Here is a 143118-nt window from a genome sequence, read left to right as displayed (position 1 = left end):
TTCCTTGCTAAAGTAAGCTTTGTCATGTCCTTTCATACTACTTCCACCCACATCATTTTTGGTCTTCCCAATCCCCTCAAGGCACTCTCTATTACAACAAATCACTCCAAACTGATGATTGGCTGAACTCTGCACATCGCAAATCATCTCACTTGATCCTCACTACTTGGGCATCTGTTGGTGCGATTTCTAATTTGGGTCAGTTACACTCGCTTCTTAATTTGTCATTTACATTAATCCAGCATGTTCGTCTAAAATCATATCTCGATACCTCTTTCATTTGTTGTTTCATCTGATATTCTAGTTCATAAGTATGAACATTCATACAGTCAATTGCATAAACCCAGTGTTTTCGTTCTACTTATTTTGAATCCTTTACTTCTTAAATTCTTCTGAAAAGTTCTAACTTAATTTTCAATCTGATCTTCTTCTTATCAAATAGAAATGATATAACTGGCAAATGACATACACCATGGAACACATCTTGAGTATCATGAGTTAATTGAAGTATAATGGATGCAAAGAAAAAAGGACATAATGTTGAACCGTGATGCAACCCTATTCTTTCAAGAAATTCCCTCGTCCTTCCATATATATATATATATATGATAGCATCACGATACTTTCTGAACACCTCGTTCTTCTAAAAGAACCACAATATTTATAGGGTCTTACAAAATTTTGTTTCTATAGTTGCTTCTTGGACCTCATTATTCCACCACTAACTATCATATGAGCATGTTCACTTCCGAAACAACAAGAACCTCCTAATACTTATAGCTTAATATGGGTAGCCATCTTGGTCCGGAATGTATAAGTATTGTCTTCCTCAAAATTGCTAATATATTATTTCATAACTTCTACATTGATAACTCATCACCAACTCTAAAACTTACACTATTAGAGAACGGTAATTTTTTAAATTTCGTTCTCTAATATGTATACTTACTTTTGGGCTAAAACATTTTAATAGGTCTAAGAAGCGCATTTAATTTAAATAAGTGGAGATTTTATATTTTCAATGACAATTGAGTTTAGTAGTTTTCAAACAAAGGACCTCTATTATGATTGATTCGCCTACTATAAAAGTTTAAACTGTTAGAAAACGATGGTTTTTATATTTTATATTCTAACATACATAAAATGCTTTTACTTTCTCTTCTCTAAGCAATCAACATCTAATTTTATAGCAACTATTTACTTCTTTTTTTTAGATCAAATATATTTTACCTATTGTACTTATATGAAAAATTAATCTAACACCCTGTACAATTTTTTCTACCAAACCAATCCTTTTACTTTAATCAAAGCATGGATGCTAGTTTTGGCTAGGGGTGTAAACATGTCGAGCCTGAGTGAGCCAACTCCAACTTAAGCTCAGCTCAAAAGTAATTTTGAGCCTATTTTGCTGAGCTCTACTCAAGCCGAGTCGAACCAAACCTAAGCTTAGCTCAAGCCTAATCTAGCCTATTAACGAGCCATACTCAAATCGATCAAGTTGGATCAACCCCAAACCTAGCTAGGAATAATTATTCAAGCTGAACTAAACTTTAATAGTTGAATTAAATAAAAATTTACTAAAGCTAGAAATTTTAAGATTTAACCAATAAATATAACAAAAATACATCTCTAATAATAAAAATAATATCAAATTATCAAATAAAAAGGCTTCACACCAATTTCAAATTTTAGCACAAAGATGAAACCAATTAAATTGCTCATATCATAGTAGTCGTAGTTGTGTATAGCTTAAAACAACTACAAGCCAAGAATTATTAAGCTGAACAAAGATAAATTAAATAAAGCTTTATTTTGCCTCTAAGGTCGCTCTTCACCCGAGAACAATGCCTCACAGATCCCTTCCCCTTCTCCACTATTATCGTCTCCGTCAGCATTTCCCCGATCCATTTTCCCCTACGCCTCTGGCGGCTGATCTAGCCTCCTCTCGAGAACCCCTCAGACCGATGGTGAGAAAGAAGGCATCGAGGACTTCGTCTTGGCTCGGATCGGCAATGGCTACTCGATGGAGCTTTCTCTACGGCACTCAACACTGACGGTAATGCAACAACTTGGCCACAACCTTCACCGACATCACCACGACAGCAAAGCGATGTCGAAGTTCACCATGTGTTTGACCCTGCTTGTAAGGCCGAGCCCCGACCGTCGAAGGTGCCACATGGTCGATGCGAAGTTCTCAGGCAAGCTCCGAATGCGTCACAGCCACACTATCATAGGTCGACCAACTACACCGTATCACTCCACCATGACCATTCAAAGAAGCTCGATGACTTGGGTAGGCTGCGCTAATAATTTTGAGGAAGCTTGCTGAGAAGCAATCTTATTGTTTTGTAAATGTTAGGATAGGAACTTTAGAATCTTGAACTTTAAATTGATATATATAATAAGCCTATCGAGTCAAGCTTGAGCGACACAACTCCAACTCCGGCCCAGCTTGAAATGCAAATCGAGCCTAAAATTAAGGCACAAGTTCAGCTCAACTTTAGCCAAACCAAGCCCAAGTAACTTTAGCCAAACCGATACGGGTTAGGTTAGTCCGATATGGATCAAATCCAACCCGAGGACATCTACTCTCTCACCCAAATCATTGGCACCCAAGCAGATCCCTAGTGACATCCTTTGACCAAGATTCGACGAGCTCCGGTGCAACTTCAGGTTAGTACTTTTCTTTTCTTTCTTCTCTCTCTCTCCCTCTCTCTCTCTCTCCTTCTTCAACCAACCTCTGACTAGCCCCCTCCCTACTCTTTCTTTCCTCCACTCTCTTCCTCCCTCTCTCTCTCTCACTCTCTCTCTCTCTATCTCACTTTGTTACTACAACAATAACAGAGTTAGAGAGGGAGAGAAAAGAGAGAACAAATGGATTAAAAAATTTTAAAAAAATGTCCTATGATAGTAAGAAAGACAGGGAGGACGAGAGTGAGGAAGAGAGAGGGGAAAAGAAAGGAGAGAGAGAAGAAAGAAAAAAAAAACTCTTAAGCAATATGAGAGAGATAACAGATTATTAAATAACATAAATAACTCATGATTAAATAGGATATAAGAGGAAATCATGACAAGGGTAAAAGGCTAGTAAGAGATAGTACGACTACCAACACTAGTGATAACTCTGACAATTCTAGTGATACACTTAGAAGTGAGATCATCTCTTCTACATTTGCTAAGGAAAAACAAGGAGGCATAGAGATTGAAGACAGCTTCAAATCTACTGATCCCAATCTCGATATTGAGTTTCGAAACCTTGGATCAAAGTGAAACCGTTAGATTTTTCATCCAAATTAAAAGTGCGCCCAAATTACCAAAACACCCTGCCTACACTTCTTCCCAATTAATTTGTTTACCAAATATAATAGGGGCATTTTGGTAATCCTTATTAATCATAAATGTAGCGTAAGTAAAAAATATGAGTACCAAAATGGCTTCATCTAGTTGGAAAAAAAAGTACAAAAACCAAGTCCAACCCAAGCTTCTCTCTTAACACTGATCTTACCCAAATGCCCAACCTAGAGGAAATAAAACTCTCTAGTAACCATAGTAGAGCAAGTCTATTTTTGGTATTCAACTTAAATATTTGAAATAAATGAACTGATAAAAAGGAAGGTGTGAATGGAAATATGGTTAATTTTTGGTCAACTAATATAAAATGAGTTTTGGTCAATAAATTAAAATAACATAGTGTTGAATTTGTTCATAATGGATATATGGTGTCTCAGACAGATATGTTAAAAAGGAAGGTGTTGAACATATCCTTAGTACAAGACTACTAGGTTGTGAATATTTATCAGCTTCTCATCCTTTCTCCCTTCAATGATCGTGCACATTCTTATCAAGGTCTTCCTCCTTGTAGTGCTAGCAGATCCAACCATTGAATCAAGCACCAACAAATAAAATCATCTCTACAAACTCCAGTTTTGATCATCATAGAAAGATCCCCTAATTTGTATGATCATGTTTCTTTTATGAAATATGGAAATAAATGTTTTCGTATTGATCTATCTGCATCTCATCACTCTAAAATCCAGCTGTTGTATTCATATGAGGTGATATGCATAATAAAATTACAGCTGTCAAATGCAACTGTGCATTCATATGAGGTGATATGCATATTAACATGAGAATTGTGTAAAAGCATATTGACATACCTGAGCTACTGTAGCAGATTCCTCTGCTTCCTTCAGCCGTACAAGCAATTCGCCAGCAGCCTGGACAGCTTCAGCTGTATCTCTTAGTTGAGCCTGAAGGCCTTTATTTTCATCCCTCCAATATCGCCTTTCTTTTTCTCTCTCTGCTCTTAAAACTGAAATTTCAGCAGCAAGGGAATTAATGAACTTGGATTCTGCTCCCCTAACACCAGCTTTTGCAGCTGCTCTCTTCACATCTTCGATCCCTTCACTAATCTGTCTATGTCTACTAAGCATGGCCATATGTTTTTCCTGAAGTTCTGCATACTGTTCTAGAATTCGGGCATGTCCCTGCATTGCTGTTTGTAGGGCCTCCTTTAGCTCTTCTGTGCATTTCTTCTCAGAATCAAGCTCCAGTCTCCATTTTTCAGCAAGAGACCTACTTGTTTCAAGCTCAAGTCTAAGTTCTTCAGTAAGAGTAATCCATTTACTTTCTGCTTCAGTCCAATAAAGTCTCTCCGCTTCAAGTTTCTCATCAGAACTTCCTCTGGTCAGTTCAGGTATTGTACCAAGAGGAGTTGATACAGGTTCACTAAAATGAGTCAGCTGAAGCAAAGAGTTAGGCTTACGAGTTGAACTGGAAGAGGAATGCACATAGTATTGCAATTGATTCCTCAGATCTTGAATTTCCTCCATCAGCACATCCTTCTCACCCATATCGAAAAAGTTTCTGTACCTATCCAACTCATCTTGAACTCTTTTCAGCTCAATATTTACTTGCATAAATTCTGGATGATTCTCGTATTTCTCTTTGAGAAGCTACAGTTGCCAATGTAAAAAAATTTATCAATAAAACATTGAGTAAATCTTCAAATGGTAACAAAAAGGACAACAGAATTTCGAAGACCTTGTGTTCATTTTTTAATGAGACAAATTCTTCATCCATGAATTCTTCAGTTGGTAAAATACCATCCATAAGGCTCTCAAGACGTGAAATCTTGTCCTCGCGTGACTCTGCGATTATCGCACTGCATTCACGTTCATGTTTATATTGTTGGACCTGCAGATGCACAATAATTAGAACACATAATAACACATTCTGGCGTCGGATTGGGTGGGGGGTGTAAGGGAAAAAAACCAACCAAACGGTTAAGCTGCATAATTTCAGCAGCTTGCTTTGCACAATGATCTTCCAATGCCATTTCTCGCCTGATTGCTCCGGCCAAGACCTTCTCCACAGCCTGTAGAATGAGAAGAACAAGAATTTTATGGAACCATTTAACTGAATGCAATAGCACCATGAAATATAAAGTACCTAGAGATTTATCAAATCTATGCCTTGAGACCTACCTTGGGAACTTTTTGTTTCTTAAGTTTTGGAGATGGCGCTGATCCATCAATAGGGACTAACTGCAAATTCATATTGTTGCTGGCAGCGATTTCATCTATAGAATCTTCCTTTTTGGAACAACCACCAATAACTATAGGTAAATCCTCCAATATTTCAAAATCTTGATGAAGCGTTTGAGTGCCAACATCAACCTTACATACTGACTTCACTGACCTAGCATCAACATGTTTAACAGGAAACCTGAATGATGACCTCCTTAGAGCAGAGTTATTTTGATGAACTTCAATAGCTTGTAGACCGTGATGAAGACTAGCTGCCAGGTGTTCAGTTGGGGTGAGGAACTTCTTACTTGTTCGTACTGAAGAAGAATTTGGAGGATCGATTTTTGAGGTGTCCGCAAGGGGAAGATCTGGGACACCTGAACAAGAATTCACATTTTCTAATATATTTTTCTGAGATGCAGACATTGAAGATGAAGTCTTTAGGCTTTTCCTGCTGTAGTTCTCTACTATAGGTGATGTGCTCAATGAAGGTAACTGAAGAGTTGGGGATATCTCGCAGGGAACAATGCTAAGGATAGAAGGTGATTTAATAGAACTTGAAGAGCTAGACAAATTGTGAGCAGGGTCTGCAGCCATAACATGTGTACAATCTCTATCTGAAGCGATATCTTGGTATCCATAAGCTGTTCCTTCTGGAAGTGTACTAAATTTTGCATTAGATTTTTGTACAGTGGAGCTATCATTCAGAGAATTGCCCACATCAGTCAATCCAATATCTTTCTGGACAGATCCCGAGCATGACTGAATTATTTCTTCTAATTCACCTCTATTTTCTCTAATATCAATCACCCCATCTACTTGCTCACTACCACAGAAAGACCCAGATGTATTTAGAGGCTGCATATGTCCAACAAGTGGTTCATTAGATGAAGGACAGTTTCTTCCATCCTTTGAATTCTCCAATTGAGTAGGTACTTTTCCTACAGTAGAAGATGATCGAATACCTACTTGAAGACAGGGTTTCTCAACATCGTTCTCATCAATTTCCATCTCTTCATCACTGTCATCTTTAATAGTTGGTAATCCTGTAGCACGACTAAGGCTCATTTTCAAAAGTTTCAAGCTCTGTCTGGCATTCCATCCTGTTGAATAACTTCCATTTTCTCTAGCCATGTTTCCATTGGACTTCATTCTTAGTAGCTCATCCTATTAACAAAATATACACATAATAGTTAATACTTAATATAACTACGGCAGCAGAACTTGGTCCCATAGTAACATCTAATACGATGAAAATTTAAAGATTACCTTCAGTAGACGAATCTGCTCACGTAAAACGTTAACATCATCCTGTGTAATTTCATTTACGACAGCTTTGTTCTTTATGGCCTTTGCCCGCTGAGCAAATCTCAAAGTACTAAATGTCTCGCTCTTACAGCTGCAGTTGTCAGTTTCCCATCAAAAGAAAAAAAAAAAAAGACGGCAAACAGATTCATGGGCATACATATAGGCAGATCAAGATGCAAAATTAGGGGGCACTACCTTTGAGATGGTGAAATAGCACAAATCATTGCTAGCCTTGCATTACCACCAAGGGATTCCTGCAACAAAAATGTCAGCTTGGAATCACGGTAAGGTATATGTCTCTGTTTCCCAGACTGTGAAATTTCGGCAAGAATATTGATTAAGTTCCTGCAATGACAAAAAACCAGAATGTAAGAGTACCTTGAAAAATGTAGATGATAATGAATTGTAATTACTTGCCAACAACCTATGAAATTTGGGTTCACGAACCCAACTAATTGTACATGTACAAATTCAAATGTTCAACACTGATACAACATTACAAGATCCAGAATCCAGCTCCTATGATGCTTCTATAGACTTTAAGCAACTGTGTAAGAGGACAAACTTCAAGAAACTAAAATTTTTATTCAGAGCTTCAAACTGATGTAACATCCTTTAACAAAATAAACACATTTAAGTAAATTGGACGGTCGTAGGGTATATCAGGGCAGCATGATCAATTTTATTATCCAAACATAATAAGCACAACATAGTTCAGATGGAATTATATCATACCCTAGCTGTGAAAGTGAACGATTTATATTTCCTGCTTCTCTTAAACGGTCCCCAGCAGCACCTGTTGACTTTTGTCTTTCTGATCCAGCAAGATCAACCAAGTTAATCCTGCTTATTCTTATGCTATTTGAACCATCAGCGATGTCCTACAAGATTATAGAACAATGAAAATAAACGAGAATGAGGGATCCTATTAAAAAGAAAAGAGCTACTTTCTTTAATGCTTATTATATGACGCAACATGTGATCAGACAAAAAGAAGATATGGTATGGTGAGTTAATACTACACGCCACTTTCCTGAATAATCGTCAGGGTCATTTCTTACAATACTACATGGCGAAGAGTATGTTCTTTTTCTTAAACAGAGTAAAGAAAGAAAGACATGCATATGCAAGGACAGTAAGCATTGGCCTAGGAAAAAACAAATGAAGGAAATTCAATGATATAGGTATGAAATATTCATGAAGTATAAGAATCCTACATTAAGAAACTAAAAGCGCATAGATTTTCTTTTCTTTATTTACCAAAAGTAGAAAAAAGTAAAATTTCTATTTATATCTATAATGTGTGTAACATGATAGACAAATTGAACTTTTGCAATGATATAGAATTTTTCTCAGATAAATAAGAAAAAGAATTTAATCAATCAGATGTACCAAGGTTCATCGACAGACAATCATTTTTGAGCTACTTGAATGGAGTCTGCATGGATCTAGTAGATCTGTAAAAACTACAAGCAAGATCGAGGCATCACCTTGGATTGAGATTTAACTATGCAAGTAAAAACACAATGTGAACGGGAACTCTCTGCATTTACACTTGTTGCACCTGTCCTCCTGTTTGCCAGTCCCTGTATTATCACAGTGATATTGTTCATGAATAAATAATTATAGTTAGCAATCAAAAGAGAGGAAAATTTTACAGCATTCAAGATTTAAAATGCCATAAAGAACAGCAGTTCAGCATAACCACAGATAAAGTATAAATATGCAATGTACAGTACAATCAACAACCATTATATTTAGGTCCAAGTCAAAGAACGAAAAGCAAGTTGGAGAGACATTTTACAATTCAATTCTTATATTTCAAGTTAGTCTCACCTTTTCATGTACAAACTGTCGTCGAAGATTAAAACCAAATTACGTTGAACATACAATTCAAATTATACATCTTCCTCAGACAGAATCAATTTTAACACAAAATCTGAATCTCATCTGTACGATAATGAGGGGTTCTAGAGACCTCTTAGACATTGAAAACTGCACACGGGTGAGAAATTGAGCTATGGAAATTATAAATGGCTAAACCAATTAACATACATGTAAAGCAAATGCAGATACATAAGGGTTGCCATGTTCATCCAGATGCAAGTACGCACCCACCAATTGGATTTTCTACCCAACACATGAGCACATAACCAATTAGTCTGTCTACCTTGTTCCTTCCGATGCAAATTAAAGTTAGAAAATCTAATATTGACTACCATTCTGCTGAATTTATTTTACAGTGAACAAAGTGTCAAAGTGTCAAACTACCAAAAAGCTGGTATAAATTAGATTCCTTGCTTATGTATCAGATGTCCTAATTTAGTTACTTTTGTTCGTATCAATATTTCCATAGTTGAACATTGATTTCTTCGGTTCACAACAATAACTCAGTCATAATATATTTTGTGTGATTGTGTCAAGCATAAGATTACACGATCATGAGCTTTAGTATTTAGGAAAACAAAAGGGTATAGGTTGGGTTGTGCCCAACCTGCTTGATTGGTTTGGGCTACTGACTGGCCCGCAAGCCAGTGTGGGTCGGGCTAAGGCCCAATCAAAATTCCCTTTTAGGTTAAGCTTTGCCTTGGGTTAGGCCCAAGCCAGGCCAGTCAGTTAGGCCAAAGCCCCACTCAATTTATTGACTTTGTGAGTTGCGAGCAGGTTACAACCTAGTCCTAGTTTTTGGAATTTAAATCAGCCCACTTAAGGGATAAAAAATTTATTGTTAATTCTAGAAATTCTATTTATTAATAATTAAAAGCATAAGATATTTATTGATAAAGGAAGCAATTTTTCCTCACACCTAGATTACTGATTCAAGTTATTCTGTGTGGGCTAATGTGAGTGCATTCACTTAGTTTAGTTTTACTCCACATTGTATTTTATAAAATATATGCATATTACCTACCACAAATTACCATATTCTTCATGCAATGGTATTCTTCTTGTTATATTATTCTTCATGCCATTTATATTTCATGCAATATTATAATTCGTGAAATGTTATTCTTTGTGATTTAGCATAAACCTAAATTATAGGTACGTATAACTTTGATAACAGTCTCAAGCTAGATCGAGAATTTCCTTGTGATGACTCAAGTCTATCTTAGAGTTCAAGGAACAAATATATCCCTAATCACCATGGTGATCCATTTAGATGACTCCGACGGAGTTAAACAATAATCTCATACTAAATCAAAAGTCTCCCTAAGGTGACTCTAATCTTACTCAACAATTTGAGAAAAAGGCAAAATGTGTTTATCACTCGATGATGTCTCCTGGTAACCTTAACTGAATCATTAAATGAATAAGGCCAAAACGTTATCTCAAAGGTGATTTATAATTGATGTTGATCTACAGGCACAGATGTAAAAAAAATAAATATGACATTTATTGAGATTGAGAAGTTTCATATATTGAAATATAAGCATATTATCAGTTTATTACTTGCATTATCATTACTCATGCTTTATTATTCTTGTAATGAACATGCTTGGTATTATCCGTTGTAAATTGTTAAGCTTTAGATTGTAATCATGCTTTATGGATTATGGTTTTCAATTGCTAATGAGTAAATTCACCCACTGAGCTAAAGTTATTAGCTCATAAAATCCTCTCTTAACAATTACAGATGTTGATCAACATGGCGAATGAATGTTATGCACCGGGACCCCAATTACCTCCACTTAGAATTTAGTTTTCCCTTTATTCCCATTAATTATTTTAGTAGTATTTTGAAAGGCATTGATTGTCGTAACTTTGAACCTGCTTACCTTGATTGTTTCATTAATCGGCTTAAGAGTTATAAATTTTTTATTGAGTTATTTTATATTGTAGATCTTAGAAAATTAATGTTAAAGCTCTGTGTATCTCAAGTTTACTGGGTACATGATCGGTCATGATTTCAATTTCGGATTGTGACACATACCACAAACACTTTTCACAATATTGTGTAAATCTAATATCCTCTTACTATCAAGAATTCAGAGACCCTAGCTACTCATAGTACATCATGACTTTCAGAACTGACCAAATTTGATTATGACTTATGACTTGTTTAAATCTAAAGTAGATATCTAATTTGACTAAAAACAATATGATGCAGTCTGAAACTATCAAAAGATAAAAAAAATTGTTTGAAACAAGTGAAAACTAATGGATATTGGATTAGCTAATAAACATCGTCTAGATTTTACAATTGCATAGTTTTGTCTTAAAATGGGTTAAGTGATTAAAATTACAACTCTTTTGTTGGATATACAAAATTAATGGTTGTATTTGAGCGTAACCATTTTAGTTTGCAAAACCAAGTATCATATGAACAATATAGCATGTAAGCCTGGAAAAGTGTGCATATGGGTCTGTTTAAGCTCTTTGTGTAATCAGCTTTTAGCAATTTATAGCAACTAATCTAACATTTTAACCTTCCATTGTTGATTTGATCTCATACTGACATCAAGAGTAGCAAGCTCAGCATTAATCTATTAAAACAACATAAAAAACCTAAAACAAGAGAAAATGCGTCTTATAAATGTCTACCAAGATTTTCTACATTACAACTTTGGTTTTTTCTTTTCTTTCTCAAAATAACTTTAATGTTGCTGACAAAAATATAGACGATAAAAGTTGACTCTGAAGTCCAATTCTAAACCTAGCATTTAATGAAAACTTAGCCTAAAGAATGATGGCCAAGTGCATACCTTTATTAGCAGTTGAGTTACATCCTTGATGGAGCACACATTCTCCTCTGTCAAATTATCAACATATATACCACTTCTATTATCTTCCCTTATCTGGAAATGTATGAATAAATTAGCAAACAAAAAGAAAGCACAGAGATTAGCTGAATGAGAAAGAGAAATGATTTAACTTTATCTTTTCACCTGAAGATTCTTTTGTGTTGGGTCCAACAAATCTGTGATTTGCTCATTATAAATCTACAAGTAAAGCAATCAATTTAATTTCCATGTAGCATAGAAGAAAGAAATGACTACGTGCATTTTGAAGTGGCATCAGTATACTTGCCTCCAGAAAAGAACAGCAGCACTTATAATTGAGCTGCTTGTTTGAATGCTTAGTTTGTTCCTGCGATAAGAAGTGCAAGTTTTATAATCAAAATAATTGAGCGATCTATATGCAGCAAAATTGTTCGAGTTACCTACTTCATCAATTCGAGCAAAGAGCTGCTCAAAGACACGAGGAGTGAGACCTCTTTCATTGCTCAAAGATTTGTCTTCTGACAAGGCACTTGCCGGTCCCCACATTGTATATGTTTTGCCACTGCCAGTCTGTTCAAAATAAAAGCAAATCGAGAGGATGTATTTAGTTGTTTTTTTAAAAATCTAGTTACAACATGAAAGATTTGAAATGAAGTAACTGAAGCTGAAAATTACCTGCCCATATGCAAATATGGAACTATTGAACCCAGCCATGCAATTCTCCACCAATGGAAGCCCGACAAAGCGGAACAAATCCTCCTGGTATAAGTCAATAAGCAAACTAGCACAGGTTTAAAAAGCCAAAGAGTAAATTTCATGAAAGTAGAAAAATAAAAAATAAAAAACTTGCCTTTCAATACACATTCAAACAAATGAAAAGAAATCTCACCTGTGTGGAATCAGTGTCAGCAACCGAATCAAAAGTAAAGGTGTGATCAAGAATCGAGACACAGTTCGTGGAGTTCTTCTGTACAATCCGATCACCTTCCTCCTCATCTTTGTTCGGAGGCCGAATCCGAACAATAACCTGAAACCCGACAAAGATGTTAAAAAAAAAAAAAAAAAACTGGTCTCCAAGACGACATCTTTACATCCATTCTAGGGTTTCTAGAGCTACAAGAAAATCCTCACCTGTACACCAGAATCCGAGGCCGCTGACGCTGTAGCGCCATTCTCCGCCTGGATTTCCAAGCTCAGCTTCCTCTTAAGAGGGTTTGCGCCAGCTCCATGGTTCGACGAGAGCGGCGGCCTCGGGGGGAGCGGGCTCCGGTTCTTTCCCCCGAGAGGCTTCACGGACGCCAATGCCGACCGGAACGGCGACGAATCCGGAGGGGTAGGGTTTGGATCGACGTTCTCCTTGGGAGTCCGAGGCGGCCGCTGCTTCTGGGAAGAAGGGGTTAGGGCTTCGGACGACGGAGGAGCCCTTCCGCTCCTCGAGTGGAAGAATGCCTTCATAGATCTCAAGATGGAGAGATCGAAACCCTAAGAGTGGTAGAAAGAAAGAGAGAGAGAGAGAGAGAGAGAGAGAGACGTTGTGAGAGGGAGGAGAAGGAGAGGAGCAAGATTTGAAATGGGAGGAGGGTATGAACGTCATTTTGGCTAGTGTTGGTATTTTGGATTTAATGGAGAGGTGGGATTTGGGATTTGAAATTTTAGGATAAGATTACCCGCGGGTGAGCGGAAAGTTGTCGTATGTGGATCCCGGGGTTTATCTGGGCCGTTCATATGTAATACAACGGTATATTCTCTGGTTTTTGACGGGTAGAGGCATTTTAGTGGGATTGATTTTGAGGAACACTTGGTCAATAGTTGACCATTATTAGATCTAAAATTATGATGTGCATGGTAGAAAGGGAAAAAAGCCCATATATTATATTTTTGAATGGCATGGATTGCATTCATAGTTATACTCACTAATTGCAGTATCTCCGACCATGGCTCCATATTTGGAGCCGCTCTAAATATGGAGTGAAAAATGGAGCAAGAGCCTGATACACTTCAACATACCGTGCTCCATATTTATTAAAATAATAATATAATATATATTACTATATTAGTTATTTTAAATTACTTAATAGGTCATCTTAGCGTTATTATATTTTAATACAAAAAATTGGTTAGAAAACTCTCATCGAGATCTTTAAAAGAAGACTAATATTCAATAGTTTCAGAAGTAATTTTAAATTACTAATATTTTAATTAAACACATCGAAATTGTATTACACGAAATAAACATTGAAATAAGCATTACATGTCATTAACTAAAAATATCAAAATTACATTGGGAAATAATTTTGAGTAATTATATTTTAGGACACATAATTTATTAGACTTATTTTTATAAATAATAAAAAATTTAAAATTTAAATTAACTCAAAAAAATTTAATATTATACTCATTTTAAAAGTCTCGATAAGACCTTTCCAATGATATTATTTTTGTTAAAAACCGATTAGTAAAATTAATTATATACTCAGTTTAACTAACTAAATTATTTAATATAGGATACAAATGAAATTAAAATTATTGAACGTAATAATTATTGGGCAATTTTAATATTTTCAAATAGTTGAAATGACAAATGGTGCCGGGTTCCATTTTCATGGTGGGGCTCCAAATACTATTGCTAGCTCCAAATTTGAAGCTAGTTTTAGAGCCCGATTGGAGTTGCTCTAATAGCTCTATATCTTAGCGAAAAATAGATGTGCAAATTACTCTTAAAGTTTGAGTTTAAGTCTAAACAATTTTTAAAGCTTTTTTTAAAGAAAATCTATATATAGAGATTTTATTTATTTATTGAATCAGCTTGATACACTAATTAAGGAAAAAAAAAGACTATAGCCTTTTGACATAAGCTCTACACTTAGTTATATATGTAAAACATCCAAATAAAAAGAATTAAGATATCAAGTTTTAGGATACAAATATAATATAATAATTTATTCATTTATTAAGTCAGCTTGATACACAAATTAAGAGAAAAAGTAGGAAGGTGGTCATTTAACACAAGCTCCACACTTGGTTATATAAGTAAATTTTCTAACAAAAAATTAAAATATTAAGCTCTATGGCACAAATATCATACAACAAAAAGCACAGCCTTGAAGTTTCACAAGCGCAAAAGATTTAAAGTTTGCGATCCCGACATATGTATAGTTCTACAAATCTCTAAAATTATGAGAAAAATCCCCAACCAACAACATAAAGTTATATATTACAACGTAAGAAAATAAAAATAATGACCAAAGAGTAATATGGGCATAATTCTTTTGGTCGTACTAAGTCCAACATGGGGTCATGACATTCTCTATTACCCTCTTAGTTACATCCAGCTAAGTGCGGCTCAATCGAGACAGGAGATGACCTCGTTTTCTGTAATGTGGAAGTTTGATTAGATTAAAAATTATATGGACCAATTCTGACTAATTAAAAATAAGGTACATCATATGCTTGTAAGCCTTAACAAAAGTTTTAGCATGGTAGTAATTAGTAATAAAATTTTCTAATTGTCTTTAGTCAATAAATATTACAAACAACTATATAAAATATGATATCCTAATGAGGTCTCACATTTTGTATCTATATTTGATGACTTATAAATCAATAAAAAAGTACTTGAATATCACTTTTACTTTAAAGATAGAGTTTTATGTATATATAGTCTCACATTTTCTAGTTTCTATTTTTCTCGTTTTCTATTTTCTTTGAATCTTATATTATATTTTGTGTTTAAAATTAGTAATAAGTTACATCATTTCATTGTACCTAATCTATCAACTATATTTTTATCATCTTTATCATTACAATAGTTGATTTATTCATATAATTATTTAAGTGCATATTAAATACCCCACTCATACATGTTGTTTACAATTCTATCACACTTGGTGTCTACTCTTACCTTAACAAATAGAATTATATTCATTAACCAAATATAAACTTCTTCATTCAATAACTTGAATAAATCCAAAATTGTTTAAAATTCATGAATGGTCTAAACTCCTACAACTACTCACATGATATTTTTATACCTTTTTTTTGAATAATTTAAAAAATTTTGTATATATGTGCCTAAACATTACTTCTATTCTACCCCAAGCATGAGTTGCTCAAATATTTGTATATTTTTTATGAAATTAATAAATACCCAACCAGTTTTCTCTAATCTTTCAATTATTTAAATGAGATCTAGAAATCAACTCTAGCTATCTTTACATGATCTTTATATCTAAATAGTCAATGAATACGTTTAATTATTTCTATCGATTTTTACCGAATTAAGCTATTATCCACTATGACTTTTTAGATGGTCATACATCTATTAAGAAATTATTTGGACTATGCAACATATATATTAGCAATTTTTCAATACTAGTGGTTTATTAATAGCAAGTCTTTTTACCTATAGTAGGGTTGCTTCTAAAAATTGTCTCCTGATCATTTCATAATAATCCCATAACAATATTACTATTTATGACTAATATCAATTGCGTCTATAGCTCTCATTTTTGCTCTATAACTTGTATATTATAAATATTCAACATTCAACATCTTCTCATCGCTCAATTCATAGTCTTTATTTTTTTTATTAGTGTTGTCCATTAATTGCTTTATAAATTTGTCTAACTATTTGAATTGGGTTTTAAGTGTAAACTTTTTTATATGAGTAGGGCTCTTATAAACTCTTAAACTGAAAAGATTAAGTCCTTCTTATTAGAGATGTAAGAAGTCTAAGCCAAAAAAATTTATTTGGACAAACGAATGTAACTCTAGAAGATTCATTCTTTAGAAACTTATATAGATAGTTTTTCTAATGTGGAACTCTTTAAGTAATAACATAAAACATTGCATATTTGAAAAAATAAATTATCCTAATAACTAACATAGATTTATTAAAGTTCTCACCTTTAAATAAAAAAAATAAAAAAGATCAGACATTTTCTCTTCCCTAGATAATAGATGTGGATCATTTTCACTACTGTCAAAAATATTATCATCATCAAAATTTTGCTTAGAAGAATTATCATTCTCTCTCCTCTTAACTTTCTCAGTAAACTATGTCATATTAATTATAATCTTCATCTTCTGTAGAATTAGTATTAGTGTAATCGAAATTATAAGTGTCATATTTTCTATCAATGCTACTTAAATAATAATCAATCAATTTTTATATCTCTTTTCAGCTTCGTGTTCATCTTCGGAGTTTAATTTTTAACAACTTCATCCTTAAGATTTAAATTTTTTAGCACGTATAACTTCAGTAGCTTCAATAGATGCATCCTCATCTTATATATGTTTATTATTAATATTGGTTTTATCCTAAGTTGTCCTTACAACCTTTAACAATATCTCTTCACTAGTCCTTATTATATTGTCATTTCATCCACTATGCCTATTAGTAACATTAATATTATCATTTGTGATTGCATTAATTTATGTATTAATTGACTCATGAAGTATCCTGTCGTTATTTAGATGTGGCATATTAATGTAGACATCCTCTTATTTAACACCAATTTTTCATATTGATCTCTTATAAATTAGTATTTAATTCATATCTAGAAAGGTTATACTTCGGAATTTAATGGGCATTCTAGATTCATTTTTTTTAAAAGGATAATTTTATAAATTAGCCACGGTTACAAAAGGCTCCATTAAAGTCGAAGACCAAAATAGACATTAATTTAGTAGGAAAGCTACCATCTCATGTATAGCCATAACTTAAAAATCTATCCATGTTGGCGAGCCAATCAACAGCGAAGTTAGCCTCACAAAAGATATGGTTAACTTTATAATTATGATAATTGTTAGTTAAAATTAAGATATTATTTGTGATGGATTTCATCGACCATGGGGCTGAAGAAAATACCCTTGATGATGTTGATTAGGAGAAGAGAGTCAAACTCGAAGAAATATTGGTAAAATTCTTATCTTTAAAAAATAAGAGAGCCTCCCGCATAGCAACAACTTTAGTTATCAGAACCGATCCATACTTATCACATATGACCCTTGCATAAATAGGACAATAGTTAGCCAGTCTGATCACAGCCCCTCCCCCCCCCCCCCCCCCCAAAAAAAGAAAAAACTCTAATCGATTCACAAAGTATCCATCTAAATCGACCTTAATCTATTTTGGGGAAGGAGGCTCTCAACGAACTAGGAAACTAGAGTGCGGATACAATAAAAATATTTTGAAACTATTTATTAGTTAATAAAATAAAACACCTCCAAACTTATTTAATTTCTTCTCGCTCAGTTTTAAAAACTACTTTATTACAATATTTTCATATTTGTCAAAGTAACCGCAATAAGAGTTCTCATTTAATGCTTAATCTTAAGTATTGGGATTGTCATCTTCGAAGAGCTAGAAACTATTAACCCACTTATTCCAAAAATTGAGATTAACACCAAAATTAACCCTCAATAGTTTCCGTAAGTTAAGAGTAACTGGATAGGAGAAAAATAAGTAACTTTATGGCCTCCATATATGATATATATCTTGATAAACTATATATTATGTAACTTATCCATTTATGTAGGTTACATTCGATCTATCAATAAGTTTTTCTTCATTGTAAAATATTAGTGTATGACAATGATCAAACATCTATGGCATTTAAAATAAATATAATACATATTTAATAGTAAAATAATAAGAGCATGGAATCACAAATACTTTATAAACATAACAATTGAATAAAATAATATGGGACCACAAACATTTTGTACTATATAATCATTGAGTGAGACTATAAGCACTCTATCCCATGAATAAATTATATAAACACATTCTCATATAATTGGGCAAAAAATAAAAAGAACAAAATTAAGAAAGCCTCATGAGTAATAATGCTTGAGATAATCCTTCAACAAAATGGACTAGAAATACCCTATACCATCCTAGAAAAAGAATAATTAATTATTCATATATAATTGTGTGGTTAAACAATATATTGTTGAATGTCTTCATCAGAGATTTATTATCTTTAATAATACTTTTCATCTTGTAAGGGCTTGAGTCAACTTGTACGAGTTACATAAGAATTTATGAATAAATACCTACCAAGAGATTGTCCTGGTGTTGTTCCTGATTTTAATTGCATATAGTAGTATATACTATAAAAACTTCTATAGCTTTCATCTTGATTATATATTATTTTATAGTAACAATATTTGTTTATTGGCTTGATTAGTTAAAACTTTAGTATGAATTAGTTAAGCTACATTTTCTAAGCTACAATTTTCATATTGTATTTCAATATGCCCCTAATACATTTGCATTTCTTTTTGTTTATGTATTTTTTATTCATATCCTAAATACTTAGCAAATATAAGATTTTTAGGTATATATGCTATATATGCACTAATCTACATGTAAGTGTACAATGTTATGATCTAATTACGAGAGAATCGAGTCTAGTTAGTTATTTTGCTTATTATTTTTAATTTCAAATTAAAGTGGATATAAGCCTAATAAAGCTAAGTGGATCCGACCTACTACTTCTATATATAGGAGAGCTCATAGGTTATTTTGAGGTGTGGAACGAATATTGGTTTTAATTATTTTGTTATCATGCATTTACAGTTTTATCAAAACCCTTCCAAACCTCTAAACCCTAGCTACCATCTTTCTCCATAAACCACTCTACCTTGCAAAATCTGGTTAGTAGCATACAAGTATGGACTAATCAAGAGAATATTTACAACTTCCTCTTGATCTTGTATATCCCCTAGTTTCTTTGGTGATAGTAATATTCCTGGCCCAATTTAAATACAGAAACTGACAGATTAGTATTTATGAGCAGAATCAGCAAAGAGTGATCTGAATAAAACCTCAAAAGCATGAAAGAAGAAAAGTTTACCACATAATAGAAACAGATTGGACTCTTAACCTCCAAAACAAAAATGTAACTACAGCCCCTCACAAGAGCAATGAGTTTTTTTTAATCAGATAACTATTCAAATACAACACTGATTCTCGAAAAAAAGTAAAAAAAAAATATATAGTATATTTAAAGAAGAACAAAAATCTATCTATGAATACACAACATACAGCACAAGAAAGAATAAATATAATGAATTTTGCCGCCTCTGATGTCGTGGGCTGCCAAAGAATATTCCACATCCAAGCACGGATTATTCAAATCAATGGTCATTTGTTTTCTTAATAATAATCATCCATATTTAATGAGTAGACGGCTGAAAGCAAAGGATAATGAAATCTCTTCTTTCTGTCAAGGTGATTATCATATCATACTGCTGCCGCCTGTAGCGCAGTAACCATATACCGAGTCTGGGTGGATTGGTATCTTCTGAAGCCTTGCGAACATAACTTGCAGATGATTTATAAAGCTCAGCTAACCTGCTCTCCAATCAAATCAAGCCCAACGACAAGGAAAGTTATGCCTTGAAACAGTAAGAAGTAGAAATGAATCCCTTGAGCAGTCAATAGGCTTCTTGCAGATGCAGTTAATAGAATGAAAGCGAGTGCAAGCTCCTTCCTGTAGAGACGATTTCTCTTGATCTTTCCAGCTTTCTTAGTCATTTCCAGCTTGTTCAACTCGGCAAGGCCTGATTCAGAGGAGGCTCTGTGAAGGCCTTTGCTCTCAAGTTGGGGTGCAGGATCCTTTTCAGCAAAGGAAACCAAATCAGCTTCTGATGACCTTCCCAACTTCTTAGTCACTATCCACTCATATGAACTTCCGAATTTGAATAATCCAGAGATCATGGCGTTAAATTTGGTGACTGACATTGTATTCTCGAAAAGAAGATACGGGACTATAAATGGAAATGACTTTGGCGCTGGAAGGATGTTCACGAGAGACATGATACCAGGGACATAGCAGACAACCCAAGCTGGCAATTGAGCTTCTGGTAGAAACATAGTTAACGGGAGGATGATGCAGAACAGAGTAAAAGAATAGAACGGAAGGATCAGCTTTCGTAAGAGGAAGAAAAGAAATATCAGATTGGCCTTCTTGAAGATATTCACCTAAAACCACAAAAGAGAATAATTTGTCATGAGCATAAATGGATATTCACACTTACTACTTGTACAAAATGTTTAAGCAGATGACCGCAACACTTTATTCATGTACTTGACGAGTATGGAAAGTCCACCTTTGACCGAAGAATGTCAAGGAAGCATAAGCGGAATAGCTGCATCGGACCTGAATGCCATCGGTGCTGCTGTTTCTTATAGGCCTCATAGGATTCAGGAAGCTCACACAGACACTGAACATGGAGTTACAAAAAACGATTTAGTCATCTACATGGATGGCTAGGATAATTAGTTACTGAATGTATGGTAACATATACCAGACCTTTACGTCGTTAAGATATATGAACTTCCATCCACAAAGATGAGCACGGACAGCAATATCCATGTCTTCTACAGTTGTTCTCTCCAACCAGCCACCAGACTCTTCGAGTGCCTTTATCCTCCATACCCCAGCTGTACCGTTGAAACCAAAGAAATTAATAAATATACCATTCACCTGCTGTTCTACCTCAAAATGGAATGACAAGTTTATGTTTTGCAGCCTTGTGAGGAGGTTTTCATCCTTGTTGACAAAAGCCCATCTAGTTTGTACCAGTGCCAAATCATCATTCCCCTGAAAATTGAAAGTATTGCATATTAGGAAGGATCACAATAAGTTCTCTCCATCACTATAAATACTCTGCAATCTATTTAGATGAAGAAGAAACATAAACAAAAAGTTATTGATAGTTTAAACTTTATTGACTCGCTGAAATTGTTCATATCTTGCCTGGAAAATAAATAGATGTAGTAACATAATAGCCAAACTTGCTTAATGGACATAGACTGCACAAGAGTGCTGATGCCTAGGGGTAGATTAACAGCAGTGACCAAATAAACGAGCTACCTTAAAATGAGGGATCGTCCTTTTCAAGAAATCAGGCGTCGGCTGAAAATCAGCATCAAAGATTGCAACAAATTCATAATCCTTCACATAATCACAGCTCATAGCGGACTTCAGATTCCCTGCTTTATAGCCTGTGCGGATAAGTCGGTGGCGATACAAGATGCGGACACCCTTTTGTTGCCATTTCAGCACCTCTGCCTTTATAAGAAGCTGCACATCCATATCATCAGAATCATCCAAAACTTGAACTAGCATTCTATCCCTTGGCCAGTCCTGGATGCAAACTGCTGCAATAGACTGTTGGTAGACCTGGTGCATTGACATTGAGAAACATTCAGTACCAAAGACATTAAGAACATAACAAACAGATTTCATGAAACCAGATGTTAATGAACATCTCTATGGACAGGATAAGAAATGTACCAGTACTTCATAACAGACCATAATAAATAAATCTCCCCAGCCTATTTTTGGAAGGAAGTTATAACATAGAAATTCTTTTAAAGTTCTTTACGAAAAGAAAATAAAAAAAAAAATTGTGGTGAAGGAGTGTTGAACAAGAACCGATCAAATGAAAGACAATGATAGTAAGACATCTTATTATAGATAATAAGAACGTCAAATGCAATATCCATCTGCAACTTTCATTATATATACTATGGTAAAATAGTTATCAATTTCAACCAGTTCTTTCTGTGCTTAGATAAGTTGTATCTTCTAATAATCTTTTGTTACAACTACAATACAAATTAGCAATCTACTCTAAAAGAAGAAGACTGAAAGTTCTGAAGGACAGTCGCATATAGAATATTATTGCAAGCTGAAGTAACTGATCAATAAAATTGTCAGTGTGATAGGCATGTAGGCTGCCAACTCATCTCTCTAGGAGTTCTACCTTATAGTAGCAATCTTTGATGCAACCACCGATATCAATTAATTGTATATATCACCATATTTGTTGTATAGCTTTGAGAAGGAAAGTATTGTGATTACCTTCCTTGTTTGGAAGTGCTTTAATTAGTAAAATTAGTTAATTAATTGTAATCATGGGATGTGAGTCCTTTTTAAAGGAGGAAGAAGAGAGCATAGAGATTGTTCAGTTAAATTGACATAACATCAGAGCCTCTCCATGCTTTCCCTGTTTTCTGAATTTTTTCTGTGAGTTTCAGTTCCACAGTCCTTTAGTTCTCTGGCTCATTGTTGACAGGTTTCTGGTGATATTTAGCATTTTGGGTGGCTGTTGCTTCTTTGGTTTTGGGAGATCTCCATAGCTACAAGCAATAATGACTCCTTTAGTATTCGTTTTGCGGAAAGAACTATTCTGCCTGGGAAATTCAATTCCAATTATTTGTAATCGGAAAGAAATTGTGGGTTCATGTGGATGGTAGTGATTCTGCTCCTACTGATCCTAAAAAGTTAGCTCAATGGAAGGTCAAAGATGCACAAGCGATGGCATGGATATTGGGGTCTATTGACCCACTTCTTGTTCTTAATATGCAGCCCTATAAGACTGCCAAATCTATGTGGGAATAACTGAAAAGAAGTATATAATCAGGACAGTACAACAAGTCTTTTTCAGTTGGAGTATGAGATCACTAGCTATACACGGGGCAATCTCTTTTTTCAAGATTACTTTTCTAGATTTCAGAATTTACGGGGAAAATGTTCAAATATTGTATATGCTAAGGTATTATCTGCATCTCTCTTGGCTGTTCAGGTTGTACATGAAGATAGCAAGAGAGGTCAAGTTTTGATGAAATCAAGGTCTGAATTTGAGGCTAGTCGCTTCAATCTAATGAATGTCATCCTCTTTCATCTCTCAATATTCGCTTTAGAGAGTTACCAAAGGAAAAACAACATATTCATGCAAGCATCCTTTAAGCAAGAGACTTAGGTGTGAAAACAGATCAGATAGTACTCAATTCATATCCGGATCGATATTTTTGGTGCGGATATAAATTCAAATATGGATATTGAATAGATAGTAAAATTTAAAACCACATTCTAACTTAACGGATACAAATAATTGTGCAGAGAAGTGTTTTGATATTATTCATAGTGATGTTTGGGGAAGTATTTTGTATTTTTGTGACGTTCATTGATTATTACAATTCGCACACCTGGGTAAATCTTTTCATTCCGAATCTGAGGTCTTTGCTATTTTCAAATCCTTTTGGCATATGTTGAGACTCAATTCTCCACTAATATTAAGATCTTGTGATATGATAATAGTGGGGAATGTCTAATGAGTTTCATGGTTTTTCACGCCATAAAGGTACTATTTCCCAATGTTCTTGACCTTATATGCCATAGCAAAACAATCTTGTTGTAAGGAAGAATCATCATCTTCTAGATGTTTTTCGGAAATTATTACTTAAATATTTTGTTCCATCTAAATTTTGGGTTGAGGTTTTATCTCCTATAGTTTATTTAATCAATAAACTGCCCTCTCAAGTGTTAAACCTTGCTCTTCATATTTTTGTCTGCACAAACAACATCCTAGTTATCATAATTTGCATACTTTTAGATGTGTTTGTTTCGTTCACTTGCCCTCTCATGAACGCCATAAACTCTCTCTACTAGTCTATTTATTGCGCCTTAATGGGTTATAGTGTCTCAAAAAGGTTTTGCTCTACGATTTAACAAACTTCATATTTCTTGTAATGTTGTTTTCTTTGAGAACCAGTATTTCTTTCTTGTCATATTACATCCTCTCATGTCATTCCTATTCTTTCTAGTTTTGATAATCTGATCTCTCTTCTTTAGTGGTTTAAGCCTAGATTTGTGTATGAACGATGCCAACTAACTGCACACCTTGCTGAGTCTAATATGGTATTTGCTCCTATTTCACCTCCTCTTAGACGATCTGACTATATTTCACATCCTCCTGCTCGGTATGGTTTCTCTGTACCTCCTTACTGTGACCTTGTCCACTATTTCCATTCCCACATGTTACCCACAGGGAATTAAGCATGAGGGTAGGCAAAAAGCTATGTAGGATGAACTTCAAACCCTTTAAGAGAATCACACAAGAGACATTGTTCTTTGTCCAACTAATGTTAAGCTTATTGGGAGTAAATGGGTCTATTCAATTAGACTTCGTCCAAATGGGTATGTGGATCGCTATAAGGCACGTTTGGTTGCTCTTGATAACTGACAGGAGTATGGGGTGGACTATGAGAAAACATTTGCTCCTGTAGCCAAAATAACTATTGTGCATATAGTTATAGTGATTGTTGCCTCACAAGGTTGGCTACTTTATTAAATGGATGTCAAAAATGCCATTTGTCATGGTGAACTCTAGGAGGATATTTACATGACACCTCTATCTGGCTTATCTCCTTCATCTACTTCAGTCGTGTGTAAGTTGAAGCAGTCTCTGTATGGATTGAAACAGGCTCCCAGAGAAATTTCGATCTACTTTGTTTGTTTCTCTTATGTGCAAAGCCAATATGACTCTTCTTTATTTCTTTGAAAGACATCCTCTAGTGTGGTCCTTCTTGTTTATGTCGATGATATTGTTATTACCAAGATTGATTCTTTGCTAATTACTCACCTTAAGCACAACCTTTATGATTCTTTTCAAATGAAAGATCTTGGTCCTCTTCAATACTTCTTAGGATTAGAAGTTCATACTAATCCATTAGGTGTCTTCTTACATCAACACAAACACACATATGACTTGATTGCCTTAGTTGGTCTGCAGGACTCTTCCTTTATGGATACTCCTATGGAAGTGAATGTTAAGTACGGTTCTGATCCTACATTATTTCAGCAGTTAGTTGGCGGCTTAAATTACCTCACGATTACACGGCATGATATCTCATTTGTTGTCCAATAAGTTAGTTGTAAGAACCAGAAAAAAAAAAATTTAGGGGTTGAGAGAGGAGGGTGCACGTGCTCTGCACGTGTAGCCCCTCCCCTTTCCCTCTCCGGCACGCGACGAGGTGCAGAAAAGGATTTCATCTAATCCGAATCGGATTAGATTTGATCCTCTTTTAATCTATAAATTAAACCTTAAATTTTTTTTCTCTCTCTACTTAATCACCTCAGCTCCTTCTCTCTTTTCTTCCTCCCCTCTTTCGCCTTCTTCTTCCTCACCGACGGAGTCACGCCGTGGAATCAACCTGCCGGAGCGCCGCCAGAGCCAACGGAGACCACCACGTGACTCCTTGGTAAGCCTTCTCCCACCCCTCAAATTTAATTAAAGATTAATAGAGTATAGTGAAAATACCTAAATTTGGGTTTCTCGGCTTCATCGGCAAATCAGGCCGACCGGCGGCTTCGGGTTGCAACCGCATCGTCACTGGAAGCTTCGTGCTCTAAGCCCGGTGTCGGTGATATCTTCTAGGGAGCCCTCGTGGCTCCAATCGACGTTGGCCTCGGCATCGGCCGTCGATGGTGGGTTCTCCACCTCGTGAGGACGACTAAGTATCGAAAGAGAGAGAGAGAGAGAGAGAGAGAGAGAGAGAGAGAGAGAGAGAGAGGGAGAGGGAGCCAGTTGTGACCTGCCGCCGGCAGAGTCACCGGCGGCCACTCTCTCGATTCTTCCCTTCCTCGCGTCGGACGCGAGAAGGGAGAAAAAAGGGTTGGTTGGGCTTGAGTTTAACCCGAGCCAACCCCTTTTTCTTTTGAATTCGGGTTCGGGTTCGGGTTCGAGTTTGGATTTCGGATCCACAAACCCGACCCAAACCAATTAAATTGGATGGGCTGCGGGCTAAACCGCAGCCCAATCCATTTTCTTAGCTGGGCCTTGGCCCAACACGATTAGTTCCATGTTTGGAATGGGTCGGGCTAGAAGTAGCTCAGCCCAATCCAATGGGTAATTAAACCCATTTTAGTTTTTTTTAGTTTTTTTTTAAATTTTAGAAATATTGATATTATTCAAATTGAAAATTTTATTATTAAAGGTGGTGACTTTTAGTAAGTGAGCTAGAGATTTGAGATTTCGGTTGTCTTGCCTAGATTCAAGTGAGTGGATTCACTCACATATTTATTTTATTATATTTCGTACCTTTATCGGACCATATAAATTTTCTGTATGCAAAATTATTATTTCATCCGTACGTGCAAAAATTTAATTGTTACATTTTCTGTGTGCATTTAATCATTATACTCAGTGCATCACCATATTTTATGCAAATATTAAAATTAGTGAAAAGAAAAACGAGACTAGTATTGGTATGACTTAGAGAACAGTCCCAGTATAAATCGCTTGCGATTTTCCGTAGTGACTCAAGTCTATCTGGAAGTTCAGGGGAAAGTCCTAAATCAGATCACTGCGGTGACTTTCTTAGGTGACTCTGACGGGATTAGGGAATAGTCCTATGATGAATGAGAAATTTCTAGGTAACTCTAATTTCCCTCAACGGTTAGTGGAAAAGACAAATGTGTTGATCACATAGTGATACCATTTGATGACCCTAACTGGATCAGCTATAAAGAAAAGCCCCGAGCATCATCTCGAGGTGACTTCTAATTGATGTGGATCTACAGGGTTTAGACCCATTGAGACATATGACAGTATAAATATTGAAAAGATGTTAATACGTTGAAACTATGCAAGGTTATAAGTTTTGACTCTTTATGGTTATCATTTTTATTATTTTAAAGAGCATGCTTATTGCAAATTGTTATGGATATTGTTGCTTTTAGTTAATCTTATTCAACATTAATATAATTTAGAATTTATTTGGTTTTCGAGTGGATTCCACTTATTGAGCTATAGTTGTTGGCTCATGGATTCTTTTTTTTGTATTTTATCTATCTCAGGTAATAGTCAGCCGGGCGACTAAGCGATATGTACTCGAACTCCATCTCCACTTAGAATTCACCTATTTACTTTTCCGCTTTTTTGAATTTTATGCTTTAGATTAGAAGATTTATATATTTCGTTAGAGACTCAAAAACAATAACATTGTTTTATATTTATTGCAATTAGTTATAAATTAAATAAAGCAGATTTTCATTTTATTTATTTATTTGCCATCGTACTCGTAGAAAGTATTATTAAGGCTTCGTGTATCTCAAGCATATTGAGATACATGGCCGGTCATGATTTCTATTTCGGATCGTGACATTAGTTACTTCATGTAGTCTCCTCAACATCTTCATTTGGCAGTTGATCATCGCAAGGTTCAAAAAATCGGGATTGGGATGGAGACTGGTTCTCCAAAAAAACGATATATATCAGGATTAAATCAAACTATTTTTAATTGCATAAAATTCTAAACATTATTTAAAAATACATGAAAATTTCTAATTTTCTTTATAAACTAACAAAAATAAGAAAATAGTAATTACTCATATATGAAATCTAAAAACTAAAAAAAACCTACTCATAACTATTGCAATGAAAAAGGAGGAGAGAGTGAAAGAAATGAAAATAAAAAAAATAAAAAATTCTGTCATAGTGAAGGAGAGAAGAAAAAAAACTGCAATGAAGAAATAAGAGAAGAGAGAGAAAAAATAAATAAAATAGAAAATTCACATAACTGAAGTCGCTGGAATTGGATCTACGTCGGTGGAGTTTACTAGAGCTGAATTTCTGCATGGAGAAGCAATAACTATTATCGTAGGGAGAGAAAAAGAGTAATAGTGAAAGGGAGAAAGAGAGGAGGAAATCTGGATTGGGATTGGCCGATCCCACCCGATCCCGATGAATTGAGGGATTGGGATCAGCTTCGTAATCCTTCGAACTATGGTTCATCGTATCATTTGATGTCTCAAGGTTCTTTGCATCATGGCTTGTTCTTTCATGCTAGTTCTCCTCTTCATCTTGTTGCATTTAGTGATGCCGATTGGGCAAGATGTCCTGATACTTGTTCTTCTGCCACTAGTTGGTGCATATTTCTTTGAAATTCTTTAACCTCTTGGAAAAGTAAGAAGCAAGATCGTGTTTCCAAATCTTTCATTGAGTCAGAGTATTGTGCAATGTCGGCAGGGCTATTTCATGAGCGTACCGAGCATATTGCGGTGAATTATTATTCTATTCAGAAAGCTGTTGATACTTGGGTATTTTCTCTCCCACATTTTCACAAATCTTCAAATAGCAGATGTGTTCCCCAGGGCCACAATCCAGCAGCACCATCAGTTTCTTGTTGGCAAATTGATGCTTCTTGATCGACCAACATCAATTTAAGGGGGGGCTATCAGTGTGGTAGGCGTGTGCACTGCCAACTCAAACACCGCCAACTCATCTCTCTAGGGTTTCTACCTTATGGGGAGCCACCGATATCAATTAGTTGTATATATTACAATATCTGTTGTATAGCTTTGGGAAGGAAACTATTGCTATTACCTTGCTTGTTTGGAGGTGCTTTAGTAAGTAAGATCAATTAATTAGGTTGTAATTAAGGGACATGAGTCCTTTCTAAAGGAGGAAGAAGAGAGCATAGAGATTATTCAGTCAAATTGACAAATATAAATACCTAGTTATATAGAAAATATCGCAGTTCGTGCTTCTGAAAAAAAAAGCAGATTTAAAAGGGTCTGCATAACTAGGAACCATCTTCAGACAACAGACCTAGATTTACATTCTTCTTCACTCCCACATGGGCTCTCATCCACATCCTTCCTCTCACTTTATTCAAATTGTCAACTAACTTGTGTGATTTTTCCTTACCATGACCTCAAATCATCATTACACATCTCCATACCAATTTACTATAATATCTTGTAGTAAAATCAATAAGGGAGAGTGAGAAACATCTGAGTCTCCTTAGTTGAACTCATTCCTAACCAACATTAACCTCTCTAGCACCCACTTCACCATTTGAAACTTTACCTTCTTAACATTTTGAGGCTTTCCTATTTCTGTTACTTACAAAATTAGGAACTCTGAGTCAGAATGGTGCAGGAAATTCATAGAATAAAGGACTTGTTCAAGATAATCTAGACATTCCCATTATACTATTAACTATAAGCAGAAAACATATATTATCCTATCATAACTACTGCTTTGCTCTGTTCTACCTTCTATGAGTGAAATTTTGGACATGTCCATGTCTCTTCTTCTACTTGTCTATTTAAGAAAGTATCAACCAAAAGGTTTTGCAAAATCTGCAGTTAAAGAGAACTAATTTGAGGATCTAATGGCTCTAGCTAAAGGGACTGATCTGATTAAAAACATTGATTAGGTGGGCCCCACCCATAACTCATAAATCACAAAGTATAGGTGGGTAAAAGACCTATTGTCATGCTTCTCAATCTCATTTGTTGTGCCTTATACCACCAAAATAATTTACAATAATTTTGTCTATGAACTATGTTCTGAAACCATGGACTTAAGCAGGAATGCAGACTGCTACAGTGCAACAAAGGAGATAGCAGTACTACTCTCAAGAGAATGCTACATGCTTGCCCATTAGTTGTTCCAAAAGAGCTCCTTTCTCAGAAGAGTAATATATGTGCAAAGTTGGCATTTTGAAAAAGTAAAAAGGTGTTTTGTTCCTTTATCCTAGGATAAATAGTTCCACCAAATGGGTGGAACTATTTTACAGGATAAAATGAAACATTTGATGCATGTAACAGGAATTTTTTTTCCAATTCCTTAGTCCAATGTTATCGTTCGCCTTTGAAAATGAAAGGAGCAAGTTGGGAGAAAGTATCCTAGGAATTCTACTTCCAAACACAACATAATTACTAGAGCACCCTCCAAATATTTTCTTAACATACTAAGGTTGCATTTGAAAATGGAATTCTAAATGTTCAGCATTTCATTCCGAGATGGAACCTTGACTTAGTCGATTAATAACCATTACCTGTCCTTTTCTAGTGCACAATTACACATCTTAATATCTTCATGCAAGCTAGATCACCTTAAAATTATTTTCACATCATGTAATTCAGGTTGTCTTACAGCTGTTAACTGTAGGTTAGAACCTTGGCTTTAATTTAAGGAGAAATAATAATTAGACACTACAGAGAACAAGAACTTTATTGCATTTATCATGCTTTAGTATCCCCTTAATTCTCCCTTCACATTGAACAATCCGTCTTATCTAATGTAGAAAGATCACTTCTTCTTTTTCTGCTAACTATAAAGTATTTCTATAAAAAAAATTCCAGTTGAATTTTCTTTAAAATCAGTCTCAAAAATTCCAGTTGAATTTTCTATAATCAGTCTCAAAACTCTCAGACCAAATTATAGAAGGATACATAAAGTCAACACCAAAAAGTTGGAACTAAAGGCTTTGTTGTTGTTGTTGCCTCATACCAACTTACTAATGTTCTCAGTATTCTGAGTTATGATCTTGTTACAGTCTCCCATGAAGCAGTGGTTTATCACATAAAAAGCCTAGAAACCTTGAAACTATAAATGCAAGTGGAGACGTCCCACCAATATAATATGTAGATATCCTATACTAGTTAAAATGAAATCTTTGAGCCACTATCAAAATTACTACTTGGAAGCCTGAAAGTACAATACTCTAAAGTCATTGTACATCATGGCTAGAAATTTCCCCATGGCACTTCCATAAATCAAAAGATGCATAAGTGGAAAATTTACATGATAAAAAAGGCCACATTGAAAAGAAGTACTAGAAGCAGATAATTCAAGTTAAAGAATAACTCATAGAAGTTAAATTCAGGGATAAACTTAAAACACTGATTCTACCAATGGGGTCATGTTGCGATCATAGTTTGAAATTTCAGTTTCAGTTTTGGTTTTGACTTGATTACAAAAATCAAACATTTTGGTCAGTATTGGTAGGTTTCAATTTTAGTTCCACTGTATCGGTTTCTAATTTCTTTTGATAATAGTCTTCTTTATCATATTTTTCAATGTATCACACAAAATTTAATAGCATTTAAGTAATTGATATTGAGTTAGGTATAAGTTGGATTCAAGACAAATCTAGCTTTTAATTTAAAACAAACATAAAAAGAATGTTGTATTACAAATGTTTTGGTTGGAAGCTAGTTTTGCGGGCTGGTTTTAGATCGAATAGGACTGAAACGCAAAATGTTTCACTAAAATGTCTCAATTTCGGACGAAATTTCAAGCCATTACTTGCAATTCATTTACTATAGTAACCTGTTTCAGCTACAGATCTAGCTTTTAGTCTTCATACATTGTCACGGGACTGATAGCCTGATACCCCATTGAGCACATGAAATGATCAGCTATTGTATTAGATAAAAATGGAAATTTCAAAGAGAACATGCGACCAAAAGGTATCATTCTCTCTTTATTCTAGCCATGCTCCAGTCATGAGGAGGAGAAGAAAGTTAAAATGGAAAAAGAAACACACTAGAAACATGGGACAAGAAAATTTCAAAGATGCCAAAAAGAAGAGAAAAAAAAAAGGATTGCTCATGATGTGAGACAGGTGGGTAGCTATGATTTTTGTGAAAGCAATAGGATTATTGTAAACCAAGATTTAAAAAAAAATGTCAGAGAAGTGTCGTTTGAAGAAATATCAGCTTTTCACATCAGATGTGAAATATATTCTTAAACAGTTTGACGACAAAGCATTTAAAATCTCTAGCAAGAAAGGATGCATTGCAGAGTAATATTATCATTTCACGAAATATAAGCTTGGCCTAAATTAAGATTTTAAAAAGTATACAAAGATATCTTGTTCAATGGAAGCAACAATTGTGTATCTTCTCTTTACAAGAATAGCCAACAAACATGGACTTAAAAGTAGTGCATTTAAATGGTTGATGGGAAATAAGGACAAAAGTTACATGATAAGGACTGCTATGATTTGAATTAGGCAAGAGATAGATACAGCCATAAGTCCAACCATCAGAGAATTCTTTATTTATGCAAACCTTGTATCCTGGGAATGCTATGACTTAAATATGTTTATTTCGCTACTAAGTTCGGATTGCAACTTTCTGGTGTTTACCCTTTCTTTTATATGTGAACCGATGGTTGTTCTGCATAATAGTTTTGCTAGCTTTACAAGTTGTGCAATTGTAGTGCTCTTAGACAACTACATAAATGAAACTGAAAGTAGACTACGATATAGAACCATCACAAATCCTAACTAGAATTAATTTTTCATGAGATGGGATCTAGTTGCAGAATAAAGCAAGAAAAGGGGGAATCACACAAAGTTAACAAAGTCTGTTTGGCAAGAATCGAGTTAATTGTGTCGACTTTAACTGAATGTGTTCGCACTAAGCTGTCCCAGATCATGCTTCAAGAGAAATGTAAGTAAATATAGATAAAGATCTCATCTTTCCTACCCAAATCAGCCAAAATTTATCAATCCTAGCAAAAGCAGGGCATCAGGAACAGGAGAGGACCTACATCTGCTTACCTCTCTTTCGTTGCACATAGGGATCTGGAGCAGCACCATCGGGTACTCCTCCTCCCCTTCCTCCACATCGCTCGCCTTCGCCACAGGCCGGATCCCCTTCGCCCTGATGTAGATGCATCCAACCATGAGCACCAGCCGATCCATCGACTGGACCAAGAAGAGCGCTATGCACACATTTGCCATGGCCTGGAGAGGTGGCGCAAGGTAATTGGCGCGGACGAAGAGCCACTGAGCGTAGAGGAGCTCGAGAGCATGGGCGGAGGAGGCATAGGTGGGCGGGGAGAAGTGCCAGCCGCGGGAGTAGGCGGCGAGTTCGAGGACGAGGAGGACGACTGCAAGGAAGAGGAAGAGGCGGATGATGCGGTATAGGCGGGGGGAGGGTTCCGGCGAGAGAGGAGCGGAGGAGAGACGGCGCACGGCGGTGGAGAGGAGGGAGAGGAGGAGGAGGGGGAGGGAGGAGAGGAGGGAGGCTGCGCGGTGGAGTCGGAGGAGGATGACGCGGAGGAGGTGGCGGCGGCGGCGATGGGGGTGGACAGGGGAGGAGGAGGAGGAGGAGAGGGGATCGTCAGCAGCAGCAACAGCCACGGCGGGAACGGCGGCGCCGCCGCCGCCGGAGTACGGCGGGGAGAGGAGGCGGTCGCGCTCGCGGTTCCACCAGTCCTGGAAGTCGTGGTTGGGGGGACGAGGAGGAGGCATCGAGATCTCCTTCTCTCTCCTCTCTCTCTCTCTCTCTCTCTCTCTCTCTCTCTCTCTCTCTCTCCTGCTCGCGCTTCGATCTCTCTTCTCTCTCTTCCTCGTGGAGGTGGTCAAGAGGGAGGGAGGGAGGGAGGGAGGGAGGAAGGGTATAATTGTAAATTGCTTCGTTAAATAGATACCCGCACTCATTTATTACACAATTATCCCTGGAAATTCTACGTTATAACAATGTCCTAAGGGGGGCATTTTTAGGATACTAAGAAAAGAGATGGGAAGAGCTGACGTGGCAGAAAGAGAGTGGGCGTAAGGACACCGGATCTTGGGTTCATAGGCTTTGATGGCGTCAGACAAATTTGAAGAGGGTAAAGGATCGTATGCAAACTGGACACGTCGCCGCCCATGATTGGCTCGAATCTGTTGAAAAATATTCGACTTTTGTCTGGCAGGCAACGAATGGTTGAGAGTACGGTAAGTGAGGGAAATTCCTACAGGCAGGAATTTTAGCCAATCTCCGCTCGGGCAGAAATGGACACATTTCCCTAATCCGTGAACCATTTTTTGTTTTTATTTTTTATTTTTATTTTTAGAACCATTTCGGCATCCGATAACAATGTTTGTTTAGAGAGGTGTTAGGCCAACAGGTCCGACTTGGTGGGCTACAATCCAAAGATGAATCATTGTACACGCCGAGACTTGCAACGCAACAGTTCGGAGCAGGTCTCGGCAACATTTGATTCGAAGTAATTGTTCGGCGACGCATATGGCTTGAAGCCTAGATTAGACAACTAAAAGCTCGGTGGAACCTAAAGTGTCTCTGTATCTAGGAAAGGTTGGACCTTTGTCCAACTCATATCTAGCCTTCGGGCTCATGAATAATAAAAAAAAAAACATTTTTTATTTTTATTTTTTATTTTTTATTTTTTATTTTTAGAACCATTTTCACTTCCAATAAGAATGTTTGCTTGGAGAGGTGTTAGGGCAACACGTTCGACTCGGTGGGCTACAATCTAAAGATGAATTATTATACAACAATCTAATTATTGTTAGAGTAGATAAAACTCATGTTTGACGAGTTTTTTTTAAAAATTTTTTATTGAGAGAAGTGAAAATTTAATTATGCCCCAATCCGACTATCCTTCCCTAATGCAAATAAAGATGATCTTGATATAAATAAATTGACTTTTTTTTTAACATTTGTAAAAATAAAATTTAAGAGTTTTTGTCCGAATCTCTTACTGAAATTATGTACATTTTATTATAAAAAGATATGTTTTTAGTATATAAAAAAAACATATTTAGTTTCAAAAGTTTAATCTTGCCGTTACTAAAACCTAAGAATCTTTTACCTTTTAAATTTTATATTTGCCTGTATATTATTTAAAAGCCATATTTTTTTTTATGGATACACTTTAGGATACTTTTTGACAACTATAAGTAAAATCATTTGTACTTAAAATATAAAAAGACATAGATATTATTAACTGAAAAGAATATATAAAAAATAAGAATAAGGATATCTTTTTCTTTTCATTGTCAAATTAATGAAATATTAATAGTTAGTTAGGTTTGAGGGGCATCCAGGAAAAAGTTTGGCAATTTTAGAGGGGTATATATGTAAATAACATATTTTAAAAGGGTATACATAAAGGAAAAAAAATTTGAAATGAAATAATTTGGATTGAGATATAATGTTTTGTAAGAACTTAGTGGTCGATACTCTACATGCAATGAATGGAGAGGAAGTGAATTGGGCTAAAGTTAGAAGTAAATAGGGAAGTTCAATGATATAGGGAAAGTTAGAAAAGTCACTTTTTGATTCACTTATTGCAAATTTACAACGGATTTTATTTGAAAATACCTACTTCATTTCCTTCACTTCACAACAAACATAACATGCCCAAAGCAACCTTTGTGTTGGTTTTGCATGTACCGTTCCCTACTTGGGTGCATTTTCATCGGGTAAATATTAGCGCAAGAGCTATGAGTATGATCGGTATGTGGCTAAAATAGCCCCATGTTCTTACCTTATTCTTCCTCCTAAATTTTTCTCTCATCGGCCATCTAAACTATCAGTGTGGTCAACTTCCTCTAACTCCTGATCCCCCTTTTCTACAGTAACTTCTTTTCCTTCACAACAAAAGAGCTTTCCTAGCACCTATCTCGCTATTGAAGAGCTAACAAGCTAGGGTTCATTCGACCTTCGGTCACTAGTCGACAGATATTTTCAAGATCTAGCCATCCAAACCCTGCGATATTGGATTCTTTGCAAAGCTCTCCTTAGAGGTGGCAACATATCAAAACTTTAGCAAAATCCAACGGCTAGATCCTTCAGAATCCTTTTCGAAAGTCACGTTCTTAAACCGGTCTAGAATAGTTACGAATCGGATCAAACTGGTTCATAACAAATATCATTTGTTATTACTTTCTAAATGCACTATCTCTCACTGCTAGAAAATCAAACTATATTGATAGTTGACGAATACTACTAAAAACTAAGATAAATGCCACAGTAGATTTTCTTATATGCCCACTAATGCAACAAATAGAAGCATATTATGTTACTAGTGGGTTATATTAGCGGATAGGTGGTGAAGATGATGATGACAATGGATGGATGGGTTGTGGTGATAATGGAGAAAATGGTGGAGCTAGGATTGAGACGGAAAGAGGAGGGAGGAGCGGTCGTATGATTGAGGAGGGAGGGAGGGCAATGATCTTGGAGAGGGTGGTGGTTTAGATTAAGAGATCAAGAGAGGAAGAGGATCTGAGAAGATAGAAGAGGAGTCTAGAGGTGAAAGAAGGTAAAAAAAATGACAATAATCTTTAATAAACTCATAATAGCTGCTATCCATAATTTTAGAGACTAATTAGATATTTAGAAATATTCAAATTAATCCTAACACGAGATGACCTCGGCGTCGGGCATTTGAACGCTTCCTCTAAACTTCAAATTCTACACTCTTGGGCTAGGGCGTTTGAACGATATGAAGGAGTGTTGACTGAGGCTACTAGTGCTGAAATGAAAGGTCTGATGATAATCAGGTTCGACCGAGCAAACCTAATGTCCCTATAAAATAATCCAATCAGGTTGAAACACATCATAGCATTTTTTTGTACTTTTAAGGAGAATAATAGTGAAGTGGTGTCTATATGGTCACTTCTCGTAGTTTTATTTTTGTCTAAGAAATTTCTCGATTTCCAACTCTTAGGCTTATAGATTAAAGTTAGATACAGAACAAGTTTGAATAAGTAGCAAATTACAAGGATCACATGTACAAAAATCAATCTCTTTTGTAAGGTATTAAACCACAAGGGTTTAAACTAAATTATTAATTTTCTCCAATATATGCATAAATTTTAATCAGAAGTATATGAACTAGTTTAGTACAAAAAATTATACATGAGATAAAATAATTTTAGACATAAATACAACGAATTCAAATGTATTTAACCTTTTCAATCTATCTATATGTGAATGTCATTTAATATAACGAAAAATTCTGACAATAATAGTAGGCTAGACCTCGAACTCAAAAGAAAAAGATTTAAAATAAAAACGGAGACGCTTTTATTCTTTTACTTCTTACAAAAAAATTAAAAAAAAAGATTTCATTTCATTATTTTGACTAAAAAGGCTGATCCAATTCAATTGATTGAATAGAGATAGAGACAGAGGCAAAGGCACCACCTTGCAAAGAGCATCCTTTCTCTGAAGAAAGTTTCAAATCATGATCGTGATCGTGGTCCAGTTTCACATGATGGAGAGAAAGGAAGAGTAAAAGTTTAAATTTATTTCCATAGAATTTTCTTTTAACCCAAGTACATGATCCTACATAGTTTATTAGTTCCAAGATTGAAATAACATAAGAAAAATCTTATAACTATTTATAGCAATTTATTAAAATCTGTAGTGTGCGCACAATTTTCTGAAAAGAAAATTCATGACACTCATATTTTATTTTATTTTTAATAAAATAAGTTACTGAATGGATATTCCAGACATTTTTCCTTAAGCGATTAATACGTTAAACAATTGATGAAAAGGTCTATGGAAATGACAGAAGAGTAAGTATCAAAGTGTAATTATACGTGACTTTTGCAATTTAATTGTATTTAGTTTTTTTATTTATGGTGTGATCTGAGTCTGACTTGATCGACTCTATTTATTCTTTAATTAATTCATGATGTAAGCTCTTAAGGCAAGTCTAGTTAAGTTATATAAGCTATTAAGACAAGTTTAATTAAGTCATATAAGCCCTTAAGATAAGTCTAGTTAAATCATGTAAGTCTTTAAGATAAGTCTAATTAAGTTATTTAAGTCTTTAAGATAAATCCTAATTCAAGTCATGTCAGCCTTTAGGGCTAGTCCTTATAGGACTCATTACATCTGCTATATATATATATAAGATGTTGGACTCTTTTATATAATCATCCAAGTATTAAGAAATTATTTTAGCTTTAATTTTGTTTTAGGAATAAGAATAAGATAATCCATGAGTAGAAGTATATTAATCTCTCTTCTTCACTACCACCATCCATCTACTCTCTTTCTTCATCGTACTCTATCTTCTTTCTCCACCATACTCCATCTTCTTCCTCCATCATCACCACTACCATCTTCCTTCCTACAACTGAGATCCATCACATTCTGTTCTCGTTATTTACCATCATTCACCTAATCGAAGCCTAGACTCTCCTATTGTCGATCGACTCTAATCAGTCTGTAACAATTTGGTATCAGAGCCACTGCTATCCTTGAACAAGATGACAACCACACGTGGGATGGAGACAAGATTGACTGAGGAGACTTCTACGACTAGGGATCCTCTAATAGTAATTGGTGAAGCAATAAAGACCAGCTACTTACCACTAAAACTATTGACTCCACCTTCGCCTACTACCCAACCGAAGGTGTGTAGACCTTGCTGTCAATACATGCGTCCATGGCAGAGATGACATCCATTATTCACAAATTCTATGATGAACAGATGCCATAGACACAAAATAGAGAGGCGTGTGACAGAACTATGGTCAATGACGCACGTTGTAGCTCCCTAATTGATGAGCACTAAACTGGTCGAAGAGGAGGATGCCCTAGGGTAGACCCTGGCATGAACCGTTTGCACTAAGACTACGGCTTGAGCGACCCATTGCTAAAAATTAGCCTAAGCCACCTACGGCTAAGGTAGGCAATGGTCCACACTAATGGGTCGTGGAGCTGATGCCACGGTGGGCCCTCCTCCACGTGGCAAAAGGGATCCATGCGGGAAACATATGGTGGGCGCAAACTTGTCCTAAGACTAAAATAGTTGAGTCTGTTGTGCTGCTTGGAACCATCTAATTGTGATATCTTCCAAGTGGAATAAGTCTATTAGGATCTTTTGGTGGTTTAGGGTCCCTTGATAGGCAAAGAATTGATCCGCTCGATAGAGCCAGTCTAGTGGATTGCCTCTCATGAACTTGGGGAACTTAAATTGTCTTGTTCGGACTTGAGCCCTTCCAAATGGCTTGTTTTCGTGAATTGCATGTCTTTGTTCCCTGATTCTGTCCAACTAAGTATGAAGACTTCTAAGCAATCTTGACTAAGCTGACTCAATGGACCATGATTCGAGCTTATCAAAAAGAGTTCGAGAGGATTTGCAATTGCTTACCGGGTCAGGCTTAGCCGTCTGCAGCACCTTCATTAATGGACTCAACTCTGATATACAAGTGGAGGTCAAAGCCGTGCAACCTAGGACATTATTGGAGGCATTTTCTACGATAGCCATGATAGAGTAAAAGGTCAAGGAGCTAGGAAGAAGCTCCAAGGTGACATGGACCCCTATGGATTGGAGAGGATCCTAACTGACTACATCGAGCGATGCTGGTTTTGGTCCTCCCTCTTGGTCGCAAGTGGGGAAGCCCCTACCAAGTAGGGCTTCTCTCATTGATGTCGGAGGTAATAGAGGAGCTTCTCCCTATGGCTCACCCTAACATAGATCGAGGAAAGGAGGGCTAAGGGGTTGTGCTTCTACTGCGACGAAAAGTTCTCTCCAGGCTATAAGTGCAAAAAACAATCTACGACGATCATGTTCCTAAGAGGAGACGAGAAGGAGCACACCCCGAACCTTACGAGTAGAGGGTTCGATCAAGAAGCAATGAGTCGAGATACTGATCGACTCTACATGTTGTGGGGGAGAGTCCATTGTAAGACAAAGGAACAAATAGTCCTCATTGTGGTTCTCATAAGTAGTCCTCAAATTTTGTGCTTCAGTTGAAACAAAGTAGGAATGAGCAAAGTTAAGATGTTTATCAGCCAACAAGCTCATTTGAGACCGCTAGATTTAGAGTGTTTTGATTATAATATATTGGTTTTATATGGGAAAATGAAAATAAAAAGAGGAGCCCTGGAGTCTGCCTATAAATAAAATATACTCACATTAATTTGATTTGCCTATATGGTTATTGCTTTCGTTTTTCATTTATGTGCAAATAACACATGGTACCCAAAGTGGTCTCTATTATCATTCTTATTGGAAAATTGGAGTAGGTCGATCTCATCTAAGGAAAATATTCTACTCTATTCTTTTCGATTAGTACATTGATACTGATATATGTTGCTCACTTAGTACAGTGTTTTCAATTGGTCCCAAAATGTCAAGGGACATAATTGTTTATGATGATATTTTCATTAATTTTTTTATTATTTATGAGCCCGAAGACTAGATATGAGATAGACAAAGGGTTAACCCTCCCTAGATATAGAGGCACTTATGTCCCGTCAAACTTTATTCAGTATAGTAAGTTGTATAGTATAAGCTTTAAATCATGTGCATCGCTGAACAATTGCTCCAAACTAAACTCCATTGAGATCATCTACAAGCCATCACGCTGCTCCTCTAAGGCAATTACATCGCCGAGAAATTAACCAAACCAAACCGTTGAGCTAAGCCACTAAATCATAATAATTATTTAGGGTTGGAATCGATTGCATGACCTCCTTGGTTATAAAGAAAAGTACCTAATAACTCTACAAGAGTTGATTGGATTTTTTTTAAATATATTTAGGTGGAAGAGTTGAGGAAAGCATTGTATGAAAAAAATATCTCTCCAAAGGTTTTTGTTGGAATGCGCTCTTGGCATCCATTCACCGGAGAAGCTATAGAACAGGTGAGCCCTCCGCTCAATATTTACCTAACACTTTCTTTTAGCCCAAATAGCAGCACAGCAGCTTTAAGGATCATCTAACTATCTATGCTCTAGTCATTGTGCTTAGTTACTACAGGTGTAGATCAAATGGTCCTCAATAAAGAGAAAAAGTTATCAGCAAATAGATGATATTTTATTAGTAAGCTTTACATTTTCAGTATTGGCTTCCTCTATAATGATATTATGCATTCTTCGTAATTCACTTTGTCTTGCTTATATAATGATACACCTTCCTAGAGTTTTTTTTATTGCATTAGTTATTTATTTTTATTAAAATAAATTTTTTGTAGGTCGCATTCAAACACGAAAGGGGGCGTGTTCGAACGCCTTTGCGAACGCCTACATCAGTTCGCAAAAACAGAGAATGCGAAATATGCGTTCAAATACGGTCGGGCACATTTGAACGCTCGCATGCGAACACCTGCATCAGTTCACATCCACAGAGAACGTCTTTTGTGCGTTTGAACGCGGTCGATCCCATTCGAACGCGATCGGTGGGAGTCCACTAGAATTACCGTTAATAATTATTATTTTGGCTTATTTGCTAGCCTCTATAAAGGTGTGGATGACAGCCAAAATCAGAGGATGAATGAATATTGGTTTCTATCCTCCTCTATCTTCTCTCTAGTCTCTTTACCCTAATCTCCCTCCTCCCTCTTCACCAACCAGCCACCTCTACCGTTGGCAATGTCTCATCTATCTTCTAATCTCTCTCGTTTGTCGAGTCTTCCCTTCTCCTTGGGATCTCGGCCACTTCTTCCCTTCGTTCTTATCCCTTAAAACTACATCAACCATCTATCCTCATCTCCATTATCATTCATAACCCTAACATCCACTCCACCCGTCATCACCACCATCATCCTCACTCTATCGTGTTAAATCTACAAAGGACATAAACACGAAAAATGTAGATTAGGAAATTACATATCGATCAACCTTGGTTTCATAATTTTTTGACTACGGGAGAATATTTGGTAAATATTTTCTCTCGATTGTGTGGACTACTTCGTGCAATCAATCCAGATCTTGAAGGGATTGTTTCGTAACCTATCACATAACTTATGATATTATTGAACGAGAAAACAATAAATATTTCTCTTTGTGATCCAACTGAACTATTTATCTATGTTTCAAGTTCTAAGTTTGCTAGAATTATGCCGAATGCGATTTATTGGTAGTTGCAAATCATATTTCTCAGACATAAATTATCAATAGAACAAGGTAGTAAAAGGAAGACAATTAAGAACATAAAGCTAGTAATTCTCCAAATTGGAATTGTGTATACAAACAGTTGATTAAGCTTTTTACCAAAACATTTCTTGACAGATAATCTAATGACATATTCTTAGTGAGAAAGGTATGTCCGTTTCTTCCTTTTTCTTTCTCTTCTCCTCCTCTAAATATGTATATCAAATGTGCATCTCTAACACCTTTATCTTGAAACTTGTGAGTTTATAAGTTGAATATCCTTTATGTTTTACTTATATAGGTTTGTTGTAGCTGAGTTAAGTTGGATTGTTCTGCTTTTACCACCTTGTGCTTTTATGCTCTATAGTTATCATTTTTCATTGATAGAGCTTGTGGAGTTTTTACTCTCACCGGTGCAAGGGAACTGCATCCGTGGCTCTTTGGCTTAACGAGAGTTTTAACTAATCTTATAGGACTATTTTTATTATTTTTACTTATTAAGCTTTTTTTTTTTAATTTTTTGCATATATTAGAGCATCATGATTAGTTTGATATTTTGCTTATATAAAAGCTTATTGTCCTCCCTTTTCATTGGGAATGAATATTTTAGAGAGTTTTGATATACCGAGTTTTCTGTTGGTAGATTCCAACACTCTGATTGGTAGATTATTCGAGTCTAGTCCGTGATCAAAGAGTTTGTCCTACGTACATTATGTTGTTTGATTTAGGTTAATGTCATGATGTAGTACTCATATTTGACTTTAGAACATACTTATAGTTTGCATATCCTTTTCAGCTAACTAACTATTAAAATACTGACTTCTGTGTTCTGATTATGAGTATTGTTCCTCTAGAAAGCTTTTGCTTCAACTGTAGGCCTGGTTGCTGGTTATGAACCTTGAATATATGTCATAGTATGGCTTGCTGAAGTTTTTAAAACTCAGATATCAATTGCTACTGTCTTTCCTTAGCAGCTATGACTTAAAAAGAAAGTATTTTTATTGTTCATTTGCTTATAACCAGAATTTAAGCAATGATTTTACTATTGCAATGGCAAGTGAAACTAGGTCAGATGTTACTTCTACTGCTATATTTACCAAGTAAAAATGCAAAGGAACCAAGAGTACTTACTAATTGGAGTTCTAAGCAGATAGATGTACTTCTTTTAAATAATTCTAGAAATCTATAGGAAAAAAAAGAAGTTATAAATCAACAATCATTCTTTGCCATGAGACTAAAACTAATAACACCAACTCGCAAACATTAAACTAAAATAAACAAAGCTTACTACTGAATTAGTTATTCGGTAAGGAGGAGAACAAAACCTTTATTCTTTAGCGCTCTAACGATATATATGAACTGTGCTTAACGATCGATTTTAGTTTGAATATAATCATAAAATAGTAAAATGACATAAATAAAATTATAGAGAGTACAGTAAATTTAAGTCTATTTCAGCTAATTTTAGGGTATATAAAAAGATACACCTAGTGTGGTAATTAGAAGAGAAAATAACACCTATGTGATTAAACAATAGGTAGCACGAAAATCATATGATTCATAAGTTCCATTTGGCGACAGCCACATGTGATGTGAGAGAAGCTTAGGATAATGTTCAATATATAAAGCATATTTTTTAATTAATTCTTATCTCACATGCACTCTATATATATATATATAATTTTTGTCAAAGTGGGCTAAAATATATATTAAAAAAAATCATCGATTTTAACAAAATATATTGACATTACTTAAACTAAAACAAGAGTAGGATGTTATATAAGAATCCGTAGAAAAAAAGAGTGAAGATTCCTTTAAGAGCATCTCCAATCGGACTTCAAAACTCTAAATTTAGAGCTCGGTGGAACTCCAATCTCCAAATAGAGCCCACCTCCAACATTATTTAACTTTTGGAAATGCTAATTTTGACCTACAAAAGTTTAATCCGAAAATTTAAATTCTATCCGGTTCTTTTATAAATAATTTAATTAATTAAACAGAATATATAATTAGTTTTACTAATCAATTTTTAATAAAAATAATGCCATTAGAAACCTCAAATCAACATCTTTAAAATGAGTCTAATATTAAATTATTTAAATTATTTTAAATATTTTGTTTTTATTTCGTGTAATATAATTTCAATGTTTTTAATTAAAAAAATAATAATTTAAAATTATTTCTGAAACTATTAAATATTAATCTTATAAAGATATCACCAAGAGTTTTCTAACTATATATTTTTTATTAAAAAATAATAATATTAAAAGGACTTATTAAATAATTTAAAATATAATATATAAATATATATATATTATATTGATTAAATAATAAATATAGAGTCCTGTCCATTAAAGTGCACAGGGCTTTAGGCTCGATAATTGGAGCCGTTGGGCTCCAAACCCTTGAAGATGCTCTAATAACAATCCTTGCTCCCTTAAATATTATTTATTTTTCTGATTAAAAAAGTATTAAAATAAAGGAGAATACTTTTCAAATTTCCTAATCTGAGGGTATCTACACTAGGAATATGTCATTATTCTCTTCTCTTCTCTTCTCTCTCTTGTAAAGTTGTAATCTGAGGTATTAAAACGTTCCCAAAATCCCAAAACAAATCGCCACCACCATCACCATCACCATGGCATCCTCAAAAATCCCTAATTCCTTGAAGGTTCTCCTCCTCCTCCTCCTAATCTCATCCCTTTCCTTAGTAGCCTTTTGCAAATCCCATCATCAACTCCTCATCAAATTCCCATCAGCATACCAGATCCTGAAGGAATTCGACCTGCCCGGAGGAATCCTCCCGGAGGGGGTGCAGAGCTACCTCCTCAGGAAAGACGGCACCTTCGACGTCTACCTCGACGGCAAGTGCGAGTTCAAGGTCGCAGACAAGTACCTGGTGAGGTATAAGAGGAAGATCTCAGGGATGGTGGAGGCTGGGCTGGTGAAGGACTTGGACGGGGTGAGTGTCAAGGTCTTGTTCTTGTGGGTTGGCATCAGTAAGGTTGAGCGAGCTGGAGATGACATTAGATTCTACGTCGGTCCGATCCCGGCGGCGTCGTTCCCGGCGTCGGGCTTGGAGGAGAGCCCAAGATGCACAAGGAGGAGGGGATCAGTTGACTTTTTAGCAAATTGAGTACACATATTGTTGGTTTGAGATTAACCCACGAACTCGTGTTTCATTTTCTAGTCTTAATTTTTTAGATTATAAATTTAATTAGATATAAAAAATAAAAATATATCTGGTCAAACAAAAATATGTATACTATTGTAGTGTGTGTTTTTTCTTAATCTAAAACTCAGTTTATTATTGGGTATTACGCTTGTATCTTCGAGTTACATAATTTAATCTTTTTTATGTTATATTTTTTTAAGAAAAAAAGGCAAATCTATTAATTAACTTCCACGGTTATAATAAGCATCACTTACATCAGCAGTCAAAATAGATACGAGTAAGGGGGAAGGAACCGTCCTAGGTATAGTTAAGAGTCATATTTCTACTGTAGTTTCCGAGCCAATCAGCCGATTGATTTGCCTCACGATAGATATGGTACAAAAATAAGAAAGAAAAAGCAGATAAGAGATACATGCAGTCATCTATGATAGCAATGGACACCCAAGGAGCTGGGTGGAGACCTTTCAAAATGTTAACAAGGAGCAACGAGTCAATTTCAATAATGAGATGTGTGATCCAACGCTAGTTAAGGTAGCAAAGAGCCTTGCGTAGTCCGATCACTTCAATAGCTAAAATTGAGTGGAAGATGCCACACCGACAGCTCGCACAGATCGGGGAACCTCGTGAGGAGCACAAAACAAAGCCCACCCCACCAGTTTTGTTGGGGCCCAAAAAGGAGCCATTGATGTTGAGTTTGAGGAAGTCCGGGGGAGGTGGCTCCCACCGGATGAGGCATGGAGGGGTGGGTGGCTCAGAAGGCTTTTTGCACAGCGTTTCATAGTATTCATATGCAAGTGTGAGTGTTCGTTCTCATGTGATATGAGTGCGTGCTTTCACGGACAGAATTAAAAAGGATATTATTAGGCAACAAGCTAAACTCAAGGAGCCAAGAGCCATCGGCCCAAACCGAGTCTAGTGGCCCAATGGGCCACAGAGCTCCGAGTTCAGCCCACATGGCCTGAGCGAATGAGCATCTAAAAAGGAGGTAAGCAATGGTTTCCTCCTTCGTATCACATATAGGGCAAACTCTTACCGGAACCCAATCCCAGTCTGGCCAAATTTGGCCTAGTTGGGAGTCAGTTCCAACAATATTTCCATAGGAGCATTTTGACCTTAGGAGGGACATGGAGGTGCCACAAAATAGACCATCCCTTCCATTTCTCAAGAGGGGTTTCCTTTGGGTGCTGGATGAAGTGGTAAGAAGATTTAGCCAAGGCCTGGTCGGAAGGATGGGGGGCCCATATCCAGTAATCCTCTCCACCTCTTAAGGGAATATTAATATTGAGAATTTTTTCATGTAGCACGAGTCCAAAGAGTTGGGTAAGGAGATCCTCATTCCAAGCCATGGAACAGATAATATCGGAAACATACCTCCGCCTAGCCAGCAAACGAGTATTGAGAAAAGTAGGCCATTTATTTAGTGAAATAGGGTCGATCCATAGAATCTGTAACCAATGACGTGGATTTTCCATCCCGAATAACTTTTTGGAATCCACCCTGAGTGTGGGTTAGGCCAGTCATAATGAGTTTTCAAATATTGGTCGAGTTTTGGACATGGTTCTTCTTCCATGGGTGAGGGGTGCCATACTTGGCCTAAACCAGCCTGACCCACAAGGAGTCATCCGAATTGAGAAGAGTTGGGATTCTCTTGGTCGTAAGGGCAAGGCGAGCTACTCTAAGCTTTCTAACCGCAAGGCTACCCTCCACCTTGGGGAGAGTTACTTTGTCCCAGCCAATGAGGTGAAGTCCTTTATGGCCATCGCCTTTATCTCAAAGGAATTTCCTAGCTAATTTATCGATACGATCAACAATAGTTAGCGGAGTCCGAGATGATGACAGGAGGTGAACAGGGATAGAGTTAATCACCAAGTTAATGAGCATGAGACGCTCGACCTGATTTAAGTTGGCCTATTTCCACCCACCTAGTCGTTGATCAATACGGGCAAGCAAGGCCTCATGATCACAGATAAGCAAGCGAATGGGAGGGATTTAGGCCCCAAGGTACTTAAAAGGATAAGTGCCTAAGGGAATCGTAAGAATATCAAGCAACTTGGCAGAAGTGCCCAAGTCAATGTTTGGAGGGAGATAGACTTCCTATTTAGCTATGTTAATTTTGAGATTAGTTAGCAATTCATATTTCTTGAAGATATCCATGAGCGAGGTGCATGAGCAAGTATCAGCTCTGATAGTAATCATGAGATCGTTAGCATACATGAGATGGCTAATCATAAAGTTACCAAGCTTAAAAGGATAGATTTTCTCGTAATCAACAGGCTTATTAATTAAAGTAGTAAGGACTTGAGTAACCATAATAAACAAGTACGGGGAGGTAGGATCCCCTTGCTAGATACCCTTGTGGCCTGTGAACAACTGGGGGGGACCCATTAATCAAAGCCGCAAAAGAGACCGAGGACAGACAGACTTTGATCCAATTAATAAATTTAGACAAAAAATTCATAAAAGTAAAAGCATTCAAAATAGCATTCCAGGAAATTCTATAATAAGCTTTCTCGAAATCAATTTTGATCACAAGGTACTTAGTCATATTAGAATACTTGTTCATCGAGTTCTATGCCAGGAAAATATTGTCATGAATATGTTTATCTACCACGAAGGCGGACTGCTCAAAGGTAATGATCTCAGGAAGATAATGTTTTATCCTATTGATTTTAGCGAGGATGCAATAGACCACATTATAGAGGGAGATCGGTCGAAAATCCACTACCTAGGCGGGGTTAGGCTTTTTCAAAATGAATATAATGAAGGTTTGCCCCCAACTCGGGGGAAGAGACTCAGACTGATGAAAATTTGAAAAAGTCGAAATAAGATCTGTCTCCACCGCACTCCAGAAAATACAAAAAAATCTCAGTATGAAAACTGTCCAACCTTACCCGTTGGCATAGAGTTAACAACCGATCTCACCTCATCAGTCCCAAAAGGCTTAAGGATCTCATCATAGCAGTCCAAATTCAGGGCGGGGAGTAGAGGCTAAGATAGAGGGGTATGACTAGGGTTACTAGAGATTTTCGGGGACCAAAAGTCAGAGTAATGCTTCACAAAGGCTTTGGTTATAAGAGAACTGTCCGAAATACAAGTATGATCATTAAGCTCTAAGATTTTAATCATATTTTTTTTATCACGAATTTTGGCCGAGAGTTGAAAGAAGGGTATTAGAATCGCCATCTTTAATCCAACTAACCCTGGCTTTGCTTTGCCACTTGAGACCGATTTGCCTAAGAACGGCTACTCATCTACGGTTGAGGTAGGCAAGGTCGCGACTCTCCCTTTCGGACACAGGTGAGGTCTGAGTGGAATATCTTCATAGGCGACTGAGGAGAACTCTGGCTACCCAACTAGCACTATGAATTCTCAACAATCTCGGAGACCTCCGAAAGCTCAAACCAGAACCATTCAAACCGAAAAGGGGTCCTCTTAGGTTTAGCAAAAAACATCAAGATTGATAAGAACAAGACAGTGATCCGAAGCAATTTGTAGAAGATGCACAACAGAATAATTCGAATAAATATCAAGAAACGCCGGATTACAAAACACTCTATCAAGCCTAATCAAAATTCTTTGGTCGCCATGCCGATTATTACACCGATTATTATACCAAGTATAAGCAGAACTAACAAAACTCATATCAATAAGATTATTTTTAGCAATCATGGATCTAAAAGCAGTAATAGAATAAGTAGAATGGAACGGTCGCCCCCCCATCCATCTTGTCCTTAGGGCCCATGATACAGTTAAAATCGCCCATCATAATCCAAGGTAAATATGAGATATTAAGTAGACTAAGTTCATGCCAGAGCCAATTGCGATTCAATGGAGTAGTACTAGCATACAGAGCCAATAGAAGGAAAGGATTTTTACTTGGCACCGCGACAATAAGATGGATGGCTTGGTCAAAGGCGAGGACTTCAAAAACCTGCGCTACCTCCTCCTTCTAGCCAATCATTATATCGCCAGCGGACCCAATTCCGGGGACATACGTCCCTAGCCACTTAGGCTGAATTCTTTGAAAGAAGAAGCGAGATCGACGATTAGTGAGATGAGTTTCCAGCAGGATAAAGAAATCAGGAGGGTGCATAGATAATAAGTTTAAAAAAGTAGAGCGCCTTCCCTCTTAGCGAGACTGCAACAGTTCCAAGAGATTAGCTTCATTATGGGACCATATCATCAGAGACTCCACCCTTTATGAGGCCAGTCGAGGAGATGAGACCTTTGTCAGTGTTAGGAGATTTGTGGCCCTTGAACATGCCCGCTCAAGACTTAGGTTTTAGGAGAGCCACAACTTTGAGGCTGGTGGTCTGAGGCAAGGAGAGGCGATGCTTGAGCGTCGCACCAGTGAAGAAAGGCATGAGGTCGTTGTCCATCGGCTCCTCGGGGATATGGATATCTTCGTCCATGGCCTGTCGTTGGGCGGATTCAAACGCAGCAACAACATAAGAGATGGCCATAAGGGGGAAGGTTTTCATACTAGAAGTAGGCTAGGGGGATGAGAGAGGGTAGGATAAGACCGGAGCATTGGGTGGGTTAAGATCATTACCTATATCGAAGCGGTGTGAGAGAGGAGGCTCGAGCGGGTTAAGAGGTGTGGGAAGAGGAGGAATGTTAGACGAAGTGGAGTTAGGAAATTGGGGTGAGGGCTAGGGTTAAGGGTGGGAACAATAAATGAGGACGCGTGGCAGATATCATGCGCTATTAACCTAGCTTTTGCCACGTGGCCATCAACGAGCTCCATAGGGAGAGTCGAGGGGATGGGCATCCCCTTGGGAAATAGCAGTCTTAGTGAAGGGGGCCAAGCCCGAGGCAGCGTGGGCAGCATGGTGAGTTGATGGCATAGGAGCAGGTTGCATAGAGTGGCCAACACAACTCGGGGTTGGGCCCGAGGAGATTTTGCTGACATTGCTAGATGCTCGCCCCTTCGATTGGGGACACGTGTCTTCATCAGGCGATGGGAGAGGGAGGGCCTCTCCACTAACCCCACGCCCCGAGGCACTCAGTTTGCGTTTGGTAGCAGACTTGCCATGTGTGTGGCCAGGTGCGCGCCCAGGATGCGTGATAGGATGAGTTTGAGCCCGAGACGTCTCTGAAGTGGTTTGATTGGTCCTGGTAATATTACCATTGTATTGAGACTCGATAACATTACCGTTAGATTGAGTCAACATGGCAACATTAACCGGGGTGACGTTAGCCTCTTTTGTAGTCACGGGGGAATTTTGGATTACCCCGGCCTCCACCAACCTTTCTCCTCACATTTGAGCTTGAGATAGACAAATGGAAAATCTGGATAAGCTCCCCTTGGTCATATAACCACGACCTCTTCGTTCTTGGGCCTTTTCAACCAAACCTCCCCCCGGGACAATGGAATTTCTCCCACGCTGAATTTTGACTTCAGTTCCATGATCTTCCTCTTGAGTATATGTCGTAAAAAATAGCTCTAGCACTAGCCGGAAAGGTTGGCGATCTAGTTTACTCTGATGCTGAAGAAGTTATGAAATGGACAAGATTCATTCAAAGTCGTATCTATGTGGATATCACTAACCCTCAGGTGACTGTGCTTCTAGTATCTCTCCTCAATGGATCCACCCATGAGGTAACAGTTAGGTACGAGAGGCTCCTAAGATTTTGTGTCTTCTGCGGACTCATAGGCCATGAAATTCTGGATTGTGCACACCGTGGAGCTCTTGAAGAAAAGGTGAGTAACAAGTTTGCTCCAAATACAATACTCAACTCTTAGAGCTCCTTAAGCCGCGCTTCTCCAACCTCAGTGCTACCTCGCTGGTGACTGACAGTCCAGCGAAAGGGGGAGATGGATCCAAAATGTATCCACAGTAGACCATCTCAGACCTGTCGTCGCACTTGGTGCCCCCAACCTCTCCTGCGTCACCTCAACATGGTTACGTGTCAATTCTTGGGACGCTAGAGAGCACTCCCAGCCATGATGTGATGTGCATGTTGTCCTTCCTGCCAAATGCATTGAATGCGGGTCACTCCCCCCACCTATCAACTTTTTAAAATGCTGGCTCTCTACTGCACAGTACTATGGACCATCAGGACAGGACAACACCTAGACAAACCAATAACGGCCCTAACATTATTGACAATATCTCCATACCTGTCAATATTGTAGAAGTTGCAGTTAGGTTTGGATCTGAACCTTCATTGGAGCAAAATTCTACTGTTCTCTCTTCGAGTAAGGCGAGAATCCAAACTAAGGATGGTCTATTCAACTGTCGCATCGGGTACTCCCCTACCTTACCCACCCACCACCTCACGTCCCACATGCAAACCCACGCAACTGCTCCCTCTACCCTACCTGCCTCATTTCAAAACCCTAGCAACCTGAACCTCCATTGCCCCTCCCAACAAACGCAAAAACTCCACTGCCACCCTCCCCCACTCCAAAAGAATTCCCACTCATAACAACCTTCTTCCTCTCTCTCATGATGGAAGCCTTATCCCCACTACCTTAGAAACCTTACTTGAACAAACCTACACTTTTGCAACGCGGTGAGAGATAGATTGTCGCGAGGTTATCAAGGAAAATTTTGGCTTGGAATTGCCGAGGTTGTGGAGGCGCCTCAACAATTCGAAATCTCTCTAGCCTCCTAACATGTACTAACTCTTCTTTAGCATTCCTCTCTAAAACAAAGTGTGAGCTAGTGAAAGCTCAGAAAATCACCAGCTGCTTTCCTCTCAAGAATAACCATGTCATCAGTTCAGCCGGCTTATCTAGAGGTCTTTGGCTCTTGTGGGACGATTTTGTTAAATTAGAGATTTTGGAAGCCTCTCATCGCTTGATTTTTGCTTTACTCTAGTGTCCCTCACCTGAGTTAAACTGGATTCTGGGAGACATATATGGCGACCCATATTATGAGGATTCGGAGCTCTAGACTCACATCAACCTCTTCACTACAGGTCCTACCCCATTTTGCTGTATCGGCGACTTCAACAATATCACTAGCCATTCAGAGAAAGCTAGTGGATCTGCTGTGATGAACTCCCAACTGAGGAACTTCAGCTCCAAAATTAATAATGCTGGGCTTCTTGATCTAGGTTATAATGGGTCAACCTATATTTGGTCAAATAAACACTTAGAGGACAATATGGTTCAGGTGCACCTTGATCGTGCTCTCGCCTCCTCTATTTGGAGTTGTCGCTTCCCCTCGTCTAGCATCTTCCACTTGCCAGCTATCTCCTCTGACCATAACCCTCTTCTCTTGGATACCACTCATGCTAGAAAGAAGAAACCTCGTCACTTTCAGGTTGAGAACTGGTGGTTTAAGATAAATAGCTACTAGAACTTCTACAAGGACTCCTAGAATAGCTCCTACTCCTCCTCCCACTCACTTGCTAAAACTCTTACCTCTTTCACCAAGAATATTATCAGATGGGCAAGTGTGCATGCAGGCAACCTTCAAAAGAATATCAAAGAACTAGAGAGTGGCCTGCTTCAGTTACAAGGAAGTCCTAACCGGGGCAAGGAGTGGCTAAAGGAGAAAACTCTCATGAGCAAACTTGAGGATCTTTATTACAAAAAAGAAATTTAGTGGAAGCAAAGATCCAGAGTCGATTGGCTCAAGGCAGGTGATCAAACTAGCAAGTTTTGCCATGCATATGCTACTGTGAGGAAGAGAAAAAACTTGATTACCTCACTCAAGCTGGACTAAGGAATCTGGACCCATAGGCCGGAGGAGATTAAGCAAGCCTTTATCTTGCACTTCAAGCAAATCTTTACCTCTTCAAACCTACCATCTCTTATCCGTCAAAGCTCCTCTCTTAGCAACTTGATCCCCCGGATTCCTGATATGGAGACAAATAAGTTCAAAGAGTCCCCACTGACAAGGTGATTGAAGTAGTCCTTGGAAGCCTAGGTCCAGATAAGGCACCAGGCCTAGACGACCTAAATCCCCATTTCTTCCAAGCTCTTTGGCCTATATTTTGGGAAATTATTTGTAAGGAAATCAAGGATTTCTTTAGGACGAAAAACTTCGACCCAGCTCTTAACCAAACCCACATCATCTTGATCTCAAAAAAGGACAACTCTCACACCACCAATGACTACCGACCCATCGGTCTATGCAACATAATCTACAAAGTCATTACTAAGTTTCTTACTCTTCAAATGAAGCCTTATCTTGATGGTCTGACCTCCAAAGAACAGAATGCATTTGTGCCGAGCTGCCAGATTGTAGACAACCATGTTATTTCACAAGAGATCCTCACCTACCTCAAGACCTCAAAGAACAGTAGGGGAAGCTTCATCCTCAAGGCCGACTTAACCAAGGCGTTTGACAGAATAGAGTGGCCGTTCTTACATGATTGTTCAAAGTTATATGGATTCCCTGACACCTTCTCCAACCTGATCATGAGCTGCATTACCTCATCATCCTTTGCTATTGTGATCAATGGTGAACCCTGCGAAAGAATACTGCCCACTAGAGGCCTTCGACAAGGGTGCCCTTCATCCTTATATATATTTATCTTAGGGTCTAATATCTTATCTTTGTCTCTGTCAAAGGAAAATCGACTAGGCAATATCCACAACATCAAGCCAGCAGGAGGAGCACTGATACGATTTGGACTTCACCGATATCGTCTTGAGCTTGGATTCACTTTAGGAGTGTTTTTGTTTCATATTTTAGTGTTTAATTTCTATTAAAATAAGTTTTTTGTACGTCACGTTCGAACGCGGGTGGAGTGAGTCGAACGCAGTTTGTGAACGAGGTTGTGAACGTAGGTGAAGAGAGTGCACTGTGCGTTCGAACGCCCCGTTTGAACGCACTGTGAACGCCTGCATCGCGTTCGCAAATACCGACAGGCGCGTTTGATCGTGCGTTTGAACGCCTGCATCGCGTTCGCAAATCCAGAGGAGCGAACTCAGTGCATTCGAACGAGGTCAGGCGCGTTCGAACGCGGTCGGCGAAAATTGTATTGTTAGGGTTAATTTGAGTTGTTGGTTAGCCTCTAAAAGGATATGGATGGCAACCATAAGGGATTATTGATTATGGAGAATTGAGTTTTGTCTTGCCTCCTTCGTCTTCTTCTCTCCCATTCTCTCAGTCCCCGGCGACGCCGCTTCTAACCTCCCTCGACCGACCAATCACCCTAAACCCTTAGGGGCGGCCCTCTCCTCCCCCTTTTTCCAATCTATCCAACACTTACCCTAACATTTCCATCAATCATAACCCTTCCACCACCACTTTTCACTGGTGCCACCCCATTAACGCCAGTCCTCCGCCAACCACCATTACCTAAGATCTCGTGCCTCCATCCACGGATCCAAAACAGACCACCCTGACCTTTGTCCACTAATCGGACAATATCTCGAGATCCCCACATCCGATTCGCCTGAAACTAGATTTGTTGGAAAGATAATTTCTGGGGCTACATCATATCAATATTTCACGTCGATCCGACGGTGGTATCTTTCGAGATCTATTTACAAAGTTCTGTGCCAGAATCAGTCCAGATTTGAGAATCGGAAGAGATCAAACCTTAGCCAAAAAGGGGAGATCGTATCAAGCTAGTATCAGAGCAGAGATCGTATCAACCTGGTATCAGAGCTCCTTAGCCCAAAAGGGAAGATCGTATCAGGCACCTGAAGTCTCTCACCTAATGGTCGTTGATGATCTCCTACTGTTCTGTAAAGCATCAACTCGGGACGCCACCAACTTAAAGAGCACAATTGATCAGTACTGCAAGTTTTCTGGTCAGGCAATTAACTTGGAGAAGTCGGCCATTATATTCAGCAAACACACTAACTGGGCTCAACACTCTCAAATTTACTCTTATCTAAAAGTGAAACAGTTAGAAGTTGGTGAAAGTTACCTCGGTTGTCCCCTCCTTACTCCGAAGTCCAAATCAGAAGCCTTCGAATTTGTGGTAAACAAAGTTCAAAGTAAATTATCAGGATGGAAAGCTAGAATGCTATCTCATGCTGGTAGATTTACTTTAATCAAATTTGTACTAAGTTCTATTCCTATCTTCTTCATGGGCGCCACCATCTTTCCAAAAAGTCTACTAAGCAGAATTATAAGCTTAATGCAGGACTTCTAGTGGGGTTACAAGCCAGGACAATCACACATTTACTATAGAAGTTGGGACCTCATTGGTCATTCGCTGGCCAATGGGGGCTTGGGATTCGCATGCTGGAGCTGACAAAAAAGAGCCTAGTTCTCAAGCTTATATGGAGACTGGTGAACAAGCCAAATAGCCTCTGAGTTGTTCTTCTGGATGCCAGGTCACGAAACAGATCAACTTGGATGTGGTCTACTTTTCTAAAACTACGAGAGATCTTCAAGGATAATGTCACATGGACTGTTGGAGATGGCAAATCCATTGTGATCACTAAAGACCCTTGGCTCCCCCCCACACAGATTTATCTGGCTTTGCTCTCCCCAACAACATTTGCAAGGTTCAAGATCTTATTAGGGGTTGTAATTGGAATCTGGATCTGATCAGAAGAGTTTTTCTCCAAATATTGTTAGGCGTATTCTCAATATCTACTTCGGCCCCGCTATGATCTCATCGCTTGACAAATTAGTCTGGATGCCGAAGCCGTCAAGAGCCTTCACTTGCAAGTCTGCGTACTGCTCGATATCTAATGGAAGTTGGGTGAGCTCCACTTCCTCCTCCGATTAGAAGTGCCTCTAGAAAATGGTTTGGAACATCGGCCCAACCACGATATTGTCGCTTGACAAACTAAAGCAGTGGCCTCTCCATGCAAACTACCTCTCCCACGTGCATCTTGAGCAAAGGCAAGAGGATACATCACCGGGCGATCTCAAACCAGGCAACATAACCTGCTAGGTAGATGCTGCCTAGCGCGGTGGTCAAGATGGTGGTATAGGACTCTTCATTAGCTCTTATCCAAGTCGGCTCATCAAGGGCAAAGCCATCTACCTAGACAACTGCTTGAGCACCCTTCATGGGGAAGCATTGGCTCTTCTTCGTGGGCTCGAGGCTATGCAGACTTATGCTGCAAACGAAGACTACTGGATCTTTTCAGACTCTCAAATGATTGTTAAAGCTGTAAATGATCAAAATTCTTATATCGACCAGACTATCCGTCCGATAGTCCAAGAATGTATCATGTGGACTTCTTCTCTCCCCTCTATTAGAATAGCCTTTATGGGCAGGTGTAACAACACCAAGGCCTACTCCCTTGCCAGTCTAGCCATTCGAGAATGTATTAGTATGGAATAAACTGATCAACCTCTAAGTCTTGATTGCACCCCTTTTACTTAATGAAATTGGTCTATGGACCCTTAAAAAAAAAGTGGTTCAAAGAATCGTGCAACTAGGACAGATTTTTGTTAACCGACTGGATTGCTATCAAATTTATCTATTTATACTTAATGTTTTATTTAGTTCTTGTTAATATTCAACTATCCTATTATTTACCCTAAATGTAATTCAATCCTAAATTTAAAATAATTATATTTTTAAGAAATTAAAATTTTAATCAAGATATGATTTTTTATGAGTCATATGATTGATGTACTTAAGCGTAAATATTTGTTAACCATGACTTAATAGAGGAAATACAACTATAAGTCTTAAATAAATCTGCAATCCGACTTGGTGACATATTGATTGAACCAATAATCCAATGATCCGACCTCAATTAGGTCAACATCTAGTCCAATTTTGATAAATATAATTCTTAAATTCGAATCCTATCGGTGTTTTAAGTGGGACACTACTAAGTTTCCACTTAACTTTTTTAAAAGAATATCCTCGTATATTAGCTTTCCAATGCCTAGGGGTGTAATCCAGTTCAGTTTAAGTTTGGCGCAAAATTAATTTCAAAATCTAGCATATTTGGAGCTCGAGAATATACACTTTTAAAATAACTTATACTTTAATCATACATCAAATTATAATATATCATCATCACACCCTACCTCGATTATTAAATGGATAATGTTTATTATTTGTGTATCATTTATGACCATACCTAGATAGAATAAAAAGAAGAAGGATGTGAGAATATATTATCTATACTAGTGTTCACCTAATCTAGGTTTGTGAAAAATACAGGGTGTTAAATGAAAATATCCCTAATACATAAAATCAGTGTATTGTTTTCGCTTCTACTTTGCTCTCCTTCGGAGATTTTCGAAGAGAGGAGTGAAACTGCAGCACGAACGAGGTGGTGGTAGAAGAGAGTTTCCCTCTTCCTTCCTCGATGGTTTACAATGTGAGAAGATCCGGCGCTTGAGAAGCGGCATCATGGCTATCTTGGAGCTGTTGATTGCTCGGCCATGGAGTGATAAGTGGTAAAAAATTTCTTTTCTTTTCTTTTTCGTTCGGCTTTCCTTCACTATGAGATGTTAGGAGTGTACAAGAGGAGGAGAACGGTCATGGGAAAAAGGATTTGCTATGTAATGTTATGTAAAGATTCAACTTTAGTGCCCAACAGATGTTTGCTGAATTTCCTTATAGAAGTCTGATAGTAAAATGATAAGTTTCGTGTTGGTTTTGAAGGCTATAATTTGGTCGGCTTTACTTTCCTTTAGATTGTTGTAAAATTTGGGATAATGAGATCTAATTAGCAGTACATTACAGAAAATAAAACACTAACTGAAAAGGAAAATCTAAGACATCAAATAACATAGTATATAATCTAGAAATGATATGTTATAAGCCCAAGCCTTGAATGGCGCACATTACAAGACCTAAATTTTTAAGTTACTTTCTAAGACTATTGCATGGAGTTGTATCTCAGTTGGTACTTTGTAATCTTTTTTCCCTCTTTCTCATATTTCATCGCAGTGTAAGTTTTCACTTGATAATCTTATTTTAGTGCTGCATTTTACTGCCTTAATTAAAAAAATGACCATCAAAGATTACAAGTTAAATTTGAGTTATAAGCGCATATTTATAGTCACATATTTTTACCATTCCTTTCTCTTTTAGAAAATTTACTGGCATTTGCAAAAATTGCAAACACCTTGGATGAGGAATGCTGCTGGAAAGGCCCCTGATGCAGTATGTCTTTTGTAGAATGAAGAAAATTCAAATTCAAGTCAAATTTGTGGCCCCTTTCAGCTCACGAAGGAGAACTTTTAACAAAGAAGAGACAAGAAAATTTGCAGGAAGATGATGGGCAAGATGAGGAAATTCCATATGCTGATATTCTCAAGCCTGGAAGGAAATGGGAGAGGAAGCCAATACCCAACACCCATGAAAGTTCTGATCCATAGGGCTAAGGAAGAGAAGTGAATCAGGCAGAAATCCATGTAAGGTCCTTGACTTTGAGCATGCTCCTAATAATGGCCTCCTCATAGCCCACCTTATTGAGGTAGCCCACCAAGTCTACACTGCAAGAGAGACGCTGCTTCGCGGCCTTGACAAACTTGTCAATGGTGATATACTGCCAATTCTGTGAAAAGATGCAGGTAAATCTCTCCATCTCTAGCACCTCCCTATGGAGCATTCCTCATTTTCTCAAAGTTGTGAATATTTATAATTGGCAGTTATGAGAAGTGAAAATTAGATTGTGTGAATAATGTTACTTGCTTCTCCAGGTCTTGTTCAGAAGTGCACATTAATCACATTGGCCATGAGATAAGGACTTGTGAGGGCCCTAGATGTGGTTCTAGGAGTTCTACCTATGTGTGGAGGAGAGGAGGAATAAGACGACGCTGCTTTGCTCCCTCGCCAAATTTGTCGATGGTGATACTGCCATCACTGTGAAAAGATGCAGGTAAATCTCTCCATCCCTAGTACCTCCCTATGGAGCATTCCTCATTTTTCTCCAAGTTGTGAATACTTGTAATTGGCAGTGATAAAAAGTGAGAATTAGATTATGCAAATAATAGTTACTTGTATCTCTAGGTCTTGTTCAGAAGTGCACATTGGTCACATTGGCCATGAGATAAGGACATGTGAGGGCCCTAGATGTGGTTCTAGGAATTTTACTCATGTGTGGAGGAGAGGAGTAATAAGAGATGTTGGTTTTCCATATTGCTACCACCTCCTCAATAGAGTTGGAAAGCAGAGAGTTGGACGCAAGGAAAGCTTTGGTGTTCAGAGGCTTCCGGCAGTAGTTGAGCTATGCATCCAAGCAGGTGTAGATCTTGAACTGTACCCAACTAAAAGGAGGCCAGTTAGACTCTTTACCTAACAAGTGATTAGCTTGCTCTTGAGCTTTGTGCATCCTTTCTTAGATTCTCTTGGTATTTGTGTTGATAGATAAGTAGACGAAGATTGGAGAGTGATATATTTGCAATATTTGTTCGCAGATACTTATTCTATGGGTTATACTGCTGAATTGATTGCAACCTAGAAAGGAAACGACACACCTGAGGCCATTGCTGGACCGATGATCGAAATTAAGGTCTTGTTCTTTGCGAGAGACCGTGATCTCACTGGAGTGGCAGATACATCTGTTGAAATGCTAGCTGGTAGCACAGCTGGAGACTGCACGAGTAAGCTATTAACGAAATTCACCAAATTAGAGGTATATATAGCTCCATAGTTTTGGCATTGAATGAGGAATATGTTCACGAAACGACGGTTCTGAAGAATGGAGATGAATTGGTCATCATTCCTCTGATAAGTGGGGGTAATAAATCATTGTAGAGGTAGACGTTTTGATTTGATACTGTATCAATTTAGTTGAGTGATAATAATTCCTGTTAAATGGAAAACAATCAGCAGCAATGTATCTTATCTCTTGTACACTTTTTACAAGAGAATAATATCCGAGTATAAATTTTCTTTGAAAATATATGATGATTTATCGAATATTACAAATGTTTTGTTTTCCAACCATTACACTAGACATCTGATACTGAAATAGTAAAGAGAACTAACTAAATATCAGCTTCCTCATATATGATTTAAGGAGCTGTAAGTTATCAATATGACTTAAAATAATTTCAAAGCATGCAAATTGATCTACATTATTTTAAATTGATCAGGAGTTGATTTTATACAAAGCAGCATAATTCAAATTTTCAACTTCAAAAACTGAGATACCTTTGTAGTTTGTACTAGATTGTTTTGTACTCTTTGTTGGACTTAATGTACTTATGCTGGATCATTTTGTTGCTTGATTTCTCGAGTCTTGTATTGATTGCTTTTCAATGATTTGCAGCTTGTTCTGTAACTCCATTTTGATTCTTGTTATTCTGTGATTGTACTTCAATTTGTATCATTCTGCTCAATGTGTAGGCTTAAATAAATGGTTTGAGAGCAAATTTACATATAAGGACCTTCTTCATTTTTACCCATCTCATGGACCTCCTTCAATCCACGTTATTGAAGTGCAAATGCTGTGGATTGGTTTGAATCCTCAATTCTGTTGACAAAAATTTACTTCAGAAATCTAGAAAGCACATCATTAAGTAGTTGGGACATGGGAGCCAGTACTTATCAAAGACCAATTCACTAGAGAATATGTAGACTGCAAAGACCTTATACATGCAATAAAGACATGCATATCTTATTCGAAAGGGTGCACACTCGGGGAAGAGAAAAATGTGCAGAGTGTCTTGTAGAACAACCTAACTATGTCATAGGTCAACAGAAGTTTAATTAACTAAAGCAATACTGAGACGATGATAATAATAATGAAAATATTGGTTGATTCAACCTAACTATGTCATAGGTCAACAGAAGTTTAATTAACTAAAGCAATACTGAGACGATGATAATAATAATGAAAATATTGGTTGATTCAATCTAGATTCGATTTCAGCTACACTATTATGTTGTGAATGTCCAAGATAGATTTCAACACGATCCAAATTAGTTTTGCTCAAATGGAATCGGTACCGACTCAAGCCCACGCCCACTAAAGACTGCACCTATCGTGACTCAGCCCACGCAAACGATTTAGCTCAATTGCTAGCAAATCTCGCACTGTTTTGTACCTAATAACTTGAAGGAGTGCAGAAGGAAAGACTTGTGTTTTTACTATGATGACCAATTTGCTTCGGTCATAAATGCAAGCGCCAACCAGCCTACATCATGTTCCTAGGTGGACTCAAAGAGGATGAACCAAAGAAAGTCCACTGATGAGCCGACAAGCTGTACAAGTATAAGTACGTGAGAGATTAGTCACTTAGAGGACAAGGTGTCAAAAGCATGGTGGATTGATATGATTCGACCACGTGAGTTAAGTCAGTTGAGTCGAGTAGAATCGAGTTGAGTTATTTAGTTAGATTTGCTTATTATTTTGAATTTCAAATAAAGTGGATAATCTGTATGTGGATCTGATTTGCTAAGATTTTACTCCTATAAATAGGAGTGATCATGAGTTAATAATTATCGTAAAATTGATTATTGAGTTTAGTTATTTTATTATCTCGTCCTTATCATTTATTTTAGTCATTAGATCGTCCTTCTATTCGTTGGAGTAGATCGTAGCTGTAGAATCTCTCAAACTTTCAAATCTTAACCACCATCTTCCTCCACGAACCACCCTACTCTATAGCCGTCCACCACCACTCTTGGTGGTCTACCACCCTTCGACGACCGTCGCAACATTGGATAGTTACAATTTTACCCCGTTTTGATCTTCCTTCACTCTTTTATTGTTAACTTTTTACTCGATCCCGGGTTTACATAAAACCAAAGCTACTAGGACCCTAACTTCCGAGACTGTCATCCACAAAAATATCATAAGTTTTTTATATCTAGATCGGTACAAATCTGGTTCGTAACAATACTATCACTCATATTAAAATACGAGGGACATCAATAGTCTTTATATATATATATTGATACATTATCTGTATAGTTGCATGTTACGATCAGCGTTGGACAATACCTGCATATACATATTTATTATGTAGGAAATATAATCATCTCATACTATAGGATTCAAGACACAATTGAAATATTAACGTCACAAACACAATCCATATGATATCTCATTTTCAAGGTCAATCCAGTACCCTGCCCTCTAATAGATATTTATATGGTTAAATTGATTAACTCCTTGATCACATGGTTTGTAGAACATAACCACCATTGAATCCACATACCAATTTTTTAATGGTCAATTAGTGTTCCATGCTAATCACCAAGATTATAGACTATTTAGAGTATTTATTAATTTCAATTATAGAGTTCTATAATTCAAGTCCTCAACTCGAATAATCCATAAATAATAAAATACTCAAGGGAAAAAATGATCTATTAATCATCCAATTACATGAACAAAACTTAGAATACAATCATCAAACGATTGGCTTCTAGATTACAACACTAACCATCAGTGACATTGAAATTTGAATCTGAGTAGACTCATCTAACATAAGTACTCAGCCATAGTTCTCCTAACCTAGAGTTACCATATATATGAGTTAATTTTATTATACATGTTTAATGATCATAATATCCCTAATCTTAAGGTGATCAATAAAACATGATCTCAGACATTTAAATTTATTATTTATTAAAAAGAGCAAAATATTCTGTATTTCGTTAGTAGGGCATTGATCATAATAACTCCCTATTTCATGCGCACATGCCCGACGCGTGCTGAACCCCCCAAGGGGTGAGCACGTGCTGGGCACGTGTGTCTCTGTATTCCTTCTTCGCCTCGCTCTCTTCTTCTCCCTCTCTCGTTTCAACCGCGCAGTCGTCGCTCCACCTATTTTCCTTTTCGCCGCGCCGGAGCGCCGCCGAAGCACGCCGTCGTCGTAGAACGGTCCGCCGGTGAGTCCGCTACACCTCCAGTAAATTAATTTCAGTTTAATTAGCCTAGTCGATTGTTTTCTCCTTTCTCTCCTTCTTTCGGTCTTGTCGGGCGATCGGCCGGCCGGCGGCCTCGTGTCGACGCCGTGCCGGTCCGGGGATGAAGCTCTCTCGGTTATTGCCCTTCGTGGGCTCTCCTCGCCTTTGGGAGAGGCCACATCAAGTGGCCTCTTCCCGCCGGCTTCCGAGGACGATTCCGGCCATTTCTTTTTTCCATTTTATTTCTTGGCTTTTTTCCGTCAGTCTTAAAAAAATTAAATCAGCATGAATAACAAATCTTAAATAATTTTAGCGTTCAAAGAAAAAAAGGAGAGAAGATTCGCTTTGGGCTTCCTTGAAACGACGAAGGTCGCATCCATGGGGGAACAACTCAAAGGTCTCATCTTTCACCTCGAATACCTCTGTTTAATTCCCTCTTCTTGTCACGATTCATCTTCTTGATTTATCCATACTTTCCTCTAATTATTTCGTTTGGGTTTCTAATCGGTCTTTGAATTTCTAATCCAACTTCTTTAGATGTTCCTATCCACCTTTTAATCTAACTCAAGATGCTGTCTTTCCTTTTTTATTGGTACATCTGGATATTAATTATACTATAAATGACCTTTTTTTTTGTGCTTGTTAGAGTCTTTACCTGACAAGCGATTAGTTTGCTCTTGAGCTTTGTGTATCCTTTCTTAGATTCTCTTAGTATTTGTGTTGATCGATAACTAGAAGGAGATTAGAAAGTGATACATATGCAATATTTGTTCTCAGATTCTTCTTCTGTGGGTAATACTGCTGAATTGATTGAAACCCAGAAAGGAAACGACGCACCTGAGGCCATTGTTGGCCCAGCAATCGAAATTAAGGTCTTGTTCTTTGCGAGAGCTCGTGATCTCACTGGAGTGGCAGATGCATCTGTTGAAATGCTGGCCGGTAGCACGGCCGGAGACTGCATGAATAAGCTCTTAACCAAATTCCCCAAATTAGAGGAAATATATAGCTTCATGGTTCTGGCGTTGAATGAGGAATATGTTGCCGAAACTACAGTTCTGAAGAATGGAGATGAATTGGCCATCATTCCTCCGATAAGTGGGGGGTAATAAATCATTGTAGAGTTTGAGGTTTTGATTTGATATTATATCAATTTAGTTGAATGATAATAATTCCTGTTAAACGGAAAACAATCAGCAGCAATGTATCTTATGTCTTGTACACTTTTTACAACAGAATAACATCCGAGTATAGATTTTCTTTGGAAATTTATGATGATTTGTTGAATATTACATATGCTTTGTTTTCCAATCATTACACTAGACATCTGATAGTGAAATAGTAAAGAGAACTAACTTAATGTCAGCTTCTTCATGTATGATTTAAGGAGCTGTAAGTTATCAATATAACTTCAAACAATTTCGAAGCATGCAAACTGATATCAGGAGAGATGATTATTTACAAAGCAGTGTAATTCAAATTTTCAACTTCAAAAGCTGAGACACTTTTGTGCTAGATTGTTTTGTAATCTTTGGTGGACTTAATTTACTTATGCTGGATCATTTTGTTGCTTGATATATCGAGTCTTGTATCGATAACTTCAGAATCCATTGGTTTTTCTTTCCTATATGGATTCCATTTCAATGATTTGCAGTTTGTTCAGTAACTCCATTTTGATTCTTGTTATTCTGTGATTGTACTTTTAATTTGTATCATTCTGCTCAATTTGTAAGCTTAAATAAATTGTTTGAGAGCAAATTTATATGTAAGGACATGTTTCATCTTTTACCCATCTCATGGACTTCCTTCAATCCACATTATTGAAGTACAAGTCATAAGTTGTTGGGACATGGGAGCCAGTATGTATCAAAGACCAATTTACCAGAGAATATATATAGACTGCAAAGACTACTACGTTGTTTTGATTCAATCTAGATTCGATTTTAGCTACACTATTACTTTGTGAACATGAATGATAGATTTCAACACTATTACTTTGTGTTGTGCCTGCAAAAGTGGTCCACCAACAAGACATACGCGAGTAGCAGAGAAAGAAAATAAATCAACACAAAGACACCAAGATTTTTCTGATTCAGTGTAAGGAAAACTTTGGTGATCGAGGCATGCAACTGTTTTGTTTTCATCGCCATGAGACAACTTGAGCCCAAACCCTTGTATACCACCCTCTCAACTCTCCCCAAATCCAGTAAAAAAGAACTAAAATAACCACATTGTTCCTGTGTGTGCGTGTGTGTGTGTCTCTCTCTCTCTCTCTATCCTTTGCAGCAGTTGTAGCCTCTTCGCTCTTTCTTACCCCATGCTTTCTTAGTTGCAGTCTGCTACTCTGCTTTGCTGGTCTCTGTTTCCAAGAAGTCTCAAGACATCCTTTATAGCCATGAGACAACTTCATTTCTTGCAACCTATAACTGTCTATATTGGGATCAGAGTCAGTGTTGGATTCATAATATTATATTTATATATATATATATATATATATATATATATATATATATATATATACTTATTTTTTATTCAAATAATAAAATAAAGCTTTCCTTGGTGTTTCAGTAGCAACCAAACCAACAGCCATCCAACATATAAATTGAATAGTAAAATCCAATGTATTAATTTCAACTTTTGCATTAACAATTATTTGTTTATTTTTTGCAACCCACCCCCTTGATCTGTGGGTGTCCAGAGGCACAATAACTTTCTATCTTTCTGCTGTGCTTTAAATCTGGAACTTGATACTAAATTACTAACATCTTTCAACATGACTGGGTTGATGCTGATAGCTTAGTTCAGGAGGTACAAAATTTTCCATTATAATAGATTAGTCTGTTATACATTCACATATGCTGCTCTAGCTGCTTGCTAAGTTATTCTTATCTTGTACTCAAATGAAAAGGTAATAGATTACCTGTTCTTTACTGACCTATGCTCTATTGGTGTGCAAACTAACATCATCCTTCTGAATGATTGTCATTGTGAATGCAAAATTATATTCTGGTTTATCCTGTTTGTCAGATTGTTCATATTAGTTATCCTCTTCTTCATTTAATTAGTAGCCTTTCATCCAATGCTCAACCACTGGAGTAGTAATTATTTTTGCTTTTATTCCTTTGTGCAGTCTTTGTATTATCTAAGTGTGTGCAATGTGAAATTTAATTATGTCAGGGCATGAATGCCCATCCAATTTGGTTTCTGGACATGATCCTGATTCAGATCTCCAAACTGGCAGAAGAGTTCTGGAGAACTCGGATTAATTGGTATTTGGTGCACTTCAATCCAATCCATCTTGTATATATCATGTAGCAGAACACTTTTATGTTGCTGTTATAGTGTCAAATGCTGTAGATTTTGTGACCAAATGGGTGAAATCTTGTTTATATGTGATAAATACGCTTGTCAAAGAGGAGATGGATTGTTTTATTGTTCATTGTTCGTTCACATAGCTTCGTGAGATGGTTGAGAGTGTTGCATGATATTCTGAAGTCATTGGATGTTGGATATTATAAGATTCTGGTACCGTGATTTAATTAGATAGCTATTAAAGGTGAAAACAAATCGGATACTGATTGGATAGTGCTCAACCTACATTGGTATCTGTATTTTTAATTTGGATATAGATACTGAATGGATAACAAAATTTAAAACTATATCCTAATTAAACGGATATGAAGATCTTAAACGAATGTTGATCGAATTTTAAATAAATTATGATCTACTATTAACACAAAAATATTAAGAATTTTTTTTTTTAAATGGTACGGTAATTTAAATGGACTGCTGTGCATCCTTGAGCTGAGCTGGTTTAACCCCAAGAGGAGAATGTATTTGGATTGGTGTTTGTAGGATTAATTTGTTCGTAATTTAGTCTTATAAATTTATTCTAGAATAAATCTTCTGGTGTAGTTACTAAACAACAACTTACTTTATTATAGTATAGTAATTCTTTATTTTCTCTCATTTTATTCCATACTATTTTTTAAAAAAATAAGTTAATAATAATAATCCATAATTACTATTTTGTTTCAAGATTAGATAATATTTAATTACAAATTACCTCAGCTAAAGTTAAAATTTGTTCTCTCTCTACTCTTCTAATTTGTTCTCTCTCTACTCTTCTCTTAAATACCGATAGTCTCAACTACAATTTAAGTTTTCTCTCTCATCTTCTCTTTTTTATTTCCTGCATTGTTATTTTACATAGAAAGCGAACTTATAGCCCTGCATTATCCTACAGTAACCTGCCTCTTTTTATTCTATGTTGTATGATTATTTTACATACTAAGTATGGGCATACACATTCTCGCAGTGCCTTTTTGTATCTTCTATTATATTTAAACTATAATTAATTTGAAATGAAAATCTTCTATTGCGATTGATTTTGCTTAATAAATTAATATCAGGTTTTTTTTATTATTTCGAAATATAAAAGATCTACTTAGACGAGCCAATTTAAGTTTGAGGTAATCAAACAATAGTTTGAAATAATAACAAATACTAATAACTTCTGTATACTGGTCCTATAATTAGAATTAGAATTAAAACTGAAAGATGGGTTTCAGCACTCTCTAGGGATGTGTTTGGACTGCCCATTTTTTCTCTTTCTTTGCATGGCCTGCCTTTGTTTAATATATATCTCTTAAGAAAGAGATCCGTTCTGGTTATTATACCTATCTGCAAACATTCACGGATTAAAGCTCCAGTTTAAAAGGAACATCGTTTAAAAATTACTACTGAGGATAGAAGCATGATGATATGAAATTCCTAGAGGGGATGGAGGTCATTCGCACCAAACTACAAGATTAAACTTAGCTAATCTTTTATAAATATGCATTCAAATGCAATCCCCAGTCTAATCTTGTTACTTATAAAACTTTTTTGAAGCAGATGTGCTCCCTCTTCCCTAAGCCTCAAGTTCAAACTGGCTGTTCAGCCATATGCATACGACCCAGGAATACTTTTGCTGGTGAATAGGAAGGACTAAATCTTACACAAGTTATCACCGTCGAGTTTACTCTGAAATTATACAACTCCTAGAAAATCTATATCTCGTGCACCACCGCCCGCTGGCATATACCATGCCGGAACAGTGTCGACACGGCAATCCACCTGCAACGGCATAGATTTATGAATATAGTTCAACCAATAACCCTCACAGGAATAGACTAGTATGTTTTTCATAGCAAACAGCTATTGCATGTCAAAATTTCTAAAACCAGCAACAAAAGTCGGAAGTCTAAAACTCTAAACAAAAAGTCAGGAGTTCCAAACTTGAAATATCAAATAACAAAGTGCATAAACGGGCTTGTTCAAAGCCTTGGAAACCTAAGAATAGTTTGCTTAAGCAGTTGCTCCGGCACCCTTGCCCTTCTTCCTCTGCAGCTTCTTCATGTAAAACTCTAGCTCCTTCCCTTCGAGAATATATCTACACGAAAAAGTTCGAGCGCAAATAAATGAGCATGATTTATTAGAAATGTTTGTTTATATAGATCAACCATGAACAAGAAACATAGTTTCCATAAAATAGTATGAACTTCTTACCCATCGGCTCTGCCACACTGACCCGGGCGGGAAGAGATACAGGCTAACAGCCTTCCACCACCAAATTGCTCCTCAATATGGGAGTCAAGTTTACGTTCCTGCTGGCGTTTCTCAATCTTCCTGGTAACATGATTGCTCTTCTTTGTTTCCTCAGTGGCACCTTCAACCTCCTGGCGCCAATAAAAGGAAATGCACACTTATCAACCATTTGAGTCAAGAAAACCAAGTCAACAATAAAGTAAAACTTAACTAAATCAAGGTAGCTTAAATTTAAGGGGTCAGAAAGGAATGGCATCTAGACTACATAAACCAAATTGAAGTATTTAGTATACCACAACCAACATCATTTTGCCTCAAGAATAATACAAAGAGTAAACAACAATTACACATGTAATTTACAACAAATGGCATTTCAAATTACCCATATAAAGCCTCATATACCCATGCAGCTACAGATCTTTCCTCAGTTTTCATCCTCACGATAGCAGCTTGAGGAAAGTCATGAAATCCATTAAGGAATAGCTACATTACTTAAGAATATTTGCACAGCAGAGAAGAAAGCAGGGGACAGACAATGATAGTGACTATTGAATAGAATCAAAGAAGATTCCTGATCAACATATATCTGACCATATGAGAAACAAACAAAAGTTAAAATTTCTCAAGTGCCAAGGCAAGTAGCCACTATAACACATCACCTAAGAGGGGCCTCAAGACTCCCAACTATGACACTATCTTTGATGCTACCTGCACAATCAAAGACTCACTACAGATCTATTTTATGACTACAGAAGAATGACAACATACTAAACTTCTCTTGGCATGTGGTGTTCTCACACCGATCAACAGAAACTTCATATGACAAATAGCAATAGTTGACTATACACCTTCAGACAAGAAATGCTGTCATTTCAAACTATCATGGTTCTAAAACATAGAGAAGTGGATACTATCTTTTTGACTAGATATATGCTAGAAAAAAATTCAAAAAAAAAACAAAAAAGAGAAACTGTTACCGACAGACTCCTGTAGAAACAGATGAGTTTGGAATAAATTCACAGAGGTATACGGCCATCACATTCGGTCACAACTGCATTTAACATGATTTCACCCCAAACCAACAGTCCAGAGTCAAGAATATGCTAATCATGACAATTTCAGAACTTGCTCATCTACACTGAACATTGTCAGCCTGATCACAAAGTATCCATATTATGTCAATCGCTACCAGAAGAAAGATCAAACCATATGAAACAACAATCAAAAAATTCAGCACCCAAAACCCCAGAGGGAAGTTATATTGAACAGTTGTTACCAGAACATGAAATATTCTTCACATGGCATATCAAACTACTATTATCTTATTCAATCTAAATAAGCAATTGCTATACATTTGTTACCCAATAAACTTACTCAACCAAAAGATCAAAGTTGTTTGGACCAGCCAAAAGAGATAAAGAATTCAAAAATAAGGGAATCAATTGACTAAAATTGACAGCAAACATAACAATCAGAAACCCAACATGCCATGCTATCATGAGCAATGCAAAATATACTGACTGTTTCATTTGGTCCATCATTTATGATATCTCAGGAATATAATCTCAATATTGCATTATTGACAGACTAAAACTAGAACAAACAGTGCGAAATAATCCTACCAACAAATACAAATGAAAAAAAGAAATCGAAAGTGAAAAAAAATTGGACCACTTCAATCTACAACACACCAAGTATATGATCTGCATGAAAAGAGAACATGAATGCAAAAGAAAGATACCTCTGTCGCTTCCTTCTTGGCACCAGCAGGGGTCTTCTTTTTCCTACCAATCTCAACACCGTAGTGCTGGAGGTACCACTGCTTGAAGGGGGCAGCATCAACCTGGATAATAGCACTCTTCACGAGTGTCTGCGTCCTCACAAGCTCATTGTTGGAAGCATTATACACCACATCAAGGATACGCGTCTTGCGGGTAACAGCTTCACTTCCCCATGAGAAGTTACCAGTATCAAGACGAAGGGCCCTCCACTTCACATTGCCTCCACGAACCCTAACCCTCCTCACTGTTTTGTTGCTCGAAAGCTTAGTATTCGCAGGCTGGCGGCCCAACTCATACCTTAACGGAGCAAAAGTGCAAATCTCAGATAAATCTTTACCAAAAAAAATAATACTAAAAATCACAGAAGATTGCAAGTAAAAGTCAATATAGAGATCATAAGAGTATTACATATCTCATCCATCTAGGCGATCCAATAAATAGAAGAAAACAACGTATAAACACAACAAAAAAGAACCCACCACGGTATATGTCAATAAGCAAAAGAAAAAAGAAACCACATAGATTACTTAAAGATTCAATTTTTTTGCAGAAAATCGACCCAAAATCAAGAGAAAAAAGACTAATTCGACGATCTACCACAGTAGCAAGCTAACTATCAAGCAACCATCAGATGAAGAAAACTTTTAACTTAAACTAAAGGAAACATAGGCATTACTTTCGCTTCTTCCTCCATGCCTTCTTCTTCCCTCCAGTGGCACGCCTCTTGTGCATCGAGTCCCGGGAGATACCTGCGAGAGGAAAAGAGCACCATGGCAGAAATCACCACGAAACGATGGTGGATTAGAACCCTTGAGAATTCATCTCGTGGAAGAGATGTAGATCATAACTAGGGTTTTCTCCTTACCCATCGTAGCGTTCTCTTCTTCTTTTCTCTGGAGTTAGCGCCGCTTACGCTTAGTAGCTCTCCTCCGCCCAAACCCTAACCCTGGCGGCTATATATAGGCAAGCCAGAGATAACATCTGCCGTCTAATCTTTTATTGATAAACATAACATCTGCCGTCTAATCTTTTATTGATAAAGTAATCATAGCCGTCCGTAGTTAATTGAAGAGAATTTTACAAAGTACACCCTATAGTTTCGCTATTTTCTAATTAATACACAGTCTTTAAGCAGGTGTAATTTTACCTTCTTTCTACTCAAAATTTCATATAACATCCAAATAGAAGAATATCAGTAATAGAATATTATGTTTAAATATACTAATTTATAAAATATCTAGATTATCCTCCAAAGAAGATGGTTTAGTTTGAGGAAGTGATTTTAATTTTGTAAAGGTGATTTGGACTATAAATCAAAATATTTTATAATTTTGTCTTACTAACCATTTTAAATTTTTATTACAGTTTCATTTAAACTTTTTCAAAGATATTATTTATATATGAATCAAATGCTATCTAAATATACAGAGATATCTTCAATTATAAGTTACCTTAAAACTATTTAAATATAAATTGATCAAATCACTATCAACACATTAAATGTTGTTATGTGTTTTTTCGGTTTTATAATTTCTTTCTTCTCCAAAACACTTAGATTCTTTCTTTATGATTACTGTGATAGTTACTTAAGTAACAAACTAGTCATTAAAAAAAATAAAAAATTATTTTTGGGCACAACTGTGGCCAGACTTGTGTCCACCGTCTTTAACCATTTGTAATCTTAAGTTCTTTTCTCCTCAAAATTTCATATAACATCCAAATAAAAGAGTATCAGCAATAAAATATTATAGAATATTATGTTTAAATACACTAATTTATAAAATATCTAGATTATCCACTCCAATTAAAAAAAATATCCTGGCGCCTGCTTCACAGGTGCCTGCCACCCCGTCCTCTCTTCTCTTTCTTCTTCCCCTTGCCGTGCACGCTACCCTCCCCCACCTCCATTAATCCCCATCTTCCACTCCTCAACCGCGCCATTTTCTCCACCTCACTACCTCTCTCCCCCTCCCCCACCACACCACTTCTCCACTTCACTACCTCTCTCCATCTCCTCTCTCTCTCGGTTGCCGATGCCGGAGCCGACGAAGCCTTGAAACGAGAGCCGTCGAGCTTGCCGACCAACCCCTCGGTAAACCCTCCTCCCTTTTTCCTTTTTTTTCTCCTCTTTTACTTACCTTCGTCAATGCTGCGTCGCCGCCGGCACCGTCGTCCTCGTGCCGCGCTGCTAGCGCTGCAACCCCAGGGGCTTTCCTACTCCCCTTCGTCTCCTCCCTCGGAAGGGAAATACTAAGGGAGGGTAGGGGGTTGTTTAACCCCCACACCCCCCTTAGTGCCCACTGAGCCCCTTGGGGCTGCGGTCGGACGCAACCCACTGAGCCCTCCTAAGTGGGCTGTGGTTCAGGGTTGGGTGGGCTGCAGACCGCAGCCCACTTCAGCCAACCTTATGGGCTACAGTCCAACTGTAGCCCACCAAGGCCCCTCTTGCTTATTGGATTAGGCTCAAGCCTAACCCAATACCTCTAGCCTAATTAATTTGGGGTCATTTATCTATTTTCACCTGATTTAATTAGCCTAACCCCATGACAATTTATTATCATGTGAATTTTAGGATAACATAGGACTCACCCTAGGAGACCCCCGACTCATATATATGCCTGAACATAAATTCTCTAATAAGATAATTAATTCTATTAGTTCGCTAATCTTACGTATTGCTTTATTTGCGTGAATTAATAGGATTTACACCGCGTGAAGAGAATTTTAGGATTCCGAGGAACCGACTAGCTGACGAGATTTAGTATACTATGGAGAACCCCAAAGCGAGTAGAGTTATACAAATCTAGAATAATATAGTTACAGTCATTATACCTGTCATGACACTATAGGAAATGTCGCTATTAATACATGCATTAGTGTACTATGTTATATCTTTACATGTGCAGTTATTGATAATTTGCTCATCATGATATAATGAGAATGTTAATGTAGGCAAGCCACTTAAGGGAGATAACATCTGCTGTCTAATTCATTAGTTGAAGGGAATTTTACAAAGTACACCCTATATTTTCGCTATTTTCTAGTTAATGCACCGTCTTTAATCATTTGTAATTTTACCTTCTTTTCTCCTCAAAATTTCATATAACATCCAAATAGAAGAGTATCAGCTATAGAATATTATGTTTAAATACACTAATTTATAAAATATCTAGATTATCCTTGTAACACCCCAATTAAAAAAAAAATCGTGCCCGCCACCCTGCATGCTACCCTCCCCCACCTCCATTAATCCCCGTCTTTCCCTCCCGACCGCGCCATTTTCTCCACCTCATTACCTCTCTCCCCCTCCCCCACTACACCACTTCTCCACCTCACTACCTCTCTCCTTCTTCTCTCTATCTCGGTTGTCGATGCCGGAGCCGACGAAGCCCCGGACCAAGAGCCATCGAGCTTGCCGACCAAACCCCCCTTGGTAAGCCTCCTCCTTTTTTCCTTTTTTTCTCCTCTTTTACTTACCTTCGTCGATGCTGCGTCGCCGCTGACCCCGTGCTGTGCCGCCGGCACTGTCGTCCTCATGCCGCGCTGCTAGCGCCGCAGCCCCAAGGGCTTTCCCACTCCCCTTTTGTGGCTTCGTCTCCTCCCTCGGAAGGGAAATACTAAGGGAGGGTAGGGGGTTGTTTAACCCACCCACCCACCACACACTCCCCTTAGTGGGCTGTCGTCAGACCGCGCCCACTGAGCCCTCCTAGGTAGGCTGCGGTCTAGAGACCACAGCCCACCAACCATGTGGTTGGACCCCAGTCCACTTCAGCCAACCTTGTGGGCTGCAGCCCAACTACAGCCCACCAAGGCCCCTCTTGCCTATTGGGTTAGACTCGAGCCTAACCCCATACCTCCAGCCTAGTCTATTTGGACCCTATAACCCCGTTTATCCATTTCCACCTGATTTAATTAGCCTAACTCCCGTAATGACAATTTATTATCCTGTGAATTTTAGAATAACATAGCACTCACCCTAGGAGACCCCCGACTCATGTATATGCATAAACATAAATTCTCTAATAAGATAATTAATTATATTAGTTCGCTAATCTTATGTTTGGCTTTATTTGCGTGAATTAATAGGATTGATACCGCATGAGGAGGATTTTGGGATACCGGAGGAGCCAGCTGACGAAATTTAGTATACTGTGGAGAACCTCAAGCGAGTAGAGTTATACAAATCTAGAATAATATAGTTACAGTCATTATACCTATCACTATAGGAAATGTCGGTATTAATACATGTATTAGTGTACCATGTTATATCTTTATATATGTAGTTATTGATAATTTGCTCATGATGATATTATGAAAATGTTAATGTAGCATAAGCATTTGTGATGATGCTCTACATGTATCCTGTATGATATACCCTTGCATATATATATTTGTTGTGAATATAGAATATAATAATCATAATAACTATGACATGCTTTATACACTCATAGACACTGCACCACTTCTACCTATCATTAGTACAGTGATTTAAATGTACAGCTGCGCATCCTTGAGCTGGTTTTCTTTCGATCTTAAACAAGGGATAAGAGTTTTAGTATCATATTATTTCTTAATGTCTTCTTTATAATATTAGTAATGATATTGTAGAGATTTATACAAAAACAGCAATTTTAATTAACTTAAAAAAAATTATTTTTCCCAATTTTTTATTCTTACTTTTTTTTTGCATTCTATTTTTTGTCCTTTTATTTAAAGTGCTATTTTAAAAACTTTTTTTATTAAATAGATTTATTTATTTATTTATTTATTGCTTGTTTTTCTACATTTCTATTCATATATCCTCCTCCGCGAAGTTGAGGAACTAACCACCAGGTCTCCATGGAGGTTCCACCAGCAACAACGGGAGGAGAAGATGTGCATCAGCGGAGGGCATCATCGTCGAAAGTGTCGGAGCCGGAGGAAGCAAACCAGCCCGCAGCGGGTCAAAGAAATCCCAAGGAGGCCAACAGAACTTGGGCTTCAGTAGCGGCGGGGAGCAGATCAGGCCGCCGGAAACCGGGAGCAATACCGGAAGAGATCCTGGCAAAACTACGAGACCAGCTGGAGGACAGCGTGGTGATCGACCCTGAGGTGCTGGAGACTTGCCGGAACAGATGGAAACTAGCACTCTTCAGTAGATTCCTGGGCAAGGCCCTACCGCTGGCCTGGCTGAAAGCCATGCTAGCAAAACTCTGGACAGGGATTGAAGGTTTCTCAGTCTCCGACATGGAGGAGGGATATTATGTCTTCAGATTCGAGAAAGCCGAAGACCTGGATCATGTGCTGATAAATGGTCCATGGATAGTCCAAGGGCAAGTTCTCAACCTCATCCCATGGCGAAATAACTTCCGGCCATCCCCAGAAGCTTTCACGACAGCACCGGTCTGGATACAGCTGCACAATCTACCGCAGGAATACTGGGAACTGGAGGCCCTCATCCCAGTAGCAGCATTCTTTGGCAGACCGTTACGCGTGGATGAAACAACCCTAGACCACTCCAGAAGCCGTTTCGCTCGGGTGTGCATAGAGGTAGACCTTAGCAAACCTCTGAAAACAACGGTATGGCTCGGCCAAAAGGAAGAAAGGGTTGATCAAAGAGTGCAGTATGAAAGTCTCCCTAAATTCTACTTCGCATGCGGGAGGATAGGGCATAAGGCTGAAGAGTGCGGCTTCTCGGCTACAGCGCAAAGGAAGGAGTCGCCGGTGCCCAAAGACGGCGAGGGAGGAGGTGAACAGCGAAGTGCTAACCCAAACCGGCAAAAGGACGGCAAGGAAGAGGACAGCGGATACTATGGACCTTGGTGCATCGTCCAAAGGAAGCCGAGATGGCAGGCTACCCAGAGGGGAAAGCAACCCGGTTACGCATACCGTACCTCGGCAAGCGATGGGAAAGATCAGGAACCCATGGGTAAGAAGAAAGAAGGGGAGAAAAAACCAGGCGATCCGTATCAATTCCCACAGGGTTCCATGGGACACGGAAAGGAAAGAAGGGCAAGACAGCAAGGAGATGTCCATCAGTAGGCCGGAAACGGGAGAAACCCGGAAGCTGGTCTAGGTACAGGAAGACGTCCCCGTCGACCGCAAGAGTACCATGCAGACTATGCGCACGCAGAGAAGACGAAGACGAGGGCAGGGACGCAGCAAGGAGAAGGAAGAGCAAGGAAGGGTGCCTCGTACCAGAGGCCATGCACGTCAGGTGGAGTAGAAATAAAAAAATCAATCGGCGGGGCCCACGTCAAGTAAGAAAGCCAGTGATGAGAAGTAGAAGGAAGTACGGGTGGATGAGCCAGAAGACGACACCGATGCAGAACATTTAATGCCAGACGTGAGGGTATCGGACGGCAGAGAACACAACCCGCCAGGTGTCGGGGAGGCGAGGGGAAAAACTGCAATGGTCCAAGGGATAACTGTCTTGTTGGGCTCAGGAGTCCAGAGGGCACAACGGACTCCCTACGTCAAAACAACGAAAAGTGCTGGCGGAGAGCGGTGGAACACCAGCGGCTATCCGGCTCAGTTCGTCCAAGACGGACTGGTTACAGCAGGCTTCACCCCGACCGCTGCGATACAAACTAACCCACCGGGGAATCACGGCAAAACGGTGGCCAGAGTGAAGAGGTGTCTACTATCGGAAGACCGGGAGGAGGACAGCAAGGAAGGCGATGCCAGATACATGCAGCTTGCCCTGGTGGCAAACAAAGCTAATGAAACTCCCAGGGCAATGGAAATGGAGACGGAGCTGGAAGAGGAGAATACCAACAGAGGCGGACATGCCATACCCACCTCTAAGAGAGGCCGGTTGCACTAACAGGCTGCCGGCCAGCCATCCCGTAAGGTTTAACAATGTTAAAAACCTTAGTGTGGAACTGCAGAGGTGCCCGCAAGAAAGAGGCACTAGATCGTTGTAGAGTCATGATCCGGGACCATAACCTGGAAATGATGGCATTGCTAGAAACGCACACCAGCTGGTTGGAGGCGGAGCAGGTGGCGAAAAAGATTGGCAGAGGATGGGCGTGGTTCGCTATCCCCGCGCAAGGCAGGTCGGGAGGCATCCTGATCCTGTGGAAGAAGGAGCTTGGCTGGGTGGACGTGGCTACCGTATCAAGATATGCAGCTCACCTAACCATAACCCTAACGTCGGGACGATCCTGGATTTGGACCATCGTGTATGCCAGCAACCTTCTGGAAGGCCAGAAAGAACTCTGGGAGGAGCTGAAGAACATGGCCTGTCTAGACAAGCCGTGGGCGATCATAGGTGACTTCAACGCTTACCTGTCCCGCCAGGAGAAGCGGAGCAGTGCTGAAGTTACGCTAGGGCCGAAGGCAAAGGCGTTTGCAAAGTTTGTAGACGAGACGAGGCTGTGCGACTTAGGTTTTGAAGGCATCCCTTTCACCTGGTGCAACAACCAGCAAGGGTCCCGACGTATCTGGGTCCGGCTTGACAGAGCCCTAGGCAACACGAAGTGGGTAAGCGAGCACCCGGACTGCAGAGTTCAGCACCTGGATAGGGGTGCCTCGGACCATGCCCCGCTACTCCTCAAGGTTCCGGCAGCCATGGAAAGGATCAAGCGACCATTCCGGTTCGAGCTCTTCTGGATGGAGTATGAGGAGTGCCAAAACCTTGTAAAGGAAACCTGGGCGAGGCAAGCCGGAGGTAATCCAATGCATGCGTTCTCCCACCGGCTGTGTGTTTTGAGAAAAACCTTAAGCACCTAGAACCGGGAGGCGATCGGAAGTGTGGAAGGGCGGCTAACGGCCACAAACACCAAGCTGGCAGACCTAGAAGAGCTAGATGCCAACGGTCAGCTGCAAGAGGAGGACTTTCAGAGGATGAGAAGCCTATACAACTGCAAAATAGCCCTGAACAGACAGCTAAACATCAAATGGTTGCAAAGATCTCGGCTCAGGTGGACAGAGGACGGTGACCGAAACACCAAATTTTTTCATATCTCGGCATCAATCCGAAGAAAGCGTAACACGATCTCTGGCATCATGGACGGCGAGGATAGATGGGTACAGGCTCCGGAGGAAGTGATCCAAATCTTTACGTCGTTCTACCAAAGCCTTTGGGCGGAAGCGGAAGTGACTGACGGTAGGCGCGCGGAATGGCCCGCCCTACCTGAAATCTCGAGCAACGAAGCGGTGGCCCTAGAGCTGCCAGTGACGGAGGAGGAGATCAAGGAGGCGGTCTGGAGCCTGCCGAGAGGAAAGGCGCCGGGCCCGGACGGGATGCAAGCGGAAGTCTACACCCAGTACTGGGACACCATGGGCGGTGGCCTCTGCCAGGCAGTACGTCATTTCTTCAGCAATGCAAAAATGCCGCAAGCTTGGGGTGACACCTTCATAACCCTGATCCCGAAGAAGGAGCTACCAATAAAGGTGGCGGACTTCAGACCCATTGCACTATGCAATGTCATATACAAAGTAATAGCGAAGATCATGGTAAGCCGCCTGAAGAAGATGCTGGCCAACATCATCGGCCCGGAGCAGGCGGCTTTCGTGGCGGGCCGAAGTATCGAGGATAACACGCTGGCAGCTCAGGAGGTGGCTCACTCTATGGTGACCGACAAGGGCGGAAACCCTATTATGATGATCAAAATGGATATGGAGAAGGCGTATGATCGAGTTAGCTGGAAGGCGGTGACCGGCGTGATGCAGCGGATGGGTTTCCCCCCGCGGTGGTGCAACTGGGTGCAGGCGTGTATTGCGTCCCCAAGGTTCGCCTTGCTGATCAACGGGTGTCCGACGAATTGGATCACGCCCCGGAGCGGCCTGAGACAAGGAGATCCGCTATCTCCCTACCTCTTCATCATCGTTACACAAGTCCTATCGAGGATCTTTAAGGAGAAGGTAGATAGAGGCCTGCTGAGCGGCTATCGGGTCGGAGATGTGCATCTGTCCCACCTGCTCTATGCAGATGATCTGCTGATCATGGCGGAAGCTTCTGCGACAAATGCCAGCAGCATTCTTGATAGCCTGAGCCGGTATGAACTCATCACCAACCAGAGGGTAAACTACAGCAAATCGGAGCTGTATCTGCCAAGCAGGATCGGGGAAGATGAAGGCAGACAGCTTAGCGTCCAACTAGGCTTGCAGGTGGCAGGCATGCCATTCAAATACCTAGGGGTGCTTATCTCAGGCCGGAGAGTGAAGGTGAAGGAGCATCAAGAGCTGGTGGAGCGTATCGGCAGACGGCTAGCGGGCTGGAAAGGGTCGCTCCTTTCCCAAGCAGGCAAGTTAACCCTGATCAACGCCGCGCTGCTTGCGATCCCGGCTTACTGGCTGGGAAGCACGTGGGTGCCGAACGGGGTGCTGGACGAGATAACCAAAAAAGCTCGAAACTTTCTGTGGAAGAATAACGATGGCCACGGCCTTCACCTGATGAACTGGGAGCAGGTGACTACGGCGAAGCGGCAGGGCGGACTGGGTGTCCGCCGGCTAAAAGAGGCTCGAACTGCGCATCTGGGCAAGCTGGTGTTCAAGATGTTAAACAGAGGGCCGGCGCCTTGGATCAGAATCATGCAGGCCAAGTATGGGTTGCTGCACCCATGGGTGATCCCGAAGAGCAAAAATCCATCCTGGATGTGGAGGGCACTAACAACAACCGCCAGGCAGCTCAGAATGGGCTGCAGAGTTCTGATAGGGAACGGTCGAAACACGAGCGCCGCCTACGACCCCTGGCTGCACGAGATCCCGTGGTGCAGGCAGCCGAAGGAATGGGCGAATGCAGTCATGGAAGAAAATCTGCGAGTGGTGGAGATCACCAACGGCAGGCAATGGTCCACGGCGAGACTAACTAGGGAGGCCGGAGCTGAGATGGCTTACAAAATAGCAACATTCCCCATGGGTGCCGCCACCAGTGAGGACAGATGGATCTGGTGGCCGCACCCAAGGGGAACCCCTTCGGTTAAAGCCATATACTACTCTCTTCTTCCTCAGAGTGACCAACGATGGGAAGGCTGGAGAAACCTCTGGCGGCTTCCGGTCGCCCCACGGATCAGAGTCTTCTGCTGGAAACTGCTGTGGCGCAGGCTCCCAACGAGTGCTTACCTCCACTATATCCATGTGGGTGCCGAGGAACGATGCGCAATGTGCGGGTTGTTTCCTGAAACGACGGACCACCTCATGTTTACGTGTAGATACAGTCGAGAGGTGTGGGAGCTTCTGCGGTCCAGAGAAGGGGTGGAGACAGCGTTGATAGACCAAGACTGGATCACGAGAGAGTGGGGTACAACCAAAGAGAATGATCGCCGGATCAAAGGGAAGATTGCCTGCACGCTGTGGGCTCTCTAGAAAAGTAGAAACGAAGTGGTCTTTGGCCGGAAGAGGAGGGCGGAGCTAGCAGTGGTCCGATCTGCCGTCGCGATGGCGGAGGAGTATGGGCTCAAGACAGAAGAGAGGCAAGGGAAGACAAGGATGAGGAGGAAGCGTTGGGAACCTCCGGACTCGGGCTGGACAAAAGCCAACACAGACGGTTCGTTCAAGCCAGGCGCATACCAAGGAGGTGCAGCGACTATCCTCCGGAATGCTGAAGGTGAGCTAGTCCAGGCGGCATGGGAGCCGTGCCCGGGCGTCTCGGCGTTGCAAACCGAGCTCTGGGCCATCAGATTGGCCCTGCAGGTGGCGAGCAGAGAAAGCCGGTTGGTGATAGAAACGGACTGCTCGGAGGCCATTAGATGCATGCAGCAGGTGGACCACTGTCCATGGCGAGTCCGTAATCTGGCGCAGGAGTGCGCGGAGCTAGCGAAAGAATTCGTGGAAGTCCGGCTTGCCCACGTAGGGAGGGAAGCCAATGCAGTGGCAGACTGGGCAGCAGCGAAGGCGAGGGTGGCCTCGGGCTACTGCTACGCCGAACGGCTAACCCAGGTTCCATCTGAGCTGTGTAATCTTCTACTTGTCGACGCGGCAACGCCTCGACCGTCCATTAATATATAGCTGGTCACAGCTCTTTGTTTTTTCAAAAAAAAAAAAAAAAACTCTATCTATTATTATTTCTATTGTTTTTAAATTATAATTAATTTGAAATGAAAATTTCCTATTGTGCTTGAATTTGCTCAAAATAATTAATATATGATTTCTTTTATTATATTTGAAAGATCAACTTAGACGAGCCTATAGTTTGAAATAATAACAAATTATCAACTTTTGTATCCCATAATTAGAGCGTAACACCCTCCTTTATAACGTATTTAAGAAATATATGATTAGATTTGAATTAACACCGTTGAATTATTTTATTAAGTAGAAATGTTTTATTTTTAAGACGACTAAAATACTCTTATTTTACAATAACTAAAATATCATTAGTATGACTTGATTGAAGATATTTTTATAATTTTTATAATTTAATTAACTTAACTTGGATATTTAATTAAATTTAAGATCTAACAACATGATATTTGTTAAATCATATGACAATAAATAATAAAAATATAGTATTTAAATGTATGTCCCTAGGGATTTGTTTGGACTACCATTATACCTATCCATAAACTAGACCCGAATATTCACGGATTAAAGCTCCAGTTTAAAAAGAACGCCGTTTAAAAATTACTTTTGAGGAAAGAATGAAGTATGAGATGAAATTCCTAGAGGACCAAACTACAAGATTTAACTTAGCTAATCTTTATAAATATGCATTTAGTATGAAAAATAAATGTACTCTCCAACCTAATATTATTGTTGCTAAAACTTAATTGTTACTTATAAAACTCTTTTGATGCAAATGGGCTCCCTCTTCCCTATGCCTCGACTTCAAGCTGGTGAATAATGACTAATCTTACACAAGTTTTCACCACCAGAGTTTACTCTGAAATTATACAACTCCTAGCAAAATCTACGTCTCATGCCCCACCGCCGGTACATACCGTGCCGGAACAGTGTCGACACGGCAATCCACCTGCAACGGCATAGATTTCTGAGTATAGTTCAACCAATAAACCTCACAGGAATAGACTAGTATGTTTTTCATAGCAAACAGCTATTGCATGTCAAAATTTCTAAAACTCTTTCATAACAAAGTGCATAAACAGTCTTGTTCAAAGCCTTGGAAACCTAAGAATAGTTTGCTTAAGCGGTTGCTCCGGCACCCTTGCCCTTCTTCCTCTGCAGCTTCTTCATGTAAAACTCTAGCTCTTTCCCTTGGAGAATAATATATCTACACGAAAAAGTTAGCATGATTTATTAGAAATGTTTGTTTATATAGATCAACCATAAACAAGAAACATAGTTTCTCATAAAATAGTATGAACTTCTTACCCATCAGCTCTGCCACACTGACCCGGGCGGGAAGAGATACAGGCTAACAGCCTTCCACCACCAAACTGCTCCTCAATATGGGAGTCAAGTTTACGTTCCTGCTGGCGTTTCTCAATCTTCCTGGTAACTTGATTGCTCTTCTTTGTTTCCTCAGTGGCACCTTCACCCTCCTGGCCCTAAAGCCAATAAAAGGAAATGCACGCGTATCAACCATTTGAGTCAAGAATACCAAGTCAACAATAAAGTAAAACTTAACTAAATCAAGGTAGCTTAAATTTAAGGGGGCAGAAAGGAATGGCATCTAGACTACATAAACCAAATTGAAGTACTTATTATACCACAACCAACAACCAACATCATTTTGCCTCAAGAATAATACAAAAAGTAAACAATAATTATACATGTAATTTACAACAAATGGCATTTCAAGTTACCCATATAAAGCCTCATATACTCATGCAGCTACAGATCTTTCCTCAGTTTTCATCATCACGATAGTAGCTTGACGAAAGTCATGAAAACAATTAGGGAATATCTACATTACTTCAGAATATTTGCACAGCAGAAGAGAAAGCAGGGGACAAACAATGATAGCGACTATTGAATAAAATCAAACAAGATTCCTGATCAACATATATCTGACCATATGGGAAACAAACAAAAGTTAAAATTTCTCAAGTGCCAAGGCAAGTAGCCATTATAACACATCACCTAAGAGGGGCCTCAAGACTCCCAACTATGACACTATCTTTGAAGCTGCCTGCACACAAGCAAAGACTCACTACAAATCTATTTTACGACTCCAGAAGAATGACAACATACTAAATTTCTATTGGCATGCTTTCATTTCAAACTACCAGGGTTCTAAAACATAGATATATATGCTAGAAAAAAATGTTCCAAATTAAACAAAAAAGGGGAAACTGTTACTGACAGACTCTGGTAGAAACAGATGAGTTTGGAATAAATACACAAAGGTATATGGCCATCACATTTGGTCAACTGCATATATATATAACATGATTTCACCCGAAACCAAACAGTCCAGAGTCAAGAATATGCTAATCATTTCAGAACTTGCTCATCTCCACTGAACATTATCACCTGATCACAAAGCGTCCGTATTATGTCAAACGCTACCAGAAGAAAGATCAAACCATATGAAACAACAATCAAAAGATTCAGCACCCAAAATCCCAGAGGGAAGTTATATTGAACAGTCGTTACCAGAACATGAAATATTCTTCACATGGCATATCAAACTATTATTACCTTATTCAATCTAAATAAGCAATTGCTATACATTGGTTACCCAATAAACTTACTCAACAAAAAGACCAAAGTTGTTTGGACCAGCCAAAAGAGATAAAGAATTCAAAAATAAGGGAATCAGTTGACTAAAATTGACAGCAAACATAACAATCAGAAACCCAACATGCCATGCTATCATGAGCAATGCAAAATATACTGGCTGTTTCATTTGGTCCATCATTTATGATATCTCAGGAATATAATCTCAATATTGCATTATTGACAGACAAAAACTAGAACAAACAGCGCGAAATAATCCTACCAACAAATACAAATGAAAAAAAGAAATCAAAAGTGAAAAAAAATTGGACCACTTCAATCTACAATACACCAAGTATATGATCTGCACGAAAGAAAACATGAATGCAAAAGAAAGCTACCTCTGTTGCTTCCTTCTTGGCACCAGCAAGGGTCTTCTTTTTCCTACCAATCTCAACACCGTAGTGCTGGAGGTACCACTGCTTGAAGGGGGCAGCATCAACCTGGATAATAGCACTCTTCACGAGTGTCTGCATCCTCACTAGCTCATTGTTCAAAGCATTATACACCACATCAAGGATACGCGTCTTGCGGGTAACAGCTTCACTTCCCCATGAGAAGTTACCGGTATCAAGACGAAGGGCCCTCCACTTCACATTGCCTCCACGAACCCTAACCCTCCTTACAGTTTTGTTGCTCGAAAGCTTAGTATTCGCAGGCTGACGGCCCAACTCATACCTTAACGGAGCAAATGTACAAATTTCAGATAAATCTTCACCAAAAAAATAATAAAAACTACAGAAGATTTCAAGTAAAAGTCAATATATAGATGAACATGAGAGTATCACATATCTCATCCATCACGGCGATCCAATAAATAGAAGAAAACAACGTATAAACGCAACAAAACAGAACCCACACGGTTTATGTCAATAAGCAAACGAACAAAAAAAAACACATAGATTACTTAAAAGATTCAATTTCTTTTCCAGAAAATCGTCCCAAAATCAAGAGAAAAAAAAGACTAATTCGACGATCTACCACAGTAGCAAGCTAACTATCAAGCAACCATCAGATGAAGAATACTTTTGACTTAGTAAAGTAAGCATAGGCATTACTTTCGCTTGTGCATCGAGTCCCGGGAGATACCTGCGAGAGGTTTCGTGGTGGATTAGAACCATTGAAAATTCATCTCGTAGAAGAGATGTGGATCGGTTTTCTCCATCTACCAGATTTGAAAACTCCTAACGGTGAAAATGATACAAATGAAAATGACATCAAATAGAGGATTCTATCTGCTTCATACCCACAAACCACTATAAGCATGTCCGAAACCAGGAGTCTACGTATCTAGGAAAAAATTTTCATATATCATCCTACTTTTTAACGAAATTATAGTTTACGTCCTAAGTAAAAATATTTTATTTCTAAAATTACTAAAATATCCTTAATATGACTTGGTTGATAGTATATTTATATTTTTAGTATAGTTAACTTATTACAGATGTTAAGTTTAACTAATAGATCTAACAGCAAAGTTTTTCTGCACATATTCGCTAAATTATATGATTTGATTTATAAATAGTGAAACTGCATGGTGTAAATTATAAATGGGTGTTATATGCACACAAAAATTTAAAAAAATGGTTAAACTAGTGGAGAAGCTAGGTCACTTCCACTTAGCACTTTGGCATGAATGATTCAAGATCATTGCCTTAAGAAAGGAGGGAGGCACGAATCTCGATGGAATGAAATTAATTAAACTTAACCCAATAAAAATCTAAGCTATACCGAAATAAAAATGCTAAACCCTAGCTATACCTAATGTGTGGAGAGATAGATTGTCACGAGAGGAGAATAACTTTTTCTTTTTTGTTGGATCTAATTTGCCCGAGGAAGAAGTAGAAGAGAAGTATAAAAGAAGATAAGAAGGAAACTAAGGGTTTTTAATTATTTGTAAAATATATTTAATTTTAACGGAATATTTCTATTTGCCCAAATTGTGTTATTTAAATCTAACATAGGGTGTTCTTCTTCTTCTTTTTTTTTTGCATATATTCAATAAATCATAAGATTCGATTTATAAATAGTAAAAATATAAGGTATAAATTGCAATTTAGTTTTAAAAAAAATATTAAATATGCATTCCTTTATATTTGAAACATTTGTTAATGTTCAAGACGGTTGAGACAAAAGACATGATAAATACTAGCTTATCCAACATCGTTGAGAGCTTTTTCTAGATGTTGCATGAATATTTAATAGATGTAGTATCTGATTCAAAAACTATTGTTTGGTTTAGTACACCAAATTTAAAAATAATATTTTAAAAAACTAATTAAATTCATATCGAGGCTTTTGGCTATTGACATCCACTTTGATCAAGTTGCATCTAGTCATCTCAATTCCAACCCTCTACTCTCATTCCTATCCTTTAATTCTAATTCATCTTTCCTCTCCTCTCTGTTCTTCTCTAATTAAACATCGTGTTTATATGAATTATAACTAATCAAACATGTGTTTAATAAAAATACAGTGTTACAAAATACAATCAACCAAACAAGTCATCTGTTTATATATCTTTTAATGCATAATTTTTTTTTAAATACAAGAAATCAAACGGTCTCTTAGTATGTATACACCCTCAAAATACCGGATGATCGCGTCTAGCGAAAAGTATACAAGGCTTATTGAGCCAAATTAATTTTACTATTTAACATTGATGTTTATATTTGAAGATAGACTAAATTTTAGTAGAGGCAAAAATAAAACTTTGCAAAAATAAAGATAGATTTACTGACCTAGATGGTATCACTAAAGTAGCATAAATGCAGGAAAAGGCCAATATCTATTTTTCTAGCTAGAACCTAATGTTTCTTTGAAGGACTTTAAACCTAATGATTTATTTTATTTATTTATTTATTTTTTTGAAGAGAAAGAGTTGCCTCAAGTTGCATCTGAAAACCAATCCACCATTACTAGCAATGCACAAGTAAATTCTTTATGTATTATTCCAGATCAAAGCTATTTTTTGAAATTCTTATGCCTTAGTTTAGTTCAATGAATCTTTCTAAAGTAATGCAATACACAGGCACAGTTCCAAGACCCTTTTATAAACCAACTTGTAGTGGGCCCAAAAGGAAAGTATGTTTCCTTTTACAACTAAAGCTCTATCTATTAAACTACAACCAGTGGATTCATACTATATAGCTCTATCTCAATCAACACTTCCTAATAATTTTTCATAATTAGATGTACACAAGCACCAAAACTGCACCTAGGAAAATTTCCAAAGTAAAATTCAAGCCAAATTATACCCTGTATGATATTTAATCAGGGAATCAACTTTCACAAACTTCCACCACAAATTCAGACATCTCCTCAGTTTGTCCAGAAAGCATATAGCATTCACCAGTACAACTACCTTAGGTTTATGTTTCAGCATACATATTACTTGACATAAAGCAAGACTTCTTAGACATAACATATATCTTATTACCCATTTATTGATACTTGCCTATTATGTGAGCATCTATTTGTCATCCAGATCATTAAGGAAGTCCAGGTCAAGATCATGGTCCAAAGCATCCTGCAGTATCAGAGGCCATGGATCATCCCCATAAGCAAACTTCTCTATCATATCGCCAAAGTCTTCCTCTTCTACAATCTTCGAAGAATTTACCACTGCATTAGCACCTGACTGTTGCCCTCCAGCAGCAATGACTGACTGCTCAGTACTTATCACGGTATCTTGTTCAGTAGCAGCATTGTTGTTTTGTTCACCATAGCTCGGAAACAAAGGAGCATTAGCTTCGCAAGAGTTTTGCTGCAGTTCAACATTAGTAGATCCAGTTGACTCAGCAGAGAAGCTACCATCATAATAAGGAACTTGGAAGTTTGTGGTGTAATTCTGCATGGGCTGAGATATTACTCCAAGTGATTCTGAGATTGGAGCTCCTTGAGTTGGATTTGCCATCATGTTCCAATTGACCTGTGGATCATTTGGATAAGGCCCCATATTATTTATATCTGCATAAGGGTTAGTGTTGAACATTGAAGGCAATGTCGCTTTCGAATTGAATGGATCGATTTGGGTCATGGGAGGTGGATTCTGCTGGTTATAGTTGGATAAGTAGCTTAGTTGCTCATAAGGATTATGTTCAAGGTTCTGAAAAAAATTATGGCAGTTAACCATAGGACCGCTTGATGCACCGACGTGAGGAACAGATGGCTCAAGTGATTCCTTCTTTTTCCGCAAGCGATACTTCTGCGTGCCAAAACAAGAGAAATTCAGGGAGAAATAACAGCAAAAGACATGAACATACAAGTTATTATTCTACAGTTGTACATAATAAATGGATGATTGAATTACCTATTTAGAAAGATCACAACTTATGCCTAAAGTTCTGCTGAAGTGAGATGTTCCAAGTTTTACTGATTGTGTGATAACTATGTTTGTTTACTTCCAGCAGAGGATGAACTTACATAATTGGAAATGCATCATCTTAAATGCGCCCATAAGTGATAAGTTTCTAAAACTTTCTTTATTAACTCGTGGACGAGCATATCTTTCTGATGACCCGTTCACGATAAACTCAAGATGTACATATAAGCGACAAACTTTGGATGCACATACAAATGACAACCTTAAGATACACATATAAACGACAAATTTCTACTTTTGTGCTACGACAGATACTATCGTTGTGGTGTACCAGTTTGGTGAACCTTCATATTTCAAGTTCCTCTCCGTTTCTCAGAAACTTGCTGATAAATTTTACCGGGGAAAAATAAAAGTAATATATCTTAGAACTAATTTGTGTTCACCGATTTTGTGTGCAGTTTCTGTGTGTGCAAGTAGAGATACATGCATTTCATCACACAGATTTTAGGTGCCAGTTTGTTAATTTATTTTACTCTGTAACTTACCAGACAAATATTTTTGAACAGGTATTATAGAAGATCAGTCAACTAAATAAAATCAGATAGATTACTCATAGTGAGAGCATATATATGAAGAACAATACATGGATTGAAGGTGAAGAATATGAGACCTGTAGGTGGCTGCTAACATGCTTTCTTTTTAGGCCCTCAATGTTCATGAACTGCAATATCCTGCTTGGAACAGCATCTGAAGAAAATTTTCAAATTAACCACATTCTATATAATGAAGACAACATTAGTAGGATCAAGACAAACCCAAGAAAAAGAATTAAGACATAAGATTAATTTCAGTTGAGCAAGTATCAGATGTCCTAACCTTCACCTAGTATCCGGAGAGCCTCAATGAACCTGTTCTCAAGAAAGGCATTCCACATAATGTGTCTCTTTGGTTGATAGGGCTCCTCATCTTCATAAAGCTTTTTACCATCTCTACCTTTTTCACATTTGCACTTACTACACTTCGGACATGCTGCTCTCTTCATTTCCCTCTCATTGGAGAAATCTTGCTTGGAGTCGCCTTTATCAATCGATGCACAATTTTCTTTAGTACTTGTGTTTCTTTCTATGTGATTATCTTCTAAGTTAGTTCCCCTACTCGAACTTCCAATGCTTTCTCTCTTATTAGAGTACTGCTTCTTGGGGATAAGATGTTGCCATAGGTTCTTCACAGTACTGATGTCTAATGGTTTCTTCACAAAGAAACTTGCTCCAAGCTCACAACTCTTCTTCATTAGCTTCATTCTACCATCAGATGACATCACTGAATTTCTCACGAAGTTAATATATGGAAAGTAAGATAAAAGATAACTGAAAAGAATTATTAATTGAGTAAGGATGCACTTACTAATGACAGGGAGATCTAGTTGTTGCTTGACAATTTTGAGGAGCTCAAAACCATCCATTTCTGGCATATAAACATCAACCAAAAGGAAATCAAAGTCGCAAGCATGCTCCCGTAGAATTTCCAGTGCAGAAAACGGGCTTTCACAAGTTTTCACTGAACGATAATCAGGTTAGTCAAATACAAAAAAGAAAAAAAAAATCAGAAGGATAGTAATATAAGAGGAGGTACATTGTGAAGGTAGACAGTTCAAAACATAACATGCAAATGAGGAAGAAATAATTACCCTTTCAAGTCCTTTTGCCAAATTAACTAAAAGAATTTATTCAGTGATTTTGTAATTGCCGGTAGATTATATTTTCTCTTTTCTTCCATGCTGTATAACCAATAACAAGAAAATAATTGCAAAGACCGGGTGTAAAGAGGAAACAAAAAAGTGTAGAAAAAAAACCTTCTCTTAAGAATTTCAAACAAAAAAACTATTTAAAAGAAAAACTACTTGACTCCCAAGAACAAATATCTTAATTGACTAATTTAATTTTGTCAGAGAATAGATAAGCATCTCAAAAAGAGCGTCAAATTAGTATATGCAAAGCCAACATTTCCATGTCTGAAGAGCAAGAGATGAAAGGTACATGAATCAGCTTTAAAATAAAATTCTCAATGATAGATGTATGGAAAAAAAAAGGTGAGAAAACTCAGAAGAGAAACAAAAAACTTGGTGCATGTCTTGATCTTGAAATGCTACCATCTTGTAAAGATTAGAGATAAAACCATAAGCAGGAGAGTATCAAGAATACCTCTATAATTGCATGACGAAAATTGCATCTTTGCCTCCTTGAGAAAAACCTGGTCATCATCAATGATCAGAACTCTTAGAATATCAGGAAAGTGTTGTTCTTCGTTACTACCATCCATGGAGATGAGAAATAAGAAAACAGGAGAAGAACTCTAGGGTGGCTAGGACAAGAACATAGGATGTGAGTAGTATGCACATAAGTGCATATTTATAGAAGGATGAGAGAGAGAAAGAGAAACACTTTTACTGAGTTGGAATAAACAGAATATATATGAAACTTGGACCTTTCCTTTTAAAGAGTAGGAAGTTTTCTCTGATATGCTTGGTCTTACTACTTTTTGTTTTAAATCCTCATTTCTTTTCCATTTAGAAACACCTGCTGTTTACAGATAGATACACCTGCTATTTTCAATTTTTGCCTTCCTCATTTTGTGAAAATTTGCTGGCTCTTGATATCTCGACGGCCATTCAATTTCTTTTTTAGCATATCTTATGAAAACGACAAGCGACAGATACCTTTTTTAGATCCACTATATTCTTTGAAATATACATTTTTCCAAGGTCATTACTAAATTCTCAGTACACAATATTAGCATTTCCTTAACAAGTAACTAACTTTGTAAGATTCTTAGTAATTGCAATTACTGAAGTACAATAAATGCAGTTGTTCCTACTTACATGATTAATTACAAGGTTAAAAGTTTGATTCATATTAGTAAAAGAGAAATAGAACATTAGTTTGTCTTTTAGGATATAACATACACAGAGAGAAAACTAGACACTTGAAGATTTATCACAATTGCAGATCAACACAAGACCCTAAACAACAATCACAAGAGAGAAAATTTTCTTCTCAAGTTTACCAAAATTGTTAAGTAGATTATAACCTAAAAGGCACATCTTTAGGTTTTGCAAAACAGACATTGTCACTGTGTTGAGTCCAAAAGAGGAAGCTTGCAGCAAAAGGGTTAATAGTTTTCTCTCAGCAGATGGCAAGGTGGCAAAGATTTTTTGATAACTGATAACTGAAAGAGGGAATCTGAAGGATAAGATGCTGCAATATGAGTCTACACGTTTTGCTCACTGCTGCAATGCAAACGCATGCAACATTAGACCTAAACAAGTCAAAACTTTATCAAATTGCAACTGAGGATTTCTTTTGCTTTCTTCTTTATGAACTCAGCACTACTTTAATGCAAAGATGTGCTGAATGGGATAAAGATTTGTCATTTTTCATGCTGGGAATGGATCAGCTGCATAATTTCATGTAGCCAGGGTACTTTGCACCCCGAGTCAGCCAATCGGCAGGTGCCAAGTACTCCTTTTGCAGGAAATTCGTGCAGTAGGAAATGCAGATGATCTTCCCAGCTTGTTTTACATAGTAATTACAAGCTGCCAATTAAGGTGCTAGTACATTAGTTTGTTTGTCTTCATTGTAATTATGAGTATAGTAACTAGTTTATCCTCCAGCTATGGTAGTAATTGATTAATCCATTGTTTGATTATATTTATACTTTGATAAAGGTCAATCAGTGCATAAACCAAACATTTATACTATTATAATTTCTACCATATAGAAAGGTGCATAGTGTAATGTGATACTAGGTCACACTACAAGGGGATGAAAGGGTAAAAATTTTATCTAAACATCTTATTAGAAGGAGCTGAAAACTAGCTTTTAATTACATTTACTACTCATCAAGATGCTCAATGTGTCAAAAAGTAGAACCTGTACTTACGACCAAAGTACAACCATTACTTTATTTTATCATATTCGACGATAACAACTACTGACCAATTTCTCCTATCATAAGACTATATTTATATGATAAATGTACCCCTTATGTCAAAAGAAAATTATCGTTCACTATAACTTAATACGTAGGAGCAAAATTATGTTTCATCTTCCTAGTTAAGACAGACTAACAATTGTAATTTAGTTTCGACCAACGTGGTAAAGTGTAATTTCCTCAAAAGTAAAAAATCATCGTTATCTAACAGACACTCATTTGAGTCAAATCGATAGTAAAAGGGTGTTCGACACAACAAACACAGTTAGTTTTTCCTTTGTAAATTAGGCCTGTTTTGGTTTTTCCCTTACATGATAGAGAATTTTTATTATTTTCTTCCAACTTCATCTCAGTCCATATAAGAGAGAGAAAGAATTGTACAAGTCCTTTATTAGCTATAAAAAATACATTTTAAACTCGATTAGACATGCTAGAATTCTATAATAATATAAAATTTTCTTCTCATTCATCCAGTAAAAGGAATAACCAATTGGACATACAAATAATCCATATTAATTAAAACTCATCTTTTTCTTTCTGTAACCAATTACTAGTTCCAGATCACAGTTATTAAACATGTGTATTTTTGCGAGTTTCACAGTTTTATTACATATAGGTATCGAATACTTACATTTTCTGTTTCATAATTTTATTATGTAATTCCCAGATATTGAACACTTGTGCTTTTATGAGTTTCACAGTTTTATTACATAATTTGCAATTATTGAACACTTGTATTTTTTATTTCGTAATTTTACTACGTAATTCACAATTATTAAACACTTGTATTTTTGCAAAATTTGTACTTTGTTTACCTAGTTCCTAGTTTGTCCTAGTGTGTAGGTCAAAATTAATCTATGAAATTTATAAGTTTACCTATATAAGTTAGTAAAATTATTTTGGCCTATTAATTTAATATACCTTTTTTCTCTAAAAAAACATATTTTTTACTTTTTCATATTACATCAAAGGTAATAATAACATTCTTAGCCTAGTTTACAATCAAATGCCACATTTTCCTTATCCTAATTTAAGCTATCTAAATCATGACTAAGAAATAGGGCTAGCTAGTCATATTTTAAACTCAAACAAAACAGAGCTCATTGGATGCATCACTCATCAATACAAAACACAATTCTCAGCAGTGTTGCTAGTATATTAAGAAGTCAAATGTACAAATGATGACACAGGAGAAGCAGAAAAACATCCAACTTAAATAACTTAGAGGGAAACCACAGTCAAGTGTGATACTTGTGGTGATCTAGAAAGATAAACAGGTAGTTGTGTGGTTCGTCTGTGCGCGAAATTTACAATCCATCACTGGCCATCTTCAGAAATGTGGTAGGATGATAACTGATTGTAAAGTTCCTAGATGTTCTTCACAGGAATTTCCTCTTTTTAGCAGGTTCTGATTTACTTCCTGCTAGCAACGAAGGAAAGAAACTTCACTCAGGCAGAGCAGATGAAATATTTCTACTTCTAAGAATTCATGCAGCATAAAAACATGAAAGATACTAATAATGTCATGCGATTGCTAGACAAATGCTTAGAGGACATTGAAATATGCATGCTCAATGTATACTAATTGTCTGGTACTATAAGGATCTGTTGCATTTAGAGCAAATCAAAGAGGTTTTGATTTTATGTCCAACACAATAGGCATCCCACAGGTTATGCTGCTGTCAGATGTGGGGCTTGGAGAGAAATCAGTTATATGTATGTCTGATATTTTGGTTTATATGTGGTAGATTCTCATGATGTATATTTCATGGGATTGTAGTGGTGGTTTTTTTTGGCTATGCGACACATATTGAGGGTGGATATTATTTTGGTAGTAATGTAATAGATAGGCGGTAGATATTATTTTGGTCGTGATGTAAAAGTTGTCTGAGACAAGTTGGGGGAAAAGTTTGTAATGAAACAGGATGCTATGCATCTTTTAGTCAGAAAAAAAGAAAGAAAAAGAAATCAGTTATATCCCCATTATAGAGGAATTGTCTCCCAGGCTCAGAACTCATGATCAAGTAGATGTAAGGAGACAAGCCATGTCATCTCACTAAGTGATGCCCTCTAAGCAATGAGGGTCCAAGATATTTATCAAAATGGTTTCCATATCTAACTCAATGAACAACACAGAAAAGTTGGCGAAGAACATCCACTGCAATGGATTCTAGTAGATCTATAGATTTGCAAGGGTGTACAGGATCAAAATGTGCTACCATAATGCAGAAATATTACAGAACTATTCTATAAAATATGAATTGCTTTATTTAAATTAATCCAAGAGGGCCACGCATAGAGAGCCTTGTTTACAGTTCTCAATATGGAGTTGAGGAATTCCTGATAATATAAAGAGATACTAAGCTATCCAACTTTATGTTATAGGCCCCTCAACATGCTAAATTTCAGATGTCTTTCAAGGATGACTGCGTGAACAAGAAATTCCAGCATGCTCCAACTTTCTTTTTCTTTTTTCTCCAAGCTACACACTAACTTAAACCTTAAGGGGCATGCATCCACTACATGAAATGCTAAACCAAGGCCACCATGGGAAATCGGAAATTAAACTAAGTCTAGTAGATCGATGCATATCTAGCCATTTACTCACTGATAGCCTGATAAAATACATTTAAAAAGCTGTTCGACAAATTATACAAGAATTTTGAGCTTCACGATTATCTTGTGCAGGAAATAATACAAGTTCTAGAAACATCCTAGCAAAACTTAGAGATTGGATGTCAAAAGAAAAAAGTAGCATGTGTATAATATGCACTAGGGATGGGCACGGTCAGCTAGTGCCAGCACAAGCCTTAAATGATATGGAGCGACCATGCTCATTTCTTAAAGACACTGCAAGACTTGTGCTCAGCTCTGGCCAAAACCAAGCTTAGCTCTGCCCTGAATATGAGACCTCAGGTCCAACAATACCAACATCAGCCTACTTTGTTGGACAGTAAGGTCCAAATATTATCTTGTTTAAATAGTCCTGTTTCTAGGGTGGACACCACATATAAGGTAAAATACAATGGTCTGCCACTGTTGGGCTCTTACAATCTAACTATTGTAGGCTTCCTAATGTCTGATCTAATTTTAACAAAAAGTCTGCATTGACAATCCTACACCTACGCTAACCTAATTTCTGAGTTGGATAAACTCACATGAATAGAAGCTACTCAAAGCAATCTAATTTAGCATATTTACTAGTCAAAAAAAGAAAAGAGGTCACAATGACTGCGTGTAAATTACATGGAATATTATATTATCTTGTTTAAATAGTCCTGTTTCTAGGGTGGACCATATATAAGTTAAATACAATGGTCGGCCACTGTTGGGCTCTTATAATCTAATTATTGTAGGCTTCCTAATTAGAAGGCTGATCTAGTTTTAACAAAAACTCTGCATTGACAATCCTACACCTACGCTAACCTAATTTCTGAAAGTTGGATAGCCAACTCACATATTTACTCAAAGCAATCTAAGTTAGCATATTTACTAGTCAAAAAAAGAAAAGAGGTCACAATGGCTGCGTGTAAATTACATGGAAGATACGACATCCAATATCAGTATAGATGACCTCAATAAATGTAATCTGTGTTAAGAGGGACAAATAAAATATCAACATCCACAAAAGAATATACCAATAAACATTTTCATAAAATCTTCCTCCAATTTTGACATGATGATAGTGAAACAAACAAACCTTTGTTTGGGGATTTCAACGAGTCCGCACCAGAAATACCAATAATAGAACCATCCTGGAAAGCAAAGAGTTAAAATTGTGAAGGGCACAAAATAGCTTATGAAGAAAGTCCTTTATCAGCAGATTTACTTAAAAGTAATAGGCATGATAACAAATGATGGAACCAATCAAGAATGAATGATGTGACAACTACACTTCTTCCAGCAAGAGTATATTGTAATTCTTTTCTAACTCCGGAATCATGGAAAATGGTTCTTTTAGATTAAAATTCAACCTCTCTATACAAAAATCCTGCAAGTTGGATTATGATCTGCAGCTGTGGCAGAGCGATGATTTTTTATGTTGGAGGAAGCAGAAGAGGGGGAGGAACAGGGAGTAAGGGGTGATGGTGGTTAAAAGACTTCAGCATTTCAGCATTTCATTTTCCATAGATTCGAACAAGATCTAATCTACATGTAAGAAAAACAAGATCAACAAATCTTCAAATTACCACATTACAGTTTTCTAGGGAAGTTTACTGCATTAACTCTTTGCCACTAGAACAGCTAGAATAGTGGTATCCTGGGGACCTGGCAGGAGACATGCCACATAACACAAGTCTTCTTGCCGCATAATATAGTCATGGTGCCATGACTAAGGCACTGAGTAGCAGAGAAATGCATAACAGGCAGATGGAGGTGTAGGTCAAAGACAGGGAGAGAGAAATAGGTGATGAGTTATGGCAATGGTGCAATGAGGGTACAGTAGTTGACAGAGATGGTAATGATGGTGTTGCTGCTAAGGCATGGATGTAAGAAGAAAGAAGAAAAGAGGTAAAGTAGTTTCCATCGTATTAGCACCTTAGCTGACTCAAAACTAACCAAAACTCTATTGAGTCTGTAATATTCACACAAAAAATAGGCTGTCGCATGTGAAGCACTTGCATCATCATTCTCCTCCTCATTTCCTTCTCTTCTCTTCTTTTCTTCTCTGACTCGGATTAGAGCCGATCACTGAAATCCTAGAAGGCCAACTATAAATAAAAAAAAGCAACCCCTCCTCGAGGGGCATCGGAGCTTCCTTCTCCTTCTCTCTCTTCCTCTTCACTGTCCTATTTTTTCTTCATCACTGAAGTCGTCGTCATCGTAATTGGGACACTGGAGCGCCGCTGGAGCAAATTACCATCACTAAATGAGTTGTCGGTGAGTCCTCTCCCATCCCACAAATTTAATTTGGATTCAACAAGGTAGATTGAAAATACAAAAAATTTGGGCGTCTGCAGTTTCGGCAAAGCTCGTCGACGACTTTGGGTCACCACTGCCCTTTTACTAGAAGTTTTGCATAGTTGGCCTTGTGTCATGGGTACTTCCTTTAGAGCCTTGTGGCTCAAATCACCACCGGCCTTGGACTTGATATTAACCATCGACGATCGACTTGACCTCCTCCTTTCTCAACTACGTGGCTGCGACAGTGAGGAGCCGTCAGTGCTGTCGGAGGATCTTTGACGGCGGTGACAATCGATGGTTCTTCTTGCTCTCTCTCTCTTCTTCTCCCTCTCTCTCTTTCTCTCGTCGGTCCCTTCAAGAATAGAGAAGGCAAAACTCGAGCAACCCGAGTCTCAACTTCATCCCTTAAGTAAAGGATTTCGGTCCAGTTTGGATCTCGAACCCAAAGGACCCAACCAGACTCAATTAGTTTCAATGAGATTGGGCCTAGTTTTATAAACCCTTGTTTTCTCAAAATATATTTACTTTACTGGAAAGTAATAAATAGTAAGTTAAGTAATAAATCCTTTGATATTGTTAGTTGACTAAGATTGGCCTTCGGCCCCCTACAAATAGAAAAACTTCAATCATTTCTGTTTGATTAAGGGGATAAAAAAAAAATGAGACCCGCCTCCGTTCTAGGTACTCCATTCGAGGAGCAAAAAAACTTTCTGATCATTTTGCTCAACCAAAGTCTTTGGAGTTGTACGCATCATGGTCATCGTTCCATCCTTAATGTTAACGCTCTGTCCAAGCTCTTCGACCATCCCCTTTTTTAGAGACCATGAACATGAGTTTCCATTGGAAAAAAAGGTGATGACTCCTCTCCCTTTTCGAAACCCCATTTATATTGGATTTCTAGGTGGGCTCTATAACCCAGCCCAAACCTTTGGGCTTGAATTAACCTATATTAATAAATTCATTAGATTTAAATTCAGAAACTTTGGTTATTATTAATTAAAATAATGTTTATTTGTGGATGAAGGTAAGAATTTGCACTTGTATCAAATTTTTAAAAAAAAACCTAACCCAAAAAATTTATTCTCCCAATGCTGAAAACACCTCCTTCCTCTCTCTCTCTCCTCTTCTTCGTTCTTTCCCCGTTGGAGTTGCATCCTCGGATCGAAGCGTCGGAGCAATCAAAGGACGTAACTCAACTCGTCATTAAGTCCTCTCCCACCTCATAAATTTAAATAGATAAGAAAGTAGTTTGAAAATATCTAATTTTATTGTGCTCGTGGCTTTGTCAATGAATTTGGCTGGCCAGTAGCTTTGAAATGTTGCCACTTGTGTAACAGAGTCTTGCATTGTTAGCCTTGTGCTGTTAGAGCTCTCCCTTTAAATCCTTGTGGCTCGGGTGGTTGTAGAGGCGAGCTTCATGGTCATCAACCATGGAGTAGTGCTTGTCGGTGTCGGCCGCTCGCTCATGGACGTCTCGTAGGAGTCGTCAAGGTCGCGAGGGTAGCGTGGATGTCTTTAGCATAACCCACTGACAGCGCTATTACCCGCGATAAGCCAGCACATTCCTCTCCTAAAAGAGAGAGAGAGAAGGGTTGGGTTAGGCTAAACCCAATCAGTTTGGGTTTTAGGTCCGAGTTTAGATTTCGGATCTAAGGTAGACTTGACCCAACTAAATGGATATTAGTTGGGCTACTAGCGGTCCAATCGATTAATAGAAATATGTGGGCTGTAGGCCAACCCAACCCTTTGGGCTTAGTCTAGCATATTTGAACAATTTCATTAGTTTTAAATTTCAAAAATTATAATATTGGTTAAATTTGAACAATTTAAGGTGGTGACTTTTCTTAGCACGTGAATTAAATATTAGTCATTTCACCTATACATGGTTGAATAGTTTACTCACATCTATATTTGTCTAGTACTTCATGCTTTTTACCAAATTACATATTTTTTTGTGTGCAAATTAAATATTATACTTCTGTGAGCAAATTAAATATTATATTCTCTATAAAATATATGACTTAGTACATTGCTATACTTCGTGCAAATAGCAATTTTTATTGAACCTAAATATTAGTGAAAAAATGAAATTGATAAATGGAATGACTTAGAGAATAGTCCAGGCATAGATCATTTGTGAATTTTTGTAGTGACTCAAATCTACCTGATAATATAAGAGATTGTCCTATTTTAGATCACTACGGTAAGTTTCTTAGATGACTCTGACGGGATTAGGGAACAATCTCATATTAGATCGAAACTTTCTACGGTGATTCTAATTCTATCAATGATTAGTGAAAAAAAAAACAGAGTGTGTTTATCACAAAATGACACCTCCTAATAACCCTAATTTATAGATTAGATATGAGAAAAAATTTTGAGCTTCATCTCGATGTGACTTTTAGTAGTTGTGGATCCACGAGGTGATGTGATTCAGACCACACTAAGTCATCTCGTGCATGGATACGACCTATGGACCCCTTTCATGTTTTGGTTTCTTAGTTTTTTTTAAGAATAAGAATTCTGGCTGTTGCGTTTGAATACGACCTCCCTGTGTTCGAACAAACAGGGAGGTCGTATTCAAACGTCTGCATACATTCGCACAAACAGAGAATGCAAATTACCCGTTTGAACAGAAGAAGTCGCGTTTGAATGCCTGCATACGTTCGCACATATAACGAATGTAACTTACCCATTCAAACACGCTCAGCGAGAATGCACTGTTTCTAGATTTATCATTTGTTTGCTTGTTAGGTTAGCCTCTTAATATGTGGAAAGCAATCTTATTGGGTATCAAGGAATATTGAGTAAACATTTCTTCTTCCTCTACTCTAAATCTTCTCCCTCCTCACTCAAACCCTAGCCGTGTGCCACGTCGACGTCAGTTACTCCTAGCCTCCCTCGACTGTCTGGTCCTCTCTCATCCTTAGGATCTCGACCACCTCCTTCTCCCTTTTTTCTCACCCAACAGCACCTTATGCAACTATTCCATCACCCGTCATCTCCCACCACCCTAACTTTGCCTGTTTTTGCCCTAGCTGCAGTCCGAATCTACCAAGGTCATGAATATCAAAAACGTAGATCAAGAAAATAAGGAACAAACTAATCTGGTTTCGTAATTTTTTAACTATGGGAAAATATTTAACGAAAATTTCTCCGATTGTGCGTACTGCTTCCCTACATCCGAGCTTGACCGGGTAGCTGATGTCGGTTCATAACACAAGGTATTGACCCAACTGAAATATATGACATTATTAAGATTAAAATATTCAACATACCGACATTAAGCATGTTATAAGATATAATTTACATCATTATTATTCATGTCGCTATTATAACTATTGATATAAGCATGCTTAGTAAATTGTCATTCTATATCGTTGGATTTGAATTTATTTAAAGTTATGTCTGTAAATTTTGAATTTACTTAGCTTCGAAGTAGATTCCACTCACTAAGTTTTGGCTCATGAGATTCCTCTTCTAACATTTCAAGTATTGGTCAACATAGTGACTGAGCGAGATGCACCGAAACCTTTACTTCCACTTAGAATTTACCCTTTTATCTTACGGTTGCATTAGTAGCAAATGAATCGATCGAGAAAAGAGAATGGAAGAAACACTAGACATATCCCATACTTCTCACTCCCATCGACCATTCATTTGATGCTCTGCTCTCGAAAAGATCAAGCAGACTCATCAAGACTCGGCCATTTGTAAGAGAATGAGTATTCATATATCTCCTCATAGCAGCATTCGGCTGCTCCAATAGGCTTCCCTCGCTCAACCTTTATATTCTAAACTATCTATTATCTTAGTTTGGTTGGAGTTACATTAGTATTGATATTTAGTCATTTCTATTATTGTTGGAGTGTATTTATTAGAGTTAAATATCCATATTAAATTTCTTGTCATTATGAAATTAGAAATATTATTTGTTGAGGCTTCATGTATCTCAATATATTAAGCTATATCGCCGGTCATGATTCCGATTTCGGGTCGTGAGAGACAATATTACTTGGTTTTTTAAACCTTATATGGATGATGTATATAAGCATTAAAAAATCTAATATTTAAGGCCATTTTTTATCATCTTGGAGAGTTTTTTTGAAAAGCTTATCAGCTTCAGATGGAAGGTGCTTCAACCATTAATCTACACATCTTCAGTTTTCATATCGTGGAGCATAATGTTTCAAGGGTTACTACAAAGAAAGCCAGATCATTAATATTGAAAACCAATCATGGAAAGCAATGAATCATGGGTTTGAACGAGCAAAACAGTTTTAAATATAGTCATGGGTATTAACGGGTATCTGTAAGTGTGTCTTGTAAACTGCAATATTTGATTAGTTATTGGTTTCAGATCCGAGTTTGGATCAATAATTTTTTATCCAATTTTAGGTTTTTTCATGTAAAAAACCTGATGTTCATCTTTAGTTATTTCTGCTTTATTATTTATAATATTTTAATAAACAAGGGCTCAAAATCGTGCATAGGGTTTTTAAGTTTGTCATATTTAGAAGGGAAAAAAAATCAATATAGCTAAAGATAATATTAAGTTTATGAAATCAAAGAAGAATAGTCAGGTTGCTTTGAAAGCAGGAAAAGTACTTTATCCCCACTTGATCCTATTGTTGTATCAAACAGGTTGCTTTTTGTGAGATAGCAGATGAACAGACTTGTGATGTGGAAGTCTTTGGACTATTCCCAGTTATCCTCTAATTGTTTCTGTTCAATCGTCAAAGTAATAGGCTGGTGATAAAATAACCTCAGTAATTCGCTTCCAGGCTGGGCCTTAAGTAATTTTCACCGGCATGACACCAGTAAAACAAAGTTGTAAAGACAAATAAGAGGACTGCCGTCAAGAAGTCATGATGATATTCAAATATCACAGGATTGCTTAGTGACCTATGGTTCTGAAGATCATATCTCGATCTCCTAAAGATTCTCCTGACATAATTTCAATTAATGTAGATTCTAAGTATTATGTTTAATCTGTCTACTCGATATTATAGATTTATTTCAGTTTCCTACGTTTATAGACTGTTAAAAGATCTTCTTTAGAAAGAAATATATGTACTACTATCTATAAATTAAACTTGCCCCCGAACACAGTTTCCTTTGGCATACTTCAATAATCATTTTTTCCTGAAAACTGTTTCATATTAACAATAATGTGAGCAAAAGATGCCAAAGAAAATGACTGATGGTAAATTGTTGAACCATTATCTCTATAAATGCAAAGGCCAATGTTCAATTCCACATTAACAATAATGTCAGCAATTGATGCAAAAGAGAAATTGCTTGTACATTGTTGAACCAATATAATGATAAATGCAAAGGCTAATGAAGTAAATAAATGAACCGCATAGAGAGAAGTTAATCACAAACCGCGTCATAGATTATTTGTTGGTACCCCTTAGTTAAAGCAGGGACTATCACTCGACCTACAAAAAGGAATAACTCTTAATAAGCAACCAAAGTTAACCCTAAACATGTCAAGTGGAAGGAAATATGTTTGGGAAAGCTATCCTTCTATTAAACGCAAATTTTATCTGATCTAGATCTTCTCAAATTAAGAAATTTAAATGCAAATTTTACCTGATCTAGATCTTTTCAAGTTAAGAGATTCAGGCGAAGCAATAGACAATTGCATGGCCTTATGTCGCGTAAGTGGAGATTGAACCTAAAAAATGTCCCAAAAAAAAAAAGTGATTTCATATACACAATTAATGGTAAATCATATAAACTGAAAGATAAATACTAAGAAAATATACGGAATCAATTTAACTTGGGAACTTTTAGTCTACCTCTAATAATTGTGGAAATAAATGAAAGTTTAATGCTCATATAAATTCTCATATGATTCCAACTGAAACTTTAAAGTACAAAAACAACACTTGGTATACTAGATTTTGGGAATCACCAAATATACATTAAGCAAAAAGTAGAAAAGGCATAAAGGAAAGGCTAGGGTTTCAAGAGAAGCTTGAGGGGCATAATTTGGGGGTTATCTCCCACCCAATTGAGATGTGAATGCCTGTACAAGTGTACATTGAGTCCCTCTCCTTCATTTTCAGTTGAGGGCACAAAGGTTACTTTTCTGTTGTATAAAAACTTTCGTCTAGAGAAGGGAAAATAAATAGAGACAGGAGAGGAAGTGGTCACAATAATGCAGAAGAATGAACAAGAATGAGGTCAGAACTTGTAGGTGGTGGACAAGTGGCAGAGCTGCAGAAAGAAGGAAGAAGGAGAAGTAGGGAAGAGAAAATGAAAAGAAAAGAATTTCTGCTTTTATTGTTTGCTAGAATATTGTGTGTGTAGAGAGAGGAGAGAGAGGGAGAGAGAGAGAAGGGAAAATAAATAGAGACAGGAGAGGAAAATAAATTTAGGGGTTATCTCCCACTCAATTGAGATGTGAATGCCTGTACAAGTGTACATTGAGTCCCTCTCCTTCATTTTCAGTTGAGGGCACAAAGGTTACTTTTCTGTTGTATAAAAACTTTCGTGTAGAGAAGGGAAAATAAATAGAGACAGGAGAGGAAGTGGTCACAATAATGCGGAAGAATGAACAAGAATGAGGTCAGAACTTGTAGGCGGTGGACAAGTGGCAGAGCTGCAGAAAGAAGGAAGAAGGGAGAAGTAGGGAAGAGAAAATGAAAAGAAAAGAATTTCTGCTTTTATTGTTTGCTAGAATATTGTGTGTGTAGAGTGAGGAGAGAGAGAGAGAGAGAGAGAGAGAGAGAGAGGGAAAATAAATAGAGACAGGAGAGGAAAAAGACATGTTCGAGTCCATATAGTGTAGTGATCATGAAGACTCCAACTGAAACTGTGAAAAGCTCCCCTGGGAAGGATGCGGTCAATCTACTACATAGTACATATGTTGTAGGCATGCAAAAAAGCAGTCTAGCAGTACAAATGTTAAAGTAGCATACATATAATCAAAGTAAATATTATGTTGAATACTTGAATATCCTTTAAATAATAAACAGATAAATAGGTAAAGGTAGCTATAAAAATATGTAGAGAATCATCTTCTTCATCAAACTCCTATCCATGAAAGGGATGGTACTTTTACAATCATATAATTGTTCAAGTACACTAATAAGTAAATATTTCCAAGATATATAATGTCATTTACAATCCACCAACAAGATATTAATTATCAAAAAACTTACAAAGAAACATAATATGTCAACAATATAGTTTATAGTTGTCATAAGGATATGCATGTGACGATATATGCATATGAAGGCCATATATAGTTAAGCAGCACATAATGATAGCATAATGGTTTTGTAAGGAGACTAACCCTCACTGGGTTAAGCGATAAGTGATGATGTCACGACAAAGAAGATAAGTATAAGAAAAGGAAAGTACTGAAGGACAAGTGGAGGTCTGTCAAAGAACAGTATGAAAAGCGACATGTTGGCAATGTTTGTTGAGCTTAGGTGTGTCTTACATTTCACTTGTCTCTTTTCCATCTTAGCCCGCATTAAGGATAGTTCCATCACACATACCCTCGATCCCATTGATACATTCACTAGGCAATCATCTGTTTCCTAGAGAACCCCAAAATAACTCTCTAGGATCTATCCTCTTTGGTTTCCCAAATATAAATCAAAATATATTCAACATGAATCTATCTGCTCTTCCTAGACATTGTTTTCAATCTTCTTGATAGATGGACAGTTTCAGTAATTGATTTATTTGACATCTAAGTAAATAGATTTTCAAATACACCCATTTCACATCTTAGCAAAAAATATGCATAATATCTTGGACAATCTTTCTTTTTTTGTACTCAAGAGTTAAGAGTAAAAAGTGGATCTGAACTTTTAAGAAGATCATTAGGAAAGTTATTTCCATTTTAAATTTGAACTCATATAATACTCCCACTGTTAATGTCCTAAAGGCATGTAAAAGTTATGCACAAAAATCTGAATGTTAGTTAAGAAGAATGACCAATTTACTAGAAACTAAGTTGCATAGATAATCTCGAAGCAGGTTAAGTGCATCACTTACGGCTGTCAGCCTGTCACAACATGATCTTCTGTAAGAACCATAAAATATGCTCCTCATAATAGAACTACATGCATATAGTCATTACTCATTATTGCATACTTGGGTAGCATGTCTGACATTCACAGGCATGTTAATAAATAACTGTATATTAGTAATTCTACATAATGCTTCAATACTGTGTTATATATGTCTATACTGAAACAACTGTTGTTTATGAATGATAAGGTTGGGCACAACAATTTGCTTACAATTTCAACTCCATTTTGATAAAAAACAAATAAGCTAAAATAGATATATAGTTCCTAAAATAAATAGATAAAGGCATGCTTGAAGCCTTGAACAATGCAGATTAATAACTGTAATATTTTTTTTAACTGGCTCTATTAAGAAAAACATGAATGATGATTCATGAAAGCAACTGCAATCCAGTCAAAAAATGCCCCCAAAGAAAAAGAAATACATCAAGCAATAAGAACAAGGTTATTTGTCATATATAAATTAATGTTGTAACTTACATATGAAGATGATCTTTTAGTTCTCCTACCCATAGCGTGTGATGCCTGATCCCTGCTCTTTTCCTCCACTTCCAGAACTTCAGAATGAACTGCCTGTTTTGGAAAACATTTCATCTTTGCCCAAATCTGGTAAAAGTTATATAATTTATCTAACTTAATGAGGATTCTTTTGAAATTCAGGTCAATTCAACATTAGGTACCTTCGTGGATTTAAAACTTGATAGCTCCCCTTCAACATGATGACAATAATTTTCTTGACGTAAGGAAAATGAGGAAGACACATCTTCTTTTGTCAGCAACAGGATTTGTGATCTTGTTCTAACACCTTCCATTCTAATTGAACCCTTCAGCAATTCTTTGGCATCAGAACTAAGAGTTGGTTTAGCAACATCACCTCTGGCATTCACTGGAGTTGCATCAAAACTTTCTGGATCTTTCTGTTTTAAAGGAGTGCCTGAATTATGTGTATTCGCCACTCTAGATTTTTTGTCCTGATATTCTCTTTGTAATGAAAAATTTCTCAGTTCTTGGCCAAGTTTAAGATGTGAAGTATCTGCATCTTTTGGTGATGACTTCACAAAAATATTTTCACTCCCTGATTCTGCTGGGTTTACAGAGTTTTCTGCACTTGAGCTCCCTTCTACAAAATGAGGCATTTGATGAATGACTCCGTTGTCTACTAAACCAGAGTTGACCAAGTGACAGTCCTTCTGCCCTCCTACATGAGTCAATGAACATTCCTCCCGGAATGTAGACCTGGTACCTGCAAGACCACCTGAATCAATATGCAACAAGGATTCATTTGAGACGCTCTAAAGTTAACAATCTTCTAGAAAATGACCTGCACACACATCATCTCTACCAGACACTACTTCAGAATCGTCAACTGCATGGCCTTCAAAATCATGACCAACCAAGGTAGCAACCCTTCTTCTATTATCAATATCATCATTAAGACAACCTATGTTCAGTTCAAGTCCACCACCAAGTATTTGTGTTTCCTTTGGCAAGCGTGAAGAACTTTGAAATGTAGAGTTTCCAGAAGTAAGATCAAAGAGCTTTTTCAAACAATCAACAAAGCCTGCCAGTATAGTTAACAAGGAATAAGAGAACCCACCAATTAAAAATCATGCAATTGAGTTGCAAAATGTGAATCCTTGCCTCCAACTAGCTCACTGGCACCAGAGAACCTTGCTGGAGATCTTGTAGGATTCAAGTTTTTACTGAAATATTCATCTGCATAGTAATCCCAATTATAAGGAAATCCAATCAGGAAGTGGTTGCTCACCTGTAAACATCATGAGATAGGCGAAACATATAAACCTTAAATTAGATCACCAGATACTTGCACACACACATATATATAAATATTTTGCATTTGTGCTAAATCCTAACTTGACTCTTTCTTTGTAAAATACAAGTGGCATGACCATGCTTCAAGCTTAATAATGCTTGAAGAGAACGAATTTGCACATTGACAAGTCAAAGCTAACTGAATAAGATGCTAGAGAAGGAAAGACTACACAAAGAATAGCACATGAGCGATCATTTTAAATACTTTCTGAAAAGAAATAGTAATATCAGAAATATCTACAAACCTCAGGAGGAAAACCATTCTCATGCATACGGTCTTTGTTTACCATGCCCTGAATTATAACAGTGACCCCATCTGCAGTCTCAAGAGTGTATGCATTGCATCTTTTAACAATAGGTGCAGAAGTGAAAATTCTAATTGCGTGTTTCCTGTAGATGAGAAAAGAGCAATCATAATACATAAAAAGATTCGTCATACTGTTGACAGTAGAATCAAATACCAACTTTCTTTCATGATGAGAACAAGACCAATGTGCACTCCAAGACACGTATTTCTTTCAGCCAAGATGAGTAAGATGCTTGAAGCTAAAAGACTATTATAATTACTAAAACCTTAGCCCCCATTCACTTCAAAAATAACAAAAATTCTTATTCCAGAATACCTCTTATTTCAAATTAACAACTAAACATTATATTAGTCATATTCCAAAATATAAACACTATTTATCAAAATTACATCATATACCACATACTAACTCAATTATGAATTTACCCTTGATTTGACTATAACCTCTTTTAAATATTTTATTATAACTTATTACTCATCTCTTATCTCTTTCAACATCTTATCATAAATTATTACTCTCCTCTCCTCTCTTTCAAACATCTTACCAATTTCTTAATCATAATTTATCACTAGTCTCTACTCTCTCTCTCCTCTCTTATCATATTTTTTATTTTACACTAAATAAACAAAATTCAACTTAAACAACATAAATGTCAATAATTTAATATTTCATAAAAATAAGCACATTTTGGAAATATTATTATTATTAAATATTATTTTAATTGTATATACTTAAATATAAATATAAATATTATAAAATTCTTAATAATATAGTATTTAATTGGTATAATATTTTTTATAAATTATCTTACTATTAAAATAATTATTAATAACATCAAAAATATAATATTAATAAATTAATATTTTATCAAATTAAATATTTACTCATAGATAAAATAATATATTTACTATTTAAACTATGTATTAACCTAACTAAATATTTATTTCTTTAAATAATAAAATAAGAAATTTGGGAAAAAATTAATAATCTCATGTTTTAAGCTATAAATAAAATATATATTTTCAATGTAGAATAAAATTTTATTATTTTTTACTATAAAATATAATAATATTTGGAAAAATATTTGTATGCCTAACACCCTTGCATTGCATACTTAATTAGTATTGCACACCTATTTTAGCATTGCATATTTAGTTGGCATTGCACACCTATCTTAACATTGACACTGCATACTTAGTTATTAATAATTGTATACCTACTTTAGCATAATAACATTGCACACTAATCTTAGCATTGCATACCTGCATACTTAGTTATACTTCATCTCCCATCAATCTATTTTATATCAAATCGAAGGACATTTTAGTAAGTTTTTCTTATTTACTTTCACTTTATATCACATCAAAAGTAATTCTTACATCATTATTCCAGAATACAATTAAACATAACAATAGTTATTCCTAGAATAAATCCCTTATTTTAGTAATAATAAGTTAGACTTTGCTATTCCTATTCCACTCTATTCTACATGTGAACACAACCTTAGAAAATTTACCAAAAATATGATAGAAATTAGTCTAGGTCCAAGGGCAGAACAAGAATTACTGAAACCAAAAACCAATAAACAAAAATGTACAACCTTGAGAGGAGAAACCTATAAATCATATATAACCTTGCACTGAGAAAATTTACAGTAAAATGACTTTGACTATAACTAAATTAACAAATGTGAATAGTATACCAATAATTTAAATTAATTAAAAAATAATAAAGAAGGCCTTTACAAGTTGGAATACATCAGATAGGTCGCATCGGTATAAAATAAGAGTGCTAGGGTTATAGAAAGATTTCATTCCTCCAAGCATCATCTTTTTACCCTGCTTTTATCCTCCTCTCTCTATCCCTCCCCCAAAGTCGATAAATGGTGAATAGTATAGCAATAGATTAAGTTATAGGCCAGTATAATTAATTAAAGATGCAATAAAGGCCTTATATGTTGGAATACAAGTAGGTCCAATACTCCAATTGATAATTGAAGAAGAGGTTTAGACTTTAGAACTCCCTCCTTCCTCTCTCTTCTTCCTCCTTTCAGTCACCAATCATACTACAGCTGAAATTGGATCATATTCAAATGAGAAGTTGGCATTTGCAAACCTAGTTCCATTTTATCTCTCTCAAACACAAGCTTGGATAGGGCAATCAAATGGATGCTAAGTTCTACGATTCTACCAATATCTGTCTGATAAAAATAAAAGTATCATTTAGACATTACTCATGTAGCATATCAAGGGATTATAAAGACCAGCATGAGGAGAAAAAAAAAAGACAGAAATAGTGGTTAAGTTATGGGTAGTATATTGTTCTTCATAACAAAAATTAATCTACTTGAAAGGCAGACATCTAGAAAGTTAAAACACACGTCCATATAGAAAAGTTGCCGAGATAATGGCAAGCATTCAAACTTACAATAGAAAGTAGAAGATTGACTCAGAGCAGGTGGAGTTGTGCTACATTTTGGAAAAATAAAATGTGTGTTTCATGGTTGAACTACAGAAATCATGAGCTCAACAATTTCTATAAAGATCATGCTGGAAAGTAGATAAAAGAACCAATAAGGCATCATCCACTGCAAATCATGAACAAGAAGGTAACTCGTTCTAAATATAAAGTACTGCAATTGCACTCAAAAATCCTACCACTAATCTAGCAAATTATAAAATCCAAAACGAAAGCAAAGTTCATTCGGTCCCCCAAAAAAAATCGCAACTTCCTTCCAAATGACGCGTCCAGAATTTTCCACTCAAAGAACTACAACTAGAACTATCATGCAACATTTTTTTTAAAACAAATAATATTAAAAAAAAAAACCACAGCAACAATCCCGTGAACGTTTTACCTGCTGGCGAAACCGACAACGGAAAGCCTTTTTGTGCCGCATTCTCCTTCCGCTCTGGCCAACCACCAGTCGCCTAGTAAAACCTAACAACTCCAAAGATCCAAGACAGAGACTTTTTTTGGATCGCAGTCCGGAAAAAAAATTAGGGGGAAAAAAAAAGTATATAAAGCTTACACAGTTCTTATGGGAAGAGACGGCGGCTCCGGACGAGGGGGTTCCGGTGGTGGGGATCGAATGGTTGAGAAATGCAGGGGTCGTAAATGGCCTCGCTTCCTCCTCTTCGCCATTGCTACGTCTAGGGTTCTCTTTTGCCCCCATCGAAACGCCAGAGAGAGAGAGAGAGTGTGTGTGTGTGTGTGTTTGGCGCCAACGAGGGCGGTGTAGTATAAATGTATAATGCGATTCTTTCTTATTCTCGCCCGTTCCTGGGCTTGGTTCAACTGTGGGGTGCGGACTTGTGGTTCGTAAATGGATTAATTTTTCAAATTAGGTTTTTTTTTTCAAATTTATTGGAGAAATAGGTGAGCATTCAAACTTGCTAAGACAAGTTTGTAAAGCATTGAGTGTAATTCACCGTCAAAGTTAAGGATTCTTTAATTAGGTGTTCTCTAGTGTTGTTTTCTTTTAGAAAGATAGAGACTCGCCCTTGATTTTTTGTTAATTTTAAAAGTGTTATGAGATCTTATATACAAATAATTAGGAAGAAAGAAGGGCAAGAAAAACCTCTTCATTTAGATATTCTAGAAAAGAGAGGAGAAGAAAAATCATTTCCCTACCATCAAATATTGTGTCTAGTTGATCACTGAGAGAGGCGAACTAGAAGTAACGGAGAAGGCGAAGTAACGACGGAGGCAACTAGGATTTTTACATGATAAAATAATTATGATCTTTCCTCCTAGTGTTGTTATCTATTATTATCAAGTTGTAACTATAAGTGTAAAGCTACTAATCTTGAGAGCAAATTGCTTTCAGAGAAAGGAGTTTTACCTGTTACTCTAAAGGGGTGTTTAACGACTTTTAAATTACTAGTATAATTACTTATTATTATAGAATTTTAAATTCTAGTTTTAGATTCAAAAATTAGTTTTGATACCTAAATAGAGTAACATAATACTATAATATGAACCCCCAAAGTATTAAAATTTTAGAGTTAAAAAACTTTGTTTGTATTTGTGTAATTTTTTTACGAAATATATCGTGTTATATTTGCTTCATCATCTCCTCCACCTCAACCTTATCGAGCAATTTCAATCCTAACCAATTTAGGTCTCTATAGCTAAACCTAATCTTGAGCTTGCTGGTAGACCTACTATTGTTCAGCTCATGCACATCTATAACGACCCTCGTCGACATCATGCAATCTCTCATTTTTTTAATCTATCTTCTACCTCATTTTTCCTACCAACAAGCATATTAAAGAAGACATGATCATTTTTTTCAATCTCACTATCAACTCGAAGTTAAGAAATGAGATATTATAGTTCCATGTGTATGCATCCCTAACTTGGAATTCTTGTTATACAAATATTTTTATAACTTCTTTAGAAAAATTGTCCATCTTATGTCAGCAATTAACTAAGTAGAATATTTGTAAGAAATTTTAAACTTATTAAAAATATGTGTATCTACTCTAATACTATTATTGTATGATAAGCACTTCTCTTATGCTTATTTTTGCTTAGTTGGGTAAGCAACTAAATTAATAAGCATATTCAAAGTTTTGCTCTTCTTTTGCCAATTTTCATCAAATACTAGAATATTCACACTAGTTGAGCTCAGGATGCTACTTGAGAATCTAGACTTTGAGAGATTTTACAAGGCCTTCTCCACCGCATATATATTGCTCGGGCTATTTGAAAAACCTAGTGTGACTACATAACTCTATAGTTTTGCATGTAATGTATCTCATTCAAGACACCCCACTATCGCCTTACATGAAGGTCAACCCGGCATGCCCAACGCTAATCCTAAATTACAACTACAATCTCTTAGCATGTTGATTGATGCTTCATGGAAGGGTGACTCATATAAAGCAACTGATATTTTTAGTCAACATTCAACTCGGGATATAAACATTTTCAAATTCATCCCTCTGGAAGGCTTGTGACAATGCTTTGAACAATGAGGCCTTAGTTATCCTCCATGGACTTAGGAAACTCCTACTATGAGGGTCGAAGACCGAGTGTGTTAGAGCTATCAACAACCTTACTAAGGAGTCTTACTGAATTATCGCACCGGTGATTAAAGAATGTTCTAAGTGTATTAATATGTACTCTTTCATTCAAATTTTCTTTACAAGTAACAACATTGTTCATGATCTCGTGATTTTAGCTCTCAAAAACATACATTAGCACTAGACTGATCCACCATGACCTTGTTATAAGATGGCGTCTCATTTTAATGAATTGTCTATGGGCTTTATTTGAAAAAAAAATATCCACACATTCTATTTAAAATGATTTTTCTATAAATATATTTTACTATAATCAATGAGATGTTCAATCAATTTCTATAGTTTAAAGATACACAACACTTTAGATCGGAGTATTCAAATATCTTAAATAGTTTGGAGACTCACATATTATCTAATAATTTGATAAATACATATACTTTGCTGAAAAAATAAACACTCTTTTTTACATTTCTAAAGTTCAATGATTATGAAATCAAAATTTTAATATGCCTATTAAATTAGAGTTGATATAATGATTTATAAGTCTGTTGTCTATTCATAAGATAAAAAATGGTTAAATCTTCTCGATATAAAGATTAGACAAATAAGTTAACCCTCCAAATAAAATAATAGACCACAATAAGCTAAATTTATTCTAATATGATGCAATTCTTTTTTGCAAAAACAACTACGAGTTTTCCCATTATTTATCAAGCATTGAATTAACTCCACTATTTTTTATCAAGAGGTTGTAAAATCCAACCATTATAGTAAGTGGTTATCATTTTCTTATCTCATCATTAAAATGATTGACTAGAATAAAACTTAATCACCCATAAATTAAACTAAGTTTATAGTTATATATTAATTATACATAATTACAAGTTCAATTCAAGTCCATATTTGGTTCAAAATATATTTAATTGAAATTAGTTATTTAAAATTCAAATATCAAATGTACATACTTTGAATTCATATACTTTATGTGAAAAATGCTCATAGGATCAAGAATTATCAAAAACGTCATAATTTTGAGTCCTAAAGGACTGCTTTTGGATGAGATAAGAGAGGAGATTTTTATTTGAGTTATTTTGAATAAAATTTTATCTAATCCGATTAGAATTACTAGGATCACAAATATTAGAAGTGATTGGCTGAGAAATAAAATTATTGATTTTAGTATGAGGAGATTTTTCATGATTAAAAAATGAGTTTGGATAGAATTAGAAAGATCAAATTTTAAATTTAATCAAATGTTTGCTTATACTAAAAGAACTTTATTATTATTTATGATAAATCTCTATAAAAAAGAATACTAAGTTTACAAGAGTATAGAATTGAAAAATTATAAAACTGGGAAAAAAGTTTTAGAAATAGTTTTTTCAATCTACAACAAGCTTCTACAGCAAATGTTGAAATTTGGAAGGAGTTTTTCAAGTTTTTAATGTTGCAGTAAAATTTTCTCTAAGTTTTTCTAGTTGAGGTGATCAAAATCAATAGATATTCATCAATATTTATCAAAGACCATCAAAAATAAAATATTAATATTAGTAGTAATCTAAGTTATCTTAATACCTACGACCAAGAGATGATTTTCCAAAACATTCTCTTTCGAAAAAATTTATATATATATTTAAGATCTACATTTAACTATGCTTGGACGAAAAGAATATGAAAGAAAATGAGAGAAAAATAAAATAAGATAATTTTATCTAATCTTGTTTGGAGATACAAGAGAATAGAACACAAAGGGAGAAAAAAAATAGTTTTCTCGTTTTTTTTTCCTCGCCATTTCTCTCTAATTTTATAAGAAGAAAAAACTAAGAGCTAGAAGCCATTTTTGCTACTTTTCTCTCTCTTTTCCTTTGTTCTTTCCTAAATTTCTACCCAATGAGAGAAAATATTTCTCTCATTTTATTTTTCTCTTCTCTTCTCTCATATTCTCAACTAGGGTTAAGGGCAAAAAGCGAGAAGTCAAAAGTTCATGCTAACTTTGGTTGGTTAATCCGATCAGTTTAGATTTGAGTCTTAATCACAAGATTAAAAAAACTCTCTATTATTATAAATTCATATAATAGATCAAGATCAAATAAAAAAAATACTAGCATTAGATAATAAAAAATCATCATATGCATATTTTATTTCTCTTAATTCATATTAAACCAAATCCTCCGTCACATTTGCATAAAGATACATCAGAGTCGTAAAATATTAGTTATAGAACTTGATTTGCATAAAAACACAGAGGATTGTCAATATCATTAAGAAAATCAAATAAATGATTTCATTAATTACCAAAATCGATAGAATTGATCAATGATACCAAAAATATCACATTATTTAAATTTTGGGTTCATCTCACAAAGAAAATTTTATCAAATTAATAATATTGAAAAGACATACCATAAAAGTCATATATTATTACAACACAATATTATTCGACTAAGATGGCATTATTTTCTTAAGAGTTTAATCTATTTAAATTTTAAAATATTTATTATAAAGTACCATACATTGTGTATATATATAAATATTGAAATATTAGTGAGAAACTCTTTTTATGGTATTAGAGTTATTTCTACAATTCTACTGAGTTTACTTATTTTTTACCATAAACTATCTCTCTCCTCAATCAGTGTCTCATCTTCGACCTCCTCTTTAGTTACTCAGAATGTTTCTTCCCAATTCTTTGAAACTTACCCAAATCAATTAAATGGTTATGCCATACTTAATTCATTTCTCTTCTTTATGATCATAATATCTTAGGATATATCGATAAATCTTATATTTCACCTCCTCTTGGGTTACTCACAATGTTTCTTCCTTACTTCCTTTGAAGCTTAACCAAATCAATTAAATGTTATTGGTATGCTTAATTCATTCCTCTTCTTTATGGTCATAATATCTTAGGATATGTTGATGGTTCTTATGTTTCATCACCCTATATTATCCATATGAAAAGTTCTTCAATACTGAAATTAAATCTAGCCTTTGATATTTGGGAACGTCAAGATCAATTTAGAGCATTTTCTCTCTTTTCTGAAAGTGTTCTTTATCGTGCCGTTAGTATCCACTTTATATGAAGAATGAATAATCTTGTCATTAACATTTGTACTATCATCCTAAGTCCATGTTTTACACTTGAATAAGTCTTTTTTCTTAAATTAAGAAAAAAATTAAGAATTGTTGTTAAGTATTTTCAGCATGCTCATTCGATTGTCAACTCTTTTGATTCTACGACAAACCATTTAGTGATAAGAATCTCGTGCTCTCTGTCCTACGTGGCCTTGAATCTGGTTATCACAATTTTGAGACTTCTTTTCACATCGAGACTGATAATTTTTTTTATAACATTTGCAATGTGAATAAATTAATTATGATATGCATTTAATGCATCTTATAACTAATTGGCATGCATATATTTTATATTATTAAAAACTAAAAGAAAAACTAACCTAACATGAAATTAGCATGTAATGTTAATAATTAATGAATTAAGTTACCAAATATTAACTAGTAATTTCTTATAAAATATAAAACTTTTGATAGCAACCATGTCAATAGGATACCTTCTAATAGAGAAATGTATTTTAAAAATAGTGGAATACACAATAGTAGAATACCTTCTAATAACTATAGAATATATTATAATGAAAGTAAAATACTTTTTAATAGTAGTGTAATATTTACCTTCCATTTAGGCATATTATATGGCATGATCCATAAAAAAAAGTATTATAATGCAATATAAAAAAGATAAAGTCATCGTATAACTAGAGTTATAAAAAAAGCTTGTTTGCTCATGAGGTTTGCGAGCTCCGCCCGTTTACATCTCAGCTTGAGCTCTAAACAAGTCGAGCTGAGCTGCACTTTTTAGCTCAAAAAGTTAATCAACCCGCCAAGTTAGACAGCTTGCTTGAGCTTGGCTTGAATTAGTTTTATATTTTTTTAAATGTAATATATATTCTGTGTTTATAATTTTGAATTAATGTGTTATAGTAGAGTTGGCAATGCAAGAAAATAAAAAGTTAGGAATTGTTTTTATACGTACCAGCTCTTAAAAGATTGTAATGATATCGCTATAAAGTAAATAAGGAATAAAAGAGTTGGAAAAATTGAGCCTACCCGATAATTTTAGTGAGCCGAGTTGAGCCAATAAGTAATTTCGAGCAGAGCTAGCTCATTTATGCCCTTTCTTATAATAAGTATTTGCTATATCACTCTGTAGTTAAATAAGCATACTATATAAATTAGGATGATTCGCAGAAAAACTTTATAATATGTTATTATTTTTAGAGAAATGCTTGTAGGCCAAAATTTCATTCAAATTCAAAATATTATAAAGCATAAAAGCATACATCAAAAATTAGAAAGGAAGTATGTATTAATGATATAGCCATTCAAAACAAAACCACTAAGAAAATATAAATAAAATAAAATAATGAGCCCAACGAAAAATTACTATAAGGAGCTAATGAAGGTGAACACATGTCGAGCGCCCAATCTAGAGAATTTAGTATCAATATATGACATTTTTCTAGAGTATAATAATTACACTTTGGATATCATAAGAGATGGAAGAAGAGAAAACTAAAGATAAAAATATATTGGGTGGCTAACTTGAGAAGTTTAACAAAAGCATGATTGAGAAAAAAAAAACCTTTGCAAGAGCAAAGAAAAAAAAATCATAATCTGCAATCTCATCCAAAACTCACAATGATCTCCTTCACATTTATTAAAATAAGATTTACCTTTATTGAGAAGGTAACTATGGAAGGGAAAGCTAAGTTTGAGGGCCACTGAGAGAAGAAAATAGAAAATCTCCCATCACCTAGAGATTCTAAATGAGAGGAGGAAGAATAGCATTCCCCAACTATCGCTAAGTATCTTTATACCAAAAACTATGCAATATTGAGATAGGGGAGATGAGCTTTTGATAAGGGTATAAATGAGATAAACCTAAGTGATTTGTCACATGTGCTTTAAGCAATTTGAACAAAAAATAAGAGAAAAAAACTTATTACGTAAAGAAAACTAAAAATATACATCTTTTCTAAAATAAAAAATACACAGTACTTTGATTGCAAATGATCGGGTGATTTGTAGCAAAAAATCTTTTAGTTTTCTAATTGGCAAAAATAGACCCCGCATTATTAAATTACAACTTTTGCGTCTTTTTTACTGATTTAGTCATGACAAATTCCAAAAAAGACTATCGTGTCCTAAAAAAATCTATAATGCATCACATACATAATTTATACAATATACACTCTAATTTTCAATAATATACGTATCGGGATTTCAAAAAAATGGCATGCATCATCGATGTAATTGATACGCAATGCAAAAAGTATACTTTAATTTAAAAAGAAAAACGTCACGCATCACCTATGTAATTTATACACATTGTTTGTGCAAAATATAGGTTATAATCTTCAACGATGTGTGCATCGAAATTTAAAAAAAAAAAGCACCATGTATCATATATGTAATTTATACGTATTACTTATGAAAAATATACGTTCTAATTTCTAATAATGTGCGCATCAAAATTAAACAGTTATGTTGGGCTAGAGAGATGATAAATTAGTCTAGATCAGTAAAAAATGCATGAATTTGCAATTTGATAATATTGGCGCTTATTTTTTTTCAATTAAAAAACTGAAAGATTTTTTTACTACAAATCACTCCAAATGACCTAATATCTTTTACAAAAAATATTTAATTGTCTTAGAATTATATTACTAACTACCAAATAGCCTATTGGAAATTGTTAAAAATTATAAGTTATTATATTATAAGTTAATGTGATTGTGTTCATGTGCTCAAAGAGACTTATCTTATATGAGAATTTTCGAGTATAAATCCCAACAATATTGATATTTAATTAGGGGTGTAAATGAGCTGAGCTTGAGCGAGCCGGATCTAGTTCGGCTCAGCTCAAATTGAGCCGGGCCCGAACTCGAGCTTGATTAGAGGAGGCGACAACGACGACGGCTTGCTGAAGGAGGAGGAGGAGGTTAATGGAGACGGCGACTACGACGGCTTGCCAAAGGAGGTGGCAGCGACGGCGACTTGCCAAAGAAGGAGGTGAAGGCTAGATGAGAAGGTTGGAGGAGAAGAATGATGATGAGGTTGAAGGAGTAGGAGGAAAGCCGTTGCTTTATTCTTTCAGTTGGTGAGGTGTGCAATTAGAAAATATATCCCACAAGGATCCAAGCATTAAATATATATTGTACTTCTACCCTCCAGCCTAATATATATATATATATATATATATATATATTTATAATTAAGAGGATTGATGTGATAGAATCTACTCCTATCACTCCCTTATTTAACACCTCTTTGAATCGTCTTTGACACTAGGGCTGTCAGGCTTAACGAGCAGCTCGGGTGAAGCTCGAGTCCGGCTCGGCTCGAACAGAGCTGAGCCGAGCCCGAGCCTGACTCCCTATGACTAAGGACACGTGGCATAAAGAAATATTGCCACCGCCCACGTCGCCACCACCTTATCCTCTAATCGAGCCCGAGCTTTGCTCGGGCTCGGCTCGGGCTCGGTTAGGCTCAGCTCGAGCTCGGCTCGGGTTGAGCTGAGCCGAGCCTGAGCAACATTATGAGGTTCGAAATTAATTTCGAGCCGACCCTGAGCCAGAGCCGGCTAGCTCAGGCTCGGCTCGTTTACACCCCTATTTGACACAATGAGCCTATCGAATCGAGCTTGAGCGAGCCGGCTTCGGCTTAGGCTCGACTCAGAATTTAAATTGAGCCTCAATTTTAAGCTTAGACTCGGCTCAGCTTGAGCCGAGCCGAGTTATGCCTGAGCTTTAGTTGAGCCGAGCCCGAGCTACTCGTTTATTTTAACAGCACTTAATAGGACACTGTTAACTTTCAACTTCTCTCCCTAAAGAAAATTTTGCATTATAAAGAAATCGGTATTTAGTAGCACAGTACAGCAACATAATCCCCTGGCAGACTCACACAGAAGCAACCTTTATAAATCCCCACAAACCCTAGCTTTGACGCCGCCGTCTTTCGGGTTAGGGTTAGGGTTTAGAACCGTAGCTGTAAGCACATCTCCCTCTCTCTCTCTCTTTCCTCTTCCCCTATTAAGAGATTTGCGCTCTTCACTATCTATCTTCTCGTTTTTGCAGCTCGCGGCGTTACCAGGAGATCGCGGCCACTATTTGGAGGTAAACTCTATCTCGTTTCTTATCGATTTGGATTGTTCCATAGTTGCAGTGTGCTTGAAAGTTCGGGATTTTATGCGTTGTGGTTTTGTTTCGATAATGTGAGCTTATTGGTTTTGTTTGTTGTTCCCTTTTTTATTGTGTTGAAGAAGAAATGGCGGTCCCGTTGCTCGCGAAGAAGATCATCAAGAAGCGGGTTAAGCAGTTTAAGAGGCCCCAGAGCGATCGAAAGATCTGTGTCAAGGTATAATTTCTTCCACTACTTTGATTTTTTTTTTTCTTTTTTATCTTGTTACTCTTCTTCATTCCCTTCTTGTGTATGATGGGATCAACACATAGATAATTAGTTTATAGGATTGAGTTAGTTGTAGATTAACTACTTGTGATTTCTATCGTAGAGATACCTGTTATGTCGTCAATAGCTTTCTAGAGCTACTCACCTACCATTTCATGCCATAGGTGCCATAGGGTGTATATTTGATTGTAATCTAAAACTACAGGAGTAATTATGATTCATATCGATTGGATAATAGATTTATCAAATGTTTTTGATTTGTTTCAAATTATTTTCCCTTTATCAGCAGAGTTGTATTTGCTTCATGTGGAAGCATAGCCATATGTATCTCGTTGTTATCTTAAGGAAAAGTTGAATTAGACCTACCATGTTTGAGCCATTCTTGTATCAGCATGACATATTTGTGCAATATGCCTATGAGGGGCTTGTGTTACATCTTTCCTTCCTTTCTTTTTTCCCTTGAATACCCTGTTGGAAAGTTTGAATTTAAAAGAAACAAGGCCCGTATATCTGGATCAGCATTCAAAGCTCTAGTTGAGCTTGTTAGGTCAAATGCCTCTTCATGTGCAACATTTGTTGGAACACAATGATAAAGACTTTTCCATGTTGTTATTATGATATTAGTAATTCAGCAACTAATATAAGCTTGATTTGCCTCTTCTATATCACAAGATAATGAGACATTTCAGGAATAGGTGTACGCATTTCTTAAATAGCTTCCAATTCATTTTAAACTCTGATTTAAGAGGGGATGCTAACCAGAGGAGACGGGTTTATGATCATGATGACCTTACCCAAAGATTGTGTAATTTCTAGATGGAAAATTATTAGATAATAAAGCCTACTTTGATCCAAACTGAGAAATGCATTGAACTGTACAATCAGCCCTCTCCCTTCTGGATCTGGCTCTGTTGGAACCAACTAGTTTTAGTACGATGAAATCTTCTATAAATCCTCCATGTATAGATTTCTAACTCTATTATTTCTAAAGCATCTTGTACCATCGGTATCTATATCTATTGTTTATTTTGTACCATTGTCTTTGTGGATTACTTTCTTGCTCGTTTGTTTTAATCTTCCTATTTGAATCTTCATTTATCCTTGCTCTTTTTCACTCTGTTTTTATTAGTCATCTCATGATATTATGCTTAAAAGTAGAGAACAAGCTGCCAGGAAACCATTGTATGCCCTGTTATTCATGAATAGGGGAACCATAGGCTTGGTACTTTAAAAAAATAAACAACTAGAAGGAATTTTGCTCTTGTTTGACCTAAAATGGTGGAATAGTATTATCTAGCAATTGCCCTGCACTTTGTTCATCCAGAAGTTACTTACACGTTGCCAAATCCTTATAACCAAAACAGTTCTATCAATGCCCGTCAACCTAATGGACTTGTGAGCTTGTTCTCTGACCTGGTAAATTTAACAGCAATTGAGAAATTGATTCTAAGCCATTGTTTTTCCCAAGCCAAGTCACCTAGAGTAACCCATCCAGTTTCTTGTGCTGTGTTATTGCTCCCATACGTGAACATTTAAATTTCATGATTATCTTTGGTGCATTGTGGCTGATAGCATCTGGTTTTGTTAATGTTCTGTGACAGCCAAGTTGGCGCAGACCTAAGGGTATTGATTCACGTGTTAGAAGAAAGTTTAAGGGATGTACCTTGATGCCAAATATTGGATATGGTTCTGACAAGAAGACCCGACACTACCTGCCTAACCGATTTAAGAAGTTTGTGGTCCACAATGTGTCAGAGTTGGACTTACTGATGATGCACAATAGGTATGTTGTTTTTCGATGTGCTTTCCTCAGTAGGCTTTTTCCTGCATCGGTTGTTTGATCCATCCTAGTGTTGCTACTAACAAGTAGTGTTTGCCCACCAATCTGAGCAGGACTTATTGTGCTGAGATTGCACATGATGTCTCCACAAGAAAGCGCAAGGCAATAGTTGAGCGAGCTGCTCAGCTCGACATTGTTGTTACCAACAAGCTGGCCAGGTTGCGTAGCCAGGAGGATGAGTGAGCCGCATGCTAAACCCTGTTCTAGGGAAATCTTAGTATCTACATTAAAAACACAATTTGCTCTCCACTATGGAGATTTTGCCTGCTTTTGCTTGGATTTGTTACTCAATAGTCATTTGGTTTACTGTTCGGCATTATTGTCTGTGGTGCTTAAAATTCTAATATGTTATTGTAGTTCCTCTGTAATTTTTTTCCTTCTCCCTTTTCCCATTCCAAAATGGTGAAAAGAGTTTGCAGTTACTATCCATATCATTGTGCCCTTTTTGGTTCAATGCTGTCACTAAGAGTAGGACACAGGACCTTAGTTGTTAGAGTGCAAGCTGCTTTTGGTGCTCATAATCATCTGTGAGTATATACTTATATTGTTAAGACCATGAAACCATTCTGGTCAATAGAGGTACTGGAGAATTAGCTCACACCATGGATTTGAAAGGAATAAATGCTGTAGAAAGGGGTACGATGGAACGGTTTAGTTACCAACTTGGTCATAGGGGGAATCATATTTTATCCTTTTATAGTTGGGCTTAAATTTATTTTACTTCAATATAATATTATTTGTGTCACTTACCTTTTGTAGTTAGTTATATTCAAATTGAAGATTGAAGATCTTTTTTTTTCTTCTATCATATTTTATCAAATCATAGATTAAATTTGAAGATATTTAGATAAAATTGTGGAGAATTACGAAAGCTTTTTGGCACATAAAATAATACCGATCAAATTTATGATAACAAAAATATACATCTAATTTTTATATTTATTATATCTTTGTTATTTAAAATTAAATTGATATTGTTTTAAATATATTGTTAACGGCTATGATTAATGCATTCATTTTCTCTTAGTTAGAATTACAAAAGTCAATCAATCCATTTGATAAATTAAGGATCACGCTATTAACTAAACATTTTTAAACTTGTACTACTAAAATACCCTTAGAATAAAGAATATAATAATTAAATATTAAAATAATTAGGTAATTTTGTAAAAGTAAAAGAACCTAATGAAAAATGACTAGGTTGTATGGGTTGCTAGTTTAGATTTGGTGGTTGGTTAACTGGTTCACCGATCCAATCACCTATCACCTAGCCCGGTCCGGCCCCGATGATTTGGTGGTTGGTTAACTGGTTCACCGATCCAATCACCTTGCCCGGTCCGGTCCCGATAACTATGGTAAGATATACCGTTCAATGTCCTTTTCAGGTTATTTGTGAAACACAATTATTTAATCTGCTCATATTTCTCATATGTTACTGGATTAGAGTCTTCTGCTGTTTAGCATCTTCCCCTCATGTATTTATGTTCTCAAAATTTATAACTGACGAAGATTATGCTTGAGTTCCCTTGGATTTAGATATCAGAGTTTCAGATATGAAATTCCAACAAGACATTCTTAATAAGATAAGATAAAATAAAATAAAAATTTGTACACCGATTAATTGTTACACATTACACATGAAAGGCAAGAAAGCACTATTTCTTTCCATTGATACAAATAATCCACGTTGGTTACAACCTCTGGCATCATAGCTCTTCCAATTCCCACATAAGAGTTGCATCAATACTTCCCCAAAAATAGCTGCACCTTTTCTCACTTAGGGGTGAAAGCCTACAACATAAAAAAGAGTTCAAAGTTAGCCAAGAAACTACACAAATATTATTATTTAATAAAAGGTTAATTACACTTGAAAATTCTCAATTATTAGGCCATTTTCTCTTTCACCCCTTTTTATCATTTTTTTCCTCTATAACTGGACTCCCCCTTAAGTCCTCAACTATTAGGCCATTTAAACCATGTTTAGCGTATGATAACGTTATAGACTAACTAAATCAGCCTCTTCTTCAACTTATTTCCCTCTTCCTCTTCTCCCAAATCCAAACTCTAAATATGCTTACAAAACCTTCAGCCTTTCTCCCTTCTTCCATCCAATGTCTTCCTCCATTTTTTTCTTTCCAACTCAAATCTTATATAAATACTATCACCAGAACCATCACCACCACTACCACTAATCTCTTTGCTTACTGTCCCTCAACAACTTTACAAAGCCTTCAACAAGAACCCACCATGATCTTGATGGTGGGGATCACATTTAGAGGGTCTGATTGTTTCAGCCAGTTTAGAGGGTCAATTAAGTTGTAGAGGATTAAGAATTGAGTTTGGAAAGACTTACAGCAAAGATAGTTGCATGTCCAGGGTCTGCAAGGTGAGCAAAGAGGTTGTCAATAGGTCCAGTTCCAGTATATATGGCCTGGAACCAAGCACCCATCACGGCCAACATTGCCAGCCTCCCATTCTTTATCTCTTTTGTCCTCAGCTCCCTTATCTTCTCCGGCGATCCGCTCCCCCACCCGAGGGGGTCGAACCAGAGGCCGCCCGGGTACCCGACGTCAGTGCCGGTGAGCTTGTTGTTGGGGAAAATAGGATCTGTGTTGACGCACCCCGGCTTGAGGATGTCGGCCCACCGCCGACCCTCGGCCCAACCGATGAGGATGAGCTCAATGATGAAGAGAGTGGTAGTGTCTGTGAAGTACTCTTGTTCGCCGGCGGTGTACCATGAAGGGGTGTTGAGGATGCCCAGCTTGGTGAGGAGCTCAGGGATGAAGATGCCGGCCGCGCCCAGCATCGCCCACCGGCAGTGGACGAGCTCGGCTTGCTGGTTCCATCTCAGGCTTTCAGGGTCAGAACCTACGATGATGATGATGATCATCATTTAATAACTTTAAAAACTTGTACATTGATTAATTTTCAAACCGGAGAAACCATGAGAACTCTTACAGGAGTATATACAGGAAGAAAGAAAGAAAGATATAAGATTTATATTTTGAAACATAGTGAACGTAAACTACCACTAAGTTTCTTGAAATATATATATATATCTTCGAATGTGTTTGGACTCACCAAGACCCAAAGGATCGAATCCAAAGTCTCCTGGAAGGCTGCAACCAAAGATTGAAACAATATCCTTATAATCATTAATCATCATCAAACTAAAGTTAGGGTGATATCACAGAAAAGATCAAGTAAATTAAGGTGTTAATTACCTGCCATCAAGCCAAGGGGGAGGGGTGCTTCCTGGGAACCAGAGAGGCCTCTCAGAAGCCGCGGCGGCCGACACTGAGAAGGCGGCTCGTCGTGCCACCTGCGCCGCCGCCGACTTCCCTTCCCTTAGCTTCCTTCCACTAAGGAAGGATGCATTTGTTGCACTCACACCATTTCTGCTCTTCTGAGAGCTGAACCATATAAATTGCCAATTAAATGCTTCAAATTAGTGTGTCACTTATGAATATATAACAATATTTGGTGGATATATTCAAAACATCATAGGAAAAATTAGACATTTTTTTCGTGCATTTCTATTTAGTATCAAACTTTTATCATATATTTCTTGGGTTTTATTTTTCGTTGCATTTGTATCCCCCAACAAAGTTGATCATTTGCGTGTGTATGTATATATATATATATATATGCTTATCTAAAATTTCATACTCGGATGTATAGCCTTCAAAACTTATGGTTTTTTCATTGTTGCAGTTATTTTTTAGCAACTATAAAATAACATTTTAGTAATTTAACGGGCAAATAGATAGATATATCTTTTAACTAAGAAGAATGTATGTAAAGAAGAATATGAGTAGGTTGGTCTTTGTATAATTAAGTTGATAAAATTTTAATGCTTAGTTAGCTCCGAAGAAAAGCAAACCCTATTTTCTTACTAATCCCTCTACGTTGGAATCACATATAACCCTAATAGTACGGACCGATTTGTTAGGGTCTCGATCCGGGTGCGATCGGCGATGATCCCCAGCAAATCGATCATACGCATATGATGGGTCTGATCACACTTTAAAGCAGATACAAAAGAGTTGCAAGATTTGAGCGAGCGTGATCAGAACCATCAATAGAGTAGAATTAATATACCGACGAAGATCCAACGGACGACCCACGTTGAAATATTAACTCCGAGAAATTTGAGCCTAACATTTTTGGGAAGGTAAAGATTATAAAACATAACATAACATTGATAGGAAATCTATTCTTGCCTGACTATTGCTGCAATAGCAGAAGAGGAAGCTGAGACAGAAGCCATTGTGAGATGTTCCTCTCTCCTTAATATGGTGTGTGAGAGGGAGAGGGAGAGAGCATAGGGATATAATATAAGGGACTTGGTTTTAATGCCTTTGGAGTGGGCTTATCTTGGAGAGATAGGAGGATGGTCATGTGAATCTCTTATGTTATGACACGTGGCATAGAAAAATCTAATCTCGATTGTCTCTATCCTCTAGATTCTGGCTGACTTGGATGACTCGATGATGTGGCTAGAATCCAATCTCGACCGATATGGATGCCCAAGCAAATCCATCCATCCATAATTAATCTGTTTGGGTATCTAAAAAGTCTCACCCAGCCCTTCTTGGAGGTAATTGGAATATATATATATATATATATATAACTATAGAGACATATAGATCTAATTTTAGGGTTTTGACCAAACTAGCCCTGTTCTAATTTATATTTACCGAAGTAGACCACCCATCAAACTTATTATTAAATGAGGTCTCATTTACTGTAGCTCTAATAAAAAAACTAATCAACAACGTTTTATCTCTAAGCAAAAACGCTAATTAGTTCAGTGTTTTTGTCTTGTTCTAAAATGCTCGCTAGTTTAGTATTATATACATATAAATTCTTTTAACTTAATCTTTCAACAATAAAGGAAAAAAATTACCTAAGATAAAAATGCCGAACTGATTAATATTTTTAAAAATACTAATTAGTTTAGTGTTTTTATTAGAGCTACCGTAAATTAAATCGCATTTGGTCAAAATTTTGAGACATAGTCTATTTCGGTTATAAAAAAAGAGAGAGGCTAGTTTGGTTAAAAACCCTATAATTTTATATCTATTAACTGTTTGAGGGATTATAAGTTTTCAAAAATCTAGAGGTGAATTTTGTATAGCAAACTAATATTGAGTCACAAAATTCAAAATGGCATTTCGAAATTTTTTTTTACCACAATACACCTCGTGATCTAATAAATTTCGTAGTTTAGATGTTCATATAATTACTTTTTCTTCTTATTTCAAGGAAATATATGTGAATATTTATTTTAGTTTAAGAAGTATATGTTGGTAATAAAAAAAAATTCAAAGAGTATATATATAAAACAATAATAGTTTAAGAAATCTAAGTAGAATTATTCTTTTATTTTTGTAATATTGATAAGGAACGTAATATGGGTCTCATGTGATGGATTGGAGAGAGAGAGAGAGAGAGATTAATAAATTGAGAAACTTATGTTTTAGACTTGTAGTTAGGTACATATCTAAATTGCTCCAGTGGAACTTTTATTTGTGATACTTACCAACCTTGTAGCTTTAGAATAGCTAAAAACTCACTAAACTAGGCACCATTTAAAAAAAAAAGAATCTGAATAGATGACCAATAAACCTCTTTTAGACAAGCAACAGCCAAATTGCTAATAGGGAGTGATTACTGACAGAATCAACGAATAAATTTAAAAGACATTGAATTGAGATGATTTAGATTAGATAAACCCCCCCCCCCCCCCCCCCCCCCAAAAGAAGCAGATAATCAAATCTAAATTGGGGTTTTTTTTTTTTTTAATGAAAAGCCCCTAAACTGATAATTCTATTGAATACAATTAGGTTTTACAAGCCTATTACACAAAAAAGAGCGCCCTACTACCGGTACAATATGGAAAAACAAACATTAAGCTCAAAGGGCAAACAAAATCTAAATGACTAGCTAAGTTTAACTTTATCATGATCGACATGGATCATGAAGTAGAAAAGCTAGCAAACCTATAAATAAACAAGAGCGAAAATAAACATTAAACCAAATTGACCTAATGGCCATTAAAAAGCCTCCTTCGCCTTCATCCCTATCGGCCCTAGCAAGGAAGGGAAGATGAATCAGCTTAAGGCGATGGGCGATGAATCAAGCAAGCATGCAACAAGGCACGATGACGACAATGGATGAGAAAGGAGCAAGCAGAGAGCGACAACAGAGAACAAAAGAGAGGAGAAGAGGAGGGCGAATATGGGAAGGAGTTGCAGGGAAGACGAAGGAAAGCTCCTACTAAAGGAGGGAGATGAAGAAGGGATCAAACACTTGCAAGCTATCACCGGCGATAAAACTCTGAAATGGAGCAGCTCTCAAGTAGACCAGCTGGGAGACAAGATCTAAATTGGACTGAGAAGGTGAAAACATTGTTTGGAGCTCATGCTGCCGATGAGTTAATAATTGGCATATCCCTAAGCAGGGCTTAGGGTATAGGTTTGTGACATTGGTCTATTTAAGTACGTGTAAGTTTATAAAGGTAACCTAATTAATTAAATCTGTTATCCTAAACAATATATTGCGTTTTATTTGATATCATTTGTAGTAGATAAATACAAACTTAGAAAAATTCTAGGAATTAGTATTTAACACCCTGTTGTACCAAAGAATCTTATCTTTTAATTAGATTTAACACTTGAAAGTTTTCAAATAACAATATATCTTTTAAGAATTTTATAACCCGTCCTATGATTTCAGTTAGCTTAATTTTCTCAACAAAAAGGAAACACTAACAATGACTTCTAATTTATCTAATAAATGATCAGTTTCTCTCTTCTTGGCTTATACACCAATATTCATCGTTATGCCATCTTTCCCATTTCGGTGGGGTATAGATCTGGGAAAGGATATTAGATTAGGACTTTGGAAAAGAGAACTTTGGTTTAGTGAGATATTAAATTTAAGAATAAGATTTCGATTTGGTAAAATGGATAATGTAGAGGCACTCTATATAAAATAACCATCCACAATTATAATAATATTAGATCACTTCCATCTAAGTCCATATGAAACGGGGAGGGTGGGGGTGTCACTGATGTTGCTCTGTGATTCATTTGCTGTCGAAATTATCTGGAGTGTTCAAATAGAATTAAACCTCAGATGCATCCCTCAGGGTGTTGGAATTACCCCCTTTCAAAAAATATTATACCCACTTATCTTCTTCCCATAAGAATGTTTCCACGGATTTAAGCCCCAAGCAACATGCTCCATTGCTAAAATCTTATTGTTACACTAATCTTATCAATGTCAACGTCAATAGCTCTTAACAAGTTTCCATCCTAAACACCCTCAAGAACTAAGGTGCCCTACGAGAGCAATCTCTAGGAAAAGAGGATTAGTAACATCAATGTAGATATATTCCGAAGCTAATAGATAGAGTTGCTGCCAAATATTGACCATTAAACTAGTTGGAATCAGTTAGATATTATACCAATCTACCATCTTCAGTACAGTTCTTGAGGTAGCCAACAGCAAACCCTCTAAAACATGTTATACCTTCAGTCAACAAAAATGAAGTAGCACAATTTTAACCTAATTTGAAATTAAAATAACAGAATTTGATCAGGTTAATTTTGATCCTCAAGACGAACCACAGCAAGCCTAGAGCACATAGCAAGTCAACCCTAACACCTACAAGCAGAGGATCAGATCAATGGACTTTAATAACTAGACAACATAAGAAAGTTCGGCGACACCCAAATCATTGACTTGGCAGCAAAAGTGCACATCCAGAGCATAAATTGAACCCCTATGTTTATCAGAGAATACAAATTTGGTATAAGTTGTTTTCAATAACTGTAATCAAAACAATAATTTCAGATACTTGCAAAAATGATTACTAAACTTTATGGAAGAAACCAAACTAGAGTACCTTTATATGTCGAAGAAAATACCTATCAGCAGTGATCTCAATATATAGTGGAAAAAAGCATTAATTATATATGATGATATAAGTAAACAAGCAGTGGCATATCACCAAATGCCATTATTGTGACGTCGACCACCAGGCCATGAGGCTTCCCGGGGTGTGTTTTCTATTTACATTCCCATCCTCGATCAAACTTGCCGTCCCAAGCTTCAAAAGGGCTGCAAACGGCTTTCGAGTAAAAGGTAAACGGTAAGCTCTTTCAGGCTGCGAGTTTCATTCTACCACCCAAAGTAAAAGTTAACCTCTTTCAGGCTTTTCTGCTGTCCTCAGAAAACAGAACATCTTTTCTATGAAGTACAAGATATACTGAAGAGAAAGGGTGATAATAAACAGCAGAAGACCCACATATTCTCCTGTTAGAGCCAGCTATTATACTTGGTCTACATGATTTGGATTAATCAAAGCAACTTAAACAAGAAAAAAAAAAACTCAAGTATAGATGGTCAGATGAAACTAAACATAGGAGTCACCTGACATCTGCTGGTGATAGGCTTAAGCTAAAATTTAGGTCAGTTCATTCATAAAAGAGCGCTAAGACAAGAAAATATCCTGAAATCAGATAGAAATTACTCACAAAGCACCTAAAGAGCATGTTGCCAAGAGAATAATCTGTGACCTACAACTACAAGATGCCTTTATTAGTGGTGGCAAATAAGCTCTTTAGCTCATGAGCTGCTCCTGCTGGAGCTCACTCAACTAAATAAACTAGCCAAGCTCAAGCTCAAAATTTGAGCTCGTCCATTTAAGATGAGATCTCAAGTTCTAAAGCAGAGACTAATTATGATGATCTCTTCTATCCATCGGCTTTTTTAGGGACCAAAGGATACTAAAATACAAGCAGCAACTTAGAAAATGCAACATAGTAAATGTTAATGCAATGACATGAAACACTGGTCAAGAAGCAAAGGTCGGCAACCTTGCGGTTTATAAATAATAGATTGATAAGCACACACACACACACACACATATATATATGTATATTGAGCTGATTCAATGATTCAAGATAAGCTTGAGCTCAGACCCAAAGTACTAATACTGTCTTCCTATCAAAGTATCACCTTTGTCTCTATCACTTCATACAACACTACTCCATATCGAAATAGTCCACATGCATTCACATGTCACTTATCTAATAATAGAAGACTGGATAGGCTTATTGATCAATTGTTTTGGCTAAATTACACTTTTAACTCCCTGAACTATGACAGAGCCATAATCAAGGTGAGCTGGCTGGGTACTTAAAGCAACCCAACCTCGAACTTTAGCCTTATTAATTTCGAGCTGAGGGAGCTGGTCTCCATATTAGAAAATTTTTGACTCAAAATTAATGGCAACGTTGAAAAACAAATTGGCACGCTACTGATGCATTCATCTCTATGAGTCAACAAGTATCGTGCCACTGAATCACTGGTAAAGATACAAGAGAAGTTTCTCAACACTCCTTATTCCAAATTAATGAATTATGTCAACCTACAACAACCTTGTGCTCTTCAAACCGCATGTAGAAAATGTACCAAATTGGCACGCTATTCAAAGGGCCAAATTCAACCTGGGAATCCAAATCTAGAGGGTGTGTTGCTCCATCCTGACCAACACTCTCGGTGCCAATTAGTGCTGCTCATCTGGTCCAACTAAGCCCGTTCAAACTTGACTAGAAGTTTTCGGGCCACAACCCTGCCCAACTAAATCCTGACCAAAAGCTAATTCAATCAGGATCATGTTTATGCTCTCCTAGCATAGCCTATGAGCCATTGCCCAACCCATCCAAACCTCAAAAAGCCTAATCTAATCATCTTCTTCTGTTCTCCCCTTTCATTCTCGATCTAACCGCCATCTTTCTCCTCTCTTCTCGTCTTCTCCTTCTCCCTTCTCACCATTGTCCTCCTCATCTCCTTCCCCTTTCTCGCCTCACCTCTTTTCTTCTCTTCCTTTTCTGTTGTGGCCACCTTTGACACCTCCGATGCCACCTCTGCCTCCAATACCGCCACCGCTATTTCTTCTCGGTTTAGCAAACCCGATAGTTAGACCGAGTTCCCAATCCATGGCCCAACCTGTGAGCACCATATTGCCAATGGCACGAAAATCTCACTCAATTTGTTTATAGTCGTGGATTATATTGCTCGTTTTAATTCTTTGATATTGCAACCTAAAGTTGATTATATTCTCCCAAATACCATTAGTCTTTCATAGGACTAATTATTCCTAAACAATAACTATCAAGGGTTCATTAAATAACTTCACGGCAATGATTCCTATCAGTGAGTAATGGATAGTACTGATGACGCCTAATATATATCTTAAAGTTCCTCACAATTACCATCCAATGTAATCATTGTTTCCATTTTCCTCTTTTAATAACCTTAAAAACAATATAAGGTTCTCGTCCTTTGCAATGTGAAACAAAACACAAATACAACCACCTCCTCTATGGCAATTTGTGGTGCATCTAGCTGTTATGACCCGATCTAGGATACTAACTCGCAACACTAGTGGTGCGGCTAGGAGGAGCTAGATCGGTTTGAGTTCTAGTGGGGCACTCAAAGTATGGACGTGGCTTGGTGATACTAGAAGCCTAGAGCAGATCTAGGACGTATGAAAAAGGCAAAGATGCTGGAGAAGGAGGAGGTCAAGAGCGGTAGAGGTTTGAATGACATTTAGGGGCTGAGCGATGTGGTTTTAGCGACACCCATGAGGAGTTTCGGATTGGGTGGAGTTGCAGGTCAAGCAATAATGATGAGGATGTGGTGGAGATGAATGTGGTAGATCTAGAACTCAGATGAGAGGTATGGATGTTGGTGTGAGGCTATTGGAGGAGTTGGTAAGGGGGAAGAGCGGTGGAGTGATATAAAATGGCTTGATTCGATATGCGACGATGTTTGGGTAGATTCTACGGTGGACATTACGAGCGCGATTTTAGAAGATCTACCAAATTCTCGTGCAATTTCGATATGTTGTTCCTATGAAAGAGAGAAATTTAACGCATTCAAGATCTCAATATTTGGCTAGTTAGATCGAGAGATATGATCAGAATAGTGACAGGAGGTCTAGGAGCATAGGATGGACGGGGCTGACAATAAGATGGTGATCAAGGGTGAGGTATGGTCTGGTGGTAGCCGAACATGGTAAGGAGATAGGGAAGAAAGGGAAGGAGGTGGTCGATGCTCAAAGGGGACAAGAGGCCAACGGAAGGAGGGAGGTGCCCAGCAGCTTGAAGGGCACAGCGGCTAGGTTGAGAACGTGAGAGGGGAGGAGAGATCAGAGATAATAAGTCTACAGGGAATGATTCAAAAACATGATTAATCTTGGTTGCACTTCACAAGCTAACCGATTAACCTGAACCACTTAATTGAAACAAGTTCATGACTAATCCAACATCCAATCAAATTAAGACAAGCTAAACTAAAACTAAACCAATTGCTGAAATAAATAATTCGTTAGATAAATGGCTCAAGCCATAAACCTAATGTCCACGAGGTGACCAATCTAACCCGGATCACATCACTAGCCCTTTCTGATTTTATTGTACAATGCAATTAAAAGTATCCACATATACCAAATTCATTTATTCTTTTGGACCTCCATAAAATCCAGAAAACTCAGGCCATTTATCCAAAATCCTTGTTATTCTATATAATAGCCAAGTGGTAGGAATGTATCACCAGAAATTGTTGTAAGACCATCATATAAATTTACACCAAAACTTCACATTGTGGACTCAACTAGCTGTGCGTGCATGTAAACTCCCAGGAGCATCTGATGAAATTCTGAACAAAAGAAAACTTACATTCCACAAGCATGAGAAAACTTACATCCCACAAGCACGAGGAGTACTGGATCTCACAACCTTGCCTAGCAACAAAGTTCAAGAACAGCACCATATTTACTCTACAAAAGGTTAATTATCTTTACCTATAACATATTGAAGTTGTCTGTTGTTTCTTTAGCACTCACATAAATCATGTAATGTCCTGAGCATTCTAACTACATGCAACAAATACTTAATTTAAGATATTAGGAATTAATGTTGACAGCTAACATGGCAATTATAACATATAGCTAATAGATAAAACACAATCATTATTATCTTTGATGCCCTCTTCCCTCAGAACTGGATCAGCTTTAAAACATGATTAATGGCAGGAAGACTACATGCACAGGTGCTTGATTTGAAACATGGCTTATTATACATATGTAAGGCCCACGATTGTCGAAGAAAAACTACCCATAATTGACTAGCCCATTAAATCTCATCTTATAACAACCTATTGTCCATTGATTGTTGATTCAGCTTAACAAGCACATCCTAAAGATAAAATGTTAATTTTCAATTCAGCTATAGAGCAAGCATCTCCTAAAGCACATTTGAAATTTCCTAAAAGGGGAAGAAATCTAGGAGAAGAAGATAACTGATTAAGATTATGGGAAAGTATAAACAAGAAACAGAATTACACACCAAAATGAATAAGCATGCTTGTAAAATTTATCAAGGAAATCAAGAAAATAACATTCTGGCACAGAACCATAAACTGCCAGAACTATAAACAAGCATTTCCATTGTAACTATGATTAAGTGTTAAATCTAACTAATGGATTAGACAGTACTCAGAATTTGAATATTCTTTTGATCTCACTTTCCTAATTATCTTTATTTATATTGAAATTTATGTACAATAAATATAGCCAGTACCCAAAGAAAAGTAGCCAAACATCACCTTATAAATCAAAATATTGGGAAAGAAAAGGTTGTCAGATAACTCAAATTAATCTATTCCTGTGCTCTCCAAAAAAAAGAAATTTGAATATTATTGGCTAAAAGCATAAAGCCTGAAACTCAGGAGCCACAGAAGTGACAGAACAGGCCAAAACCACAATACCACAAGCGCAGTTAAACCAAAATCAAAACTTAATTGTATGGTAGGTATAGCGGGTGGATGGAGAGAAAAACAAATTATAGGGCGTGCAGTGCAAAGATTTTTACTTTTATCAACAAATGGCAATATAGAGATATTTATCCTTATTCATAAACAATGTTCTACAAGCAACAGCAATTTTAGGGCAGTCAAGGGATAGATAGCACATAAGTAGTGGGGATGCATATGCGTTTATATTTAACAGTCCTTAATAGATAAATATAGGCAAACCAAGTGAAAAATGAAGAAGTAAAGGATCTTGAAGAGGATGGAAGATAGACACTTCTTGTTGAGTTGTTGTATATGCTAAAAAAGTTCTAACAAATATTAGAGGAGATTACATTTTTACCCCCTATGGTTAAGCCCAAATTTACTTCATCCTCAATAGATTTTTTTATATCACTTTACCCGCTTATAGTTATATTCTGAAATATTATCTTTTTTATTATATTTAACCAATTTATAAGTCGAATTTAAAAATATTCATTACAAAGTTGTAAATAATTGGAAAAGGTTATCCATCAGATTTCAGATAAGGAAGATATCACAAATATTTAATATATTTGTCATATATTAACCTTAAATCTGATCATCAACATTATTTTGAAACCATTGGAAAGCTTTTCCAATCCTATACAACTTTATATTTAATGTATATCTTCAAATTCAACCATTTGTTTGGTTAAAATATGATGGAAAAAATATTAGTTTCAATTTTAATATAATAATAAGAGGATAAAATGACACAAATAAAATTATAATAAGGTGAAGTGAATTTAAGCCTAACTACAAAGAGGTAAAATATAGTTTTCACAAAAAATTATGTACTAAGGTTCCTATAATTTATATGCAAGTCCATGGAATAAGAGTGGCAAATTTTGACTCGACATGAACCTGAAAGCTTTAATGGATTTAAATTTAATATAAAAGAGTTCAAGTTATAAACAGGCTTACCTGCCTAATCTAATTATTAAACAGGACGTGCTCGTATTTATTACCTAAACCTATTTAGGTTCAACCCATTTATGATGCGCCAACTAACCCGACTATGACCTGAATAACTCGTATCACCTAAATAACCTATTTATAACTCGAAAACCCATGTATAACATTATTAACCCATTAAATGGGTTAAATGGGTGACCTTATAATTTGTCTAATAAACAGGTAGTATTCGTGTTTAGTATTCCAAGAACCTTTTTATTAAATATATATTGTTTGAATTGACTTAAGCTCGACCCTAACCAACCCAACATGAGTGCCACCTCTACTATGTAGGTTAATGCTATGCAAAGGAGGCATAAGGATTGCAAATACATGCGGGTGCTAATGTTGTGAGAAACGTCTGTTGTATACAAACAATTACCCCAACACATCGCACATAGGTGATACATGGGTGCATATACAAGCGCTTAACTAGTACATGACATTTACTAAATTATATATAGTGAACCATTTCATATGCACACAAACACATACAAGCATCATATTTGAAAACTTATATTCACATAAAGCCTCGAGCTGGCAAAGAGATTTGTGCGTTATAGGAACTTTTGAATATTATTTTTCATCCAAAAGGCACTAGTTCAATCGAGACATAGTAGTATAAAAGTCACCTGCAAGTTATTGAGGCATCCAACTTGCCTAGACGAGCCACCAAATTCCGGCAAGGTGACCTGTCTGCATTCTATGGCCACATATAGACTATGCGGGGCTATGGATCGCCACTGCCTAAGCAATTGCCTTGGCGGCCACATAGTCCCGCTTTTCAAAACATAGGCTACCTAGAAGGCAAGTGCACAAACTGCTTACTCTTTAGGAAAACAGATCATAATAGCAATGTTAACTTCCATGTGCATTTAAATTACTAATTTGCAAATAAATCAAAAAGAAAATCACATTCTTTATCACTATTAAAAGGTTAAAATGGGTTGGAAACTATTTGATTAGTATGAATTTTATATCTAAGTCATTTTGTCTAGACCAAGATCAATATCCATATCTAGATGGTCTTTTCAAGATATGAATATTGGGCTGGAAAAAAATTACTTGAACTAATATTCGTATATCCATATATTTAGAACATAACAAAATAATGAAACAATATTAGAATAAACTTTATTTTGTACCTTTTGCATAAATCCTTATAATATTTTCTCTAGATTCTGAATATGCTAAGCATTTTAATAATATAAGACTACATATGTTCATATAGTTTGATGTTAATAAATCTGATATATTTGTGCACTTAAATATGTATTCCATATGGTTAAAATTTACCGAGTTAATTATTAATATGGCTTTTTGTATATCTAGAAAAGAGAAATGGAGATGGATAGGGTTTGTCACTAACCAATCTGTATCTCATCTGTTTTCACCCTATCAGCATATGATATCACCAAAGGAGGTGGGCAACAAACTTATTTTAAACGACGAGTACAATATACTCTATGGTTAGTTTAGCATCATCAAATTAATGTGTGTGTGTGTATGTGTGCGTAAGTGTGCAGGTGCAAATGAGTTTCATATGATCCAAACTCTTAGTTTTGGTTGGTTCACTTCAACTCTCAGAGAACTAGAACAATTTGACCAAAGCAAATTGGTTTTTGCCCAGAATGGACGAAGCTCAAGCCGAAAAGATCACTATTGCTCATTTCGACCAAAGAACAATGAGCTTCAACCTTGATTCTGGATATGTTCCATTAGAAACCAATATATTTCGTTCAAAGAATGAAACCATTAGAAGTAATTTAGAAAAATAATGACATGATTGTACAATTGCTACCATAATTATACAGAAATCTACTTGCAAAGTTAAGCATTACCATGGTCATCATAATTTTACTAAGGCCATCTAGCTGACTTGACAGTTAAGAGCATAAGGCTCCAATGTCCTGTAATGTAATGCAATCAAGGTAATAATGTAACACTGTGGGCACAACTAATATGGTAAACAATTGCTTTACATTTTATATCACTATACACATCAGAATTATTTAGGCTTCCTATTTATTGTAGTGTTACTGTTCAGATTCTGATCATCCTAAATATTGCATGTCTAACTATAGAAAGACAGTTCAACAGGTGGAGATACAACAGTTAGGCCCAAATACGTTATTGTAGTCTCATTCCAGCTTGCAGCTGATAAGGTTATATCCATTCATTTATATAAGTTGGTGCACCTACAGGTTGTATTAATTTGAATTAAAATCACAATCAAAGTTATATCCTGTTCTGATATCTCTTTTTTTCACAAAGTAACCACTAAATATAAACTTAACATCAAGCTTCAACAACATGTTAGCACCCATATAATATGGAAAATAAAAACCTACAAGTGATACAATCCTCTAACCCTGTCACTTGGCACCGATATTAGAATTACCAGCTCTTAAACTGCAGAAAATATCTTTACTGAACTCCGTTATGTGAACTACCAACACCTTACCAAGCTTCAGTATATTTCTTGACCCAGCCACTTGTTCCACTATGTTTATCAGCATTTCCGAAGTTCCACCAAGTCCTATAGTACTTTGAAAACAAGAATGTCATTTTTAGCAAGATGGATAGAAATCTAATGAACATAAAGAAGCCAAAAATCAAAATCAAAATCTTACTGTAAGTTATAAAGAAAACAATAAAGGAAAATGAGAGGAGACCAAATAACTATGGATGCTGAAGCCACATGACACAAAAACTATGTAACAAGATGCGGATTCCACAATAAAGTGGGACAGGCTTGACTACTACAGAAATATAAATATAAGATATACTAAACAAGTACCCACCTAAATTGTGAGCAACAACACATAAGGAAGAGGCTGGTCAACATATAAACATAAAAAAAATGCAAAAGAATTAATCTGTGCATGTGTTAAGCTTCTCGTGTACACCATTTTACATCTATATACCAACAATATCTGGTGAACAAGCACTTACTGAGTTACTGTTCACGTAGCTTGTTTCTAATCGGCCACATATAAGCTGCAAAAGAACTTCAGGCAAGTGATCCAGATTAAAAAGAAACAGAAACCTCAATCAAGATTTACTCAAAAAATCAAATATTATACCAAAGACTCTGATTCCAATGTGGCGGAAGGCCTGCATGAACCATGAAGGGTGCCAGTTCTAACTAGCACCGGGAGCTAGTGAACTCACAAACCACAGAGAAAATTAGAGCAACCATTATAACTGGTGGCCAGAAGCAGTCAGAGTAAGAGTTAGCAGTCCAACATAAAAATGTTACATAACAAGTTTCAAACAAGATTAGTAAATAGCTAACAAAGATGTCCCAGAAATTCCATATGAAAGCAGGTATGAAGAGGCTAGTATCTTCTGTAATGGCCACAAGTAGACCCTCTCTGCATGAGAAAATAAATTATAAAACCAGACATGCAATATAATTGTCAACTAACAAATATATCAACTTTCCACCACGGCAATAGTCACTAGTTCTTTCCGTTCAGCAGTCTCTGCGATGGTCATAACAGTACAGCAAGGTTAAAGATGTGAGTCCCAAACTTCCAACTAGGTCAACTTATAGAAAGAAGAAATAAATCAGGTTGACATTAGCTCCAAGAAACCTCAAGCCTGCCAAAAAATTCAATGATCACCAAAACACAAGTTAAGAAACGCCAAAACTGATATCACTAGAACATAGCAAATATTTGCAAGTGCAAACTAACAGAACATTTCCGATATAAACTAAAGGTATGTGCAAAAGATGGGTCAGCGAGTAGCAGCTTCTTAACAATCTTAAGCTGAACATATCTCCTGCTCAATAAGAAAAAGGAATTGTTGGATCCCTGAAAGGTGTTATATTCTCCAGTATGAGATTAAACCAGTTTTCATGAAAAGATTAATTTATCTTGAACCAATTCTTGCAGATATTAAATATAGAAGACCCCATTTGCAGTTAGTCTTTAACGTTATTATAAACAGAGTAGTAAAAGAGGAAGTCACAATATTACCTTTTCCTGATACAACAGGTATTCGCAGTAATTGGCATCACTTCATCTCTGACATGAACTTCTCATACTCAGTGTCACCATAAGAGGTTGGCTGCTCTGCAGTTGATGAAGCCTGAGGAGGAGGTGGGGGCGGGGGAGCATTTGTAGCCCATGGTGCAGTTGCAAGGCTCTGAGAGGGATCAATCGTCTGAGGTGGAACTGGTGAAACAGCAGGATAATAAGGTGCATAACCGTAAGGAAGTGGCGGATATACAGGCATAACATTTGGAGCAACAGAAGAGCCATATATGTTGGCGGGCACAGGCTGAGCAGGTGCTGCAGAACTCTGTGGCTGACCAGTAGGAGGATTCTGCATTGCTTCACTGGAAGGCATGTTTTGAGGCGCAGTGCCGGGTGGAACAGTCTGAGGTGGTGGCTGATACTGCATGCCGTAAGGAGGAACTTGTTGGCCTTGAACAGGGGTGTACATGCTAGAACCTGGCGGTGGTGGTGGAGGATACGGTGCATAAGAAGGTGGAAATGGTGCCCCCCAAGGAACCGGTGCATTGACATAACTTCCAGGAGGCGGTGGTGGCGGGTTAGGAAGAGGCCCACCAGTCATATAGTGCTGAGAAGGATAACCACCAGCTGAAGGATCTGAACCAGTGTATGTTGGTGCCACGGGAACCGGAGGACCAGGGGGCACAGTGGGCTGGGGTGGCTTACCAGCTACTCTTACAGCTATAACTCTCCCTTCCAGATGATAACCATTCATAGCAGCAATCGCCTGATTCGCCTGAGTCATGTCGGCGTACTTCACAAAGCCGTAACCTTTGCTAAGCCCTGTAGTCCTGTCCTTGATAACCTTGGCCATCACAATATCCCCGAAGGATGAGAACAACCTGATAAGTCCATCGTCGTCAAGAGTTGGAGGCAGATATCCGATGTACAAATTTGTCTCATCATACTCTTTCTTAATGCCATTGGCAGCTGTGGCCCCAACTCCGCTACCACCAGCCCATGGAGGGTTGCTTCCCGAAGTGCCCGAACCAAGAAGAGGCACTGCTGAACTCTGCTTCGTAAGAGACTCCGGAGCACTTCCGCCTAACTCAGCCAAGAAGTTCTGGTACTCGTCATCCATCTTCTTGACTGAACCTTTCATGGGGCAATCAATCGTGGGATGGCCACCATCCCCGCAAATCTTACACTGCACATCGCTCTTAAAAGTAGTAGTGCGGGCAGGGCAAGCGAACTGCCGGTGCCCAGGCTCACCGCATAGCCTACAGAACTCATCGTCCCTTATCGTGCCATTGAGGGCCGCAAGCTCCCTCAACTGCTGCCTCTTGTGCTCGTTCAATACCTCATCGACCGGCGTCAAGAGCTTTTCCACCATCCCCGCGGCAGCATCCAGCGCATCCTGTGTCTCAGCCTCCACTAGAACATGCAAGTCCTCGTTCTCCGACGGGTCAGGCTTCAGGTCCCGCTTCTGCTGCAGCTTGCCTTCCTTGATCGAACCCTTGCCCCGGATCACGATTTTGGCGCCCGTCTCCTTCTCCATCCGCTTCTGGGTGTTTCCACGAGGGCCGATGATGAGACCGATGAAGTTGTAACCAGGGTACTCCTTCATGGGGATGTAGAGCTTCTTCTGGAGCTTCGGGGGACGGTAGTCGGCAGGGGGCTTGAAAGCAGGGTTGCGGCGGATGAGCTGGGAGATGATGTCCTGCCGCTCTTTGTTGAGGCGCTCACGTGCTCGGTACTCGCGGGTGTTGATGCGGACGCCCATGTTGTCGTAGATGGGCTCGGGGGACGGGGAGCGGGCGCCCTCGGGGCGGTCATCGAGGGGCATGCCCGACTGCAGAAGGCGGCTGATCTCGAGAAGGCGGGCGTTGAGGACCTGAACCTCCGGATCCAGGTCAGAGGTGAAATCCTTCATAAAGTCCGGGAGCTGAAGCGCCGGCTTCGGCTCCTCCTCCGCCCACCTAGACTTGCGCTTGCGACCACCGGTGGAGCCGTCGGCGCCGGATCCACCATCTGACTCAGCCGGCGGGTCCCACCGGCTTCGACGGCGTCGGCGGCCACTTCCGGCATCGTCCTCGCCACCGGAGACGTCCTTGTCGGCGCCGCCACTATGCGTGAGGGCCTGGCCGTTTTCGGACACCAGAGGGCGATTGATAACTAGGTTTTCTTGAGATGTTTCCCGCGGACCTAGGGTTTCGGGGGGCGGGGGAGGGTGGCAATCGTGATCTAGGGTTTCGGGGGGCGGGGGAGGATGGCAATCGGGACCTAGGGTTTGCGGAGGATAGGGAGGGTACGAGTCGCCTAGGTTTAGGGTTTCGTGGTTGTTCTTCGGGGTTAGGGTTTCGATCGAAGCGAATTCCTCCATTGGAGCGCCCAAGAGACGAAATTCGACTGCAGAGAGATGACGAAGCGAGAAGACTGTAGGGCATATATATATAAAGTGGAGAGGCGGTTTTGGTAGTATTAATAATACAGTGAGTGGTACTAAATACACACGAGATGTAGATCTCCTGAAACAAAAATTTGTTAAATATTTTTTTACCCCTCTTATAAAATTTTTAAACACTCTATTTATTAGGGCTGTCAAAATAATCAAGCACTTTCTAGCTTCGCTCAAATCATTAAAGTTAGGCTTGAAATTAAATTCGAGCCACACGCTTGATCCCGAGTTGGCTCAATCGAGTCAGCTCGATAAAGCCTGAATATATATATATATATATATATGAGTAATATCAAACTAATACGAACCATCGGATTAAAACCCTTTCACCCATTCGGAATTTCAGTCATTCTTTTCTGACACAATTATCTTTATTGTTTATAATTTATATTTTGGTTGCTTGTAGTTTTTTGACACAATTATATTTGCTTCTTATAATTTATATTTTGGTTGCTTGTAGTTTTTTAACATATTTATCTTTATTACTTATAATTTATATTTTGGTAATATTTATATCTTTATAGTTGAATTAGGTTTTATTTCAAGCTTGATTCAAGCCTAAATTAATTCAAACTTGCTCGGGCTCGAAAATGGTTTGAAATTAATAAGGCTTTAAATTGCTAATTGAGCAGCTCGTTTAAACTCGAAATTGGCTCGAGTTTGAAATTAGCTCAGGTTGAAATTATTTCAATTCAAGCTTGATCACAAAGACAGGCTCAAAATTAACTTCAATCCAAGCTTGATTAGAGCCAGGGCTCGATTAAGCTCGGCTCATTTACACCCCTATGCATAAAATTATTTTACCCTTATAATTTTTATTTTTCCTAATTCACTCGTAATTACCAAATATCTCATTTATAATAAATTACTAAAATATTTAAATTATCCTTTTCATGAAAATAATCTGAGCATTTTAGTCATTTGGGCGGTTCTATTAATTGGGAAAGAAACTCTAATGGTAATTTTATGCATAAATATATGGGATAAAAAAAATTTCATAGAAAGGATAGCAAGACTAAAGTAACGTATTTGTTTTTGTTATATTAAAGTGAATTTTAAGTTTACCCACTTTTTATTATTTAGTTAGAAAAGTTGGTTAGAGGTAATGCCTCATTTACTTTAATAATAGAGTTAATTATAAATTATTTTTAATAAAGTTTTGAATATATATAACTAAGAGTTTTAAAGAAGATAAATATAAATATTAATTTACAAATATATGATACGACGGTTTGAAAGTTAGAGGGATTGGATTTATTATCTGACAGTCTAATGGAATCGTATCTCTTACAGGATGTAACGCGAAAAGTACAAATTGTCTATAAGTGCTGAGGCATAGACAATAAAGGAGGTGTTATTTGGCATTCAACAAAAGAACTACGCCAACTTATAGATTGAAACAGACTCTTCCA

The 143118-nt window shown here is 37.1% G+C and overlaps 11 protein-coding genes and 1 long non-coding RNA gene across 20 annotated transcripts in view; 4 read left to right on the top strand and 8 right to left on the bottom strand.

Moving 5' to 3' along the window:
* Positions 1 to 13102, bottom strand: part of LOC140771617 (kinesin-like protein KIN-12B) — a 14751-nt gene extending 1649 nt beyond the window's left edge. Inside the window, exons 1-16 of one of the 2 annotated variants that reach the window (XM_073113172.1) lie at positions 12689 to 13101; positions 12447 to 12584; positions 12233 to 12316; positions 12002 to 12127; positions 11865 to 11924; positions 11723 to 11776; positions 11540 to 11632; positions 8327 to 8422; positions 7572 to 7717; positions 7032 to 7181; positions 6798 to 6927; positions 6498 to 6695; positions 5487 to 6386; positions 5279 to 5377; positions 5044 to 5196; positions 4158 to 4955 (exon numbers count right to left, since the gene is read on the bottom strand). In XM_073113172.1, the coding sequence (XP_072969273.1) occupies positions 4158 to 4955; positions 5044 to 5196; positions 5279 to 5377; positions 5487 to 6386; positions 6498 to 6695; positions 6798 to 6927; positions 7032 to 7181; positions 7572 to 7717; positions 8327 to 8422; positions 11540 to 11632; positions 11723 to 11776; positions 11865 to 11924; positions 12002 to 12127; positions 12233 to 12316; positions 12447 to 12584; positions 12689 to 13012 (3549 nt within the window). In that variant the 5' untranslated portion in view covers positions 13013 to 13101. Of the gene's footprint in view, positions 1 to 4157; positions 4956 to 5043; positions 5197 to 5278; positions 5378 to 5486; positions 6696 to 6797; positions 6928 to 7031; positions 7182 to 7571; positions 7718 to 8326; positions 8423 to 11539; positions 11633 to 11722; positions 11777 to 11864; positions 11925 to 12001; positions 12128 to 12232; positions 12317 to 12446; positions 12585 to 12688 lie in introns of both variants that reach the window. The other variant, XM_073113171.1, reaches the window with a different exon arrangement.
* A 6350-nt stretch (positions 13103 to 19452) lies between these two features.
* On the bottom strand, positions 19453 to 33532 carry LOC140772438 (probable xyloglucan glycosyltransferase 6). Its single transcript, XM_073114511.1, has 5 exons — positions 32721 to 33532; positions 21445 to 21753; positions 20881 to 21171; positions 20678 to 20791; positions 19453 to 20549 (listed from the first exon to the last, which is right to left on the bottom strand). The coding sequence occupies exons 1-5, from the start codon at positions 33414 to 33416 to the stop codon at positions 19911 to 19913; spliced, it is 2049 nt and encodes a 682-aa protein (XP_072970612.1). The 5' UTR covers positions 33417 to 33532; the 3' UTR covers positions 19453 to 19910.
* A 10898-nt stretch (positions 33533 to 44430) lies between these two features.
* Positions 44431 to 44928, top strand: LOC140771988 (uncharacterized protein At5g01610-like). The gene has a single exon (XM_073113850.1). The coding sequence runs from the start codon at positions 44431 to 44433 to the stop codon at positions 44926 to 44928; it is 498 nt and encodes a 165-aa protein (XP_072969951.1).
* A 12148-nt stretch (positions 44929 to 57076) lies between these two features.
* Positions 57077 to 59714, top strand: LOC140772311 (uncharacterized). 3 transcript variants are annotated; one of them, XR_012106283.1, is made up of 5 exons: positions 57077 to 57260; positions 57901 to 58382; positions 58512 to 58690; positions 58822 to 59113; positions 59229 to 59714. It is a non-coding gene; the product is annotated as an uncharacterized lncRNA (long non-coding RNA). The 3 variants fall into 3 exon arrangements; XR_012106282.1 differs by having other exon boundaries at positions 57078 to 57260; positions 57988 to 58382; positions 58822 to 59054; XR_012106281.1 differs by having other exon boundaries at positions 57078 to 57260; positions 58822 to 59054.
* A 2782-nt stretch (positions 59715 to 62496) lies between these two features.
* Positions 62497 to 63938, top strand: LOC140772171 (molybdopterin synthase sulfur carrier subunit). Its single transcript, XM_073114099.1, has 3 exons — positions 62497 to 62655; positions 62987 to 63070; positions 63451 to 63938. Exons 2-3 carry the CDS (start codon positions 63052 to 63054, stop codon positions 63777 to 63779), a joined length of 348 nt encoding a protein of 115 aa, XP_072970200.1. The 5' UTR covers positions 62497 to 62655; positions 62987 to 63051; the 3' UTR covers positions 63780 to 63938.
* A 3875-nt stretch (positions 63939 to 67813) lies between these two features.
* LOC140771901 (small ribosomal subunit protein eS8) lies at positions 67814 to 70999 on the bottom strand. The gene is made up of 5 exons (XM_073113726.1): positions 70906 to 70999; positions 70717 to 70789; positions 70001 to 70337; positions 68221 to 68390; positions 67814 to 68104 (listed from the first exon to the last, which is right to left on the bottom strand). The coding sequence occupies exons 1-5, from the start codon at positions 70907 to 70909 to the stop codon at positions 68020 to 68022; spliced, it is 669 nt and encodes a 222-aa protein (XP_072969827.1). The 5' UTR covers positions 70910 to 70999; the 3' UTR covers positions 67814 to 68019.
* An 11026-nt stretch (positions 71000 to 82025) lies between these two features.
* On the bottom strand, positions 82026 to 84880 carry LOC140771902 (small ribosomal subunit protein eS8-like). Of its 3 annotated transcripts, none has more exons than XM_073113727.1 (4): positions 84735 to 84880; positions 83987 to 84323; positions 82296 to 82471; positions 82026 to 82194 (listed from the first exon to the last, which is right to left on the bottom strand). In XM_073113727.1, the coding sequence occupies exons 1-4, from the start codon at positions 84764 to 84766 to the stop codon at positions 82107 to 82109; spliced, it is 633 nt and encodes a 210-aa protein (XP_072969828.1). In that variant the 5' UTR covers positions 84767 to 84880; the 3' UTR covers positions 82026 to 82106. The 3 variants fall into 3 exon arrangements, with proteins under 3 accessions (XP_072969828.1, XP_072969829.1, XP_072969830.1); XM_073113728.1 differs by having other exon boundaries at positions 82296 to 82465; positions 84735 to 84878; XM_073113729.1 differs by having other exon boundaries at positions 84704 to 84773.
* A 2075-nt stretch (positions 84881 to 86955) lies between these two features.
* On the bottom strand, positions 86956 to 90782 carry LOC140772434 (two-component response regulator ORR22-like). The gene is made up of 5 exons (XM_073114504.1): positions 90171 to 90782; positions 89374 to 89526; positions 88846 to 89289; positions 88640 to 88716; positions 86956 to 87852 (listed from the first exon to the last, which is right to left on the bottom strand). Exons 1-5 carry the CDS (start codon positions 90286 to 90288, stop codon positions 87118 to 87120), a joined length of 1527 nt encoding a protein of 508 aa, XP_072970605.1. The 5' UTR covers positions 90289 to 90782; the 3' UTR covers positions 86956 to 87117.
* A 2270-nt stretch (positions 90783 to 93052) lies between these two features.
* On the bottom strand, positions 93053 to 110278 carry LOC140772218 (uncharacterized). 3 transcript variants are annotated; one of them, XM_073114173.1, is made up of 11 exons: positions 110094 to 110278; positions 109920 to 110002; positions 107000 to 107144; positions 106563 to 106689; positions 106243 to 106482; positions 105602 to 106164; positions 105402 to 105527; positions 102463 to 102547; positions 102253 to 102308; positions 95660 to 95714; positions 93053 to 93379 (listed from the first exon to the last, which is right to left on the bottom strand). In XM_073114173.1, the coding sequence occupies exons 1-11, from the start codon at positions 110235 to 110237 to the stop codon at positions 93339 to 93341; spliced, it is 1665 nt and encodes a 554-aa protein (XP_072970274.1). In that variant the 5' UTR covers positions 110238 to 110278; the 3' UTR covers positions 93053 to 93338. The 3 variants fall into 3 exon arrangements, with proteins under 3 accessions (XP_072970274.1, XP_072970275.1, XP_072970276.1); XM_073114174.1 differs by having other exon boundaries at positions 105402 to 105494; XM_073114175.1 differs by lacking the exons at positions 109920 to 110002; positions 110094 to 110278 and adding an exon at positions 109720 to 109816.
* Positions 110279 to 119045: 8767 nt separating this feature from the next.
* Positions 119046 to 121859, top strand: LOC140771998 (large ribosomal subunit protein eL32z-like). Of its 2 annotated transcripts, none has more exons than XM_073113875.1 (5): positions 119046 to 119159; positions 119247 to 119285; positions 119432 to 119526; positions 121179 to 121360; positions 121471 to 121859. In XM_073113875.1, exons 3-5 carry the CDS (start codon positions 119437 to 119439, stop codon positions 121598 to 121600), a joined length of 402 nt encoding a protein of 133 aa, XP_072969976.1. In that variant the 5' UTR covers positions 119046 to 119159; positions 119247 to 119285; positions 119432 to 119436; the 3' UTR covers positions 121601 to 121859. The 2 variants fall into 2 exon arrangements, with proteins under 2 accessions (XP_072969976.1, XP_072969975.1); XM_073113874.1 differs by having other exon boundaries at positions 119049 to 119159; positions 119435 to 119526.
* A 1117-nt stretch (positions 121860 to 122976) lies between these two features.
* Positions 122977 to 125786, bottom strand: LOC140771591 (chlorophyll a-b binding protein 7, chloroplastic-like). Its single transcript, XM_073113144.1, has 5 exons — positions 125641 to 125786; positions 124642 to 124830; positions 124499 to 124536; positions 123771 to 124285; positions 122977 to 123208 (listed from the first exon to the last, which is right to left on the bottom strand). The coding sequence occupies exons 1-5, from the start codon at positions 125685 to 125687 to the stop codon at positions 123191 to 123193; spliced, it is 807 nt and encodes a 268-aa protein (XP_072969245.1). The 5' UTR covers positions 125688 to 125786; the 3' UTR covers positions 122977 to 123190.
* A 12738-nt stretch (positions 125787 to 138524) lies between these two features.
* LOC140771962 (splicing factor-like protein 1) lies at positions 138525 to 141691 on the bottom strand. Its single transcript, XM_073113815.1, has 2 exons — positions 139270 to 141691; positions 138525 to 138889 (listed from the first exon to the last, which is right to left on the bottom strand). The coding sequence occupies exon 1, from the start codon at positions 141629 to 141631 to the stop codon at positions 139307 to 139309; it is 2325 nt and encodes a 774-aa protein (XP_072969916.1). The 5' UTR covers positions 141632 to 141691; the 3' UTR covers positions 138525 to 138889; positions 139270 to 139306.
* Between the last annotated feature and the right edge of the window lie 1427 nt (positions 141692 to 143118).

Source organism: Typha angustifolia, chromosome 12 (genome assembly GCF_048772165.1).
Source record: "Typha angustifolia cultivar Huaian chromosome 12, ASM4877216v1, whole genome shotgun sequence".
NCBI lineage: Eukaryota > Viridiplantae > Streptophyta > Magnoliopsida > Poales > Typhaceae > Typha > Typha angustifolia.
Note: the sequence above shows the minus strand (reverse complement) of the source record. Positions and strands in the feature narration are given on the sequence as shown.

What these genes read in the sequence shown, in the direction of transcription:
- LOC140771901 (XM_073113726.1), bottom strand. An exon ending in GCATGGAGGAAGAAGCGAAA is followed by an intron (nt 70,338 to 70,716) that starts GTAATGCCTATG and finishes TGCTCCGTTAAG; the next exon opens with GTATGAGTTGGGCCGCCAGC. An exon ending in CAGTGTGGCAGAGCCGATGG is followed by an intron (nt 68,105 to 68,220) that starts GTAAGAAGTTCA and finishes TTTTTCGTGTAG; the next exon opens with ATATATTCTCGAAGGGAAGG.
- LOC140771902 (XM_073113727.1), bottom strand. Translation starts at nt 84,766, where the DNA reads ATGGTTCTAATCCACCACGAAACCTCTCGCAG. An exon ending in CACCACGAAACCTCTCGCAG is followed by an intron (nt 84,324 to 84,734) that starts GTATCTCCCGGG and finishes TGCTCCGTTAAG; the next exon opens with GTATGAGTTGGGCCGTCAGC. An exon ending in CCAAGAAGGAAGCAACAGAG is followed by an intron (nt 82,472 to 83,986) that starts GTAGCTTTCTTT and finishes TATTGGCTTTAG; the next exon opens with GGCCAGGAGGGTGAAGGTGC.
- LOC140772218 (XM_073114173.1), bottom strand. Translation starts at nt 110,237, where the DNA reads ATGGGGGCAAAAGAGAACCCTAGACGTAGCAATGGCGAAGAGGAGGAA. An exon ending in CAAGTTTTAAATCCACGAAG is followed by an intron (nt 105,528 to 105,601) that starts GTACCTAATGTT and finishes AACTTTTACCAG; the next exon opens with ATTTGGGCAAAGATGAAATG. An exon ending in CTTGAAAAGATCTAGATCAG is followed by an intron (nt 102,309 to 102,462) that starts GTAAAATTTGCA and finishes TCCTTTTTGTAG; the next exon opens with GTCGAGTGATAGTCCCTGCT.
- LOC140771988 (XM_073113850.1), top strand. Translation starts at nt 44,431, where the DNA reads ATGGCATCCTCAAAAATCCCTAATTCCTTGAAGGTTCTCCTCCTCCTC.
- LOC140771962 (XM_073113815.1), bottom strand. Translation starts at nt 141,631, where the DNA reads ATGGAGGAATTCGCTTCGATCGAAACCCTAACCCCGAAGAACAACCAC.
- LOC140771998 (XM_073113875.1), top strand. Translation starts at nt 119,437, where the DNA reads ATGGCGGTCCCGTTGCTCGCGAAGAAGATCATCAAGAAGCGGGTTAAG. An exon ending in ATCGAAAGATCTGTGTCAAG is followed by an intron (nt 119,527 to 121,178) that starts GTATAATTTCTT and finishes GTTCTGTGACAG; the next exon opens with CCAAGTTGGCGCAGACCTAA. An exon ending in TTACTGATGATGCACAATAG is followed by an intron (nt 121,361 to 121,470) that starts GTATGTTGTTTT and finishes CAATCTGAGCAG; the next exon opens with GACTTATTGTGCTGAGATTG.
- LOC140772434 (XM_073114504.1), bottom strand. Translation starts at nt 90,288, where the DNA reads ATGGATGGTAGTAACGAAGAACAACACTTTCCTGATATTCTAAGAGTT. An exon ending in TTCGTCATGCAATTATAGAG is followed by an intron (nt 89,527 to 90,170) that starts GTATTCTTGATA and finishes ATTATCGTTCAG; the next exon opens with TGAAAACTTGTGAAAGCCCG. An exon ending in ACTAGATCTCCCTGTCATTA is followed by an intron (nt 89,290 to 89,373) that starts GTAAGTGCATCC and finishes TGAGAAATTCAG; the next exon opens with TGATGTCATCTGATGGTAGA.
- LOC140772438 (XM_073114511.1), bottom strand. Translation starts at nt 33,416, where the DNA reads ATGCCTCCTCCTCGTCCCCCCAACCACGACTTCCAGGACTGGTGGAAC. An exon ending in CTATGTGCAACGAAAGAGAG is followed by an intron (nt 21,754 to 32,720) that starts GTAAGCAGATGT and finishes TCAATGCACCAG; the next exon opens with GTCTACCAACAGTCTATTGC. An exon ending in GGACGATCCCTCATTTTAAG is followed by an intron (nt 21,172 to 21,444) that starts GTAGCTCGTTTA and finishes TTCAATTTTCAG; the next exon opens with GGGAATGATGATTTGGCACT.
- LOC140771591 (XM_073113144.1), bottom strand. Translation starts at nt 125,687, where the DNA reads ATGGCTTCTGTCTCAGCTTCCTCTTCTGCTATTGCAGCAATAGTCAG. An exon ending in GCTATTGCAGCAATAGTCAG is followed by an intron (nt 124,831 to 125,640) that starts GCAAGAATAGAT and finishes TATATGGTTCAG; the next exon opens with CTCTCAGAAGAGCAGAAATG. An exon ending in CCCCCTTGGCTTGATGGCAG is followed by an intron (nt 124,537 to 124,641) that starts GTAATTAACACC and finishes CTTTGGTTGCAG; the next exon opens with CCTTCCAGGAGACTTTGGAT.